Below are 142788 nucleotides of genomic sequence, written 5' to 3'. Positions count from 1 at the left end.
TCATGATTCACGGAATGGCTGAGGTGCCCCTGAGGAGAGGTTTGGGAACTGATTTTCTCTAATTGTTCCTCTAATTTTTCCTTTAATCGTTCTGGGTACTGCTGTTCATTTTCAAATACATCCATCCATCCATTTTCCAAACCGCTTATCCTACTGGGTCGCAGGGGGTCCGGAGCCTATCCCGGAAGCAATGGGCACCCGGCAAGGAACAACCCAGGGTGGGGGGGCCAGCCCATCGCAGGGCACACTCACACACCATTCACTCACACATGCACACCTACGGGCAGTTTAGCAAGTCCAATTAGCCTCAGCATGTTTTTGGACTGTGGGGGGAAACCAGAGTACCCGGAGGAAACCCCACGACGACATGGGGAGAACATGCAAACTCCACACACATGTGACCCAGGCGGAGACTCGAACCCGGGTCCCAGAGGTGTGAGGCAGCAGTGCTAACCTATACTTTAATGTTAAATAGCATTTTTTTGTACAGATACTGTATATGCTTACTGTGCATATAAATAGCTTTGCATGTTTTATTTGCTTAAGACCTTTGCACGGTACTGTGTATCAAACTGTGTACAGAAGCATTCTGACCATGCGTAGTTCTTGCTTAGTGTGGCTGAGTTTGTGGCCCTCCATTATCTTCATTACTCCTTGCTCTCTGATCATGTGCAATTAGCATAATCTATCCTGTAACACTAACGTATAACTTCATAAAATTGTTTCCTTCACAGGATCCTCCTGTAAGATCATCGAACGCCAATATAAAGTTTCTACATGTTTACATTCGGATGAATATGCGGAATGACAGTCATATCAGAAACACCTGATGGCTATTTGGGGGTTTGCAGATGTGCCTGTGAGGCCTCTTCCTTGTACGTGGCCCCTCCCCCAGGGCGCTATGTCTCCTGGTGATTACAGCTCATGAGGGCCCAATCATCCCCGGCGGGGAGGCCGGCGACAGCACTGTCCTGCTTATAATTAGGACACTGATTAAACGGGGGGCCTCCTCTGCAGGGAGCTCTGACTACATTACTCCGATGTAGGCCCCTGCTCTCTCCTCTGGCCCGGGAACGATAAGGTGTGGTAAAGCATCCCTGCCAGCTTATCGGCCCGTCAGCGAGACCCCGGAACATGGTCAGGCCAACGTGCCCGTCTCCCTCCTCGCATGTTAGGCCACGTGTGGGCCCCACCGCCAGCAGGAGAGCCACGCTTGGTCCTCCGCTGAATTCCCCTTGCCAGCCCACACCGCTCTGGCTTCAAAGCCCCAGTGGACAAAGACCTCCTCATTATGTGCAGTTGTGCTGCACTGAGTAACATGAGCCCTTTTGGGTTTTTTTTTCCCAGCATGCTCCTTGGAACATGACATGAACATGACATTAGAACAAAACATTTGCTTACAGTGAGATGCGTAGATCAACACGGGCATGCAAATCTGACATCCAGAAGTTGATTCTTACAGACGTGGGCAACCGCTGTTCAAGGTCTTCCTCCGACTTTCCATGAAACAAGGACTTTGAGAGGGGATGCATGCACACCATTGCTTTCACTGTTTTTTTTTTATATCATCGGAGACTCACGGACTGTCGACCCGTCTGCTAATCTGAAAGCCTTATCGTTGGATTTCACTGAAGCCCTCTCCCTGCGCTTGCTTGGCGACCCCCCGCTGAAGGTCGTTATCATCGCGGGGAGGGCCGGCCAGGCTCTGTGCTGCTTCAAAGCCCCACACATGTGGGGGCGATCCCAGGGCGCCCCCCCCCCCCCAATCGCAGGTGACTTTACAAGTCATCAGAAAGTAACTCCATGCGCACGCACAGGCACTGAGCAGAGCTTCTTAATCCGTCAATGCAACGGGGAGCAGCCAGTCATGGTAATCTGTGCTTGGGACCTAGAGACAGGAAGTAGGAGCAGCCTGGATGTCGAGTGTGATATTCAGCTGGCAGCTAAATGGCCGACAACAATGGCCGACCGAAACCAGCATTGCAAGTTAGCCAGAGAGCGTTAGTTGTCGTCATTATTTATGCAACTCTTGTTAGTGACTTCTAAAAATGAAATATGTTTGCATTATGATCCAATAAGAAATGACGTATTCCATTATTGGGAAAATCACCAGCCATAATTCATAGCCTTAAAAATGAAGTAAAAACTAAAACTAAACCTTATTGGTCCTGTACGTAAACAGCAGGTGAGCAATAATTAACCTACATTTTTAAACACAACATTTATAAACGCAGACTTCTGTTAGCGATGTAATTATGCATTGACCTGTTTTATGCAATAGAATCCCACTGCTCATTCCAGAACATTCATTACATGTCTCTATTAAGACACTCTGACTAGGTCCCCACATAAAGCGATATTCGGGGCATGGAATGTGGATGACACATTTCCCCAGGACGGATTTCCCTCAGCATTTCATTTCCACAGTTCCTTTCAAGGTTGTCACAGTTGATGGATATAATTTATCTGCAAAATGGACCTTCAAGAACAATGGTCAGAACATGAAATGAATTTAAAATAAGAGACCTTCGGAGCAATTGCAGGGGCTAAAGTCAAAACCATACTTAAATATGTTGCGGGACGTTTAAAATGTACGTGAGTCTGAGCTTTGCTGTTTGGCTGCTGTCACCGATTAAGACAAAGACGAACTTCCCTGATGGGCCGATTCGACTGTCGAGGTCAGTTTAACATTTGTGATGTTGTTTAAATGGCAACAGTGATTTTCGGAAAAAGGCACACACTGCCGGTGACTGCGATGTCAAAAAAAAAGGCACAGGATATAAGAAAGAGAACAGAAAAAATAAAAAGTGCACTGTGAACTTTACCAAATCCTTGAACCGCACAGAGAGAGAGGGTATGAGAGAAGGAATGTTAAGTAGTTTTTGTAGTCTTGGTATTTCTTTTCAAATAAGAATGCATTGATTATTGAATGGTTGAGCGCCCCCAGTGAATATTGATCTGCTGGGGACCTTACAGACATTGAGGGCCGCGTGAGACTTGATAGATTGGATTAGCCGCTCATTAAATCTCCATGTCCTACAGTAACAGTCACATAAAAAAAATACATACAAAAACATACCATTCATACATCAGAGGCGAGGATCTGGCCGGTGTCACTGGGGAAAATGTCTGCTTTGGGTTTGTTTTTTTTATAAATGGATGTAGTTTTGCAAAGCCTGTAAAGACGAAGGGCTGAAGATTCAAATGTTAAGCTGCTGTTACTGTTACCTTTATAGCATTTTACCTGTTAGGCTATAGCTTTTAAATGTGTGTGTGTGTGTGTGTGTGTGGTCCAGGTATACCTTACCTTCCTGGTCCACATATGGGAAAACTCTATTTTACGAAAATCTGTGACTGCAATGAAAAAACTAAAAATGCAAAAAACTCTTGTATTTTGCTTGGTCACTTATGGTTATGGTTAGGGCTGGGTGTGGGTTAAGGTTGTCATAGTTAGCATGAAAATCTGTGAATGCAATTAAAAAGGTAAAAATGTATTGTATTTCAGTTGGTTACTTATGGTTCAGGTTAGGGATGGGTAGGGGTTAAGGGTGTCGCGATTGGGATTAGGGTTTAACCCATAGAAATGAATGGATAATCCCCATTTAGATAGGAAGACCAACTTGTGTGTGTGTGTGTGTGTGTGTGGAGTCTGCATGTTGGCTGGCCACTAGTTTGCTAAAATGTAGTCTCTATTACACAATGTTGTAATTTCTTATAACAATCCAATGATATCTTGGTTCATTTCCTAGGCACTGAATTTCACAAAATCAAAGAGAAGGAAAAAAAATCAGAAATGATCTTTTAAATGGTGTTTTGTTTGCATTTTTGCATTATTTCTTCATTTAACGCGCAATTTAAAATCACCTTGTGAACCCATGTGACTCAGTTGGTGGATAAAACGACCAAATTATCTCATTGGATGAAACTTCTATACACCGGATACAAAAAAAATGGTCAGTTTCTGATGTATGAAAAGAACATCAGTAAATGACCCCCCCCCCCAGTAATCCTTTTAATTATTTCAGCTTTTTTCACTGCTTTGTGACTTCTGAGCTGCCCTTTCGCTCAAAGAGCAGTACAGCCTTGGCAGTGGATTCACGTCTGGAGAACTTATGCCTGCACTTGAAAATATTTTAAAAGACGTGCTTTGCTTTTCTTTCCCAGGCCACTCGCATTTAAAATTTCACGGTGGAGCTTTCGCTGCGCGCCCACCATCCTCGCCAAAACAGACGCGGCGCCGCCTCCCCGCTCCATCTCCCCCCTCCGCCTCCCCACTCCGCCTCCCAGTCTCCTGAGTGGATGGGGCCAGTTCTGGCGAACGTGCCGTTACATAAGGCTCTGCTGCCCGGGACAGGTGGACCGGCTGTGCATGACGGCCCAAATGGGAGAGCGTCCACTTCGGTAATCACCGCAAACGGGCCGCGTCGGGCATAACGGACCCAACACAAAGCCTCCAGATCAGCTGTTCTCCAGGTCCGGGAGGCTGTGCTTCCCTCTGCCACGAAACCAAGGCTAATCTGCCGGTCCTTCCCATCTCCCATCTTCTCCTCCATCCAGGGCTCCTCTTCTTCTCGCCCTTCCTGTCTCTCTCTCAAACTGTCTCCTGATTTCTCCTACGGGGCGCACTCTAATAAAAAAAAAGCCCCCATCTCAGAAAGGCCGGAGACGGCGTCGATGCCGGCAGGCGGATCTGTTGCCACTTTCCCCTGCAGCCTCCAGCGTGCGACGTGAGCACGAGCTTGGCATTATTGTCAGCTGTCAGCCCGCGGCACATTGCCCGCCTCTGATCCCTTTGCAGACTGTAATCGCTGGCGTGTCATAGCCATGAAACCTTTGTCAGCTTCGGAGCCGCGTCTACAAAACTCACCCCCAATATGTCTTGCCGGCCCTCCTCTTCTCTTTCTCCCGGCTTCCTTCTCTCTCCTCCCATTCCTCCGCTTCCCTTTATTAAATGCAGATAGGCTTTGTTATCCTGCTCATATACTGTGTTACCGCACCACTTGAACGACAATGCATTTCAGTCTTTCTACGTCTCCGCCTCTTTCATTTTATTCTCCTCTCAATTTCGTTCTTTCCCACCTTCTCTTTAAGGAGCAAATAGTGATTTTTCGATGTGAGCCCTCTGGGCATCGGTGTTGTTTAAGACCAGCGTGCCATTAATTTCTTTCCGTCGCTTGTGCACGTACCTCCTATCAATCCGGCACAGTGGCTGTAATGAGCTGCTTTGGTTCCTGCTTTGGAGCCCAAGCATTACGCTACTGCAGCTCACCTCTTCGCCTGTTTGCAGCTGTCTTTGCTTTCATGGAACCCTAACCATGTCTGAGGAAGACATAAAGCAGACGCAAATCACTGGACGTGTCATTTTACGATGCGTTTCCATGCCTCATGGCACCATGAGTGCTAACAGGGGCTACGACATCTCGCTGTAGCTGCATCTCAGGCACATGGACAGCCCAGCCCTGACTGCGAAATCCATCAGGCGTCGCCGTGGAAATGCAAAGCATGGCCCGACTTTATTATTAATTTCTCCCTCCCTTCCCTCTGCTGATTAATTTCAGAGGTGTTGTGAATTTGCATGAATGAATGTTAAATTACCTCTCCGACCGATACGGCCTCCCGCCTCGCTTTGGCTGCACTCAATTCAACCTTGTTGACATTTATTGCAAATAAATAGGTAAATATTCTCATTCTGGTGTGGGGCAGCAGCTGCTGAGGGCCCCGCGCCGGGGGGCTAAGCTGCTCGTGGCAGTGGGTCGGCGGCGCCGTTCGGCAGACGCCTAATCCGACCGGTGCGCCCCTTTAATAGGTGGCCCGCAGTGAGGCATACCGAAGGTAAACGGCACATTTCGAGGTACCGCTGCCCAGAACCGGGCCACGGCAACACGCCCCGCGCTCCATTGGCTCATTCAAGCTGTTTGTTTCGCCACCTTAGGTCACCGCACGGAAAAACTATCACCATGGCAACAACGCCACTGACGGCGCCCGCGTCCGAACTGCGCCACGTGAGGCTCGCGTACGAGCAGGCCGAGAGCAACCTGCCCACAGTGCAGGCGCCTCCGGAGAAGAAAGAAACTAATTTGATCCCAGAAGGGGAATCAACAGCACAGCAGGATCTTCAACTGGCATATGAGTTCCATGTAAACAATAATGTCATTATCTGTTATTTTGCTGTATTATAAATTACAGTTGGCACGGGTGCCCAGCGGGTGGCGCCGAGGCCTCTCAGCTCCTGGACGCTGACTTCAGTGCCACCCAGGCTCCCCCTTTGCGCGCACAGGTTTCCTCCAAAGGTCCAAGCGCGTGCAGCTCAGACGGGCTGGCGGCTCTGAGATATGTCAGTGTGTGCTCTGCGATGAACCGGCATCCCGTGTCTTCTGCCCTATGCTTTCTGGGATAGGTTCCAGGCTCACTGTGACCTGGTACTGGATAAGTACTTAAGAAGGATGATGGATGGAATATTTGCTTCAAGAAATGGAGGATCCTTTTTGCCAGCACCCAACAGCATTTTCAGGACATGATCACTAGTGGTAGTCTGTGGGTAGTCTGTGGGTAGTCTGTGGGCACTGGTGCCATGCGGGTGGGAGTAAGCGTGGCGTTTTGCTGCGGAGGGAAGATGATGGTTTCCAGGCTCACGGTGCTGAACATAGGGAGGCCGCCTCAGTGTTTACCACTCCTCAGGAGCTCAGCTGCATGATCTGTCAATTCCAGAATTAGGGCAGATGGAAGAAAATAGACTGCACAGGTCCTGCCTGTTCTCATCAATATCCCAGTTTGGAAAACAAGGTGATCCAACGCCTCTCACACGACGTGGGCCGGAACTTTTTTGTGCCACAGGCCTTATGCCGAGGCGTCTAAACAATCCCCCCCCTCGTCCCTGACCACGTCCGGTCAACCCAACTGTTGAGTGGCACAAGGCCACCCCACCCACCAGGAAAGTGAGGCTGCCACCCCACAGATCAGAATGCAGCCATGGAGTGTAGCGATCACCCCATCGGACACATAAACTAAGCGTCTGCCAGGCTCCTCCCCCTTGTGCCTTTGTGCTGCAGCTAACACAAGGAATAGAAATAATCATTGAAATAACAGATCTTATACCTAAACTCCCTTTGTTCTACAAGCCAGATTGTTCAGTGATCCCCACCTCTCTGGAGGTTGTTATAATTTGCTTTCTCTAAAGGAGGCAGTATTAGCAATTAAATGTTTCACCGACAAGCTGCCTTCTTAGCCGCTTTGAAGACGGGCCCAACTGAAACTCAGTAAAAACAGTCAAGGAGGTTCTCGAGAGTTCCCCCCCCCCAATGTCCTCCCGCATGCCCGCGAACGCGGCGAACTGCTGACACGCGCCTTATGGCGACGAACAGCGTGTGAAGAAGGTCCACCATCCATCACGTGCACGAGTGCAAACCCAGAGCCGCTCTCTTCAGAATCCAGATTTCGCTCATGGCCCCAGTCGATCTGTGCTTCCTCAACCTAAACTCCGAATCAATATGTATGATACAGACCAGCAGTCCTGGCCTTTGGCCTGCATCACTAATGTCCACTGCGAAGACAAATGGAAACAACAATGAAATAATTTCACCAAGATCCATTACACTTTCTGTATTGCAGTTACAAAGATGTGGTCAACATCTTAACCGGAGGAACTCGCCAGGAACATATTACCGTCCACCCCTGTGCTACACTTAATTCCAAACAGGAACTGAAAGTCTGTCTCACTCTGAATACCCTTCGTTCTCTATGAAGGCTGCTTTACTTATTGCCGCCTCATCCTTCCTCTGGAAACCTAATGTATCTTCTGGTTTTGTATGTGACTAATTATACCATCCTCTGATATATCCTTGCATTGTTCGTAAGAGGCTTTCAAAACATATTAGTAATTTAAAAAGGTATTTGTAAAATTTATTCTGTTTATTCCTGTTCTTTGGAATTAATAACAGTGTTAAGCATAATTATGGCAAATTAATTAATTTTTGATTAATTAATGAGTTGTTGCACAACCTGAGTAATGCCTCCCTGAACAATTAGGTAACAGAATGATTTATTAACCTTAATTAAGTTGAATAATAATTTGTAGTCTTTTGTTCTTTGTGCACAAATGCAGTATATCCAGCTAAGAAAAGACTTGTGTGTGTGCGTGTGTGTTTTGTTAGGGGGCCAGCAGCCAGTAAGCAGTAACGGCTCTCACCGCGATCAGTATCCCGTAACTGCGTGATCAAAGCTGATAAAGATGGTTGGCTGGAGTCATGGTGATTCGGCGAGAAAGCGGCTAATTCTGGATGGTGTGTCAGTGCTGACCTTACATAAGGACGAGGCGTGGCACCCGTGCGGGATGCTCCCCGCCGATGTTTTCTAAATCAGCTCCACACGGCGTAGCGGCCTTGGCGGGCTGCCTGCCGCTGTCACACGCCTCCATTCCAACACCGGGGGGGCCCCCGCCTGCCTACCTGAGCTCTCCCGACGCATTTATTAACCTGTCACCTGCCTGTGGCCCCCCGCCTCACCTGAGTCATTTCTGCGCTGTTAACTCGGCGCACCTCGGCATGGCCCCTCCTGCACGTCAGCTGACAGGCGGCCTCCTCCAGGTTTGCTTACACTGGAAAAATCGACGGGTGGGGGAGGCTGGCCTTGGGGTCGCAGGTCTGAGCGCACCAGAGATTTCCGGCAGACAAGCGGTCAGAGAGCAGGTGCGGGATACCTCGATCTCTCCTGTCTAGGTGTGGCTGCTGTGAAACCTGAAATATACCTAGATAAAAGCGGAATCCAGAACTATTAATGCTTCGCAATTGATTAAAATACGCCCCTGAGGGGAGGGGGGACAGACCACTGCAATAGTCTCACACCAACAGGGTTAGGGGTTCAAATTCTCCAGCCGCTGGTGTGTGTGTCACTTTCATGTTCTTTCTATGTTTGCAGAGTTTTCCTCCAGCTACAGTTTTCTCCCATGGCCCAAATACATATGACAGGATGTATCTCCAAAAGGCCCCAGTATTCGTGTTTAAGAGTGTGCCCTGTGATGGATGGCCATCATTCCCGGTGGTGCCCCCTGCCCGGCGATCACCGGAACAGACTCTAGGCTCACTGCGATCCCCGGGACAGACTCTAGACTCACTGTGATCCCCGGTACAGACTCTAGACTCACTGCGATCCCCGGGACAGACTCTAGACTCACTGTGATCCCCGGGACAGACTCTAGACTCACTGCGATCCCCGGGACAGACTCTAGACTCACTGCGATCCCCGGGACAAACTCTAGACTCACTCCAATCCCGTTCCGGTTAAGCGTCTCTGGAAGACTGGCTGAATGGTCTGCACTGAGCAGTTTTTGAAAATGGCTAGACGGATGCCATGCGCATATGCCATGAGTTTATTCATCTATTCCACATTAAACTCCCTTTAATGCAGAGAACCTTCTTTTATAAGCATAAAGTTTAAAAAGGCATTTTTCCTCTAACCCACATTTTGACGTTGTAACAGGACTTTATGTCCCACATATACCCAGGCTCCACAGGAAGCAAAGGCAGGACAGACGGCACAAACCCAGCGTGTTTGTAAGGACCAAAGCCTGAGGGTGTTCCCTCAAAGCACGTTTTCTCTTTTATACAGACAGAGCGGCTCTCCCTCTGTCTCTGACACATGCACATATGTGGATGCACACCCACATGTGCGCGCAGTCACCAGTGAATAGCACGCGGGCTTCTCTGGGAACTTTCCGGAGCTCCTGGCACCGTCTCATCTACCCTCTCACCTCCATCCCTGACAGAGGGGGCAGTCTGCCCAGGACTAGTCTCTCTCATTTCCTGCTCCCCACGTTTGGGGGGGAGAACACTGAGGAATTCCGTCCGCCGGGATTTCGCTCCCTCTCCCCTGCACCGTTTCCCCTCCTAAACGGACATCATGTCAGATTACTGAGCGCTTCTGTTACATTCCCTTTTGTCCGTAGTTTTAAAGTGAAATTCTGTAACAACATTAATCAAACGCCAGGAAAAAAAGGAAAAACATATCCCCTCACTCTTTGATAGCGACAGACCGGCCACATAGGCAATGATTAAAGTGATTCTGCAGCTCACATTGTACTTTGAAATACATTTTAATAGCATTTTGAACACAGTAATGATCGGTAGGTTTTCCTACATGAGAACACACACCACGTCCGTCATATTTCCCCGCAAGTCTGTGCCTTTAAACTGCGGAGCCCAGAGTAATTATTCCGGTGGGCGAAATTGCCGGCGTCCCATGCGCGTAACCACCCACACTTTATTGCTCAGTTTATTTTTCACAATTAAATTTCACAATAGTCTGGGAAAGTATTGTTTTGCAGAGGCAGTTGATTTAATAACCTAATAATTCTTTCACCCCTTTATCACGTATCAAGTAAATTGATAGATTCATGGCCCGCATCTATTTTCTCACATACGCACTAGAAGATAGTAAGCTCGCACTCTTGAAGTGTAATGAACCGCACCAAGAACGCCCTTTATCTGTTTATTTATAAGGCATCGATGATACCTAAGTAATCATCCAACTAATATAATAGGCATGTTACTGGTACAGTAGGTCAATGATGGAATATTAATGGCTGAATTTTTAATTAAGTACGCTTTATAATTATCATGATAATTACCTGGTTGAGAAATGGAAAGCCTTTTGTTTGTCGCTTTGTACTTTTTTTTATCCAAGTACTGCTGGATCTGAACTGCCCCCTAGTGGTGGAGAATGCACACGCGCATTTTATTTTTTCTTTCATAACACGCACATGAACGTAACCTATGGTCCGTTTATGCACTGCTTTATCTGTGACTACGCTTTGAAAGATCCGTTTGTCGCATTACGAGGTAGGTGGCTACCGCCCATGGTGAAGTGAACGGCTTTTGGTTATTTTCTCATGCATTCTATGGGCTGTTGACTTGCTCTTGAGGTGACGGTCACACTCTGAATGTGCTCTTCCAGCTTGTACCAGTAGAGGAATCCCAGATAAGTACCTTTTGCACTTTGTTTCTGGTCTGCAGTTGAAACAAAAGCTCAGATGGTGTTTGAACCCAGATAGTCTGAGAAGACTCTGTGGATGGAAAAGACATGATCTCCTGCAATGTAATATTGTTCATGTTTCAACCACGAAAAAAGTACTGATGTTGTCATAATATTAAGCAAATATTTGCAATCGTCATATTTCTGCCATAAAGGAACGTGCCGCATGACAAAACATGAATGACAAAAAAACTTGGATGAGCCTGCATTTCTTTTCTGGAAGGAAGTCATGCGATTTCCCCCTCGGCCGTCATTTCCCAAATCAGGTCTTCTGCGACAGCAGGCCTGCTACCGAAACCGGGGATGCTGCCCGGCGAAGATCTACAGACCGCGCTCCCCTCCGCCCCAAACCACCCAGCTTCCCATTTTCCCCATGCTTACTGGGAGGCCTGTTGCACCACATCTGTGCCTGGGGCCGCTCCCTTGCAGACGCGCTGCCAAGGTTCATTCGTCCAGCAGGTCAGCTTCTTGGGCTTAAAGCCTGTCCCCCCCCGCCCCCCAGAATCCACCATGGTCCCCCAGCTCAAAACCTAATCCCACATCCCACTCCCATAGTACTGTGCTCAACAGTTCTGTACTAGAGCCCAGAACTCCACAACACATCTCCGTGTCACAGTCCTGAGTCCAGTTCCACTATTCCGCAGCTAAATCCCGTAGCCAGGATCACAGTCCAGAACTCAGGGGCCTAATTTACTCCCACGCCATATTCTAACAATACACAAAACAGTCCGACAGCCTCCAGCATTCCAGAGTCCAGAACCCCATATTCATTTCCAGGGTATTGATCTTACAGAGATCTGTGCTTTGAGCTGGTCAGGCCCCCAGTAGTGATCCAGGTGCAGGTAGGTAAACCACTTTAACATTCAGGGATGGGTAAAGATATTCATTACCCGCTAACCCAAACTGAGGACAGTGTTTATGTGAACTGGTGCTTTTCTGTAAAAATCCATCCATCCATTTACCAACTGCTCATCCAGTGGAAGCCCACGGCGGAGGGATCCAATCCTAGATAAGAGGGCACAATCTAGGGAACGACCCTGGATGGGATGACAGTCACACTATGGGCAATTTAGACACCAATTAGCCTAACTGCATGACTGCAGGAGGAAACCCGAGTACCAGGAACAGTCCTAAGTAACATGGAGAACACAGGCAACCTATCCAGACAGAGAGGTACACGATTTGAATGCGACAGTGCTATCCACTAAGTCACCCGCCTATAAAAACATCAGTAACACTTTACTTAAAGCAGCCATGCATAATGTACTATAGATACCTTCATAATTCCATATATATATATAATGTGGTATATATAATACCACATTATTCTGCATTCATAAGGCATTATAAACAAGAATATAAATATTTATAAAAAGGCATAACACATTATAGCCATGTTCATTACACATTATGAATGCTCTATGAAGCTGCCATCTATAATGCACTGTAGATACCTTCATAATGCATTATAATGGCTTATACTGACCACATACTACATTATGGTGATTCCTTTAAGTCATCTACTTTTATTTGATTTTAAAAATTCTTAATACTGTTTTTATTCTTATGGCTGTCCTTTTCAACACATATATATATATACATATATATACATATACTGCGATGGGCTGGCCCCCCATCCTGGGTTGTTCCCAGCCTCGTGCCCATTGCTTCCGGGATAGGCTCCGGACCCCCCGCGACCCAATAGGATAAGCGGTTTGGAAAATGGATGGATGGATATATACATATATATATATATTTACGGGGCAGCATGGTGGTGCAGTGGTTAGCACCGTTGCCACACACCTCTGGGACCCGGGTTCAAGCCTCCACCTGGGTCACATGTGTGTGGAGTTTGCATGTTCTCCCCATGTCGTCGTGGGGTTTCCTCCGGGTACTCCGGTTTCCCCCCACAGTCCAAAAACATGCTAATTGGACATGCTAAATTGCCCGTAGGAGTGCATGTGAGAGTGAATGGTGTGTGAGTGTGCCCTGCGATGGGCTGGCCCCCCATCCTGGGTTGTGCCCATTGCTTCCGGGATAGGCTCCAGACCCCCCGCGACCCAGTAGGATAAGCGGTTTGGAAAATGGATGGATATATATATATAATTTATATTAATCAAATAATTGAAAAACATGTTTACTTCCATGCATGAAAATCTCTTACACACAAAAAGAGATGGTGTGTATCTGAGTGGGCTGGAGATCTCTATCTGGAAGGTTGCGGGACCAAATCCCCTAGCTGGAAAAGTAACCATACCACTACTAGGCCCTTGCGCAAGGCCGTAAACGTAAACTTCTCCAGGGTTCCTAGATGCTGGCAGAGCCTGCACTTTGGCTACAAGCTTTCCTTGCTGGTATGTCGCTTTAGACAAAGACATCTGCTAAATTAAAAAGAAAAATCGATGTAATATTCTTACCAGGCCCTGGGACAGAGTGAATGTATTAAGTGCCACTAGAGGGCAGTGTTTAGTAGACCGTGGAGCCTTGGGGTATTTCTTCAGCGTTATTTTGAGCGTGCAGCGATCTGTTATTTTAGTTTGTTACAGAAAACCATGGCTGAATTCTCAGTTCTGTTACTAACCAAATAAAATAGGTAATTCATAAAGTAGTATTTCGTTTACCTATTTAAGTTGATTTATTTTTTATTTTGGGCTACTGGTCTGTGTCAATGCATTAGGTAGATAAAGCGCTATTATTTGCTTTCTTTGCTAACGTGATGAGTTTCCTTCGGTCCTGCTAGGTTTCTCTTGGAATCAGGGAAGCAAACCTAGGTTGTCCAAAGGGGACATTTGTTTGTCGAAGCTTAATTAAACCCTTCGGGTCCGAGCGCATTGGCGGCTGCGCGTTGATTATTCGCTGGCCTTTCGCCGCGCGCATTACCAGCATCTGGTACCATCGGGTCACTGGGTTTTTCCCAGTGAATCAAACGCCCGATCATTTAGCACGGCCTATTCTCCGGTCGCAGGAGTAACAGGCTTACATCGTATGTAGGATCATTTGTGGCAGAGGAAAGACATATAGCAGTTAACACTGCATCTCAACTAAAACTTAAATATAAACATATAGTGACTGGGGAAAGCGCAGCAGGTGTTTTGTTTTTAAGTCCTAAACAACTCTTCAGTGTGTACATACCCATTACTGACACACGTAATGATACCACGTCCTAGGGCCTTTGATCCATATATTTATTTTCTCCAACAGCCACTCATCCTGTTTTCTTCTTTCTCTTCTCTGTCATCTCACAGCTTCGTCCTCGCTGGCCTTTAATATTGCAGAATATTAACCGCTGTCATGTTTGTTCAGGATGCTGTTCTTAATTTGCTTTAAAAACCACTTGAAATGCCGTTGCCGAGTCGTTGTTAAGCGCTTCAGGGCAACTTTGTCGGGCGGGAGCGCTACATGAAAGGAAAGTAAATAAATTGAACTGAATTGAATTGTAAATTTTAAAACTGGAAAAATATTTTCGAATCGCTGAAGCAGAGATGATGTACTAAGATAAATATTTTAAATGCTGTCAGCTTACATTAATTTCAGTATGGAAAGCACAACTGCACTGTTGTGTAGAGAAGACTCTAAGTAGAATCTCAGTGAGTTTTGCTTTTTATTTTATTTTTAATAGCGGATTGATATGTATATGTGGCACCCTGCTTTTATCCGAATGTTAAAATAGCGGATAGGGTTTCCGTCTGAACGCTGCATGTGCATATTACTCCGCTGTAATTCTCCATGCGTTGGTAAATAAAGCCAGATACCTAATTAGATCGCTTTCATTAGAAGGGTATTTCAAAGTAAATGTTAAGCAAGTGGCATCTGTAACGGTCAAACGCAATCATCATCGTCTTTGGATACATCTTGTCCCAGTGGGTAACAGGGTTGCCTCCCATCTCCAGGATTCGAACCTCACCTCTGCTCTACGTGTATGTATTTTATAGCCTGCATGTGACCTTTGATGTCCGGTTATCCAGTCCGATCTTGTGTTGCCACCTGTCGGCGCACCGCACAGATAAGCAGTTGTTTTGTTTGGCGGGAAATTCATTTGTATAAGTATAGTAATTATTATTATTGGATGGTTTTATGCCCTCACCTAAAATTATGTTGCAAATTATGACATGATCTAGCTAATCTAGCCCTCTAGTGGTTCAGGCGTCAGAGAGAAACAGGAATGCTTAAATGTAGACCGCATTTGATGCCTTTTTAAAGGTTTGGTGTGACGCGTTTCTGGAGAGCCGTGACGGTGAGCAGAATCTCACAATTCTCTGTGTAGTAAATGCAGACTGTGTCTGAAGCAGGGCCTTTGGAATTAACAGATACGGCTTTACAACTTCTGTACTTAGCGTTTGAAAATCATGGTAACACTATATTCACCTAGGCAGAAACCTCGCATTGTTTTACAGGGATATGCAGTCTAATATCATAATGGACTTTGGTTAGAAAGATTATACCATCTTTCCTGGAGTCAGTTTGTGCCAGCTCTTCTGGGTTCCCTTTCCAGGAAGCGCCTTTCCTGGAGGAGGCTGAGGACCGTTCTTGGGAGTCGATCTTACTCTGTCGTGACGTTTGGCAATGCCAGTTTTTCTAAATCCACCTAAAGTGTCAGCCTCATTTCAAAATGCCTGTAGAAATAACAGCGAAAATGGGCCATGTTTGGAGAAGTGGTCCCATTTGTGGTGGCATCTCAGCAAGATCCTGACATCAAGGGCCTCCTTTTAAGCGGAGTCCCTTGAAAGCCTGTCACTGTAAGATGGGGGACTGGCTGCAGAATTTGCCATCTGACTGCCAGTTTGAAAATGTGTCCAAAGACTCTTCTAGGCAAAACGGTCTGTTATAAATAAGTATGCCGCATGACCCTTATAAGAAGGAATATAATAGTTCACAATTCTTGAGTAGATATGTACTTCAGGTAGAGAACGGGACATTTGAAAAAATATTGCAAAATGTTTTTAAGCCTCAATTCAGCTTTTAAATATACTAATTCACACACATACCAGTAATAGATAAAAAAGACTATGATTATTACTTTATATTATATAAATGCAAATTAACATAACAAATTATGGCAATAACCTTATATTAACATCATGTTAGCAGCTAATATATCATTTCAAGAGATGCAGGTCACATTATTACATAAGAACATAGGAAATTTACAAACGAGAGGAGACCATTTGGCCCATCAAGCTCGTTTGGGGAGAACATAACTAATAGCTCAGAGTTGTTAAAATCTTATCTAGCTCTGATTTAACAGAACATGCACTACACTAGCAGGAAGACTATTCCATACTCTAACTACACGCTGTGTAAAGATATGCTTCCTCAGATTCATTTTAAAATGTTCTCCCGCTAATTTCCACTTATGGCCACGAGTGCTATTATTTAAACTAATATTGAAATAACAATTTGGCTGAACATCATTCAGACCTGTTAGAATCTTATACACCTGGATCATGTCCCCCCTTAGTCTCCTTTGCTCAAGGCTAAACAGATTCAGCTCAGCTAACCTTATTGTCAGTGCCCCATGTCAGGAGCTTAGCTGCTCAGCGGACAGCACATCTCGTCCAGCTTATGACAGGTGACTCCTGTCTCTCCTTCTCCTTACCGGCAGGAGAGAGCCCTGTACAAAAAGTGTGGCTGAGGGAAAGCCTGAGCAGGGGCTTGTCAGCTGGGGGGGGGGGGCACACCATCTGGCAGCCTCTCCTTTTCCACAGTGCACTCACCTTATCCCCTTGCTCACCTTCACAAACTTGCTGACAGCATTAATTAATATCTTCCGTGTCAAATATCTCTGCCTTTAATTCCCTGGACATTGTCTTTAAATAGCACCGTGGCAGGCAGCGTGGCATGTCCTGCATCGAGGAGCACAGAGAGGTGCGCTGTGCGCTGTGCTCTGCTGTGATCCCGCACAGTCTGCCTTCTGAAGTGAAGCCTGCAGCTGTCAGTGGGTGTGGCTTGATGCAGAGTTTTCCATGCTTTAAGAATCCACTGTGTCAAGGTTCATTTGAGTCCGTAGGTATTTTCTCAAAAATTCCATCCAAAATCTTTGTTGAAAACCCCAATTGTTTTCATTAATAGCATTCAGTAAAATGAATTAGTCTGATTATTGGCAACATTCGCTAATCTGGTTCCTGGTAAATAGTACATGTATTGTACGTTTATTTTTCTGCTTCCAGGAAATGTGTTTTTTTTTTTTTTTCTCGAAAACATCAAGCCCATTCAGACATGCTATGTCACTTGTTCTTGAGATTTAGGGGGAGTCAGGGAGAGATAGTCAGAAAGATAAATAGAGTGATACCCGTAAGCGGATGGTGTTCGGTTGCGAGACGCTTGTTGCCAGGAAACGGGATGCTAGCTATTCCGATTGGCCCTGCCTCACTTCTCTCTAATCACAGGATGACTGGTAAATGCTGGCCACGGCTGATGCTGGGAAGACACGTGAGTGCAGGCAGTCAGAGCTGCTTTAGGAAGGACAGCTCATATCAGTGGCTTCCAGTATCACGCTCGTCACTTTTAGAGTGCTGTTTACGACCATTCCTAGCTGGACTGGCATTCCTGTGGTATTCCAGGAACGCAGAGGCACGAGATACAAAAAGGCGACAACTAAGGGAAAAAAAACGAAAATATAATCATAAAAAATTTAGATATTTACATAACGGTGAATGGAGATCTGATTATTCACCACTAGATGGCAATATATAGCTAGATTTATTCCATCTATTCCCGCAATAAATGATCATAACAGGTCCAACAAAGCGCAGTAGTTTAATTGGGAAAATTCAGATTATTCATTTGGGATAATTCAGAGTATTCACACACAACCATCAACTTGATGGAGGCAAGTTTGATGCCTGTGAGGTCTTTACTGCTTACTGTCAATATTGTTATTGCTTACTGGATGGTGTGACAAAGAGATTAATGTGCATTATTTCCTGTATGTATTTATAAATCCAGTGCAAGGAAAATAAAGTGGTTTCTTTGCATTAAGTAAATAAAGAGGAAGAAGAATGCACCCAATCGTTACAGGAGTGAAGATGCCAATTGGAAGCCGCAACATACAAACAGTTGATTTTTACCTAATAATAATGATAAAGTGATTTAGAGATGTATTTCTGTGGTGATGCTCGCGCAAGTTGAAAGATTATTAGTCAGTGTTAGGTAAATGCTTTTCTTTATTGACATATGTCTTCATTTTACAGTTCTCATTTAAATCCTCTGTCCTCAATAGAAGGTTATCGCAAATGTTCTGCTCAGCTCATTCCTCTGACAGGCCAGCAGGGGGCAGCACTTGCATGCGATGTGGGCCCAATGTAAGGTTTCCCCTCTGCACGCGCGTGGTCAGGGTGAGTAAGATGTTGTTGTGATCCCAAGTGTGCGTCACCAGCTGAGTCAGAGTCTCCCCCTCCCTCTCCCCCCCTCCTGCAGGACAGCAGCATTTGCCTGGCTCCTCTCCGCTGTGTCGCATACGCTGGGTCCCGCTGACTCCGTCACGCTCACTGACACGGTGCCCCCGCCCAAACCCCATTCTCCACGCTCCCCCAGCACACCCGGCTTCCAGCCTTCCTGGGGCACATGCTCTGCTCCTCGCTACCTGTCATCCGCCGCAGCCTCTTGCAGAGGACGGCTGCTGGAGCACATGCTAGCGGGCAGAGTGGCGCGCATCACGTGTACAGCCCAAGAGTCGGCCCTTGCCGGCGCTCCCTGCTTTTGTCAGCGGCATGGCAGCCACAGAGGAAGGCCAAGGCATGAATTTTACTAAGTGATCTTCCGTTTGTACTGGCAGTGCTAGCAGAGGCAAGTCAGATCTCTGCTACTGCTGCTGGATATTCATCGAGGTGACGGTGCCTCTCGGCTTGCTGGAAAGCTGACTGGCCACACACTATGTTCCAGCCCAAGGCAGACTCATAGTGTTTAAAAGAAGGCTAGCCGTACCTTTTAGCAAAAGTGGGAAATGCTGCCCGGGCCCTGCATCCCCACCCAAGCTGCATCTCACTTTAGAGTTGACTTTGTAGCATTCGCGAAGCAAAAATGCGCAATTTCATCCACTGCAGACGTGCAACGTTTGTACCTGTGAAAACCATCTGTTCACCGTTTCTTTAAAGTGAACCTTCGATTGGAAATTAACAGCCTGCTGCAGAACAATATGAGGTCTTTTATTCTGAGCACCATTTGCCGGTATCATTTGATGAGTTTTGCCGTTATGACCTTCGGTGTGGCTGGTTTCATTCCCAGCGATATGGTGCCGCTTGAAAAGGTGAGGAGACGATTGTGATTAATGCGGATGTGGACATTCCAGCTCCCTGTTTCTCGCCTCTAGGGCATCCGGCGATAGCAGACAGCACTGCCTCAGTATTTTAGCTGTCCTCGGTCTCCAGCTACGGTCCTCAATCATCTGACGGCGAGTGGATTGGCCACGTGCCAGTCCGGCTGAGCCAACCGCTTCCTCCGAAATGGCTCACGCCGACGTGTAGGCATATGAATAGGCGAATTGTGAGAGGCGTGAGCGTTGAGCCCGTCTTTGGGCTGAGCAAACAGCACAGCGTAACGGATCCCTGCCCTGCGTGCCCGCTGGCCTCGGAAGTTGTTTTGCGGGCAATCTGGAATTCTGGGAAAGGGGCTTCCCCTCACGGCCTTGGTTACTCACCACTTCCTTGCGGATGGTGCTCAAGTTCTCGGTTCAGGTTCTTAGAGTCAGTCGAGTCCCAGAGCGATTTTTATTTTTTTGTCTACCCAGCATGGAGAGGAATGGAGCTGATATTCTAGGTATCTTCCCTGGGGTCCCCCTAACCTCCACAGCCCCCCCAATGTACTTTCTGGGACTCTCTTACTGTTCAGACAAAGTGTCAGCAGACTGGAGTAATTAGCTGTGATTACACAGCTTTGAAGCGTATCCACCGGGGTTTCCTGGCTCTCTCATGTCTTTGCTGACAGGAAGTTGGGAGGCACAGGTACAGCACGGGACTTTCTGATGCTCCTCTAAAGTTTATAGGCTTACAAAAGCACCATAATCTTCGGGGCTATCTGCTATCGGGTTTTTTAAATGTGTTTTCTGAGACCTGCCACAAACTGACACTCATATTATTTCTTCAGATCAAACATTTGTATAAAACCCACAAATGCTGCGCTGCGCAGACCAGTCACTTCCTGTTGAATGATCTTATACGAGCTTATTGCCAGTGTCTAAGTCAGGGCCGTTCAAGTCACAGTCCTCAGGGTCCAAGCACTGCAGATTTTCCAGCCTTCCTTTACCTGTGAGCTGGGTGTGCTGACTCTGACCAATCAGAATCAGTAATTATTACTCTAACTGCCTGGGAGAATGGGAAACGAGGCCTGGATTTGGAATGGAGGGCCAGATTTTAAGAGCCCTGGTGTAAGTGGACAAAGGGCAGGGTGTCTCATATGAGAGAGTCCACTCAGCCTTTACTGATGATTAAAGGACAGCCGGGCCCCTCCTACCATCCATCAGATGGGCATCTCAGACGCCGGAGTGAGGCCCAGTCCTGTGACCAAACTAACTGCCGTGCCTCTGCAGGCACAAGGTAAGGAATAACCCAGGATGGGGCGCCAACCAGTCTGTCAAATCCAGTTCACCTTAGCATGTTTTTGGATTGTGCAAGGAAGTTGGAATACACAGGCAGAACAGCACAAGAACATGCAAGTTCCACGCATATAGATCTGGGACAGAGGTTCAGACACTTGTCCTGGAAGTATGAGGTAACAGCGCCACCCACTGCACTACTTCGCTGCCATATTGCTCATCTATTTACATAAATTACATAAAGCTCACTGAAGTCTGTGAGAGAAGTCCTACTCCCGCAGTTCCAAGATGAGCAATTTGGCTAAACACTGTCCCTAAATTTCCGGTAATATGTATGAGTAGGTGTGGATGTGTGTATGTGAATGTGTGTTCCCTGTGATGGACTGGCATCTCGTACCTCAGTGCTGGGCCCTGTGCTTACGGGGGTAGACCAAGATTAGTGGGTGGAAGATGGATTGCAGTAAACTGATTTATTATTATTATTGTTGTTTTGTTGTTGTTCTTATTGCCACGATCTTGCATCAGATGATACAAGAAACTAGAAGGATAGTAATTATTATACCTTAGCAATGTCATTTGTACCCAAGGGTTACAGGTTTGTAAGGAAGCTTTCAAAGTAAGAACAGTAATGTCTGAGTGTCAAGATCTCACCCGACCGAGCCGAAATGTAATATTCTTTGTGACTTTTTTTCCCCACAAGGTCACCAGCTTCAGTTCCCCTTTCAATCACGACATCTGCGTTTATTTCCGATCTTGGTTGTCGAAGGTTGGAGCGTCACGAAAGCTCTTCAACAGAGTCCCATTTTTAGCAGGTCCCGATCTTCTCCCATTGACACATCTTCATAAACATTAAGAGAAGGTTATGCAGTATGATTTCTAGCAAACTTTTCTTTTCTTCGGCAGATGATGAGTCACAGTGCTGTCATTTTGCTTCAATGGCTGTTTATTGCAGAAATGCTAACCAGCTCACTGCCCTTTTAAGGGTCACGCTGCTCAGTTGGTTGCTGATGTTAGCAGCATTATTTATTTATTAGAAATGGCCAGAAAACAGTTCTGTTCCTTTTGTAAAACAATATTTTCTGTAACATCCATGCATCTTTCGTAACTTCAAATCAGTGGTGAAGCCTGTCCCATCAAACACAGGGAATAGGGCAGGAGTACAGCTTTGACCGGATGCCAGTCCATTACTGGGCAGGGGCACACCCTCGATGGGATGCCAGTCCGTTACGGGACAGGGGCACACCCTGGATGGGATACCAGTCTGTTACTGGGCACGGGGCAGGGGCACACCCTGGACGGGACACCAGTCCCTTACGGGGCAGGGGCACACCCTGGACGGGATGCCAGTCTATTACTGGGCAGGGGTACACCCTGGACGGGATGCCAGTCTATTACTGGGCAGGGGGCAGGGGCACACCCTGGACGGGACACCAGTCCCTTACGGGGCAGGGGCACACCCTGGACGGGATGCCAGTCTATTACTGGGCAGGGGTACACCCTGGACGGGATGCCAGTCTATTACTGGGCAGGGGTACACCCTGGACTGGATGCCAGTCCATTACTGGGTACGGGGCAGGAGTACACCCTGGACGGGATGCCAGTCTATTACTGGGCAGGGGTACACCCTGGACTGGATGCCAGTCCATTACTGGGTACGGGGCAGGAGTACACCCTGGATGGGATGCCAGTCCGGCACGGGGCAGGGGTGCACCCTCAATAAGATGCCAATCCGTTCCTGGACACGGGCTGGGGCACAACTTGAATAAGATGCCAGTGCGTTACTGGGCATGGGGCAGGGGCACACCCTGAATATGATGCCAGTCCGTTACGGGGCAGGGACACACCCTGGACGGGATACCAGTCCGTTACGGGGCAGGGGCACACCCTGGACGGGATGCCAGTCCGTTACGGGGCAGGGGCTCACCCTGGATGGGATGCCAGTCCATTACTGGGCACGGGGCACACCTTGAATAAGATGTCAGTCTGTTACGGTGCAGGGGCTCACCCTGGACGGGATGCCAGTCCTTTACTGGGCAGGGACTGGGGCACACCTTGAATAAGATGGCAGTCAGTTACTGGGCACGGGGCAGAGGCACATGCTGAATAAGATGCCAGTCCGTTACTGGGCACGGGGCAGGGGCACACCCTGGACGGGATGCCAGTCCATTACAGGGCAGTGGCACACCCTGGATGGGATACCAGTTTGTTACTGGGCACAGGGCAGGGGCACACCCTCAATAAGATGCCAATCCGTTACTGGGCACGGGGCAGGGGCACACCCTGAATAAGATGCCAGTCTGTTACGGTGCAGATCTCACCCTGGACGGGATGCCAGTCCTTTACTGGGCAGGGACTGGGGCACACCTTTAATAAGATGGCAGTCAGTTACTGGGCATGGGGCAGGGGCACACCCTGAATGAGATGCCAGTCTGTTACGGGGCACGGGGCACACCCTGGATGGGATGCCAGGCCGTTACTGGGCAGGGACTGGGGCACACCTTTAATAAGATGGCAGTCAGTTACTGGGCACGGGGCAGGGGCACACCCTGAATAAGATGCCAGTCTGTTACGGGGCACACCCTGGATGGGATGCCAGTCCGTTACTGGGCACGGGGCACACCCTGAATAAGATGCCAGTCTGTTACGGGGCACACCCTGGATGGGATGCCAGTCCGTTACTGGGCACGGGGCACACCCTGAATAAGATGCCAGTCCGTTACTGGACACGGGGCACAACCTGGATGGGATGCCAGTCCGTTACTGGGCACGGGGCAGGGGCACACCCTGAATAAAATGCCAGTCTGTTACGGGGCAGGAGCACACCCTGGATAGGATGCCAGTCCGTTTAGCTGTCGTGAGGCCGTAGCTATCACCTCCCCTGCAGACCTCCCTCACAGCGGCAGTGCCTATCGGTAGCTGTTGTTGATGCTGTGCACCGAATGTTTGGGGGGGGCATTGATGAGCAGTTGACAGGTGAGCTAAGCACTAGGAAGAGTCATCTTCTAAACAGCTGGGTGGGGGGTTGGGGTGATGACATCATGTGCCCAGAGTGGACCTGCAGGGGACGCAGCAGAGAGTGCTGTATGCTTCGCACGCACTCAGCATTTCAACATCCATAATGCCTTTACACGCCTATGCAGTGAATCATCCAGTCACGTATATCTGAGGACCTGCCGGCAGACACATGATGCCCTTGCCCCACCTCGGAAAGTGACTTTAACCATGTTACTCCGTGGTCTCACACGCAGGCTGCTTTCTGTTATTCTTGTGGAATCACTGAAGGAGAGGTTCAGACTGATGGAGGCTGACCAAGATCCAGCCTGACTGATTTCAGAATGTTCTGTTCCCTTTCGGGTGAGTCTGTCCCAGTGTGACCTGGCCGCAGCATGTGTCCCTCTGGATCTCTGAACTGAAATGAAGTGGATTGAACTGAATCAAAACCTTATTTGCCATTTGCACAGTTGCAGAGGTACAAATACACTGGAATTATTGCACAGTTCCCTTGGTCAGGGTTTAACCTCAGTGCTGCATTCAACACTGTAGATCCCTGCATTCTTATAGAGCGCCTGGGTGGGCCTCTTGGGATCCATTTTTAGAATCGTGAACCTTTTCAAGCTCTTTTAATGGGGCCTCGTCCGAAAGCAGCCCCTCTCGTACAGTGCACCACAGGGATTGGTGCTTGGCTATATTACATTTTCTTTACGTCACCTCTAAATTGCATAATATCAAAGTCTCTTATCACTGCCATGCTAACGACATCAAAACCCGGCAACCCCGATGCACTGCAACATTTGTTCGACTGCCTAAAAGATATAAAGCAGTAGATGGTGGCAAATTTCTTAAGCCTGAACGAGAGCAAGATGGACATGTTAATATTTGGATCCCTGGTTGCTGTTAGTCATGTACCTTAGGACCAGCAGATTACGTTAGACCATAGACTAAGAATCTTGTTTTTTTTTTATTTGATTTGGATTTTTAATGATTTTGAGGCATTGATCCATGTTTTATTTCCTTGCACTTGTAATACACTTCATTTTGGGGTCAGCCAGACTTCACTGTATTGTCTGCAGCTGGTGCAAACCACTGCAGCACCCCGACTAAGCAAATCGAAAAAATCGTGCCACATCACTCCGAATTTAGCATCGTAACACTGCTTGCTGGTGAAACTTAGAGTAGAGTGTAAAATTTTACTGTTCATTTTTAAAGTGTTGAATGGGGGGGCACCGACCTTTACCAGGGACCTCATACTGTCCATCGACAACCCTGAGCTCATATCCTCAGCTGCTGCTCTCCTCACCAACCAGCCATTTGAGGAGGAAAGGCGACCGTGCTTTTCTCTGTGGCCAGGCCCAAGCTGTGGAACAGCCTCCCTCCTCATCTCCAATCTGCCCCCATCTGCCCCATTATCAAGTCCAGACTAAAAACTCATTTATTTGCTGAGGCATTTTAGATAAATGCTCTGTGTGTTTTATTACAATTTTTGTGTTTGTTTTATTATACCTTACATTTTACTTCGTTTTTGTTTTATGCAGTTTGCTTTTTCTGCTCTCATTTTACGCATATAGTTTTTATTGATTTGCACCACTTTGCTTAGCCACTGGTTGTTTTTAACAGTCTATAAATAAAGTAACTTAACTTGACTTAAAGGCAACAGACGAGAGACTGACCCACAGAAAGTTGCATATCGGTTTTTGCTATGAAATCAAATAATGAAACGGATAACAGCACTCGCAGTGCGTGGGTCCCAGAGAGAGCTGAGTGCTATTGATCCCTGCTCCTTGGAAGCATTACAACCACTTTAGCAACCACTATCTGTCTCTGATTGGCTGGGCAAGAAGGCCTCAGTATCTCTCTCTCTCTCTCTCTCTCTCTCTCTCTCTCTCTCTCTCTCTCTCCCTCCCTCTCTGGTCAGCGGCTGCTGTTACAGGAAAAACAGCAGCCCTTTTGAGCAAACACAAAGTGAGTGGTTTTTTTTTTTGTTACAGGAAGAGGCCGGGCCTGCTGGGTAAACGTCTCTGCAGGTTCGTCTTTCTCGTGAGCTTCCCTTCGACCTCTTCCTCCGAATCGATGCAGAGCAGTCCTATCTCTGGAAAGCCCGTCAAACCCCGGAATGCCCCCAGCCCCGAACAAGACATGCTTCTCAGGTACAAGGGGGTTATCCTACAAAGGAAACTGCGAAAAAGTGCTTTGAAAATGTGACCCAAGTTTGAATGACAGTTACTCATGCGACGCTGGGCTTCCTGCTCTGCTTTCCTGAAAATGGCTTCTCAAGGAAATCAATCGTTCGACGTTATGCAGAAATGCTTGGGCCAGGTTTCTTTTTCTAAGAAAAACGGCACCTTGTTCTTCAAGTAGCAAATGCACATTTTTCAGTCTAATAAAAAGAACAATGAAAAGGTCCCATTTCAGCCTGACTGTGGAGTTTGTGCCACGGGGCTGAAACAGCGGGCAGAGGAGACCCCAGAGGAGACAGGCGGCACATGACAGAGGCCCCTGAGTACTTAGCACCCTCCGCTTAAGTCATTATCTGCATTCTTGGCCCCCAAAAAGCTTTTAGTCACACCCTGTCGTGACATATAGCACAGGAATGATGAAGGTGTCAGTATCCAGGTGTCGAATAGGAGTCGGTGGGTTTTTCTGTCCAGGGTTTACTGTGAAATTCGGGTGTGAGAAATGACACCGTCATTAAATTGGATGGCAGGGGAACAGAGATGCACAGCAGGTGGAGACAGGCTCAGGTTTGGGGCTCGCAGTGTGTTCTGCGCCACTCGGGCTGCCTGGTTCCCTGACGCTGCGAGACCCCACCCCCCCAAAAGGCTCCCTAAGGCTCTTCTGACTGCTGTGTTGTGCTGGGCTGGAGCAGTGCCATGTGCAGGGCAGCCATGCCCCGCCACACCGCCCAGCACCGCTTCTCCAGTTTCACTGCCCGGCTTGTGTGAGTCAGAGGCGCAGCCCCCAGGGACGCAGCATGAGTCAGCGTGGGGGCGGAGCGTGACACACCGGAGCCTGGGGCCACCGGAGCGGGGGGTCAGGCTGAGACTGAGGTGTGGGGCGGGGCCACGCCTCCCATCTGCTCCCTAGACTGCTGAGAAGGGGGTGACATATACCAGAGGGCATTCTGCGGCTGCCGCTGCAGGTCCGAACCCCTTAAAGTGGCAGACCCCCCCATTTTATTGCAACCTGTCAATCAAACTCCTCAGTAAGGGACCATCTGCCATTTGGTGATAAATCTGTAATAGTGATGCCCCAAGGCGCTTTAGAAGAGTGTGCGGCAATCCATTATTACATAATTTACACAGAGTAGGGCATGAAACAGGGAAAGGAAAAGAGGGAAGGAAAGAGTGGCAGAAGAGGAGAGGAGAAGAACCAAAAACACCCAAATAGGGAGAAGAAATACCGTTTTTCATCAGGTTATGGATTTTTTAGACAGACAGAGCAGCACCTTAGTACGTTTGGGACTTGACCCCAGATCCTACAGGCAGAGGACATGTTACACCTGACCTCAGCGAACTACCATGTGGTTTGACCTATAAACTGCACGTACCGTGTTACCTTGCCCTCCTCGATAGTTTCTGCCGGGCAGTGATGTGGGGGGTCAGCTGTCTGCTTTGTTTGAGCGACTCGCCCCCTCCCTGGCCCGGTGGCTCTGAGGCCACACCGATCGCACTCCACACCCCCCCCCCCCCCCGCAGGCCTTACCAGGCTGCTCTTCTTGCATGACGCTGACCTACTTGGCTTCCGCGTGGCCCTCCCTTGATCGACCCACGTGGGTAACATTACGCGGCAGAAACCGTGAGAACGGGAAGCGTGACACCAACGAGGTTTCAGGCGTCACTGTAGTAAAAACCCCATTTGCAGTGGGGTTCACAGACCGCGCATGTTTTTATACCAGTGACTTGGTTTAAAGGTTTTGGTTTAATATCATAACCGCTGTATATTTGGTGACCGTATCTGTTCTGCTGTCTTAATATCCATGTCGTGAAGGATTATGTCTATATGTCTTAGTATTTGTGTTCTATTTTCATTTGCACTACGGCTAATGAGAGTAATATTTCACTTTGGTGTACGACTCCACACTTCTGTTCTGAGTCTGTAAGGTGACGCTGATGTTAATCCTGCAGTCGGCTGCGGTGAGATATGGGATCAGAGAGGCACCGGTGTAGGAGCAGACAGCTGCCGCACGTGGATGGATGAAGTCTGGTCAACCGTGCAGCTCGGTGAAGCTATTGACAGAGTGAGAGGCTCCGTCGTGTCGTGGGGTGCTTTCCAATCAGATGCTGAATATGTAACCGTGGTAACGGCACAACTGTCACCTAAGTGCAAAGAGAGAGCAGGTCTGGCAATTAGCTTGACCTTTTCATGAAGGTCAGTGACCAAGCCTCAAACTGGAAGTATGCGGGTGTCACTGGACTGCAAGCACAGGCTGACACAGAACCTCCGCTGAGTATAACTGCACAGTTATACTTGTATGTAATAATTGTCTCTCCGCTTAGTTATGTAATAATTGCCTTTTGTCTAACCAACTCGCCAAAACAAATTTCTCGGACGTATACTGTAAGTCCTCGTCAGAGAAAGTTGATTGTGCAGAAAAAGAGGAATAACTGCACATCATCACTGTGCAAACAGCCAGTGTTAATAGGTGTTATGGTTGCTTATTTGTTGAGTTTCGTTTCAACCAGGACACAGGTTTTCTGTGTTTTACAAATTAGGTACCTTTGAAATTAAAACTGCTTCCAATAACAATGTGCAGATACAGAGAGAAGATTAAGAAGATTATTGCTTTTATCTTCCATCCATCCATTGTTTGTGCCGGCTTGTCCTATCCAGGTCGTGGGGGTATGGAGCCTATCGTGGAAGCTATGGGCGCAAAGTAGGGAATAACCCTGGATGGGGCGCCAGCCCATTACAGACTTTTTACCTTTCTCTCAAGAACCAAGCTTTCATTATGAAAAATGGAGACATGCCTTTGTAACCTCAGAATGCAGGATGTGTACACTTCAGAGATATGACTCTCGGGAACTGTATAAAATTAGGCCATAGTCCATGATGAAGTCTGATTACACATCATTTGGCCCCTGACCTTGCCTGCGGAAACAGCTCGCCATCATCAGACTGCATTCGAGGTGGAGTGCTGTGTCACACAGCGGTCACCCACATGAGCACCACACTATGATCACTACACCAGCAAGCCACATTTGCAAAGAAACATGTCAACTTGCCATATAGAATAGTGATCTTTTATTTACTCCTGTCTTTACGCCTGTCCCATCTCACACTCCAAGAGACACACAGACAGGTGACAGCGAGCTGGGGGGTGATGGCCAGCATCCCTGGGGCATTTGGATTTATGGACCGGGCTCAGGGCAGGGGGGTTGCTAAAGATTTTGGGCCCCATGAATGCATATCATTTTGGGCCCACCAGTCCAGATCAATCCACTTATTTTCCATATTTTTAAGGACCCCTGTCACTCAGGGGCTTTTGGAAACACCCAAGCCCCCCCCCCCTTATGGCACCTCTGCTCAGGGCCACCACTGTGCTAGGTACAGGATTGGAACCAGCAACCTTCCGATTAGGGCTGAGCGATATGATATTGATATATTGCATGTGTGCAATAAGCACCAGGGCTTCAGATGACAGGCAAAACATTTAGCTGGTCACTGGCTTTTTGGCATTATACGGATGTTTATTTACACCCGTAATTTGGTCAGCAGATTAATAGTATGGCTGAAATAGGAATGAGATACGTTTTTTTGGCGCCCAAAAGTTAGTCATCTGCATATACTTGGCTTATCTTTATGTTTATTAAATTCGGCTTGGGGAGTACACCACATAATACTGTTCTGGTATACTATGGTTTGCTATACCTTCAGTGCGACGTGCACTGAAGTGCCGGTGAAGAAAGGAACAGCTCAGAAGCCATGACATCTTTTATATAATATTGATATGACGTCACCCTGCTGTACTTCCGATCACTATCATAGAGTCCTAACCCACAGAGTTAAGCACCACCCCCGAACGGACTGTTTGTCCAAACAGGGAGTTGAACTCTGGACCCTAAGATTAAAAGGCCGAGCTTCATGGATTCCTTTGGCAGGTGTCCTGTGCACCTGGGCACCTAAACCCGCAGGATGCCTGGGCGAGTCTCAGGCGGGCACTGGCTCAAGTGCCATTAAAGAAGGCACTGCACTCACAGCACTCAGATGAAAACGGAAGAGCACTAGGGGCGCCTAAAAGGAAATAAATTAGAAGACATTTTGAGATTAAATTCAAAATAAACTTTCAAGATTACAATTGGAAGTTCTGAGGTAAACATTCTATGGGTAATTTCTCCTAGCAGAGCGAGACGATCTGCAGAATGTGTGTGTAAGCATAACGTGAAAAATATCCCATTTTAACTGTAACCGTTCGATCACAATAAACCTGCTGAACCCTCCCCCCTCCCTTCCTCAGTTGACGAAATATTCGCTCCTGGACAAAATAAAATGGGGCGAATCTTAATGGGCAATTTGGGCTTGGTAGCTCACACTGCACTGTAATAAAGGCTGAAGATCATTATTATAAATCTAGTGGGGGTCACGAGTCTCTGTTACTGCTGAATTTGGGTCGGCTGAATAGTTGGCAGCCCATGTCCTAGCAGACGTGAGCCTTCGTTTCATGCGTAGTGAAGCAAGAAAGCAGCTGAATGTGAGGCTTCAGTACTGCTGCTACAGATATCTGACAGTCTTACAGTCACTGACAGGTTTCTACTGTTTTACTTTCCACTATTGATCTCAAAATGTTTAATAATTTTTTTACCTTCTAGGTGACCCTAGTACCCTTCTGTAGGTGAGCTGAAAGAACCAGCCATAACATAAGGGGAGAAGCACGTCCCATTCATGGTCAGCTCTGCAACCTGTGGTTTACAGTACATGGTGACAGTGTTGTGCAGATTTCCTTGGATTTGGCAACTTTCTCTTGGACTTGAAGCACATTTATTTGCTAATCACAAAACTAAAGAACCCTTAGTCTGAACCTTCCCTGGGATTTTGAAAATGATCTGTCTACGACTGAAATGCGGGCGTACAGATGGACAGAGGTGTTGAAAGGAGCTTGACATTCGGGGGACCTGAATATATATTGTGACATCACAATGAGCACACATGCAATAGTCACATTGTGGAAGGTTGCAATGTAAGAAAGATTTTGAAATAATTCTAGAGTAATACAGATTTCGTCATTCAAAATAATACTAATATATAAGGCCGTTTAGTGTGCAATGTGACAGTTAAGTATAACTAAAAGATAACTGATCCATGGTAAAATGTATCAGGACTACGGTATTTGTTAGGGTTATGTTTCATCCTCGTGTTCTGCATGCACAGTGAAATGGTCTCAGTGATGTGCAAATTCATAATGAAAGAAAAGGAATATACTCCTGTAAATTAGTTTAGTTATTAGGAAGGGGGGTGGTCTGCCATCGCCCTTATTTCCGACGCCCCTGCTGATGGAACATGCAGTAAACATATTTACCACTGGAGTGACCCTGATGTCGTAGCTGTTTTTCCTCCAGCAGACCACATGCCTGGGGTGAGGTCAGCAGGTGTGTGATGCGTTTCAGGTTGGAGCCACTCGTGCTGTCATGGTTCATCGTTGTCAACAGCCTGGTGAAGAGTGTGTGAACTGAGCCAGTGCAGACGACCATCAGTTTGCATGTCTGTAACCACAATGACTTCGCCACAAACACAGCCTCGGACCACAAGGTCACATGACCACATCACAAGTACGTTCTCATTCAGTATGACCTCATGTATCTGCCACGTGTTTCCTCCCCCTTCCCTCACCGACTGGTGCTGCTAGCGTTCTGACACAGATCCACGTCTTGCTCCCCAGGCCTCAAACGGACCCACTGGCTGGTAAAAGACTCTCCCACGTTTTGGCGAGCCCGACACAGTCCCTGTGATGCAGTCTCAGTCCTGTGGTGTCCCTGTAGGTCTTAGTCATGGGCTACGAAGGAAAGAGCAAGAAATGTCATCTGTGTTAGCGCCTCGCCATTGACCTGGTGACACATGGAAACTCCCACATGCCCCTCCCCAAATCTCACCCCTGCACAAGTCCCCACGGCTCACCCCCTCCCGTACCTCCCTAGCAGCTGGGGATGACTCAGCACAAAAACCTCAGCCCAGCAGAAACAAACATCTGCAAGCTTTGTGTGCTTGGGGGGCGACGGGGAGGGACTGCTTTGTTGATCATACAGTGTGTCCGTAAACACGCCGTGAGCTTCAGGTTCCTGGAAGTGCCATGAGGGGAAAGTCCTGTTCAAATGAGGTATGGGGGGGGGTAGCTTATCCCAGCACTTCGACAGGTGGCTGGTGAAAGGCGGCCTCAATCCGATTAGTGCCCCTCCTCTCTGTCCCTGTCCTTTGCCGCGGGCGGCTCGTTAGCCGTCACCTGCTTTCTGAGCAAGCCGCTGTTTATCTGGGCCGCTCCACTGGCCGCCCAGGGGCACCCCCACACAGCCAGGGGGCCCCACAGTGGCCACAAAGCTCCCTGGAAGATCAAGGCTGCCATTAATGCCCAAAGGGTGGTTAGGATAATCTCAGAACAATTTTACTGAAGCATTGTATTTTGTGCCTTATTATTTACCTCATAGCACTTTTGCTCAAATGCTCTTTAATATGTAATGCACCTTATAGTCCTGTATGTAGGTTATGTCAGCAGCCACAACACCTTTACTTCAGCCTAAATAGTCCATCTGAAGCGAAGCAGGTTTGGGCCTGGCCAGTACCTGGATGGCAGACCAACTACGAAAGCTGGGTTGCTGCTGGAAGGGGTGTTGGTGTGGCCAACAGGTTAGCCCATCCTGTGGTCTGTGTGGATCCCACTGCCTCAGTGCAGTAATGGAGACTGTGGCCAACTGGTTAGCCCATCCTGTGGTCTGTGTAGATCCCACTGCCCCAGTGCAGTAACGGGGACACTGTGGTCAACAGGTCAGCCCATCCTGTGGTCTGTGTGGATCCCACTGCCCCAGTGCAGTAACGGGGACACTGTGGTCAACAGGTCAGCCCATCCTGTGGTCTGTGTGGATCCCACTGCCTCAGTGCAGTAATGGAGACTGTGGCCAACTGGTTAGCCCATCCTGTGGTCTGTGTGGATCCCACTGCCCCAGTGCAGTAATGGAGACTGTGGCCAACAGGTTAGCCCATCCTGTGGTCTGTGTGGATCCAAATGCCCCAGTGCAGTAATGGGGGCACTGTGCTGTAAAAAAGGTGCTATCCTTCGGATGAAGTGTAAAACTGAGGTCCTGACTCTCTGAAGTCATAAAACATCCTGGCCTATCCATTGAAAGAGTAGGGGTGGTACCCCGATGTCCAGGCTAAAATTGCCCACTGTAGCCCTATCAGATCTGGACTCCTAATCATCCCCTTAATCTAACTGGTGAACTCTCTCCTGCCCCTTCACCGCCATAGTTACTGTATTGAAAGAGTACTGGCGCAGAATGGCTGCCATCGCATCATCCAGGTGGCGGGTACACAGTACATGGTGAAGTGGCTCCCCATTGGTTCTTTGGGTGTCTTGACAAGTGCTATATAAATGTAAATGTAGCATTCATTCATTAATCTACCGAACTGTGTTGGTAAACCTCATAGGAGAGCAAGATGGGATATTTGAAAATTAAAGTCCATGTGCTGGTGCTTGCATTTGTTGAAACCGTATCATACGTCACGACATAGTCATCATAATTATGAAAGTACAAACGAAACAAGAAAACAGATCCCAGGCTGCCCTCAGAAAGTGAGTTCGGCATGAAGAAAGTGGATTTGTCTGCAGAGGCGTGGGAACGAAACCGTGTTAGATAGACCAGCTTCCCTGTGGAGCTCTAAGATAACCATGTCGTGTAGCTGGGGTGGGTCTGCGCTAAAACCCGCTCAACCTGCCCCCCCTTTCAGAAATAACTGAGAGCCGCCGCGCTCCCCTCCACAACAGGTGGGTGAACATTATAAACATGTGTCTGTCCGCGTGCGCCCCCCCCATTCTTTCAGGCAGCACAGGGCAGATGTTTTTCCCAACGCAGTGCCGTCATCTTATCTGGCCTGGATAACATGCCCTCTTTGAAAACGGTCGCTACCTCTGATTCACCTGAGCATTTTCAGGAAAGATGATGTAATTTCTGAAAAAGATCAATTGCTTCACAAGATGCTGGCATGCTCGCCGACAGTTCAGACAAAACGTGCGTATGATTGAATCAGACAGCATGGGGAAAAAACAAGCTTTCACTGCCTGTACCCTTGCAGTCAGATCGACTTTCTGCTTGAAATGATGAACCCTTCAGTTTAGCAAAAACCGCTACGTGCTTACAGTTCACGTCTCTGTGCTTTGTTGTTTTATCCAGTCCTTTTGCATGGGTAAGAGCCATGGAATTTAGGTTAATTGCCCTTTATGTGTGTGTTTGTTGTGTGTGTGTGTGTGTGTGTGTGTCTGTGTGTGGTCCAGGCGTATCTTACCTTGTCGGGACCAAATGTCCCCACAATGTGATGAATACCCATTTTTTTACCTTATAGGGACCAGTTTCCTGAGCTGATTTTGAAGATCTCTCCTCCTCCAGTTTCCTGGTCCCCATATGGGAAAGCTCTATTTTATGAAAATCCGTGACTGCAATGATAAAACTAAAAATGACAAAAACTCTTGTATTTTGCTTGGATACTAATGGTTATGGGTAGGACTGAGTAGGGGTTAAGGTTGTCATAGTTAGCATTAGCATTTTTCCCGTAGAAATGAATGAGCGGTCCCCAACAACACGACTATGTGTGTGCGTGCGTGTGCATGCTCGCGTGTGTATGTGTGTGTGTGTGTGTGTGTATGCACTTTTACTGGACTTGTATCCCATCCATACTGCCCCCTGCTCAATGCCCCATGTTTCCTGTAATAAGGTCCAAGCTGTTCATAGCCCTGCATTGGATAAGCAGTTATAGGTAAAAGTTCAACAACAGTGGGAAAGTTAAGGAGTCAGCTGAGCTAATGACCAGACTTTGCGCAAAGGCTCCCAAGGCCTCCGTGGCTTTGACCGCGGTTGGGGTTCTGCTTCTGGCTGTGTCCCTGCAGAGGTATGCTGAAAGGGGCAGATCTCAAGGTAGCCTCATATGTTGATCACTAAATGGACAAATCAGCGTCAGAAATGTTTATTTATTAAGTACTTTTACATGCGAGGAATTTACTTCCCAGTGTCATGCCAATCAAGACAATCAAGTCAATTCATTACAGACACAAAAAAAAATATGTGTCAAGTGCAGACTATGTGCATTTTGCAATATAACAGCTGGTTGATTATATGTGCTGAGGGAGGGGTGTCCTTTTTGAATCTTACACTTCTTTTTTGAATCTTACTCCTTCTTTTTGGACAGAGGTGTCCTCCTTTTTGAATCTTACTCCTCCTTTTTGGACACAGGTGTCCTCCTTTTTGAATCTTACTCCTCATTTTTGGACACAGTTGTCCTCCTTTTTGAGTCTTACACCTTCTGTTTGGACACAGGTGTCCTCCTTTTTGAATCTTACTCCTTTTTGGACACAGGTGTCCTCCTTTTTGAATCTTACTCCTTTTTGGACACAGGTGTCCTCCTTTTTGAATCTTACTCCTCCTTTTTGGACACAGGTGTCCTCCTTTTTGAGCCTTACACCTTCTGTTTGGACAGAGGTGTCCTCCTTTTTGAATCTTACGCCTCCTTTTTGAACACAGTTGTCCTCATTTTTGAGCCTTACACCTTCTGTTTGGACACAGGTGTCCTTTTTGAATATTACTCATTTTAGGACACAGGTGTCCTCCTTTTTGAATCTTACACCTTCTGTTTGGACAGAGGTGTCCCCCTTTTTGAATCTTACTCCTTTTTGGACACAGGTGTCCTCCTTTTTAGAGTCACGCTGATGGTCACCCTACTCAAAACCCACATTATCTTCAGCATCTTTGCAGTGACAGCAGGGTTTACACCTACCCACAACTTCTCCTTCAGTTTTGGTAGGATCACACCTGAAAATGCTTATCCAGAATAAGCAGTGTACTTTAAAACTGCATGAAGATTTCAGGTGGGATCACAGGCACGTTCTTTTTAAAGCCTTAGGAAGAGCTGACTCATAAGACATGAAGTGCTAACGCCAAGTAGAGTTATTCTCAAACAAGGTATAACTGTTTCTGTTTAGCTCAGTGTGGGGACAGGGCAGCCATTATTGTGGCAGTTGTGCCATAAATGTTATTGGTTCAAGTCCCCAGAGCCACTGTGAACCCTTATCTACGGTCGGCCATCTTATGTTTCAACTAAAGTTAAAAAAATAATAGTAATGTGCGCCTGACTGTGTAGGTACCTGGCAGTTTCTACCCAGTGTAAATATATCACGGTTTTATGTGGGTGTTTTGTCTGCGCCGTCTGTCTCCGTAGTGGGTGTGTAAGTGAGTGTCTGGCTGTCTGCTGTGGTACTGTCTTCATTCACTGTGTGCACACGCTAATACGAATCCACTTCCGCATTTGTTTCTGCTAAGCGGTTAAGTGTATACACCCCTTCCTCGTGTGTTTTGTGTAGCTCTGTGTGTGTTCCTGCCTGTACACAGTGTGTCTGTATCAGTGTATAGGTGCCCATAGGCTTGTATACAGCTGCATGTCTGTGCTGTGTGGGTGTGTGCGTGCATGTTGTGTGTGCTGCAGGGGTGCCTGTGCTGTGTGGGTGTGTGTGTGTGCATGTTGTTCCAGCCGTATGCACCGTGCATGTTGTGTGTGCTGCAGGGGTGCCTGTGCTGTGTGGGTGTGTGTGTGTGCATGTTGTTCCAGCCGTGTGCACCGTGCATGTTGTGTGTGCTGCAGGGGTGCCTGTGCTGTGTGGGTGTGTGTGTGCATGTTGTGTGTGCTGCAGGGGTGCCTGTGCTGTGTGGGTGTGTGTGTGCATGTTGTGTGTGCTGCAGGGGTGCCTGTGCTGTGTGGGTGTGCTCTCTGCCTTTCCATGTTCCACACCACCTGTCATTTCTTCTCGTGGCCTGTGGGCTTTTGCTCAGTGATAATAGTGCAAGGACACCCCGGCCAAGGGTTGGTGGCAGGCTGCTGCACTGACTCATTTTTCTGTGTGGGCACCCGCAGGGTGGGGGGACTTCCCACGGCCACTGGCTCTGAAATGCCACCTCCCAGAAGCTTACCACCGGGGTGGCAGAGGTATCAAGCTAATCAAAGTCATGCTAACACACTATGTCTGTGAGAAGACTATACTGTGAGGATTGGTATGAATTTATCTGGCAGTTGTGACTCGCAGAGAAACACAAATGAAGATGCCCCACCTTACTTAGATGCTTTGTAACGCAGCAAACAATGTAGTCATTTTGGATGTGGACTGAGTAGTCCAGTAAATACTGTAGGCCTTCAAGACTGGGACTGAGTAGCCCAGTAAATACTGTAGGCCTTCAAGACAGAGACTGAGTAGCCCAGTAAATACTGCAGCCCTTCATGACTGGGACTGAGTAGCCTAGTAAATACTGTAGCCCTTAAAGACTGGGACTGAGTAGCCCAGTGAATACTATAGCCCGTCAAGACTGGGACTGAGTAGTCCAGTAAATACTGTACCACTTGAAGATGGGGACTGAGTAGCCCAGTAGAAACTGCAGCCCTTCAAGACAGGGAATGAGTAGTCCAGTAAATACTGTAGCCCTGCAAGATGGAGACTGAGCTGCCCAGAATAAATACTGCAGTCCTTCAAGGCGGAGACTGAGTAGCCCAGTAAATACTGCAGCCCTTCATGACTGGGACTGAGTAGCCCAGTAAATACTGCAGCCCTTCATGACTGGGACTGAGTAGCCTAGTAAATACTGTACCCCTTGAAGATGGGGACTGAGTAGCCCAGTAGAAACTGCAGCCCTTCAAGACAGGGAATGAGTAGTCCAGTAAATACTGTAGCCCTTCAAGTCGGGGACTGAGTAGCCCAGTAAGTACTGTAGCCCTGCAAGATGGAGACTGAGTTGCCCAGTATAAATACTGCAGTCCTTCAAGGCGGAGACCGAGTAGCCCAGCAAAACTCATGTCTCATACATGACCAGTTACTGAGCAGCTTTGAAATAACACACTGTGTCCTCATTAGAATTGCAGGCGTTTAAATCTTCCTCCACAGAGACACTTCAGGTTTGTGGTGTGGAAACACGTCAGACACACTTCACAAAGGGTTAATGTCAATGTTTTGAGATTACTGTGACCTTATGTGTGCTTGACTTTCTCCCTCCCCCAGCGTTAACCCTCTCAGCTGCACTATTAGGCTGCAGACATTTCGCTCCTCACCCACATCACCCACAGTGTTCCGTCCCTCCCCCAGGTGGTATCACACGTTTCTCACCCCACCCCCTCCCCTCCCCCACCTCTCCTGGACAAAGACGCACTGCAACTTCTATCAAATCAAAACCCACACGCCATCTGACATAAACCGACTGCTGACTCTGGGCATCAAGCCAAACTACAACCAGTGAGTGACAGGAAGATGGAGCAGGAATGAGCCTGGTATTCTGTGGCAAAAATGATTACATATGAAACACCTTGGCCAATACTTGTGCACAGGTCTGCTAATGACTTTTCAGTCTCTACTGTCAGCTGCGAATCAAAATTCCTAAAAGAGAACTGACACTTTCATCAGTAATTGACAATGGCCAGAAAAAAAGCAGTTAATGACACTGAAACCCTATATTAGGTTTCACGGTTAGCGTAAAATTACACCAATCCCTGAAATCACATGAGAAGTTTTTAAGTAAAGTTTTTTTTTTCCCTTGACTTCCCTTTGGACAGGGTTCCTGTTCAGGGATGTTACATTTAGAAGCGGGAGGTGAACCAAAAAAAGCCCAGACTTTGCTGAAAATTAGCCTGACGGCGACAAAAATAAACACATCTTGTTATAAAAAAAACCTAAGGGATGGGATGTAGCTGGATAAGGCATCCGATGGACACATGGCCTTATGGAAGCTGGAGAAATCCTATTTGGTTCTGGCTGACCCATTTCTGTGGTGGCTCCCAGAGACACCGCGTGCTACAGGGCAGAGAATCTGGATGGCTGGGTTCACAGGCAATTACTGAACCTCCTACACTGGCCCGTGGGCTATTCCCGGAGAGGCACAGGACAGGGCAGGACGATGACCAATTCCTCTGAACGAGCCGGCCCACGTCACCTGCAATAACACTAACAGTAATTATTCCTTCTCACTGAGGTAATTTATGCCTGTCAGCTACTGTGTGCTTCAGCGACACTTCCCAGGCCTCCGCCCATAGAGGGCGTCAATCCAGCCAGCTGTACCCAGCAAACCTCTCTATTGCGATGTCGCCATTTGTTAGCTGACAAGTTTCTGTTTAGTGTCTTTTTGCTCCACTGGTAGTAGCTGCTCAGCTGTACCCGCATGGGGAGAGAGCGAGGAGGGCAAGAGGCCTATTCGAGGTCGTGCCACCATCTGTGTGCAGAATGTGTGTTTGTGTGTCATGCTGCACTGAGGCCTGGAGCATGCGAGCAAGGCCTGTTATGAGCATCGCGACCGCAGAGAAAGCGACATCGCGCAGCCGTGCATCGCCGGGGACGCGCATCTCCGTGTTGTGGTTACTCATGTGAATGATTCTGCGCGACCACCTCTGTGCGTGTGTGGTTTTGCGTGCGGCAGGTCAAGCTGTGTTATTCAGTAAGTGTATGCATGTTTACTGACAAGCCTGGCGTGTGTTGTTATGTGGATTTGGGCGCACAGGTGTGTGCGCGTGTGACCAGCTGTGTGTTTGTGCACTGGAAACCCCGCGCGTCCCCTGAGCCCCCACAGACAGTCTGCAGACAGCTCGCGCCAGGCAGGCCTGCCGAGGCTCTCCAAGCAGCAGGGACACCTACAACGAGCTGCAGGAGCACCGCCTTCGGTCTGGCTCTCTGCAGGGTCGGCTGCTGTTAAGGAGGTTTGCAGAGGACTGGAGGCCAGCATCAGCCAGCCCGTGGGGGTAAGAGTGGCGCAGCGGGGCGACCATGCAGGCCTGCAAAGAACCTCAGCAGCCACACACGCCCAGGCTGAATCGGGGACAGAGAGAACAGCCTAGGCTGTACAGTTACTCCTCCTCACACTCCATCTGACCCAGTCTTATCCTGCAATTAATGCATGTGGGCTGCATACAGCCTAATAGCCTCCCTTTCACATGCTGCCTAATAAAATGCAGGTTAATGTAAACAGGAAGCCGGGGCAGCTTGCTCGCCCTGCATCCTCTCTGAGGATCTGGTATCAAAGACTGCAGCTCTGCCTATGAACCCGGCAGGAACCCCGCCAGTTTGACTTCAAACGCAGCAGCTGATGTGGGTTAAGGACACTTTGCTGGGAGTTTTACGCTGACTAAATATGCCCATGACAACATTCCTGCAAAAGAGAGGAAAAAAAAAACAAATAAATAAAATATGATTCAGCTCACGCCAAAAGAGTAAGTACCAGAGGAAAGTTTTCCTGCGCACAGGTGGCTGACTCTACGGCTGGGAAGGTGCTTTGAAGTGAGCGGCAAAAACAAAACACCGCCGCCTGTCCCGTGAGAGTGCTCTCTCTTTTTTGCCGACACAGAAGTGGTGGTGGTGGTGGTGGTGGGGGGGGGGGGTCATTAACATCTCGCAGGTGGGCAGAGAGGAGAACAGTCACCATGCCTTCTCCTCGCCTTCACGTGTCTTAGGCCTGGGAACATGCCGTTTACTGCCCCCTACCTACTGAGGCAGGAAATTGTGTCAGAATGAGCTGATGTTGACAGGAAAAGGTTGCTTCCCCTCTCTCTCAGTCTTTCTATGTCTATACAGCAGGGATTCATATAATAAAGAGTATGTAGTATTTTTGAGGAAGGGGAACAAATGTCTTCCAGAAGGTTACGCTCCTTCAGAAACCCCATTGCACTCCCGTCCATCTACAGGATTTTTTACCTTTTAAGCTGAAAGCATGAACAGAGCGAAAAACTGAAGGTCTGGCATCTAGCTGCCATGTGGCTCACATCTCTCTGACCAGTGAGGATTGTAGGAAAGACATTAAGAGACTTCAGGGTGTCATGGTCACATCTTGTTGTGTCTTTCACTGTAAACACTCACCATAATCCTTATGAAATATTGTCGCCGCGACAGACATGTACATAAATTTCTGGGTTAGGCTGTGGAGTGCAGAAGAGGAGCTCTGTGTAGTTCTTGAACAGCATGACTTGGTTGTCATGGCAAATTGTCGACATTGCTGGAATATTAGCGCAGACAGTGGTGGCCAGTGCAGGCCTCAGTGCTCTGCTTTGTGTCTTTAACTGCCAGCTTGCTGCTGTGTGTGACTCTGCCAGTTATACTGAGCGGAGCTGGGATCAGAAGAGAGTTTCTATCTGATGATATGTCACTGACCGATACCAGCAAGTATGGAAACAGGAGCGGCTCAGTCACCTCCCGGGAGAGCGAGAGAGAGAGATTTCCTATGTCCCTACAGACGTGGGCCGTGTGTAACACAGGAGCATCCAGAACACCTGAACTGCACAAAGACAACCTGCCTTGTTTGCCTCTGCCTAAATCCAGTCTCCTCCAAGTGACAACTGATCTTTTCCGCATCAGGAGTCTTAGCATCACTAAAACAGCATGAATGTCCATCTTTCCATGCAAGTTTTCAAGCATCTTTTCAAATTGTCATGAACAGGTACTGGGTATTGAGGATGACTTCACACACAGAGGTACCCTCAACAGCAAAGGGAGTCGGATACAAACAGCAAACTGTTTGTGCATGTATTCAGTTGCCACTATGAATGTGTTGCTTAATTTATCCATTTTTATAGTTAGTGCCGTTTCAAGGTAAAAGAAGAACTTGTGATTTATGCCTCAAACGGGGGGGGAGGGGGGATGCTTTTTTGAAAGCAGTTGTAGTCTCAGGTAATGCTTACTTTGGCTGATAACAGGCCCCTGAGGTGCATACCGAAAAGGGGGCTTGTTTAAAGCACGCGGGCAGTAGGCCAGGCCGCCATCGAGCTCCAGCTGTTCACAGTCCCTGTAATGAGCGCAGACACCCCTGACCCCTGTGGCCTGCAGGCTTCAGCATGAGGACCCATGATTAAAGAGGGAAGCTGCTTCCTTCTTGTAAGCCCTAAGATCATAAGACGACATGAAGCTCTACCCAGGACTGCAGCTGAGGAACATAGGAGAGCTTGCCTCTGCCTCTGTATTCTCCATGCCTTCAGTGGTGCACAGCTTGTTTCTGTTAGAGATACACTTTGTAAATGCCGACCTGTACGGCCCACACAGCACAAGCAAGGATGCTGTAGCATATAGAAAAGTAAGACCCTGGTGCCTTCTGGGTAACTGCCACGTTATACATCTGGGAGGTAGATCCTGTCAGGCGTCTTCCTGCATCCAGCTCTCCCCAGACTTGGTTGAATGCTGATCATATGTGATCACCAGCCTGATGGGTGACTACGACTCAAACCAACTTAGTGGGAGCCCAGCAAGGACCACCTGACATTCAGGCTCCAACGGCCTATAAAAATGCTTGAACTTTGACCTCCTGCAGGGAAAACCAAGGCCCCAGGTGATCAGCTGAACTCGATCTCTACATGCACTGCTGCTGGGATGGATTTATTGCGCACCACGATCCCTGGGATCAACCTATCAAAAGTTCCCCTATATAAATAAAAGCACAGGAAAATCATACAAATAGAAATATAAGGATACAGTTGAATACATTATAAACAGCATGAGAAATTTAAAAAAGTGTACAAGGTTTTAGTTTAGCAAAGAGAAAAATGTTTTAGAACATAAGTGCATTCCTTTCCTTGAGTAGACCCTCTTCAAGGTCTTTGACAGGCCATGCAATACAAAAATAAAAAAATAATAAAAATAATTTTTTCCTCTCTTGTTGTGTAACAAAAACATACAAATTTAGCACCAAGGCTAAAGGCCATTGGATCGCTTTTATTATTTTATTTATTGAAGAGTGATGCAGCAGGAGCCAGTCAGCAAAGAGTGAAAAACGACGGCTTCAGCAACATCACACATCCACAACTATCTGCACTAAAAAGCACGTAGACATGTCCAGCTATAAGCGACTGGACTCATCTGACTGAATCTAAAAAAAGACGCGCTGATCTAAGAAGGGCAGGCGGTGCTAATTCTGGCGCAACGCTCTTGCTAGCGCTGCAGATGCGGCGACAGGAGTTTCTGGGCTGAGATGAGTGCAGCCCGCGGTATTTTCCAGCTGCTGAATAGAGAGGTAGTTTCCTGAGTTGAAGCTTATTGTGCTTTGGAAATGAGTCTGATAAAAAAACCTTAGTCAGATCAGAATGTGATAAGGAGAGAAACATGTGTATCCATCCAAGTGCATCTTTGGCTTTCCCACAATTCTGTGCCGGGTCAGCAAAAAAGTTACATGCGCCCAACACACCACATTGGCCACTTTTTTCACCAGTGGATGCAGAAACAAACCCTGCCAAAAGTAATGCACATCAGGGCAGTGATGCAGACATGCATGCGTGTTCTTGAGAATATTTCAACGGTGTACAGTGAACAAAAGATGCATTTCAAAGGAGATTTAAGAAACACGAATGAAGCGCCCTGTCCGGCAGGACAGCCGCCCACACCACGACTTGTTTTCTCGGCTGTTGGTGGAGTTTTGTGTCCCCTGGGTCACCTCGGCATTTCCTGAGCGTGGAGACTTTCGGCTGACAGTGTCATCTCTCTGTCAGCGCGTACAGGAGCGTCCGCCGCCCGCCTGTCAGCACGTGGGCGTCCTCGCACAGAAACAGAAAGGAGTGTGGCTCAGGCCCCATCTCAGCACTTTCTGCAAGGCTTTGAAATAAGCAGAAAAGAGATCTGCTCCCTGGAAGCGTCTGCATTGCTGATCTGTGGCTGACACATCTGACTCGAGTCATTCCGAAAACGGTTTAAAAAAAGTAACATTTGGTTAACCATCCAAGCTGATCAGCTGTGTCGATATACATATATAGCAGGGATAATCCACGGCCTTAATGTGCTGAGTTGCCTGATTGTAGGTGATATAGAGACAAAGAGGGCAGCGGGGGGGAGCTGACTGCTGGCTGCCACTCAATGCTGTATCAGGGCTTAGCTAATTAACTTGAGCTTACGGCCAGTTCCAGGATAGCCCAATTGGGCTTAGTGTGGGGAGGCAGGCTGGCATCCCCTCCCAGGTGCCCCCTGCCTTGTGCCCAGACCCGGTACCAGATCAGTGGTACCAGATCGTGCACTTTTTTGCAAATAGCTCACAATTTTTCTGAGAACTCTTAAAATTTTTTGGTATTTGTTATTGGTCTACACACTTCTTTATTAATACTGTTAATATTGCAAACCGTTTGTGTAATTCAGAGCATACCATTTTCATCTTTTGGTCATAATGAATGAAATCATGTGGTTCCCATAAATAATTAGCGAGTGTGTGTGTGCGAGTGTGTATGTGGATTATGTTTATATTACATTGTGGGGACCAAATGTACCCCACAATGTAATAAAAACTTGTTATTTTCAAATTGTGAGGACCACTTTTCAGGTCTCCACAAAGATGTGCAAAAGCAATCAAAACACTAAAAATGCCAAAAGTCTCATATTTTGTTTGCTTACTTATGGTTAAGGTCAAGGCTGGGTAGGGGTTAAGGTCGTCATGTTGGGATTAGAGTTTTCCCCATAGAAATGAATGGAGTCCACTCAAAGATATGATTACAAACCTGTGTATACATATGTGTGTGTGTGTTTGTGTGTGTTCTTATCAAAACCCCTTGTGGCAAATGTGAAACTGTTATTATAAAACATGATCGATTGATACGTGCTTGGGTGTACGAGAAAGAGACCAGTTTGGAGCATGTGTGGGCGCACGCGTGTGTCTGTCAGAGGTGGTTTGCGAGCTGTAATGTGAGACATTACTCTGAAGGCGCCGCCTACCGCGCTGACGTGTTTGCATGTGACGAGAAATTTGACATTCTGACCCTCTGGGTCCTGCATATGAGGCTCGCAAACAGCAGGCTGCCAAAGTTTGTTCAAAAAACATATTCTGATCTTTTAAAAGTTCAGGAAGATGAGCCGTGTGGATCCGTAACCGAGTGAAATGATGAGAAGGCGTTCAGTCACGTGCACTGACTCAGAAGACCTGGGCCATAGGTACTTGGTGAGCGTAGACTGAGCCGGCCTCTTCCAGGACTGGCCTAAATCTGGTGAGGGGCGTAAAAATGTTCCACGGAATCTTTTGAAAAGGAAAAAAGATCAAAGACGGGTTGTACCCATGAAAGGTCGATGAACTGTCACTAGGCACAGTGACTGCTGTCTTCTCTGGGGAGGCTGGTGTTTGGAGGACAGGGGGTTTTCAGGTCAATGCCACGAGCCCGAGTAAACATGTGCTGGTGAAGATCCTATCAGCACCCCCTCCCCCCCCAGCCTGTACTGCTGAAACCCCTGTCCCCTTCAGCTCATGAGTGAGACCGCCGCTGTTAACACTCCCCCACACCCCCGCTGTTAACAAAACAGCACTGCCCTGTTTTTGGTGACTGCAGTCCATTCACCGGCCTCCTTAATCCGACGACGGTAATTAACGAGCCTCAAGCCTGCAGCCTCACAGGTGCTCCACTCCGAGACTCATCAGGATTATTTTTGTATACGCAGAAGGTCGCATCTCCATTGTCAAGGTATTAGCGCCCATTAGAGTGTTTGGAAACCCTCCCCCCCCCCCCCCCCCCGCCTGGGGCTTGACTGCCATTCTGCAGATCTCCGGTTTCGATGTCTCCAGCCACACGGGGGACCGTGACCCCCCCTGCACACACCACTCCTTGCTGCCAGGCTCGGAGGCTTCCACTGCACTCCTCGGTAGCGGAAAGCAGGCCGTGGAGCGGAACTGAGGGGGGGTAGTTTTAGGGAGATGCGGGGTGGGGTGGGGGGTCTCAGGTTGCCTCTGACAGCACGCTCTGCATGGGCATCGGAGGCACGGGGGCCAGATGGACAGCAGCTCCGTTTGGTTCCGCTCTTGTCCTGGAAGACCAGCTGTTGACCCTGCCGCGCACACGCCCTGCGTGTCAGGTTACCCCCTCCCCCATTTTGCGGGGCCTCTCTGCTGGGCCGGCGGCCTCCCAGTAGCCTGAGCCACATCAAAGGAGACCAGGTGACTGTCCTCCAGCCTCTCTCTGCTCCACTTTGATACCGGCACCTTTTCTCCTCCCTCTGTTTCCTTGTTCTATCTCTCTGTCTGTCTCTTTTAACAGCTCGACAGAGACGCCATATGCTGAAACCGAGCCTGGGGGCATATTCTGCCCTGCACTTACACTCTGAATGGGGCTCTGTGGATGGGGAAGGGAAAAAAAAGGAGTGTAGCAGTGGTCTGGAGCAGAAGCCCATTTAAAGGAAGGTCAAACTGGAGTAAGAGGCGATGGAGTCAGGCTGCACCCGCTCAACTGCCAGGTCACTCCCTCATTCATCTGTGAAAGAGCCATTTCAGTCAAAATACATCTTTTCATTAATAAAACCTAAGTCACGCTGGCATTAGTTTAACTCCTGAAGATGGAAAACCTGTTATAATTAAATATAAACATATTAAGTGTATTTTTAAGCACAAAATTCTCTCTGGGCTAAATTAATAAAGCTATTTATAAGAAAGCACTATGAAATACTCCGCAGTTATATTGCGCGGACGTGTGGGAGGGGCCTGTCTGTCCCCGCTTGGTGAGCCAGGCAGCTCTGCCTGATTTCCATGTATCTCACCTGCTCCTTATCTTAGTTTTCTTTACTTTCCGTTTCCCCAGTAACCCTCCAGACTTATTTGTGCCAGTACAGGAACCACATTACCCCCCCCCCCCCCAACAAAAGGCAACTGATTGGCTTCGCTTAGGGGGAGTGTTTTTTTGGGGGCGGGAGGAGGGTCTGTTTCTGTGCCAACCTTCTATCTCCCACCATAGTGACCCTCAAAACTGGCCCCCAAAATAAAACCTGCCTCCCCCCCATGTCGCTTGGTTCTGTCCTCTGGTCACACTGGCAGTGCATAACATTAGATTAATAATAAAAACAAGAAAAGTGCTTTCTGTATATTTTCTGCTAGTCAGATGTAATTAATGTGATAAATTTAGCCATGTGCCTGTATCCTCTAGGATCGGCTCCGAAGCCCCCGCAACCCCGCTGGATGGAGCAAGCGGTTCCAGAAAAAGGATGGATGGATGGATTTGCCAGCATTTTAATTGCAGAAATGTTAATGAAAGACTGTAATGAGCCAGACAGCTTTGCAAAAAGGGTCCCGTCCCCCCCTTCCCCCCCCGCGTGAGGGAGTCCCCGGAAACCTGTGCCTTCGTACACAGTTGGAAAGGGTGCAGAAAGATGTGGGGGGTCACGTTCTTGGTTGGGGGGGGGGGGGGGATGCCAGCAAAGGCAACCCCGCTTGCTGTAACGAATACAGCATGGGGGATACTACAGCCCCCCCCCCGCGTCAGTTAATGGACAGTTGATGGATCCATTTGCTGGTGAATGATGCTGCCCACTGAGCGTCGCAGTGCAAAGGTCAAACTGCCAGTGCTAAGGACCAGTGCTCAGAACTAAGGGCCAGGCTACAGGTCAGCATCCAGGAACAGGAGTCCAGTGTGTACACTAGGGGGGGGTTTGTAGAACTATAAACCAGCATCCATGCCAGAGACACAAGCCAGTAAAGCAGCAGCACTGAACAGAAGGACATAAGTATAATATCGATTTGGTTGAGCTTTTTTATTTCACGGCAGAGCGGTCCTCACATCTCCAGGATTGGGGCATAAAATCGTGTCGGCACTGTGTGTGTGAGGAGTTCACATGTTCACCCCATGCTGAGTGACTTCTTTGTCTTCTTCCCCCTCTGCAATCCAAAAACACACATTTAGTTGAACTGGTGTCTCTAAGTCACCCTCAGTGAATGAATATATGCCCTGTGCTGCCTGGCCCCAAGCTCACGGTGACTGTATACTGGGTTAGTGGTTGAAAGGTGCATGAATATGGAAGTTACAGGCGTAAGGCAGGGGACAACCCAGGATGGGGCGCCAACCCACTGCAGTGAATAATTCCAGCGCAGTGAAATAAATAGTAATATGTAAGAGAATAATCTCAACCACCGGGAAAATGCAGGTGTACACAGACTTTTTGTACCACAGCAGCCCCCATATCATGCAGTACTTCTCCCATTTACGTGTGGTGTTACTTCTTCTGTGGTCTATTGTGTTCTTCTAAAGTTTTGGGACCTGTGGTTAAATTAATCAATTACAGCCATAAAGTCAAAAAATGTGCATTTCACGTCAAAAGATGAAGAAGAGTCATCAGACGATGAGAGTACAGGGTGGATCCCCCTTCAGCCAGAGGTATTATTATGCGTGTGTATTTTAGCATTACTCAGCAGGGGAACTTTTTGTGTGTGGCCCTCCCACTTTACAGACAAGTGTAAGTATCGGCATGAATGGTCATACAGGTGCTTCTTGTCATCCAGGTGTTCTAACGCTGCATCAGGGCCGCAGACATAAAAGATTTGCAAAGGTCTAGACATGGGTGATGTGTTTCCATGCTTCTTTGAAGTCTTACACTCCATCCATCTTCTGACTGCTAGTCCCGAGCAGAGTCACTTGTCTGATACTCCAGTCAGTGAACTGAAAAGAAGGGAGTTTGTGTAGTATTTGAGAAAAAATAAATTAGCATCAAAGAAATGAGTGAGACTCTCTGCATCGCCGAAGTAACGATGAGGGAAAGGAGGTGCAAATATCAAGTATGACAATTTGCAGAACAACATCGGCCAAACTGCAAGGTGTCTGAGTCGCAGCGAGATGAGCCGGGAAAGCTTTCTGGAATATTTATTGACAAAAAAGGACAAAATAAAAATTCATCAATGTCTTGCACTGGCTGGAGTGTGAAAATGACAGCCAGTGACCATAAACACGACCACACTCTCCCGAATGGTCCTTAATAATAATGTCACTGCAGGCAAGAGCAGCAGTTGACTTTAGTGATGCATGACCAGTGTGGTCTGCAAGTGAAAAAATGCAACCATATGCCATGGTGGATCACTATGGAGCAAGACATGGACCAAAGATTCAGTGAGAATTTCATGAAGGAGGTCATCAGATACAGGTACAGACGCTCCTCTACTTACGAACTTTCAACTTACAAACTTTCAGACATACGAACGAAGAGGACTGTAAGTCCAATTTGTGTTCCTTGGGCTCCCGTTCCTGTCCACAACATCAAGTTTTTTTTTCTCCTCGCCAATTCCGTCCAGTACGACTTCTGGCCGCTACTCCCACCGCACAGCAGCACAGCACCTGTACTCCCAGCATCCTAGTTCTTAGTACTTACTTATACCCTTAAAATGATGTTGAATAATGACTTACGAACATTTCAAGTTACGAACAGCCGTTTGAGACGTAAGTAGAGGAGCATCTGTATAGCCAGCAAGGGATTTCAAAATAATTACCATTTCAGTGATTTATGCAAGCTAATAGGCACAGCATTTATGGTCAAATAAATAAATAATCAGTAACCTTTTCATCTCTAAAACAGAATTAAATTGAACTTGAGTTGTTTTTGCTTATACAGTATGACACAAAACATAGAGCAACAATAAATTTAAGAGGAGCAAAGTCCTGGCTAAAGTTAAGGTCTTCAGATGGGGCACCGTGGGGGAAGGAGCTCACTGATGGTTACATGTGTTTGTTTGTAATGGGATATTTACCAGATCCTTGTCCTTGCGTAAAACAGGATTTTTTTTATCTTGATCCAGAAATGTTTTCACAAGAATCAGACATTGTTTTAAAGCCAAACAGCATCCCGTTTGTGTACTGAACAACCCTCGGTGCTTAGCCTGACATTTAAATAAGAGGCTCTAATGACAGCAACAAGTCCTGCAGAAGAATGAAGATAAGTGAGCAGCAGCCGTGCCAAAACAGAGGTGCAGGTTTGTCAGCGGGCAGGGCCAAATCCCCCTGTCCTGAAACCAAGGATTGGCTGTCTGGGATTACAGAACCACCAGATTGCACCCAGAAAGGGATTTAAACACAGTCTGCACTGTCTACATTGTGTTCCAATCCCAAAATTACACAGTTAGTTTGTCACTGCAGGCCAACTTACACAGATGTGGGAATAAGGAGACAGATTTTCAATATTGTGTCAAAAAGCCACGTTTTTTTTTTTTTTAATCTGCTGTACAAATCTGTTGTATATGCCCACGTATATCTACGTAATGGCCTAAACAATGCGGTACAGTGAGTGACATGAACAAAGTCTTCACAAGCATCAAACTCTGAGACAGTTTCATCTACCCCAGGGATGTCAAACTCCAGTCCTTGGTGGCTGGGGCCCTGTGTAGCTTAGTTCTTTCCCTGTTTCCCCACAAATGATTCAGCTCAGGAGCTGTTTGGCCTTGGTCATATTGGATCCTGTTAGTAAATCTTCATCAGGGCCAGCACAAGGAGCTGAATCAGGCCTGATAAATGAGGGGAAACTCAAAAATGTGCAGGACTCCGGAGCCCCAGGACTGGAGTTTGACACCCCTGATCTACACTGTGGGAAATTTGAAACATTCAGTCTCATGGACCATAAATGATCATTTTGCATCATGCAATTTGCAAATGTTTAGCATAAACTCACGTGCTTCATGCTGTCCACGCGGTTCCCTTTGACATTTGACCGTGTGAGTGGCTGATGATTTGGAGTGTGTTGCACCCACACATCATGAAAGCCTGAGGCCTCCAGACAAGTGACCCGCCCTGTGTGGTGTAAATGGGGTGAGCTGAATCATCAGCTGAGAGGTCACCCCTGTGTTTGCTGCAGGCACGCACGCATCTCCTGCTCGTAAACATGCCGTTAGTCAACAGATTGAAACACCTCAGGGATTTGATCTGGCTCTCTGCTTACCTCTGAGGGAATCACAATGTGAGTGGAAAACCCTGTGTGGGCTTTTCATCTATTTAGGACGCAGGGCGAGGGAGGAGGGAGCCGGCAGCCGTAAGTTGGAAGCGTGACGGGATTCTCGTAAACAGGAACAGGAGTCTTCTGGGGTTTTGTTGCAAAATGTCATCCTGTTTATTGATTCCCCCACGAAACACGAGACCGAAAAGGCAGCAAGCTGCAAAAACAAGCTACCAAGTCGAACAATACTTTTGTTTTCAGCTTTTCAGTTGTTAGTCTACAGAAGATTATATTTAATGTGACATTTAGGCAGGTAGCTAAAAACCAAGTAACCTATTGACTGAGACTGACTGGACCTGACTGCTTGTCTTTTATTGCGTATTTTTTTTGTTTTCCCATAATTCATACAGGGTCATATTCAGGGGCATTGGAAATAGGGTGGGTGGCAGACCCCCCCTCCCCCCAAAACAAACACACAAACAAATAAGGGGGTGCTTTCCTTATCTTTTATTATAAATCCATTTCTTACCAAAGCCATGAGGAGCACAAGGACAAAACATATACCTAAGAAAGATTGTAGTTTTTTTATCGCCTGGATCAGTAATCTTTTTGATATTCTTTTTGTGAAACTGCAACCTAAACAGTGTTAGTCTTATTTTAAATGATGATATCTTTGTTATTCTAAAATCATTACAAAATCTTTCTTGCATTGCAGCTTTTTATGATGTGATTATTGCATGTGTGCCCTTTGCAATGTCAGGATAAATACCGCAACAAGACACCGCCCACTCCCACCCACCACCACTACAGCAAATTCGATACCCCCCAATGTTAAACTCCTACCAACATATATTTATACTATAGCTCTACAATTTAAGGATAATTAACTCTCTCCAGACTGTATCAGCAAACTGAATGACGTCTTATCTGGGCACCTATTAATCAGAGACGCTGAGCCACTGCCAGCAACTGCACTTTTGTTTTTGCAACAGTGCAGCATCTGATAAGTCCGATGATTTATAGTTATCTAGTGTATTTGCAATTTCAGCTACTGAACTGGCCTTGTTCACAGCCAGCCCACGGAACACAGGCATTTATAGGGGCCCCGAGGGCGACCCGGTTGATTGTGCACAAACATTGTGGGGCTATAAGATCTTCGGAGGAGGGCATATACATAATATATGGTAAGAGGGCGCAGAAAGCTGAAGCGGGGGGGCTGCTGATGTTAGAAAAAACTTCACTTCACTCCATATGATGTTGATGGTCTTGCCATCTGTTTTCTTTGCCTTATATAGTTATATATATATATATTTATGTTATATACTGAACTAGGTTTTCTATGCTTTATTTAATGCCCCATTTCTACCTCGATTTTCATGGGGCATGACTGAACTGGTGATACTCTCAAAAATCGTTGTATTTACAATGTCAGGACCTTATATTTTAAGGTTTCATAGGCATCCCACAAAGTTGGAGGGGGGAAGTCATTACCCCCACAGCATCCATCAGGTTTGAGTTTTTTTTTCCAGTGTTGAAATAGCTGCCATTGCATCCCACATTCTTAACAACCAGGTGTTGGATTTTCCGGAAGGAGCCCGGCGGTCCGTAAACACCGAGGCCCAGGTCCGCACGCAAATCCCGTTCCCTCCCACGGCCTGAGTCATCGGCATGGTGTCGGAGCATTCGTGAGGGGGCATGTGACACAGCGAGGTTTCCATTCCTCAGCTGCCCAGTGACAACTGGTGTGTGTGCGTGTTTGTGTGAGTGTGCGTGCACGCGCGAGCAAAGGATGTTTAATAAGCTGTATAAGATCGAGCCGTGCACTTTTGTCCAGCAAAGGCCCAGACTTGTAACTGCTTTGTCAGTATATTTGTTTGTGTTACACACCTACACTGTGGTCATCCGAGGTCACTGAGGTTGGCTGTAGTCCAGCTTGTTCTAGTTTCGTGAGATGCAATGCGGCCAGACTAAGTCCCACAGGGTTTCCTGCAGCCCTGTGCAATGCTGTAGCATGCCTGATCCAGACATCAACAACTGGAACCAGGGGAGATCCAACACACGACTCTAGTTTCTTAATAATGCTTCATAAATGCATATTTGCATAGAAACGCTTATTATTTGTGACTGAACCACTTAAAAAGGCAATGGATGACAGCTATATCCACATCATGTATATATGCATGTGCAGTCTTTTAAATTTATGTATGGAAATTTTCAAATGAAACTGGTTTTGAAGAAGCAGGTAGTCATCAGAAGCTGCTAGTTGCAGGGAGAGAATATGTGAGTGTTTGATAATTCAGATGGACAGCTGGGACTGATGACGAATTCAGGCATTCTGTTACTTTCCCAAATGCAGGGCAGGGCCTGCGGGAATGTTTACTTCACTGGGAAGATCAGACATGGATGACAGGGCATTCCGCACATTCCACAGGCTTTGGCACGCGGTGGCATTTCAGCCCCAGACTGCCCCGGAGATCCCGGATTGCAATGGACTCAGTCACTGATGCCCACGTGTAACAGTGGGGGGGGGTCATGAAGACAGCTGCCAGCGACACGCAGGGGTGTCCAATCACTCCTAGGTCCTAGTGTGAAGTATTAAAACTCTTTTGAGGTTATGCTTGTTTGCTCTCGTTTGTTTCCTTTGTTTTTATTTCTGTTGCTCTGATTGGCAGTGAGCCTCCCTATCCAGACACGAAATAGTACTAAAGATCTTCACATTACTGTGTCATTATGATATTGCGTTATACTGTAACTGTAATCTTGAAATAGCTACATAAGATGGCACAAATTATATGCTTTCCATAAAAGGAATAACCACAGTGCACTAGAATCTCCGTCTGTATCTAAGCCTTGTTCCCTATGCTGCCAGGCACTGGCTCAAATCCCCCCGACCAAGATCACTGCATTTTCCCCATCAGTATGAATAGATACACCCCCCCACACACACATTCAGATACTACTAGGAAGTTTGTCAGCTTTGGCTTATGAGTTAAAGGTACAGAATAAAATGTGAAAGATCCAATTTCATTCAAAATGTCAGTCATATCCTACAGTCTATAAGCCTATTCACTGACGGTGAAGGTGACTGAAAACTGTATCTTTTTATTTTGAATAAAATGCTAATGTTATGGATCACACCACTCCCACAATAAAACGGAACAAGAAATAATCATTCTGCCTCACGTACAAGCCATTCATCTTCCTGTCCATTCTCCATACAGATAGAGCACATGCAGTGTTTGTATTCATTACTGAACCGGTGATATTTCGTACCCTGCAGAGGGAACTGCTCCCAACAGCACCAGCCCGAAGGTGTAGAGAATGTTCTGGCAGCAATGTTCCATGCTCACAATGAAACAACTAGAACATAAAATCCAGTTTTGGTGCAAGCACAGCGTTCTATAGCAACATGATTACACATCTTGAACTGTCCTATGACAAAATGTTATAAATACACCCAAAAAATAATTGCAGGGCTGAAACATGTATGTATAAGGTGAGTGGGATGGTGCTGTGCTGTACACCTGCACATCTCACACTAAGCATTTGGCTTTTCTATCTGGGCATTACCTGAGATTATGAGGTTTAATGGGCTATTTGAACTGGCGGGCCTTGCTAGGTTATTTAGTCACAAATTACATAATAGCTACATTAAATGCAGCAATTTAGCTGATATCTCTCAATTAGCCACATTCACAGGCTACTGTGCAAGTTCAGAGACAAAAGAGCGCTTATAAGCCCCGGTAATTCATCTGAAAACATCTCATTTTCTAGCAAGTGGCTTCGAGTCTCCATTTGAATGCCAACTCTTATAATGCAGGAGCTCCGATATACACTGCTTCTCTGTTGGCACGCTGCAGAATGACGATTTGGGGCACAGCTCTGCAGACGAAAATGAAACTCAAGCTGCTTTTTGTCCCACGTGTTTGTGTAGGACTGGCACCGGGTCCTGTAAGGCAGGCCAGAGGAGCCCAAAGTTCCTCGCCGATTCTGAACAGAACGTTGCCTCAGCAAAAGTTACCAAGGTGAAAGACAAAGAGGTTTCTCAGATAAGTATCCCTGATGGAGATCCAGCTTGTGAACTAGGGACAAAACCTCTTTCATAGAGTCTTCAGGCATCATTTAAAGCAAGGCTTTGGTGAATGAGCGAAACAACTGTCTTTAAATGTCTGGTTGTTAGCTTACTTTAGAATTTAACATAGTGTCTTTGACACTGATTGAGGTCTGCTATTTGTTCCCAAAGTACTTGCACACGCTGGACGTGTGCCTTCATTAAAGCTCACGCCACAGCTAAAGCATGGTTTTCAACACTCTAAGACGCTACAATTTAGCACACACAGCCCTTTTTGAGGCCTTTTTAATGAGGGCAGGGATATCAGGAGTATATTTCAGTGTCAGACATGCTTATCTGTCTTTCATGACATCTTTTGGGAGGCTTTTATCAAGCCAATGGAAAGCCAATATATTTTCCACAGATAAAAGATACATGACTAACTTAGTTGCGAGACTCCAACCCAAAGAGCACCAAGACCTTTGAAGTAAGATTTGCCAGGTTCCTCATTTGTAATTAGTGTACAGGATACAGATCAGACAGAATGTCTTGCTCAGTTACTTGGTGTTTATGTAACATGCGCTGGAGCCTTTATCTGTGGGCTCACAACCAGCTCTGCTAAACATGAAAACCATGGGAAAAATTGCCAGGATGCATCAGGATGGATTCTTTGCATGAATATTTGCCCGGTGACAGAAGAAGCGTAAAACAGATGATATTGGTAGGCAAACGGTTGTCTATTACAATGTCTAGACATTGTTTACTGCAAGAAAGTTGTTGTAAATATGTTTAGGTACTGCTTGTTTGTTCATGCCCTGCACGGTATTGTGCTTAATGTTTTGACCTGCAACACTTGCTTTAATCCCTGAGACCAGATTAACGTGCATTGCTTTGTATGTATCCATGCCCTGCATTACTGTAATCGACCTGTTCTGAGATCAGTGAAACCAGCACAGAGTGAGAAATGGTTTAATTTAAGGCATCTTGTGATTTCCCAGTCTAAGTGGGCCACGTGGCTGTTGCTGGGAAGGTTATGGGGGGATTACAGCACATCTTCCTCAGCAACAACACGGCTCTGGTGTGAAGCAGCCCTGGCCACTCACAGGAACGCATCAGCACTGAAGCGCATTTGCAAGCAGGGCACGGAGACAGCGGCGCCGAGCCGTGGGAATGCACGTTTGCATGCATCTCTGCATGAATGCACACAGCATGCATGTTTATCAGTCTTATAGAGGTGGCCTTATTATTTTTACTGCCTTAGCAAGTCTTTTGCATTTCCTTTCGTGTTCACGTAGATGACTAAATGACAGCTGTGATTGGTTTACTCATCCTGAAGGGACGGAGAGTGTGAGAGGGGGTGGGCAGGCCTCCCTGCCTCCCCAGGAGATCTTCCTTCAGCAGAGGCACCTAACTACCGCTTAGCAAGCCCAAGCAGGACAACAGGACTGCAAGGGCTCCTACAAGACCCATTTCCCAGAATCACGCTACTTTTCACAGAACAAACTCCATCTTTTGAACATAAAGGCAAAAAACCTTGACAGTAAAAAAAAAATGTCTACTAGCAACTGATATTGACCCCTCTTGCGTCAATGAAGGACTGGAGTTGAGAGAGAAAATGTGACGTCCCATCTGCAGAATGGGGGGGTAACGAGAAACAAAGGCAATGAATGAAGCATTAGATGGTGAAACAAAGCAACATTGTTACAGACGCCCTCGGCTCCCCCAGACTCTGAGGAGCGAGCTCCTCTCAAACCCTCCTGCTTGTTAGCTTTCCTTTACTACATCTCTTTTTTTGTTTTTTTCCTTTTTTAATAAACCAGAAATGGAATCAAGAAGTTGCCCAACAAGAGACCAGGTAACATAGTGTGCTGGATTTACACTACCTCAGAAATCAAATTAGCTTACGAACTGTATCAGATAAATGGGATAAAACCAACCAGTTCTGACATTGCTCAGGGTTGATTTGCAGGATACACAGAAAACACAAAAAATGTGTGAGAATTATGTTATTTTTACCTGTTTATGATTAACTCTGTGTACTAATTCAAATGCACAACAAAAAAAAGGACTGTAATTCTGTGACGTTCACGCCAATGTGCTGTATTATCAGTGAATTTCCCAGTGGTCTGTGTGATTAAGCATTTTCCGGAAGAATTCTAATCTCATTAGCACCTATCGCTAAAGCCCTTCTCCTTGCCTACTCAACAAATTCAAATAAAACTTTACTTTAAGCATTTCCTGGAAAATGTCAATAGATACTACAGGATCCTTGAGGCCCAAGATACCTAAATTGAATTTACTCAGAGAATATGATGCACTTGATAAAGCTCATGTGCTACAATATGTGAGGACCCTTGATTTACAAAAGCAATTCATTTTTTCTTTTGTTTCATTATTTTAGTAAGACAGCTTTGGGAACATTGATGTTAAACAATAAGTCATGTTTTCCCATAAATAAATGTCCAAATAGCTATTGTAAATATATCGACCAATCATAGTGTGACACTTAGCTGTAGGCATGGTGACATCACAGCCCGCATGGTATCCTTGAAGGATCCCTATATTTGCCACATTGACCCCCGTTAAACATCTTAAAAATCTAACAGCTAGGGATCATCTCGTCATCACTAATGGCCTCAATGAGCATCCCGTTGATCAATACAAGTTTTCTGTATGTTAATGAAGAGAATCACGCAGATATGTGTCTGACGAATAGATTGGGAGACAGCAGGAGATATGGGGCTGATTTAAGCTGCCTGGCATACTCATGAGTAACCCTCCTGCTGCCTTCTATTGATTCTCCATCTGGTGGTCATTTTTATAGTGCCACTGAGGGCACATGAGTTTCTGAAGGTGCTGTAATCTAACGCTGATGCCCATTATAGTCCAGGGACCTGTATCACGAAGCTTAGCCTGATAACTTCTTGGATTTAAGATACCCCAGTTTAAATAGATCTTATGTAGATTCACTTAGGCTGCCTTACAAGAGTTAAGAGTCAAGTTATTCAGGACTTGTTCCACATCTAGGAAGCATCGTTTGCTGTTTTCCATGTTGATGGAGCTTAAAAAACAGAATAAGGGATTTTTAATCTGAGCCGGGGAAACATAAGCAGTGAATCATATCCCTGCTTTGTTGCTGTAAAAGACACCGTATCATAAAAAAGGCGGATCATTGGCACATATCCCAGCATGCCTCACCCAAGCAGTAGATTGTACATTTCCATCAGAAGTCATGTTATATGCCTTGTTTGCTACCGTACCTGGTCCCGAGTCCGATCGACGCACCATGGGCTTAGGTCATTTTTCCATTATTATTTATTTTTTTTGCTGAACATTTCAGTTTGTTAACATTAATCCATTATTCTATTTTCAAAGAAAAAAAAAGTATCAGATTCTTAGAGATATTTGATTACCAGAAGGTACCCCTGCATCCTCTGTCACAAAATCCAGCACTCCGTAGAATGAGAACATGACTATTACGCAACTGTAAACACAAGGGAAACTGTATTTTATGCAGGAAAACACGCAGTGTCAAAGAATGTGTCCATTGAGCTGCCACAGAAAGTGGAGAGAGGCAGTGGGGGCTCCACAGCCCAAATTCTGCCCTCTAGCCTCACTGTAGGACGGATTTTACATTTTTATGCGATCTGCTTTGTACCACATTCAAAATCTGAATTGCATTTTATCGTGCCCAAAGCACTGACAAGGGCCGAGGCTAAAATACTGAACTGGATTTGTGGAATATTTTCAGAGCTTCTGGCTTGAATGATGCATTCAGATGATGTTTTAATATTCAGAGCGTCGCATGGCTGCTGGGGGCATTTCTGAACTATGAATCTCGATGTTTGTTCAAGTCAACTTTACCCGACCAGAACAAATACATGCACAGAGGCTTCCTGGCAATGCGAAAGAGATGCGAATAAATGTGATGAGTCGAAGAGCCTACAGCAACATTTATGGATCCATATTCACTGTGAAATTACAAAAGCACCATCGCAGTCAGTCTTTTCCTCTGTTAATCCACCTGTCCACGTCACCAGGCTGACACAGCTCTCTGTGTTAATGTCGATTGTTTTACTTGGCGCCTTTTGCTTTGCTCGAGATCACTGTGACTGAGGTCAGGGCACCTCCCAATCATGCAGGTCGACCCACTCACACGTGGGTCAAACTGTGCTAAGAAAGTTCCTGCAATCGAGGATCAGTGTCCACATCATCTGAACGCCAGAGCAATAGAAGCCGATTCACAGTGCGTCTATGAACTTGCACGAAACCTTCCATACGACTTGCTCCAAAGGTCCATTTTGAAAAGATCCACAAGTAAATGCAGCGCATGACAAATGTCTTCATGGTCATTTCAAAATCCCTTGAGTAGAGATCGTCAGGTGAGGCAATGAAAAGCCAAAGAAAAAGCGATGGAACAAAGGTTCAACGTTCAATATTCCGGAATGGAGACATTAGCAAAGAGAGCCGGACACGCTTGCTGAGTGGTTAGGCTAGAGGGTGGGGGTGAGCCCCAGAAGATGAAAAGATTGAGAAGTGACAGCGTCGTTTAATGCTACGCCAGACAGGTTGAAAGGACAACCCGAGCTTTGAAGAACAGGCAAGACACTGGTGCTTCAAACACAGTTGCTCGCAAAGAAACGGGATTATCTTTGAATACAAACGTTGAAAGTACAAAGCTCTCGAGAGCGCTGTTTCATCTCGCAACCAAAGCTTTGCTTAGCCACTCTAAAGTAAAACCTTCGTATTTTAAAATATCCGTCCATCCATCCATTTTCTAAACCGCTCATCCTACTGGGTCGCGGGGGGTCCGGAGCCTATCCCGGAATCAATGGGCACGAGGCGGGGAACAACCCAGGATGGGGGGCCAGCCCCATCGCATATTTTAAAATATACACATTTAAAATATTTGGTTATTAGTTTAATTTTTGCTTCCAGTTGTGGTCTGGCTTTCTGATTTGGTCAGAATACACACTCGTATACAGTAGTCCTTCTAGTTTCACATTTCCGAACCGCCAAATTTAAAAGTGCTGAACTAGTGCACGACTCATTCTGAGAAAATAAAATTATGCAAGTTACCACAATGATTCAGGAAGCTTGCAGAATCACTTTGAAACAGTTAAATTAAAAACGCAAAAAGGCGTTGTTTTTTTTCGCTTTTGCTGTGCACTTTGGGGGTGTAATCGTCCCACGATGGTTCATCACCACTGTAACCCTGGCTCATACCATCTGAATACATCCCAGGGAGGTACATCCCATTGTGTGGTCCATGACAGAGTGCAGCCTGGCTGATACCCCATATAGAGAGGTACAGCGCATGCAGGCGCACCCCCGTGCTCTGATAACATGCTCCACGCTGGCTCAGCGTTTCACCGCATGACTTGGTAATCAGTGGCCGGGGAGGACATGATTAAACCATCAGTTAAATTACCAGTTTGCCTTGGCTGGAATTCCCAAATTGAGGGTCATGCATAAAAAAGCCTCCTATTGTGGCTAGATAAGAAGCTGGCTCCAGTGGATGTTCTGACAATCTAATATCATTTGTTCTGGTTAGTCAAATGATATTAGACTGCTGAAGAGCAAAAATCTGCTCTGCCTCATCCACTGGATATGCAAACAATTTTTCTATAAACCCAGAAGAAAAATCCCACTATCCTGTTCACCTGTAACTACTGCGGCAGCCTTGACATTTTTTTAATGCATTTTAATACCTTGCAAAAAAACTCCATTCATGTTTCTCTATGACAGTCATGTCATCCATTTAAGGTTGCTAACAATGGTCAGCTGGCCAGCATGAGATTTTCAATTCCAGACAAATTTGCACACATATTCACATGTATGGAAGTATTTCATTAATAGTATGTAGGGTTTGCAAACTAACCCTAACACTTTTGTCGTAGCAAATTTTAGGTTTATACCAAAATAATATGGATTTGCCGTATGACTGCTTGTATTATTGTGAGAGTCTGAAAGCGTGAGTGTCACGCCAGATGTGTGAGATGTGTATTTTTACAGTCAGGCACGTTCTGCAGTCTCAAAAGGGGAGGCATGGAGCTGGTAACTTGGATGTGAGGAACCAAACAGGCTGTTTTAACTCAAAATATGAATTATTGAAATAGACTTTCTCCTTACTGGAGCAGAACTGTAGCTCAGAATTCCCCCCATTTGTTGTCAGCGAGTTTCTATTCTACCAGTGTAGCGTTGACACAACACTGCACGGTCCTGCGGGCCCAACCAGCCAAACTGAAACTACTAAATTGTGTGTGCATTCGGTGGAGACAGGAAGATCTGTGGGTGGAGACATTATCTGGGGGTAAACACTGAGTCATCTTTAGTATTTTAATGGGTCACGATAATGTCAGTGATATTCATTCTCCGATCAAAAATATGTGCGACACAGTCGTGCACACACATGATCTACAGGAGTTTTCCTCGACCCGGTCCTTGGGAGCCCAAAGACAGCCCACGGTTTTGCTCGCTCCCAGCTCCCTGCCAAAAAGTCCACATTTTCCCACCCCTTATATGCACAGCAAAAATGAAAAACATGGACTATCTGGGGGTCCCCGAGGACGGGGTTGAGAAACACTGGTCTGCAGGAACATCTTCTAAAAATCAACACCTGAATAACTGAGTCTTGAATGCCCTTTGCTCCCCGGATTCCCCCTTGACCCCCTTTATTTTAAATAAATGACAAATAAATAAATGTATTGACTATTGAATGCTGGGGGTATACAGTACTGTGCAAAAGTCTTAGGCAGCCAAAAAAAAATTATGTTTAAATAACTGTCATGTTGGTGTATAACTATGCTGTTACGCCTGGCAAAGTGTGTCAGCTTAGCCATTTCCAAACCTTTGCTAAAATAACCCTGTTATTTCCAGCAACCATACAACACACCCGTGTGTTTTCTGACCTGACCACTAGCCCACCTCATATATCTCATATATTCATTTTTTTAACTAATTAAGTTAATAAATTAAGTGAGCTGATGGTGAAATTTAATAAATACATGGAATGGTTCGGGTGCCACTGAGGAGAGGTTTGGGAACTGAGGTGGTGTTCATCTAGCTATCTAAGTAGATATCAGTAACTTCTTGGAGAACAGAAGATATTTTTACTACTGTATTTTTATTGTGTTACTCGTAATTTTCATATATTCTTATGTTAAATCATATTTTTTGTTCTAAGAAAATGCACTTACTACCCAGATAAATAGCGCTAAACATTTCTTTTGGGTGCCTAAGACTTTTGCACAGTACTGTATATAATGTAGGTGTGTGTGTGTGTGTGTGTGGGGCGGGGGGTATATCGTCTGATTCCACTCATATGCCTGTTATTGACAGGCATTAAGTCTTACTGCATAGAAGGACACAGAATACTCAGGGTGAGACTATGTAGAGGGTTTCCCTGCTGCAAGAAACAGCATAGAGCTGCATGATTTCCTGCCATTGCTGGTTAATGCTGGTTTGGTGCTGGTGTAGCTGGTGAACCAGCATAGCTGTGCTGGTCAACCTGCACATGAAGCTGGTCCACCAGCAATATTTCATTAATGATGCTGGTCCACCAGCACCACAACACAACATATGCTGGTATAACCAGTATGCATTATTCTGGCCATGCTGGTAATCAGCCATGCTGCTCTATGCTGTGTGGCTTTTATTTTGACGCGTATCTTTACACGCACAGTTAGTAGCAGAATGAGCAGTGTAAATGATTGTGGTTTGGAAGAGCCTGATAAAATGCTGAAAGAGGCACTGTGATAGCTTCCTCAAACCAGCTACCTAACTGGGTTAGCTTCAATGAAATAAAATCATTAGTCTTTTTGAAACAAAAACAGAAGTGTAGTGCTGGAGGAAAACAGCAGGAGCCCTCGGGCTGGGAGACGAGCACCTAGTCTTACTCACGGTAAAACAACAGGTGCCAGCAAAGCAGTACGGAGCCACATCGCCGCGCACTGTGCCATGAATACAGTATTAGCCTGAGAAGGCACACATCAGCGCAAACAGGTGATCATGCAATGATTACAGCGCCGTCGCATGTTTTCTGTGATTGTGATGCTGCCTGTATACCATGCAACTTAACCCTGGGCCTGCTCAAGGCCGTGGTTAGGGACGAATGGATAGGGGGGCTAGGTCTTTACTGGGGGGGGGGGGGGGGGGGGGGCTATGGCAAGCGTATATCTAATATAAAAAGCTATTAATGACTTAACCCAATAAATGCACATTTATTTTGGGGAGCTACAGCCCCCTGAAATAGGCTTAACGACGCCCTGGGCCTGATCGTCAGAATAATGCACGCGCTCCTTCTTCATGCATTACAATCTTATCAGCATCATATTAGTATGATTTATCGCATTGTGCAGTTAGCCCCAACCCCGGAGGTGTGAGGTGACACTGAGCCAGCATGTCGCGCCTCCATAATTACAATTATTCCAAAACACACCCTTCACACAGTAGTACTTATCCCTGCTTATGTTTAAACAAGCACAGTAGATGGGCTGCATATTAAAAATGGTTATTTGGCACATACCTGCATGTGGAACATCCACGCGGAATAAGAGGGGAGCAGCGGGATAATATGAGGATGTTTTGTACACATCAGTTGTGAGCCATGGGATTACAGGAGAAAGATATCAGAAAGTTTACTGCTTTACCTTCTCCTGAGGGAAAATATGGGTGTATCTATTTGGCACCTAAATATAGGCTGTATCAGGGCTGTTGAAATCACAGTCCCCCAGGTCTGAGCCCCTGCTCACTTTCCAGCTTCCTTTAGCCGTAAGCCAGGTGTGAAGCCTGTAATGCCAATAAGAATCAGTCATTTTTAAACTACCTAACTGCAAGAACTGGAAACAAGGCTTGGATTTGGAGTCGCAGTCCAGATTTGAAGAGCCCTGGGCTATATTAACTGATCGGGAAGCACTCTGATCTCACAACACTCCCTCCCAGTGATACTTGAGCTTCCTCCAGGTTCTCACAGAGTCCAAAGACATGCAGTTTCCAGCCTTCTTTAAATCACCTGTGGCATTGGGTATTAGCTTTGGGCCCTGTGTGTTGCTTGTATTGTGCCCTTTGCCAACTGGGACAGGATCCAGACTCCCTGTGTGTCTGTAGTGGGTGGGCAGTTGAAGGACAGATGGATAAATGGCTGAAACGTGGTGATCTTGCAGTAAACACATGGCAATCTTACAATAACTAAAGCATCGCAGTGCACGACCTGCAGACAGGCACGGAATCATACGCTATCGATGCATGCGCACGCCTGCAGAAATATCAGATTTTCATGTCTCCTGAAAAGACGTCACTGAAGGCCCAACAGTGGTAGCAGACAGCCCTGCATTGTGCTCCTCTCAGAGTGCCCTTGTGGGGCTCCGGAGGCGCGGGTAGCTGTTAAAATCAGTCAGGCCAAGTAGGATTATTGTCCATTGTGTTCATATCAGATGTTGGTGCAAGCTCTCTGGGGCAAAATGCCTGATGGCTTCACAGTGCCCTGGGTGCTGTCTGCATCTCCACAGGCTGAGGCTGCTCTCCACATGGGACCGGAAGCAGGAAAACGTTCCAGACCCGATGAACAAGGTGCAGCCAGCAGAGTCAAATGCTTCTTTTGCCAATTACAGGCTTGAAGACACTTAAAAAGTTTTGTTCCATCTGAAGGACACCATTCTTTACCACTATTGTTAATAAAAGCAGGCTGCAAAAATCTTACAACAGGAAGCCCATGTATTATTTTGCATTATTATTTACTGATTTTTACTTGAATTAGCATGCTGTTGTCCACATTTACAGAGACACGTTGGGTAGGCAGACTATATGTTTCGAACTGGAAAAATGAAACAATGAGTGGAGATGCTCGCTGTCCTGCCTGTCGCATTGCTGTCGTTTTCAGGTCGTCTACTGGGGTCTTCATATGTGGTGTGTGCGCTGATTTTACCACTTCTGTGCTGAGGTGCATGCAGACACTGCTTCAAGAGTGATTGGAGAGGTGGTTGGGGGCGTCCATTTTCTGCCTTGTGTCCATCGCTGACAGCACGGAAACCACATGAAGCGGGAGCCGCAGCCCGCAGCTGTCGCATGCAGCTGGCAGCACGGGGAGAGCCGATGAGATGGAGGGCGGGGCCCGGAGCCCCCACATGTGGCGCTACCTGTCCATCTCGGCTAAAGGATTTCACGCACAGGACAGCTGCCAGCACTCGCTGACTGTTTCGCCTATTTCGGAGCCTTAGTAAAAGCCGTCGAAGGGGGGGCTTCCACTCAGTGGCGGTTGACATGTGGCTGGGGGGGCGTCCGGGGGGTGCTGAGTCAGAGCAGAGCTGTCCTCAGCGGCTCATAAACGGAGTTCAGCTACTTCTTTGCTGAAAAGCGAAGTTTGTTGGAGAGGGATTCTAACATAGCCTTTTCATAGCTCTTATGTTTGCTGCATTGTTTGCGGGCTGCGGTTTAATGCGTATGGCTTGGGGCACTGCCTGGCTCAATGGGTTATGATGCTGTTGTCTGATTGGAAGGTCCCAGGTTGGGAGCTGGGATAGGAGAGTGGTGTCACTGTTGGGCCTTTGACTAAGACCATTAAGTGCATCACTTTGGATAAAAACACATGTTAAAGAAATGTCTTATACTTGTTAGTGAGTCTTAATAGAAAGGTATTGCCAGGACAAAGTGTTTAAAGGGTTAGTTATGGAGCACTTCCTGAGTTACTGCAGGAACTTAGGAAGTTCCTGTAACTAACTGTAGTTAACTAAGTAACTAACTGGATGTTAGTTACTGCATATACTAATATCTTTGTGAGGTAAAGGAGGCCAAGGAGTGCTGGGCATCCAGTCAGACAACTGAAGGTTCACACAGTCCTGCTGAGCAATGTTTTGTGCAGATTGTTCCAGATAAAAGTCTGCTGTGTAAATAGATCAGGATTGGTCGCAGGCGTTTTCCCAGAGACCCATTTGCCGTGAGACAGTGGCGTCCGGCAAACATAAGGCGTAAAAGAAACTCTCAAATGATATCTTGTGTGTTGATCTCCCTTGCCTGCCAGCGGGGCGAGGCACTGGAGAGCACACCGTGCAGCCAGACTCCTGTGGAAAACAAGAGACGTGATTTCAGAGTAGGCAGGCGGTGGCTGCGTAGGAGAGAGCCTCTGCCGCTCCCCCCCCAGCACCAGAGGGAAGGTTCTGTGTACTCAGCTGGGCCCAGAGACGTGTGGCCCTGGGCTCACCTCACTGGGATGGGGCTCAAAGAAGCGGATCCCGGACGGAGCTCAGCAGAATCCCACGGTTTTGCAGGGAACCGCCCTCTCCGGCCGAAACCTCAGAACCGCGGCAGTTCTGCGGGAAGATGGCGTCCATGGCAACCCGACTTTAGAAGTTGTTATTTGACAAGGAGGCAAAGAAAAACAGTGGCGATTATGATACTTCTGCTTAGGCTCGTTCAAAGTTGGCTGGGCAGTAGTACTTAGGTCTTGTTTCAGTATATAAACTTTCACTTTGGGTTGTACTCAGGGTCTAGCTACATGTAACTGTAATGAAACTAAAAACTGAAGAAAAGTGATTAAGAAACTGAGGCTCTATCCATTGACGCTTCCTCCTTCTGGCGTTTCCTCTGCTCGCCGCTGTCCTACCTCACGTCAAAAATGGCTAATTCAGTCCCCATCCACCGCCTGACAGTCTTAGATCCTAATGAAATCAATATGTACAAAAGCAACAATCCTAAAAAAAACCTGTAAGACCCTTAGATCCGTTCAGCAAGAGTCTTCTTTGTGAGAAAGAAAATGTGATCAAAGACTTCGGCACAGGTCTTAAGTTATCATCTTCTCTCTCTTCAAAGGCAAACAATTGTGGATGACGGCACTTAAAAATCAGACAGTCACCCATCAACGCCAGTTGCAGCGGAACTTTCGTTTTAGAGTCTCCTCCCTTACAGGTCTGGCCGTGTTATGTTTCAGGTTTTTATTGTGTCTATTTGTCTGTGTATGGCTTAAGGATGCTTTAAGGAAGCCTTCTTATAGTGACAGACTTCTTCCCTTTGATCTTCCTCCCGTGCGTCGGAAACGACGTGCCTTTTTGGTCGCCTCTGTTCCTGGTGTCACTCTCCTCTTTCTCTTCTGTCTGTCATTCAGCAGGCGGACGTTGAGCAAAGCGGCCTTTTTTGGCGTCATTTTTATTTCTCCTTGTATCTGTCACCTTAACGTTTTAGTGACAAATTACTTTGTGTAGAAATTTCACGACTGCCACCTTATTTTCATACTATGGGGAAACATGTTGCTGATGTTGGAGGCTGATGTGTCAGAGGCATATTTCCAGCATACTGTTCCCAAAATATTGGTAGGGATGTGTCCCTAATGTCCATACCCAAGTCTATGCACTTGATCTTACTCATCAAATGTGGATGCAAGCTTTAGGATTTGGGTAGCTCCATGGCGCAGCAAAAGTTAAATAAAGTGTAAATAAATCATTGCAATCATCAGTTCAATGGGTTCCTTCAGACAGACATAAACAGTGGATGGCGTCAGATGGCATCACCAGTAGGTTATTCTAGAAGGAGCAAGCAGCAACATGTCTTCCCCTCCCTCACAGAAGCACTGTAGCCTTCTGAAGATGACATCATCAAAATGCATCACCGGTAAGTTATGTATGCAGTACCTAACCGGTACATTACAATGCTCACGTGCACTGAGCTGCACACTATGCTTGGCCTGTGTCAGTATGGGGAGTCTTGGAAATGCATTAGAACCCCAAAGTCGTTATGAGCCGTATTCCCAGGGCATTTTGGGTAAATTCCATGGCAGGGCAATGAGCAGATCGAGCTGCACAATCAGGCAGTCTCCGTGACCATACCGGATGGGACAGAGCTGTTCTGCTCATTCTGGTACCCAACACGGATGGGGAAATCTGGAAAGGTAAACGTGCTCCCCCCAGACAGTACTGAGGGGAAGTTTACAGCCCAGGATCTGAGTCTATTTGTATAGTGAGGAACAGTAACTGTCACATCACCCCATCACGAAGTCCTGCACCAGCCACTCATTGCTGCCAACCCCTGATGAAACAGAGCAGATTTTGAACCGGCAGCGAACTTTTCAAAAAGTCCACTGTTTACAAGGGGATTTCTGTTCCATTTGCGAGGGATTTTTTTAAGGTGTCAGTTCAGAAACAAATACGGCTGTGTGGATGGCCTGGCAGCTGCAGGTGTGAGTCGTGTGGCAAACAGGACCACCAATTTTCCACTTACTACCAATTTGCCAAACGGCCGCTTAGACACGGGGCTGGTTCGCCACAGCAGAGACCCGCAACCCCAGCTGTGATGTCATTGCAGACTCACCGCACGCTCTCAGTGAGCCCTGGGCTGCATGGATCAGGGAGCGGATGTTTTAATGGTAAGGGGAAGCTCAGGGGACGTGGTGCCTGAGGTGAGGGGATATCAAAGGGGCACACGTGCGTACGCAGAGCTGCACGTACGCGCACACAGGCAGTTAGAAGGCCGGCGGACAGGCAGGAAGATTCATATCAGTCCCGGCAAGCTTTGGGTTATGGAATAGAACAGATTACAAGGTGCTCAGTAAACAAACAGCCGCCCGCCTGTCCTCTCGCCCACCTTAAAACAGGTTTTCATTGTTTGAGCAGTGCCGCATCTATCGTTTCGTCCTCCTGGTGCATCTGTTACAGCAGGATCGTATCAGTCTTCAGCATGCGTCTCATAAAAACACATCTCACATAAGGTCCTGTGTCAACACAGAGCACGTCTGTTTCAATCAGGATTTCTTTGCTCTTAGGTCACCGGGATCCCAAGGTGAGATAAGAGCCACTGAGCCGCGATGCAGGAGGAAGCCTGCCTTTGATACACTGGCGGGTAAACAGTAACGATTATTTAGTCATAGGAACAGGCCGAAGAGGATTTTTCTATTTGTGTACTTTTTATATATAATTTGTGTATTAATAACTGGAAGCAATATCAAACAGAAATGTTGAAAATGATCCAGGGTTATCACTAGGGCTGTTTTAGGGGGATCTTAATCCCCATCAAATGTTTTTCACCCCCCTCCCCCAAATAAGTACACTAGCCCCATCATATTTGTGTAATTCTGAAGGTAACATTCTGAAGATCCCTGTGAATATGAAAATTTGCAAATAATACCTGGACATCCCTAACCTCAACCCATCAACCCATAAGAGTCTGCCCACCGGAGCCAGCATAAAAAGTCTATTACCAATTCCTGAACAAACAGTACTATACTGTAAACTTTGCATGCTAAATTGTGTGTTCTCATACATTTTCATTAAAATCAGACCCCCCCCCCTAGTAAAAGCTTAACCCCCCTTTTCATAAACCTCTAGTGATACTCTGGATCAGAACATCATTTCGATTAGATAAACATCTTGGGGAGATATTGCCAAGGCAGGCCATGTAGACCCAAAATCAGCTGAACATGGCTCAGCCATCCATCCATCCATCCATTTTCCAAACCGCTTATCCTACTTGGTCACGGGGGGTGCGGAGCCTGTCCCGGAAGCAATGGGCATGAGGCAGGGAACAACCCAGGATGGGGGGCCAGCCCATCGCAGGGCACACTCAAACACATGCACACCTATGGGCAGTTTACAGTTTAGCAACTCCAATTAGCTTTTTGGACTGTGGGGGGAAACCGGAGTACCCAGAGGAGAACCATGGGGAGAACATGCAAACTCCACACACATGTGACCCAAGCGGAGACTTGAACCCGGGTCCCAGAGGTGTGAGGCAGCAGTGCTAACCACTGCACCACCACGCCGCCCCCTGCCTCAGCCATGTTATGTTAAAGTCATGCATGAAGCCTGTAAGATGAACACCAGGCAGAGGAGGCCTTTCACACAGGCTGCTCTGATGATCTGTGCTTTCTGTGTGCGCCTTTATTTTGAGACAGGTTATATAAAAGAGAGTCTCCTAAAATACGGCCAGTGCTCCACCGGGACACATTCGGATTTAGCCCTGATCCGTAGCCAGGCCAGGCTCTCTGTGCGCTGTTATTACCATCCTTAAAAATAGAATTAAATCTAGCATAATGCACTTCTACAGGGCTACACCTATTAGAGGCATCCAAACAGCTCTATTCCCAGACAGCTGCACTCCCTTCATACGACCAGACAGCCATATTTATATATACATACTGCATACATGTATAACGTGAAACTTTCATTACATGTACCTGCTTACCACACCTGAAAGTTATTTGCGTACTTTGCACAGATCTAAAAAAATAGACACCCAGTTTTGCCCATTTTAGTTCAAATTCCAAACTCCCAAACGGCTGCTGCTGTAGTTTCCGGAAAAGCCTTAGTTATAGATTTAGCTTGACTTCGTTCACTTTAGGGGTCAGTCACTATTAATAAACCAACTACTCTTTTAGTGATTTGACTGGCCACTCTCACTGGATCCAGTGACCTGCAAAGCAACCTAAACCTACCTAAACTAGTGGAGATATATAAGGCCAAACCTGACAAAAAAAATATGTTATGGTGTGAGCAAGGTATTATGGGTATGGGTCTAATTTATGCCTACTACTAATAAGACTGATATGCATCAGAAGAGGATGGATATTTATATATTTGGGTACTAAAAATGTTATCCACGAGCCTATCCTAAGCAGCATAGGGCACACAGCTGAGGTACACCGTGGATGGAATGCCAGTCACACACACAACACACAGCACTGGAAGATGCTTACAGTGAACTCTAGGCAATCTTCAATCCCCCCATACAAGGAGCATGTGCCACCTGAGACAAAGTGGCATCTGCTGGCTGAGTCGTCGCTCCCTCAGAAGGCATCCTAGGGGGGGCTGTCACTGTAATGTAATGGGCTAACTGGCACTGCAGACACATGTTGTGAGAGACTGAGAGATGCTAACTGCCCATCTCTGCAGTGCAGGAGGACACTGGAGTATCCAAAGGAAGCCTGGGTGTGTGGACATGCGAACTCCACACGCAGACATAGGAGAGAGAGGATTTTGACCAGCGACACTGGAGATGTGACTGTACAGTGCTACTCTCTGAGCCTCAATACCACCCATAGGATGTCTTATATAAACAGTGTGGCATTGTCAGTCGCAGTGACAGCCTCAGCCAAGCACAGATAACACAGGAAAAGCTCATTACCTAAGCCTTCAAACATGTAATATCCCAGACACAATGATCTCCTTGCATGAGTCTGGACAGTATTATGAAAGTGAGCTGAGTACAACCTTTATTTTAAATCTATGGTTCCTTCCCTGGAAAGAACAGTGGTGATAAGATCAGATGCTCTTCTAAACTCTTGTTGTGTAGGAGGATCTTGCAAGAAGATCACTTGTTTACATATGTAAACTTCTGCCAAAACAAAGGGCTTTGGAAGGCGGTGTAAGGCTCAGCAGTTTAGCCTTGCTTCTGATCAGAAGGTCATGGGTTCCAGTCCCATGGTTAGCAAAGCAACCCATAATGCCATTTGCTCCCAGGGCTGTCCAGCCCTGCATTCTCAGTTGCAAGACATTTTGGATGAAAGGGTCTATTGAAGGGATAAAATGTAAATAGAGTGATCAAGTAATTTTCATTTCATTAGAAATCAAGAAGAAGTTTTACGAACTTAATTGAATTTCTTTGACAGGTAAATTAACTGCATAATTTGAATACTACGTTAGTAAGTGTTTACTCTTTGAGTGAGGATGTTAATATCAATTGATTACAGATGACTAGTTTTAGCAAACACAACTGTTGATTGAAGCTTGCCAGCTAAGATAAGTACCATTTATATTATAGGCAAAGGTGTTTAAATATTACACATCCTCCTGGCTTAGGTCGATCTAAACTGCGTTACACTGAAAGCAATTTCCCAGCTGCACTGAGGCATCGACAATGTTTTGCAGACTTGTTGCCTCATCTCAAGTAGTAGTCACATGACAAAGCGTTATGGGGGGGATGTAAAATGAACAGGGAGGCTCCTAATAGTGCTGATAAGGAGCCTGTTTGTTATTCAGAAGGAGACGCTGTGACAAAGGAGCATGAATCCTATCTGAGATCGCAGCCTATCATGGGTATAGAAATAGTACAGCTAGACCAGCACCAAACCCAGCAGTATGAGGACAAGTGACTCTTTTCTTTCAGAGCTGCCGGTACAAATCGGTGGATGCATAATCTGGCTTTATGCAAATCAGGTGGGAGAGACAGATGCAGTAACATTGTTTCCATTTGCATGGGCATGTCTCTCCAGTCTGTCTTTCTAGCCAAATGCAGGGCTGGAAGATCACTGACCCACAGCGAGTAACAATTAAACACGCTCGTTGCAGGTGGACATCTCCCAACCATTTACTCCAGTTATGGTGGTGGGGGAGTGGAATCTATCCCTGCCGACACAAGGCAGGGGTGCATCCCAGAGGTGGGGAGGTGGGGGGGGGGGGGGGTCCTGTCAATACTAGTCATTTATAGAATCACATAAGCAACTTCTACTGCAATTGCAGTTGTTCTGATGATGGGGTTCATGATGTACATAAAATCAGAGTAAACAACAGCGTGACATATCCCAGCATGCCCCAGGCCGGCCACGCAGCTGATTCCAGGTCAGGCTTTACAGTGTCTGTTAGCAGGCGGGTGAGTAGAATCAACTTCTGTCTAGTTACAAATTGGGCCAGGGTTGATAATGATGTTCCCGCATAATGTTTACCACCTGTCAGGAAATTAAATGACCTACACTAAAACCTTGGATTGTGAGTAACTTGGTCTGTGAATGTTTTGCAAGATGAGCAAAAAATTTTAATTAATTTCAACTTGATAAACGAGCGAGGTCTTGTAATACGAGTATCACGTATACGGTTTGTCTCCCTAATGTCACATGATCACAACTGAGCCGATGGTTCTTCTCTCTTTCTCTCTCTCTCTGTCTCTCTCGCTGTGGGATTGTGGGTAATCATTTCCCATGCTCGGTCTCAGTCGGTGTGCCTCACTCGTATAGTCAAAATTTTGTAGAAAAGCACCTTCCGAATAAGGGTGTAGCAGTGCGAGCGATGAATCTGTTTAACAAAAATGCAATGTCCACATTTCCACAAAATCAAAAAGGAGGCAAAAGCAGCTGTCATTGGATAGGTTCCTTGTTAAAGTCACACAAAAAGAAAAAGATTCCAGTGAGCCAACAGCAGATTCCATTAGTTATAATGAAAGTTGTCCTACAAAATAACCCTCCTCTTCTCCTCTCTCTCGTCTCCTTCACACCATCCACAATTCTTTTCAAAGGTAAAGTGCAGGTTAATTTATTTTATGTATTTTTACTTTATATTTTGTATTAATCATTTTTATATGAATATTTTTGGGTTGTCGAACAAATCAACTGATTTTCCATTATTTCTAATGGGAAAATTTGCTTTGATATACGAGTGCTTTGGATTACAAGCATGTTTCCGGAACGAATTATGCTCGCAAACCAAGGTACCACTGTATTTTTGTTTAGTGTTTTCATCGCCTCATAGAAACCCCAAGAAGATCATTGTGCAGAGTTGAGGCACCCCGTGGTCCATTTTGCATTCGAACACAACTTGACCAGCAGGATTCTCATAAAACTCCCAGTAACCAGCCCCCTGCTTCTGTCACCACATGTGATACATTAAGTGACAGTGTGAGTGATTATAAATCCCTTTGGTGGGGGATAATTAACACTGGCAGGAGATGGATGAAATGTTAGGACTTCCTCACTGTTTCAATGTGACGTGATGCTCGTGGCCGTTGACAAAGATCCCCCTCTGCAATTAATGAAAGAATCTCAAAAGTTTGGTTTGACAGGCCAAAAGAAGCACATCCAGGAATAAATTCTTCCAGTAATGTTCTCCACTTAGGCTTCTATGTTATTTATTTAAAATCATGAAACAGCACAGCTGAATGGACACCCCGAGGTGTATTTTCCTCTTTGAGGGTGGTGTGTTAAGCACTTGTTCTGTCACATCACTGGGCCTTGTGTGTCCAAACACAATACACTCTCTTCCTGCCCCCCCCGTTCTATACTAAGCCCAAAGGGCTTCATCGAGCATTAGAGAGTGAGAACCCCTGAATCACAGACGGATGGGGGGCAAACAGTAGAGAGGGAGAGAGTTATAATGACTTTATAAGTAAATGAAGGAGATGCAAAGGAGCATTTACTCTTGGGACATCTAGTCATCTTTCTGTGTTCTGTTACATTACTTCTTCATATTATAAATGTGTTTTTATCTTGTCCTGTCAAGGAAGCACCTGAGATCACAATCCTCACGTGTGTGTTTGACTCACCTTGTAACTGTGATTCCGTGTCACTCCCATTGTGTTCATCTCCCTGCTTACCAAGCACGTTGAACTATGACGTCAAGCTGTCTATTGTCGCTCAGCTGATAAAACTTCCTCAAATACCAAATGGGGCAACATAACCGTATGCATTGCAACCTTCTACGGTCCCCTAATCACGCTCAGCAGCACATGTGAATATATGTAGTCAAACGTGACTTTGGCTAAGCTGAGTTTAATTGTTTGGTGAATCCAGTGTTGTCATAAACCACAATGGAAGATAGATTGAGTGTTTCCACTTAATTCTGCCCAGTGTTTTTTCCCAACCCTTGGAGCCAAACAGTTTGCCCAGCAACAGGACATCCAAGTCACCCTTAAATTGTGTGTCACCGTCTGCCCTGCTGAAGTTTCCGGGGATGTCCCGGCAGAGGGTGTCCCAATAGCAAACCCTGTCTCCACTTCCAAATCCGGATTATTTCTGAATACCGTCCTCCTCCTCCTGTGTCAACTATAATTGCATTTTCTGGGAAACTCTGTCAGTTACTTTTCCTTTTCAATGCAGTCGCAGTGCTGAAACCTCTTCCAGGTTCTCAGTGATGCACATGCTCCAAACCTGTCTCTCAGTGCATCTCTGCCCTTAAGTAAGACGTGACTCTTCTACATACACAAGCTTGGTAGGTGGATTAAACACCGGCTGCTACCCCACTTGGTGTGGCCCTAGCCTGCCATGTTTGGTTTGCCTGCTCCGGTGTGGCATCAGTCAAAGATGAAACAACAGAAATTTTTTCAACAACAGAATGAAACATCTATTTTGACATGGCCTCTCTTTTGGGCGGTCTTTGTCCTCTGATAGATGCACCAAAAATAAATTGTCTGTGGTGCAGTTTGGGGGGGGGGCTTCCAAAAATCCAAGCTCCCTCCCTCTACCCTCGCTTTTTACATGCAAAGTGTGTCTTTTATTCTCCACACACACCCCAACTAACCACCCCCCCCCCACCCCCAACATTGAAACCCATCCATTCTTTATCAGGCTCTTGTGTTTGTGAAAGGAACCGGCTCAAATTTCCCCTTTTGGAGCAGCAGCTGCTTCAGAAGCATGGATGTCTTTTTAGAGCTTTGAGGAACCCCCCCACCCACCCCAACCCCCCCACCCCCCCATCATCCCATGATGCTCTGTCTGTCTGCTGGGGCTGCTCCTAGCTTCCTTTGTATTTCTGCGATAGCCTCCCACCTCCCCTTTGAGGGAGGTCTGTGCTGGAAGGGCAGGGGGGGGGGGGATTCTTTTTTATGCTATTATCCGAGCTGCGAGCAGGTCGCACGTGTCCACATCTCTGCAGCCTTTTCATCCCTGGCCAGAGCCTGAGGGCCCAGGACCCAGGCAGCTGTTAGGGATGTGGGCAGAACACAGCTGTCACTCGACCCTTAAGGGCCTCCGTTCAGCCCCCAAACCCCACCCCCCCCCGCCCGTTGCCATCCAAACCCGGGGTTAGACCACGCCGTTCAGGGGGGACAATGGAAACAGGAGGGCCACTAAGAACTGCAAAATCGTTTTAATGTGGAGTGGATTTCAGCAACAGTTGGCAGCACGTGTCGTTGGGATACGCTCAGAGTGGGGGGGGCATCTAGGGGCACACACCTTTGCAGATACAGGCACATACGGGAGACACGCACACCCCAGGGACACTCTGGAAGTGACCGTGGGGGTGACATGCTGGCAGTGTGACAAGATCTATGATATCCTTCCATTAATTGCAGATGGGAGTCTTTGTCAAGCGTAGCACCCACCCCGCACCATTCCCAGAATGCATCACTCTTCAAGGAACGCAATGCCAGTGGATGAATCTCGTATGAGTCTGACTGTCCCTTGGAGGGGGCTGCTTTCGACAGGGCAGAGTGTGTCGGAACTGGGCCAAATTCAGTGATTCAGTAAAGCAGCACAGCTGTTTCTCAGACAGCAGCTTGTCAGCACCCCCCGTGCAGGCCAGCCTGCGTCCCGCTTGGTGCCACTCACCTGGTGCATCAAGTGGGGCTGGAATGCAACCACACTGGGGGAGTGTGGGGGGGCATATGGCCAGTGACCGCACACCTGACTGGTGCTGCACACCTGCCGTGCCACACTGAAAACCTAATCATCCTGTCAGGCTCGCAACGGCCCACCCACCCATGCAGGAAGCATTTCACCCCCCCCATTTCACACAAAGGGCAGTCGTACGCTTGGCTGTGTGACACCCACACCTCCCCCTCCAACCCCCCAGATGGTTTGGCTGACACGGAGAAGTTTTGCTATTGGCAGACAATGGACCAATAAGATCGAAGCAGGAACATGGAGACAGAGGCGGAGTTTGCGCACAGAAATTATGCAGCATTAGGGTGACCTAGTAACTTCTGCGTGTAGGAAATTTGTTGAAGGCTGGATTAATTATTACATAATTGATTCATACATTCATTAACAATGAATGAATCGCATTCGCTCATTAGCATACACAACAGTCTAAGCATCACTCTCATCTGCCATAAAAACTGTCAATTAAATCCAGAGAGATTTGCATTCTGGTTGAACATGTTGGAATATAAAACTGTAGAAAGTCACACCCTTGATGGGAGCCTAGCCAAGTTGATCTACGGATGAAGGAAATGTAAATGGAAATTGTCTCCGATAATGCAACACATACTCCTATTGTAAATGCATCATTTAACCCCCCACCCACAATGAGATTTAAAACCCTGGCAGGGGTAGCTATGCAGGAGCCCTGAAATCTTCTAAGCAGAAGAATTATCTTTGAAACAAAACGTGTGCCTGGTTGTAGACTTCTGCAGATAAGGTGTTTGGGGGGACATGGGGATGTTGCTGGTCGCCCCAGGCAACCCAGCAGCCCCTGTCTAACCCCAGCCCATCTGCTATAGTTTCTGGGGCATCTTCAGCACTTGAATGCAGCTGGAGAGAGTGAGGTGGGAGGGGTCGCAGGGGGAATGAGTGTGGTGGAGGTAGGAGGGGGGGGCTGGGGGCTGCAGGGGGCATGAAAGGGTGTCTCCAGAGGGAGCCATGTGGCAGGCAGTCTCCTTAGGGAAGGATAAGGGAGGGGGGGTGTGGGGCCAGGAGTGTGCGTAGATAATGAAATATTGTGACACACCACACTCAAAGCCCAAGCTAATCAAAACAGCTGCAGGCTTTGGGGGGTAGTCTGGCTTTGGGGGGGGGGGTGGAGGGGGGAGGCTACATCCTCTTATATTAATCAGTACATTCCAGCCCACCGAGTGCTCCATCACCAGGACAGGGTAGCCCCCTTAATTTTATGCCAGGATTAGGGGCCCCTCCTAGCACTTTAAGGTTGCCAATTGTGACCACTGCCCCCCCACCCCACTCTCCCCCCGCACAGCCGCTGCAACAGGCAGACGTTCCCTGCTACCCATGAGTGCACGACAATGGGGATCCAAAAGCACAACCTCCAAAGCAAACAGAGGAATGAGGGCTGGCTTGTGCCAGGCCTGAGCCCCCCCGCACCCCCACCCCCAGCGACCCACCCACTATCCCTTTGTGTGGAGTGGCAGATGGAGAGATGTGGCCCCGTTGCTGGGTAGACTTGCCATCAAAGTTTTCAGACGATCTCTGTTTTTTTTTTCCTACAGACAGCGGCTGCCTGTCTGCTGAAGACAAAGAAGCTCTTACACTTGCATTGTTCGGGATTTCTGATTAGACTGCTTTTGTTCAAGTTTTCCCTATTGCCCCCCCCCCCCAAAAAAAAAAAAAAAAAGTGACCTGCCTGGGGGGGATGAAGGGGTCAACAGGAAGCCTGGAGATGGTGACCGCCGGTCTCCACACGCGTCCGCTATTGCGGCAGCACAAGCAGCTGATCGCTTTGGGGCATTTAACCGCTCGCATGTGCGGGCGCACCGAGTTTAACCACGCGTACACACCGCGCGGACATGCTGCATTTAACCGCTCGCATGTGCGTACACACCGCGCGGACATGCTGCATTTAACCACATGCACGCGCCCACACAAGGCACACGGACACAGTGACTTTATGTTTACTCACCGTTCCTTGAATATCACACACTGTGATTGCAGTGTCAAGCTGCTATGCCGTTGAAACAAACTTAATTAGGTGGCAGATATTAAATGACAACCGGCTATCTTAGAAAAGTAAACACAATTTGCTACCAAAATGGGGAACTATTATTATTTATAAAGCTTGTAGTCAGGGAAGGAAGCTTAGGAATAAAATGAGCTGATTTATTCAAGTCATGATGAAAACTTAATCAATGTCTAATGGGAACACTTCCTGGAGCAGTAAGGATGGCATGATGAACCCAAAGGGGCTGGTTCAGGCCGTCTCCTTCCTGGCGGATTAAACCATTGAGTCTCCAAACGTGCGTTTGTGTGTCCTGCTGTCCTCAGTGCCCATGTGCCCAGAGCAGGAATGCATACCATGTAACCTCTGTGTAAACAGGCCTCTCTGAATATCAGCAGGAATAAAAAATAATAATTTATAAGTATATTATCTGCCTCTGGGCAGTGGGGAAAAGGGCTAGATCCTGGCAGTAATAGTACAATGTTTCGAAGGCCTATTTTTTACATTCTCTTGTAACCATTGTGCTGTCTTGCATGAATCTGTTTGAATATGATAAAATGTGAAGCAGATGTAACTTTCAAATGCATAGACTGACATACAAAAGAAGAAAATGAAATGTCATTGATGACACTAATAGAGTTCCTATTCGAAACACAGAGCTAAAGCTTTTTTCCTACGCATGTGGGGTATATTCTTCCCACTTTTACACACACTGTACCCAGCTCTAATGTTGTTTGGCGCCAGTTTTCTTAATCAAATTTTTTGCGATCACATTTACTTGCACACCTGCATTGTTAATTGCATTTTTAAATAAGGCTTGGTATGGCGTGTCATTTGCGTTTGTTTATCAGTTCGGCAGTAGCCGCTGAGATTATGATGAATCGTTGCGTTTATGTATCCTTGCATCATTCTTTGGTGTCTTAGGACACATATGAATGGCAACCTGGATGCAGGCATAATGAAAGAATATGCAGGTGGCAGTAGAGATTCACATTAAGGCGCTTTATGGCCTTCAGTAACAAGGTCAGCATTCCCGTTGTTACTCGAGTGTGGGCCTTGAGCAGCACATGATGAAAAACAATGTAAAAATTGCATGTCTTGCGTGGAGGTCAGCCAGCTGTCACGGTCTTTACAGGAAAGGAGGTCTGATGCGGCAGTGCAGCTCCACGATTGTGCAAAAAACAACATTATCTTAAAGCACACCCTGCACTGCTCCCTGTCGTACTCACACAGAGGGCATTCAGTAGAAAACATACAGGATTGCACAACAGCTGCGTTAACCAATGAGAGGACTGTTGCCCCCAGAAACACCTCCTGTTTGGTCCTGTCCTAGAAGCAATCCTGACTTTGATTGGTCGAAGGCACCCAGCCCCCCATCCAACCTTCTACCAGCTTTCAGGTTTCAGACCTCTATGGATTAAGGGGCATCATCACTAATAAATAGGCGTTTTTTTTTTTGTTTTTCGTCAAAAGACGAAAACTGATAAGACAAACATACGCGATTTGTTTTCTGCGGAAACAAAGGAATGTGTGTAATGAGTGGAAAGGCCTTTTTATAACCGTACGATTACCTACTGTTGCCAGGGGCTTGCGTGTGCAGGAAGAGTAATGCCCCCCACCCCCCGTCAACATGGCTCCTTAAAAATGCAAGGGAGTGACTCTATCGCTGAGGCTATCAACTGGAGCGGCATGAAAAAGGGGAATTCATTTAAGGGGAATTCACTGCGTTTGTTACTGGAGCAGGTTTCATGTGGAACACATGTAAAACTGCAGGCATGCTGTTCATTCGAACACACAGGAACACATGGAGATGTTTTTGTGACCTATGCTGTTTACCTTATAAAAAGGCCAACTCTACCTCAAACGTGCCCCAACCACACACTAGGTCACTCTGGGAATGTGTGGGTGAAGCAGAAGTGGTAGAGTTTTCGTTTTCATTGCAAATGTTTATTAGGTTGTTGGTTTTTTTTAAAAAAAAAAAAACATTTCTTGGAACATTGGTGTAGGGATCCCCTTACAGTTGCATCATGTTTGTGAGGGCAGTAGCTGTGCACGATACATACAAAGTGTGATGCATTGCAAAAATAATATATGTGAGCTGTTTCTATCAGCATAATAAGTGCACAGTTGTCTACAACAGACTGGCTCCATTTTCCAAAGCAGAAGGGAATTCAGGTGTCATTTATTAACCAGCATGTGTAAAATACTATAAACAGTACGTCAGTGAGACGTGGCCTGAATGTTGTGGAAAAGACCCCCGCCCTCCGGGTCCACATTGTTCCCAAAGACATGGACCGCAAACAACAAGCCGGGCAAAGTTATTTGTACGCAGAGAGCAACCTTTATTCAAACTCCCCCCACATGAGACCACGAGCCAATGTGAGGTGTGCTGTGGAGCTTCGGGGGCGGGAAGGCAGTACAGGTTGCTTATGCAGAGACGTGCTGCGTTTCCCAGCCGTGCTGGAAAAAGGGATTTGTTGACAAAGATAGGATAACCTTTAAGCCAAAGGGGATGTTGATGACTGTCTGAATAAGACAACCAGTGCCCCATCATAGCGGTATATTACAATGAAGATCACAGACTAGCGCTGCTACATTTAATCTAATTATTGTATTCGTCCAAAAGTGTCCCCAGGACCACCCTGTAAACCAGGCTGAGGAGTTCTGTTGTTTTTTAGCACTAAAAGAGAACCTCTGTAATACCATCTGCATCACAACATGAAACCAAATCCGAAACAAACAAGGGGTAAACAAACATTGTGTTTTTCCCAAGATTCCATGCTGTGCCAAAACTGTTTTAACACCCCTGTTATCCGGTTACAGACTTAAACGCCTTTTACACAAAATAGATCACATTTTAAGAGTCGTGTACTTGGGTGGCGCGGCACAATAATTTGATGTAGATAATAAGAAACAGAATTGCACTCACTTTTTATGCAGTGCAAGCTGTGACGCAACAATAAATATGAATCTGAATCAGATTTTTGGCTTAAATGCTGTTGTGGTTTAGTGTTTTCTTTATGTCTGCCGCATGTGTTTGCCAGGTATAATTGCCTCCCTTTCTGCTACGTCTGTGTATTGTATGCTTGTGTTTACATTTGTGCTTGTCCTTTAATTGGGTACAGCAAGTCCATGCTGAAGATCACAGAGAAACCGGGCATGTTTTTGACAGCGAAGGCGCTGGTGCTCCAGCCTTTGCTGTCAGAACCCCCAGCAACCTGTCACCTGATCTGTTGTGGAACTGGACCCAGCAGTAGGCACGAGTCAGCATGTACAGCAGCATGGGGGGGACACTCCAGACCGAGAGGATGGTGGGAGAGAGGACAGTCCCAGTCCCCCCCCCCCCCTTTCTGGGGAGTTTAATTTACTCAGTGGCAAAGTAATGCTCCATTTGAAGGAAAACACAGAGGATGGGGAGACATACAGGTTCAAAGCAATTCATCGTGCAGATCTTACTGCTGGCTGTTTCCCGTGAAGCACAATTTGTGCACCAGTTCTCACTGTCTTTGCACGTAGATAGGCTCAGTGTTTTTGAAGGGGGTGAGGAATCAAAGTTCATGCCACCATTCCTCGGGGTAAATGTCACCGGATTTCCTTTGATGTTGACCACAAGTGGGCTGTTTTTGATGGTGGAGGGCTGGTGGGTGGAAGCGATCAATGTTCCGGACGCACGGAAGTGCAAATTGCGAGACAGAGCCCAGGGGAAGCGGCCAGAAGACAATCAACGGCGACGCAGACTTCACAGGTTCACAGATCAGTTCCCATTAGTGTTGTTATTACAAGGCACAAAAGCTACTTTAGACATTCTACTAGCTAATATGTGTCAGATCATGTGTTTCATTGGGTTGTAGTTGTAAATGTATAAAAGACAGCCTGCATTAGATTATGGTAATTACAAGAAGGAATATATTAACTTAAGCAGTGCAGGAATCTGGCTGGCTGCTGAAGAGGAAATACTCAACTTGAATTTCATGTCCCCATCTGGTCACATCTGACTTGCTAACGATTTTAACTAACGTGCCATAAGTGTATAGCAAAACAGGTCAAAAATACATGAAAGCTCTCATAACAATTGTCTTAACATTCCTAAATAATGAAACAATCACATAACTCATGGAAGAGTATTGTGAATCCCTTCTAAGCAGTTGATAGGTGGCAAAGGTGAAGTGACAACATTCGGGGTCTCTTACGACATTGACGTGTTTGTTATGAAGCAAAAATGAAGTAAAATTTTAACCCGTCAGGGTTTCCAGCAAACAGGAGCTGTGCTTGTGATGAAAGAGAAACATGACAAGCATTTAAATAAATATTAATTTAAAGGGTTAGACATGCACATCGCTCTGGAAAACAGCATCGCTAAGCAGCCAACAAATGAACAAAGTCAGAGGGCAGATTACTGCTATGCAAAAGGATAATAAATCACAACAGAAACCAGACCCAAAGAAAAAAGTTTTCAGACACATGGGCGTGTGAATCTGCTGCATGTGTCTGAACATGACTGGCAGAGATCACACCATCTTTCATTCATAACAGCTTATCCTCCTGCACAGCAGTGCAGTGAGACTGGAGCCTGTCCCAGTAAGAATGAGGCACTGGACATACTGGACAAGACGGCAGCACATTGCAGAGTGTGCACGTGCACACACACACAGTTACACGGACACAAACACATACACACCTACATGGAAGTTTAGGGGTATTAATTCACCTAACTGCATGTTTTTCGATTGTGGGGGTAGGGAGGCATGCAGACCGGGAGGGTTCAGGCAAACTCCACACACAATGTCCTCATAATTTAACACCAACATCAGTGTCATGCCCCAATCGTGCTGATCCTCTTGTGTGCCACGCCCCCTCATCTACCCTCGTGCGGAATCCTCGTGTTTCTAGTTGTGTCTCATTAGTCCAGTGTATTTAAGTACATGTCAGTGTATGTTTCCAGAGTCCAGTCATTGACGTTGTTCTGTGCTCCTTAGTGTGTCTATTCAGAATAAATCCCGTGTTCACCAATTTCCCCCGGCGCCTGTGTCTACTTCCCCGCTTCGTGCCAAGACAGCATGACCGAACTCAACAAACAGGCTCCTCGCCTCACCGAGGAGGAATACCTCAACCTGGCGGACGAGGTGATCTACTGACTCCGGCAGCCCGAAGTGAGGGAGGGCCCAGCTGCCAGAACGTTTGCGGTGCGGTCAAGGGAGATACAGGAGGCGATCTCCACGTACGGTGACCCGAAGCTCGCAGAGGAGGTGCGGCAGAACCTGGTCCAGCTGAGATACGGGGTAGCTTAGGCACTGTTAAGGCGGGTGCACCTTGGCAGTGGATTGCTAAGACAATCAGTGTGTACCATGTATGACTTCATATGAATCTCACAGTTACTGCAAGAGATTTTCTCATCCTCTGGCCTGGATTGTAAATTCGCGTAACTCAGGGAGGAGGTATGCGTGGACTGGCTTTCTCAAGGCTTTTCTTGAGGACCTAAAAACGGCAGGAAAGCTGTACCTATTCATATGCCGAGAAATGTGCCTGCCATTCACTCCTGGATGTGAGCCTGGCATGAGGCAGGGCCCCCCTTCTCCCAGCACCCCTGTCAGGTGTCCTGGCATGGGAGGAGAGCAGAATTCGCACCCACTTCTGTTTGTGTCAGCTGCTTCTGTCAGCCTGCTCCTGTGTTATCAATTATCTGTGCACCCCCAACAGTACTGGGCAGCTAATGCTAACGGCGGCACTAAATTTGCAGTGTGCCGATATAAATGTTGCCTCACATAAACACAAAGCCGCAGCACACAAGTTCAAGACATCAGAGGGAGGGGAAACTCCGTCAGTGACACAGAAACCTCAAGTGTTTTCTAGGCACTGCCAGGTGCCTCGGGTACTGCCCACACTGATGCTGACAGGGGTAGCAGGTCTGGACAAACAGAATCTGGATGCCAGCTGCATGTAGGGTTCCGGGATGTTGCCAACATCAGATGGGGATTTTTTTCGGTGGTCGGGGAGTGTGGGGGGGGTCCTGGTCCTCTCTGGCCTTCTCAGATTCCCATAAAATACTCCTGTCCAGTCAGAGGCTTGTTCTGTCTCTGTGGTGGAATTCACACCCGCTAAATCTCCCCCAGCTGAATCATAGCAGGCCTCACGCCAGCTGACCGGTACTTAGACTCGCTGCCCTTTTCTTCGTCTTTGACCGGAAACAAACTCCCATTCACCTTCCTGCAAATACTGACTGACATGCTACATAGTCTTGTTTATCCCCCTTACAGGTAAATCAGGCAGCCCTGGGGTAAACTTCTTCAAACCTTCTGAAAAGATTTATTATCAACCTATAATCCACTCAAAGATACTTTTTCTCTTGGCAGATTATTTGTAATCAGCGCTTAAGCAACATTTAAACCTGTAAATGATTCTGCTGATTAGCAGCAAAGGTGTTAAATACCCTGGCTGTTAACTTCAAGGCGATCTGAGCAGAGACTCAGGAAGTGACCTACCTCGGACCTACCTCCGACCATTTAACACATCTAAGCTAATCAAAAGGTAATCAGCTCAACATGAAACTTAGAATTACCTGGAATAAAGCTATCATGATTGTTTGGTGGTGAATAGCAGCCATCCAAAATGGCAGTTAGTACTGGACTTTTGGTCTTGCAATTGTTTCGAGCCGAGCCCCAGACCGAGACAGTGAGGCTGTCCCGCATTGCCCTGTGGCATGTCTTCCTTCCAGGGTTTAGTGAACTATGGCGACTATGTGTGAGGCCTCTCTGCAGGTCCCAGGGAGACGCTTAGCATTTCGCAGTCGGCGCAAGTGCGCAGTGCCTGGCGAACTGCAGAGCAGCTGGAGCATGTGGAGAGTGACTGGCACTGGGAAGCAAGTATCTGTGGGGCCCTTCATTTTTTTAAGGGGCAGTATGTTGCCCTGTTGGTTAGGACTTGATCCGTCATCAGAAGGTTGCTGGTTCAAATCCCTGGGTAGGCAGAATGAGTTCACCATGAGGCTCTGGATCCAGGCCCTTAACCCCAAATTGCTCCAGGAACCGGACGGCCCTGCTCATTCAACTGTACAACACTTTGGATAAAAGCACATGTTAGGAATTTTAATGAATTTCTTTTGCATAACACCGTACATCCTCTCGGAACATGTTGGTCAAATAGACAGCAGCCTGTGCAAGTCTGAACCCAGTAATGACTTTCTGTAGCTGTCTTCACCAAAGACAGCTGTACCGGGACTAAGCATTCCTGACAAAAAGTGCCTACAGTGACATTTTTGTCAAGGGGGATGTCTAGTTTGCAGCACATAACTAGAACATGTGTTTTGTACATCTGTGTGTTTATATAACGCCTGATGCGCTTCGTACTTTCCCCCTCCTTCTCTGTAGTTGATTTTCTGGGAAGGAATGACAAGCCTACAGTAAGTAGAAGCCCAATGTGAAAGAGTGACCTGCCCTCCACCCCAGTCCCCCACCCTCACACTGAGATCTGTGCCCTGGGCACTGGAATGACTGGGGGACTTTTCAGCTTGGCCTGTCCCTCCTATTTTGGAGATGCTATTTCATTCACACTTCTCTAATTTCATGTCACATGACAAAGTGAAGGACCGGCTGCACTCCCCTACCCCAACTTATTAAGCACAGGCTTGAGAAATCACAAACATCAAACCTTATAAGCAAACTTTATGTGCCATACTAGTGCTTGCAAGCCCCACTGTTTTGGTTTTTCATCTTGACACACACATCTACCTGTCTGCAAAGTCGTTTTAATTCACGGCTGGCCAATGCACAGATTTGGCTGGCAGAACCACGTAAACCATTTAACTTGAATACTGGTCAGACCAATCATTACCAAGATGTCCAGCATATCTGTTTGTTTCAAAAAAAAAAATGACAACCAGATCTCGAAAGGAGCCTACTTACTGGCGAGGGTTAGGGACTCAAACATTCCACCATTGATGATAAAAAGATGAATTCAGATGCTATCTCCAAACTTTGCTAAGGAAAAACATACTAATGTTTGCCAAGACCCCTGAGATCATCCTGTGTCACTGATCATTAGCGACAGGGGACCGATGTGTCCTTGGTTTGAAGCACTGCCTCATTAGGGCTGATTAAGGAATAGTGCTCCCTCACACAGGCCTAAGTTTTAATTAAAGATCTTGTGTCATGGGATCGCAGCCAGAAAAAGGGATGGGAATAACAGCCCTGGCCTCTGTGAGTTTTTCTGACGGTTTCACACAGATCCTTAAAAAACTGGACCATGAACACTACAGAGGGGGGGCGAAGGGGACAGACCAGCGTGAGACAGGACACTGCTGAGTCTCCACCCAAACAAGCACCAAGCAGGCAGGTCATTCCTGGGGAGTTCATTTACGCGACGATGGACACCCTATCACACATCATAAACATTTATGTGTGCGTGGCATGAAAGTGCACATTTTTGGGGGCAGCAGACCGATCCATGGGAGACAGGAATTCTGGAGGATGGAACAGCGACATTTATATTGTCACCCCTGGAGTAAAACTGATGTACTAACTGAGCAACATGCAAGGAAAACCAAATAAGTCAGATCCCTCCAAAAGCTAGACCATTCTTCCTGATCTCTCTCTAGAACATGCACAGAGCAAACCTGCTTAATACACTTACCAATTGATTACATGTCAAGAGGAGCTTGTCCCAAGACCTTGTCCCGCTGAAAAATCATTGCCCTCCCCGCAGATTACACAAGGGTATAAATTTCAGGAGATACGTGTCCTTTTGAAGTCAGAACGGGTTTAAATTGCATCATAAGCTGTTGTACTCTTTTCCAGAGAGCTACTCCTATGAGTAAAGCAAAGGTTGACTCAGCTTCCCAAAATAGAAGAATTTGATGCAGGGTTGTACAAACACTGGAGAAGAATTTGTTTACCTGTGATGTCATCTTCAGTAAAAGTCTATTTGTCAACTTTGGTCTGTACTGCAAGTCCAGTCCAAAGGAACCACTGCAATAATTACAGGGCAAGTAAGATACAGGGCAAGCCATATAACCAAAGTTTCAAAGACCGCAGACTACAAGATCCCTGACTGATGTTTCGGCACCTACATCTCAGTTAGCAATTTTTTGCTCTCGGAATGTTTACTGAGCATTACGATTAAGGTATGGAAATGTTCAAAGTGTACAGTTTTCTTGATGTTCCCAAAATGTGATCCCACTACTACAGCTACTTATACAACTATTTATTCTAAAACAATATTTTTCAACATAAACCATATAAAAAAATATTGCCATGCTAACATTTACAGAACCTTTGTTAAAATGTAAAATGTGGAAGTAATGTTCCATTAATGTTATCATAAGAACGTTCTCTGTCAACTTTGCAAAGACCTGCAACCAGTCTGCAAGCTTCTGATTCGTTACCATCAAGCCTGCCTTTTAATGTATTCTCGGGAGCAGCAGGACATACATCTGTGCCAGTTTCAGCTGGATTTGTTGTAATGTCAAAAAATCACCTTTTGAGTAGATGAATGTTCACATTTGCTTATTTTCATTTGAAGTTCAAAGTAGGAAGCCAAAGTTGGTCTGTTCTGGTCAATGCCATGCTTCCAGAAAAATTAAACATCGACTAAAGATTATCGGATCTGGAAACCAGGCTGGACATGATGGGAAGAAAAAGAGAGTAGGAGGAAACCTTATGGGCTATAATGCTACCCTTAAGATCCGGATGATCTCAGACTCATGTCAGCACGGAGGGTGTGACTCTGATTCCTGCAGTGTTCAAGAAGTCACAGCCTTGAGTCTTCATTCTCCATTACCTCCAATGTTTATATCTGCACAGATCTGATTAGAAGTATTGCATGTGAGGAGGAAAGGGTGCAGAAAACTCTGCTTTCACCTGATATCTCTCCTGAGCCTTTATCACATCAAGACTGGCAGCCAATAACATTGTGCAGTCAGAGACGCAAACTATATGGCATTTTAAGGAGAAATGAGGCACGTCCCGACTCGCTGTTTATGTTTGAGTTAAAGACGTTGGCCTGCAGTTGTCACCATTGCTTGCAGGAACAATGGTCCCATTTTCTATTGCAGGCTGAATGTGAGTGAGTAACAGCTAAGAGTACAGAGCTTAACAATAGCTAAGTAGCAGCTGCTGAGAGAGTCAGTATTGCGCGTACTATACGACTTCTTGGTGTGAGTAAGCACCATTCCCAGAGGGCCAGATGCCTCAAAAACCACATTTCAGCCAAGAATCCAAAATACAATGTAATTGTTAACAATACAAGTCAAGTTTAGTTTATCAAACCAACAAAGCATCAATGCCCATAGCTGCACTATCTACGGTTTTGCATCCAAAGGAGCGGCATGGAGCAAAAACCCCTCTCACACATCACAAAGGCAATGCGGTGGTGGAGATGCAAAATACCACAGAGGGCAACTGGTAATGTAGGGGAAAATGTCAAGGAGCTGCAGCTAGGTCTGGAAGACCTACTGCCTTCAGCCACGGCGAACGCGCATCAAGAAATCCTGCTAACCAGTAGCTGCCTAAGACCCTCAAGCACATGCAAACATTTGGTGGTTCACTAACATGCATGACTCCTTCACTTTCGCATGTAGGGCAAGTAACGAGGATGATTAGGGGCTTCTGTCTCCAAGACGTGAAATGCTTCAAAGACCATAATTTGAATGTTTGGCCAAGCTGCACGGAGGCAGAGCTGTGAAGAACAGGGCTGCCAAGTGAAAAGAACAGACGAAACCTTCAGATCCCACCACTGTGAGTCAACAAGCGTGGGACATGCACACACCTCAGACTTACAGTGCTGCTGCAGAAACACCGCATGTGCAAAAGTGTTCATCTGCAGACTGGATCTGAGTTTAGGTAGCATACTGCCTGTGTGATAAGCAGTGCTCACCATTTGCATCACTGTCCCATTAGATTGCATGTTAATGAAGCGTATGCCTTCTACATTTAGTTTGGTGGGTGTGGGCTGTGTAGTGAAGCAATGCTGCACTGAGCCCTGCTCATTGACCACACTGTCTGAAAGGGTAATCCCCTTTAGGTTACACTGCACATATCTCCAGTTGTCAGGAAGACATCACAGATATCAGATGGCTACTTTTCTACTAATGCATGAGGGGCAATTTTTTCTTTGTAAATCTTAACTAAAACCTTTTTTGCTAGTTTCATCTCTGTAATGAAAGTCACAGGACTGGAAGTTTCACCGAGCAGGAAGTCTACGGGGAGTTCACCTCAAATGCCGTGAAATTTAGTTATATGTAATAGCCTGCAAATAAATAGGTACAGGTGGATGCTGACAGGCGACTTTGATTATTTAGGAAGAAATCAGTTGGCAAAAGGGTGATGCCCACATGATGGGGGCAGAGGGGAGCAGGACAGCGGGTGCATGGCATGTCTAGTTAGTGCTGTGGGGGGCACAGTGATGGGGGCCCTCCTGCTTACCTGATAAAATCTTTCATGTAGGAGTTCACCTGACCCTTGCTCCCCCCCCCCTTTTTCTTTTCCCCGAAGCGCACAAGCAAACTGTCCCGCGGCGGTTTGCTTTACACAGCAGCGGTTGTAACCAGACGTCGTTCACCCCAGGACTGCTGACGTGACTCAGAGCCATTTACAGAGAAGCCCCCCCCTTCCTTATTTCCTCCCAAGAGCCAAGGCAGTGAAGCTTGTGGCACCGGGGCCCACGTGAAACAAAGAGCACGCTATGAGTAAACAAGTGAAATCTCTCAACTGCACACAGCTCAAATTCCCCCTCCCCTCTTCAGGACCTCCCTGCAGGTGCCACATCATCTGCAAAGAAGGGTGGGGGGGTTGGATACTCATTTTGACAGCACCACCCCCCTCACCTGAACGTATACGAGCTATTACGCTAAGCAGCTGGCACATGGAAATGGGTCATTGCGGGTCAGTCGGCACACATGTCGGGCCTGTTTTTGCGGCGCGGCCCCCCTCCCGCCTGCTGGTGGGCCGGGCCGGGCCTGTGGCACGGTGGTCTGTGCCAAGCCCACAGCTGCCATGCTCTGTCACTAACGGCATCGGCTTTCCTCTGCACGCCGCCCCTCTTTCCTGTCACAGTGGTGAAAAATTCGAAAGAAGACACACTGTTGGCAGTCAGTCTGCGATTACAGCACAACGAGGGGGGTGGGGTGGGGGGGTGAAGGCACAAAAGTTCATAGCACATACACACACAACTCAAGTACATTTTCACATGTTTATTGCAAAGAAAGCACACGGTGCTACACTTGCAGAGTGCCGGCTGTGCACGTGTCCTCTTTGCCTGCTCAGCAACATCATGCCAGATGGCTGCCCAGTCTACTGCAGGCTCCTGGGATAGTGTGCTACCAATGCAGTTTGCAAAACGTCGAAAGTCTGCGTTTAATAAATATATATTTGCCCCCACACAGCTCATGTCATCAGCAGCAAGCATAGTTTAGCCTTTTTTTCTGTCAGTTTGTTTGACATCCTTTAACCACCCATGCAAAATTCATGTCTCCAACCCTCAGTCTTAAGTCCTCCTTACAGAAACACTGTCCACAATCCAGTTTTCAAGTACTGTTCTCCATCGTTGATAAACCACTAGCTGGACCCACCCAGCTGCCCCAAACCACATCCGTGGTTTTACAGGTGGGGCGTGGGTTTGAACTGTCTTGTTCACTTCCTTGTGACCATCCAGTGTCGTCAAGAATCCAACAGCCCAGTCCATTCATCTCCTCTCTCCCACAGGATAATCCAAAGATTTCCTAGAAATCGCCAGGAGGGGTTGGGTGTAGATTCTGTCTTTCACCCGTTCCAAAAGGATGACGTTGCGCCCAGAGGTTAAGCATCCACTTGGGCTCAGCTGGAGGCGAGCAGGATGCCAGCTCAGCGCTCGGGCAAGGTGATGGCTGGTACCCACTCGTAACCGCTGCGGCTCTCTTCGCAGAACAGGGCCAGCTCTTCCAGAGCAGGGTCCTTCAGTGTGTCTACGCTGGGGCTCTGCGAGGCAGGGAAGATAAGAAGGCCATGAGCGACAGCAGAGGGCGAGCAGTTCTGCAGGAGGAGCAGTGTGACACACAGGCAGTAACGCAGAACGTTTTCTTAGGCGGCAGCAATTCTTACCGTAACCAAGATGCAGTGGGCGTCTCTGGGCTCCTCTGACTCATCACTGCCAACGATCTCAGCCAGGCGCTTCACGTCGCTCACCCGCACCACGTTGATGTCGTTGTCAAAGCAGAACGCCTGTATCAACGTGAAGTGGATCTGCAGGGCGATGTCATATTCGTACTCCTCGTCGGTGGCCAGGATGCAGAAAGCCACATTGTCTGGGTCACTGCAGGATGACAGCGGTTTTAGAACTAGCGCTCCAACGGCATACAACAGCAGCAAATGACAAATAGCTTTGCACGTGAGGTGCGCGAGCGAATCGTCGCTATACTTACACATTCATGACTTTGGCGGACTCGTACACCCCGACTGTCAGACAGTCCTGCTTCTTCGCGGAAACCAGGAGCTGCTCTAATGCTCTGCCCGCACACTGCATTCTGGAAAAATTCAGATTAAAAAAAAGTTTAGATACACAAGCCGGTCTTGCATATAGAAAAATTATACCTTCCATCCATCTATCTATAGCCCTTACGTCCGTTTCTAAACAAAAGAATAGTCCTGTGTAGTCTATATTAAGATAGCGAAAGATTGACATTTACCTGTCATTAGATACGACTTCGCTCTCCTGTCCTCGAACTTCCTCCAGTGTCATGGTTAATATCCAGTTACACGGCAGCAGACTGTAAGACTAAGCACTCGTTCTTCCAGCTACGATTGTGTGTGGGTTACACGGCTCTGCCGGCACTTTTATAGTCCTCGGCAAAGGTTTCTCGGCAGTAGGAGGATCTTCCGCGGCTGCTTTTACTGATTGGTTGAAAGGACAAAACAAATGTTAATATATTTTCGAGTCATAAGCCCGGCGCGTGTCGACACCCCACGTGGGCAGAAAATCACTACGCCTCAACTGTTCCTTTTGTTATCATGGTTTCGGGCAAACCTGGGCTTGCCTTTTAAAAAGATAAAAGAATCCAATACATTAGTGGGTCCTTATTGCACATTTATAAAAGGCAAGCGTGCAAGTTGCAGGTGGTGAATTCTATTGTATTCTCATGCAAACTTTGACTGCGGTGAATTATAGACGTTTACTAGCTCTGAATATAATCAGATTCACGATTAAAATTATATGTTGATTAACAAATAAACTTAATCGATTCTTTGTTCTTCCTGCAAATGCAATGCAAATAAAAATGTCTTATGAAGTTAATATTTAAAAAATATTTAATATATACATCGTGTTTAATGTAGACAAACAGAAAAGCTTATGTTTAAATTCAGTAGACTGAGCACGACACACGCCTCTGTTTTGCACATGTATAGCGTCTCCATAAAAGCCAGACCTTGGCGCGTGGCAATTAATGCCATGACGGCCTGGGTTTGTAACAATAGCCCCCGTGTTCCACCTGCTGCGCGCCCTGTGACATGGGGGAGGGTCAGCATGCGCTTAGCCTAACTCCCCGACCTTATCATTGTCTGAGACAGATGTATACACACAGATCCAAAGCGTTAACTCTCCCCCAGCTCGACTGATTTTTGACATATTCATAAATTCAGCTCCGCAACACTGACCAGGATAAGCGTTTTTACTGGATGGATGGATGGATGGATGGATGGATGGATGGATGGATATTCAACAATCGCTCGCTCTTACTGTGTCAAAATGTTGAGTGACAGCTAAATATTTTAGATATTTAAGTAAATTCATTAGCGAAACATTGCCTAATCTTTTGGGAACGGAGCAATAAACTAAATGGTATTATTGATCAGTAAAATCAGCATCAACTACTGATTATACAGCAGATCTGAAATGCTATATGTCATGTATCAAAATATTTAAATTTAAGAAAGCAATATAATTCTCATTTTATAGTACTTGCGATGATTTCATTTCGCAGTGGTGAAAATACAGTTGCGCTGAAGGCGCCACCTGCTGGTGAATTTGGATGAAATTTGTAATGCGCTCACTGAAGGTAATGAGTCATGCTGACACCACTCACGAACCCACCAGGTCATGTCGCGTGACTTAGGTAGGCTACATGTAGAAGCTGCTTCGTCCTATACTTAATGCATCCTTTTTCGCAAGGAGTGTTCAGTACTATTACTGCGTTTAAAAGTATTTTGTGATAAAGCTTCATATTGATATAATGCAAATGTGATTTGTGGTATGAATTCGTACTGATGCATCCATGATTCGTTTGATTATATACACTGGTATATATGCAGTTGTATAATACAGGTAAAGTAGTATTTACCATATTGTATGTTTATGAAATGAATATACAGACGTTAGCAGTCAATAACAATATAACAGTATGTGTAGATGGGCATTTCTCGAGAAGATAATTTCATTCCCCAGAGTGAAGCCACTGGTTCAATCAGAGCAAATTGGATATGTGACATATAAAGTTTAATGGGTATATGGCGTGTAAAGTTGGAAAATGGGAGAATTCTGAAACTTATACAAGGACAGAAGTGATTCTAAGTCACTCACACAAGTTTCACAACAATCACTAAAAGATGGATGCGAAATCTCTCTCAGCGTATTTCTAACTAAGCGTATTTTTAACTCTGGAACCGAAGATACCCTTAACTAGGTACTAAAAGACTTGGATGCTCGGGTGTTATGATGGATGTTATTTAAAATTTAAAGTTTGATTTTGCCACTCATATCAGCACGTAACAAAAATACTTCTGCCATCTAGTGGTAGTAGTTGAAATAGGCCCAGTCCTAATTTTCAAGGGGGAATAAAAGACCCCTCGTTTTAATTTCAGCTTTAAGTTTAAAGAAGTATTCCCACTCATATGTGAGAGTTGCAAATTAGGCAAAAAATTGACTCAGGTGTTTTTTAATGTTTATTATTCATTAAAGTTAAACATGGATGTCATTTCAATTAAAATACATAACGATATCAGTTATGCCAACCAAAACAGCAAACACGTCTTCTGTTTGTACAGGTTCCTTCATCGGTAACTCTCATGTCCACCCACGAATTCCATGTTGTTGGTCTCACGTTCTCGATGCCAGTCCAACATTGTGTAGTAAACATTTCCACGTAGCCTTTCGGTAGCTTACACAATGTCCAGTCATCCCATGTACACTACAGAACTCGAATGCAGAGTCCTTGGGGAAGTCGAAATCCGAATGGCTCGTCCTCGCACGAACCGACCACCGCTAGGAGTTCTACGGCATGATCTCGCCCTTCCTGGAACTGTACTCTTCGGAAACATCCAGGGATGCTCAGGATTGAGCTCACCCTCCTGTTTTCGGATGACAGCTTCATTTCTTCAGGTTTCCAGAATCCATATTTAGTCCCATTTCAGCGCTCCGGGAAAGTTACTTCGGGCACCCATTCATTCATTCTGCGACTCTCCTCGCAAAACAGGTGCAGCTTCTCCAGGGCTGGATCCTCCCACGAACCTTCAGCTGGGTTCTATTGCGATACAAGAGAAAATAAATATTAGCACCGCCGACTACGAAACCATGAGACCGAACTGCGTTAACGAAACGCTTAACAGTCAGATGCATGCGTATAACGAGATACATACCGTGATGAGAACGCAGTGTGCATCTTCCACATCTCCGGATTTGTCGCCGATAATATCAGCAAGTCGCTGCATGTCATTCACTCGGACAATGTTGATGTCGTTGTCGAAACAGAAAGCTTGGATCAGGGTGAAGTGGATCTGCAGGGCGATATCGCACTCGTATTCCTCGTCGGTTGCCAGTATGCAAAACGACACGCCGTCCGGGTCACTGCAAAGAGCGATAAAAGAACGTTACTATCAATTCATTCTTTCGCACCCAGGAAATTCACGCAGACACAATTTTAAGTATTTCCAGCCATTAAGTGTTTACTTACTCGTTCATGATTTTCGCAGATTCGTAGACGCCAACAGTCAGACGGCTCTCGGACTGAGCTGAGATGAGAGCTTGTCTCAAAGTCTTTCCTGCGCTCTGCATGCTGATTCCGAAGTATACGCAGACAGCAGGCGTACAGTGCAATAGAGCAAATGTCATCAGGAGTCAGCATTTATAAGCTTTCACTCGCTCACTCTGATTGGCTGAATAATACAAGGCGTATCTGACTTGAGGGCAGGCGCGTGCCCATAGACCAACCCATTAATAAATCATTGTAAAAAATAAAGCGAACTTTAAATGTAATGAAAAATCCACACCCTGAAGTGTCTAATTATTATCGTGCATTATATATATATATATATATGTATATATATGTATATATATATATATATATATATATATATATATATATATATATATATATAATGCAAAATACAAATTAAAACATATGTAATTAAATATGGTAACTATAAAAATTTACATTAAAGTTTTTTAGTTTAATCTCACATTGTCAATAGCAACTTCTATCAAAATGTGCCGTTTCTTTTGGGTTGTACGAAGCAATTGCATTATATTATTCGTCAGCAATTACACCATTGTTGCGTTTTTTATATGTATACGTGAATGTTACACTGTATGGTACAATGAAACATAATAAGCGAAACGACTAATGTATGGGCCAGATTGTGAGCGGCACGCGCTGCAGCTTTGTATTCAAGAAGTCTGGCCAGACAATAGCCCAACTTCGACTCGTGTCATGAGGAATTTCCTTATCCTTAATTATCTTCAAGGCAACAGCTCCATCTGCCAAAATTGGGGCAGGGCAGAGGTCAGCACAGGCCACTTTTTATGCCTTGAACCCGAGACAGATGTACCGGGGAGTTATATTAGCATTCGTGCTGTTTTCAAATGAGTACCGCCTGAACAAGGGAAAGCTTGCGCAGACTTATACAACTGGAATAAAAACTTGTTGCGATATAATAATAATTTGAGAGAAATAAGGTAAAGTAAAACTATAAGAAAACAAGGTAAACGACAAGCATTTCTAAGATTTTACGTCGTCATAATGTAATAATTACATGAGTCAGACTGATATGCATCTGTATAGATATGCTATGTTATGGGTGACTTCGGCATGCTTCCTTTCATTCGGATGGCTCTGCACCGTACCACCTGTCACCCATGAATTCATTGTTTAAACTGGGGAAGGGTATGTGTCCATTCAGTCTAAAGATGTCATCTAAATTATAATTGACGTACACGTGCCATTAAAGCAATGTTTATCGGCTGCAGTACATTTTGCAGCAGGCCTACATTGCTTTCCTTACACAATCGGTGCCATATAATTTCCTTTAAAGTGACAATAAATATAATATAATTTTAACATTATAAAATTTCTCCAAGTAGATGTTGATCAGTTCTAACTGAATGCCATTTGTCATGCAGTTTCTTTTAAGAAGACTACTGGAAATAGATTGTCTTTTACAGAGGAGATGTTTGCAACAAATACTAATGCAATAGCCTAGTAGAAACAAGTTGACTGACAATCAATTCCCGCGCATGAAAAAGAAAACAGTTCTTCAGTAACTTGATTGGGAGGACCAGATTAATAATTTCTTTGATGTGCTTGTTACGTATGCAAATATAGGCCTAGTCCATGCCTTCATAGTCGTCGGTGTTTTAACAGATACACTGCGTGTGCATCAGACTGCAAATCTTGCAGACTAAATTGTGGAGATGTCCTGATCAGGGTACATCGAAATGGATTAATAAGATACAAGTTGTTTTGGTGCCTCTTTACTATAATTAGAAATTTGTGAAATTTCGAGCGGCACGTGCTGTTTTACATATGTGAAGGCTCGCGGACAATGGGCCGGCACACGGCAGCATCTGGGGGTTTGAGTCGGGTGTTCTTCGGGGCCTCTTCATTGCGACACGTCTCCATCTGCTCCGGGGGGTGCAACCGCCAGGAGGGGGCTTATTGATTCTTATCTTTTACGGACATCTCTCCAATTGTGTAATTTCTTGAGGAACAATTGTTGTTGCATTCGTTACCAAATGATTGCTTGCAAAATAGAATTAGACGTTACCCGGTTGTTTTATGTACTTGCACTTCTCTGTACTTTTTTTTAATGAAATGCTTGTTCATATGCTGTTTAAATGTATAAAATGGCATTAGTTACCATATATTTTACAATCGTAAAGTAGCATGGTACTCTATAAAATTATAAATGCCACTTATATATGTAATCTCTTACGAAACCGCTTCTAAAACCAAAAGGTGACTAGGGTAGACTATGTTTGAAATTAATACACAACATCCACGAATTCGCTTTGTATGCCTACCATTAGAGAACGGCTGTTCATTCAAACACAAGCAGCAGATTGTGGCCGGCACACGCTGTTCATTTGCATCTGTATAGAAAGGCTAATAATAGCAGCGATTTCAGACTTGGGGCCACACAATAGGCCTTTCAGCCATGCCTTTTTGTAGAGGATCGTAGCTCCACCTGTCGATAGTTTTTTTTCCTTGGGGGTCGGGGGGTGGGTGTGTGTGTGTTGGGTAGGGCCTTTTTCCTTTATCGTCACTTTCAGTATAAGAAATTGTAGGGAGAAGTATACGGGTTAGAAGGGGTGTAGTAAATTGGGGTTGTTATGATCTTGACTAAAAAGTAAGATTTCTTTGAACGCAAGATTAAAATTATGGAGAACAAAAGTAAAGATATTACTGGTCCTGCCACGAGTACAAGTGAACAATTACATTAGCATAGCAAAGGTCCCCTCGGACAGCCAATGACATGTCGAGATGCCAACAATAGCGAGGAGCCCCACCGTATAAAAGGAGGGAGCGAACCGACTGCAACACACCGCCTGATGCACACGAACTCATCGCAATGACTTTCGAAGAAGTGCTGGTTCAGAACAACGCGGAAGCTGCTCAGTTTGTTGGGGAAACATTAGAAGATGCATTGACTGTAGCTAAGAATAACGACTGCCTTACCGTCGGAGTATACGAGTCAGCTAAAGTAATGAACATGTAAGTATGCATTAAACAACACTTGGGATGTAAGCGCGTTTGGAAACTGAGCGAAGTTCGCATTCGAAACTCTTTGTGAACTTGGTTAGTAATCCTTGTTTTGCTTTTCTTTGCAGTGACCCAGACAGCGTGTCGTTTTGCATACTGGCAACCGACGAGGAATACGAGTGCGATATCGCCCTGCAGATTCACTTCACCCTGATCCAGGCTTTCTGCTTCGACAACGACATCAACATTGTCCGAGTGAATGACATGCAGCGACTTGCTGATATTATCGGCGACAAGTCCGGAGATGTGGAAGATGCACACTGCGTTCTCATCACGGTATGTATCTCGTTATACGCACGCATCTGACTGTTAAGCATTTCGTTAACGCAGTTCGGTCTCATGGTTTCGTAGTCGGCGGTGCTAATATTTATTTTCTCTTGTATCACAACAGAACCCAGCTGAAGGTTCGTGGGAGGATCCAGCCCTGGAGAAGCTGCACCTGTTTTGCGAGGAGAGTCGCAGAATGAATGAATGGGTGCCCGAAGTAACTTTCCCGGAGCGCTGAAATGGGACTAAATATGGATTCTGGAAACCTGAAGGAATTACCATCCTACCAGAAAGGACGATGGGAATCCTAAACACACACTGGGTGTCCCCGAATGAGGATGCAGTCCCAGGAAGCCCCGGGATAGGTCGGAGATCCCAGCGATGGTCGGTACCTGCCCGAATAACCAAGATCCTTCTACTGGACGAGGTCTGGTGCGGCAGGAAGAGGAGACAAGAGTTTGCTTCAAGAAACTTGGGAAGCGAACTATACGGAGAAACGCATTTGAAGAAGTAACAGCATGAAGATGGAGAACATGCATTTCTTTGAACGTTTGTTTTGTAACCGAAATAATTGAACGCGAGCACAAATGAAAATGATCTTGCGTACTTTTGTAATCGAAATTAATAAAAAGGTCAAAGAATTTTTTTTGTGTTATTTAATGCATGGATCGTACTCTATTATAATTTACCGACCGATTGTAATAGAATAGATTGATTATAGAAGTGTGTGTCTGAATCTTGCAGTAAAATAGAGCAGAATATAAAGAAAGAGGGGCGGGGGGTGCACTGGCATTATAACAAAGCGCCCGTCGCACGCCTCGGCCATCTGCATGTGAATGACACGAGTACAATAGTAGCACCTTGCCCCTTAACATCTTGAGGCCCATTATCCAGCAGATGTCCGAGCTGCAACTGCTCCATCTGCCAGGGTGGACGGGTTGGGGGGGGGCTCACACAGTTTTCATCCAATGCCTCTATTGTGTACAAAGGGCCCCTTCAAGTCTGGCTGCTAGTTTGTAAACATTTACGAAAGTATCCAGAGGCAAAAGTGTTCAGAATTTCGAAGATACAGTGTTTTATGTTGATATCTTAAATACACCCTCATTGTTTTGCTAATCAGTGCTACATAATATGAGCATAGAATTATAAGCTATTCAGAAATATCAAATTTCACATTATGAAGTGGAATCAAAAAAGGGAAAAATGCAGGAATACCGTCACAGATAAAGCATTTAATGCATATTAACATTCAACGAAAAAATGTGCAAAAGTGCAAAAATGTAAAACAAAATCATTAACAGGACTAAGAACACATTTGATTTGACTTAAAAAAAAACAGGTACAGAAAAAAAATGGGGAAAATTATTTTTTTATACCATTTTATACATGAATACATTCTGATCAACAGCATGTTTCATCAGTAGGCTTTTTATGTAACTGCATGAATACGATTCAGAAATGCTTCACTGTCATAACAGATCATAACATCTTCACCTGAATGCATTATATAGTCAACAGTTGCTTACATTTGTACAGGAAGAAGAACTGCAAAGAAAGTGAGGATTTTGGGTAAGAGTCACAGACATTATTACAAACAATAGAGCAAAAGCTGAACAGGACAGATAGAGTTACGAATATTTCATCTGGAGGTTTTCCCTTCTGTTGCAGTTGTTCAACAGGTACCACAGACAAGCTAATTAATCTGCTTAAGTTTATCACCTGCGTGAGAGCAGTGCTGTCAGATGGGAGATCATGATTTTGTCACTATATTAGCATCGAGCCATTTCATCCTTCTTAACTGTAAGGAGACTTGGAAAAAAAAAGAAGGAAAAATCACAATCGCCGATTAAAAATGAAATACTTTATCTTAATAAATCAAAAGACAAGTACATTGAAGCTATTAAAATATGCGAAAGGATTTCATTATTAAAAAAGTGCATGAACAGCACAGCAGCTAGCTGCAAGCTGAAGCCTTCTCATCCTTTGCTACAAGGGTAAAGAGAAACAGGATTGTTTATACATGCCCAACATTTTACACATCTGAGATCGTCCACTGAAATCTTAATTTACTGTCAAAACTAAATGTTTAACTTCTTTCATATGATTTTGTTTGCAATGCCCTCTTTTTCTGGAGAAAGTACAATGCATAATAATAATAATAATAATGATAATAACAGTAACAAACTTGTGAAACAGGAAATGCAGTGCATATACAAAGGACAGTAGGTCCACCAGAACAACCCTGATCTCCACATTTTGAAGATACTTTTCTGTTCCATTTAAAAGTCAAGGTGAAACACAAAAACGAGGCTTTTAGAATAAATGTTAACATCTTCGTTTTTACATTTCATCCGAGTGGTGCTTCTGGATGGTAACTGTGATCGATTTCTGCTCCCTCCAGTTTCTGTCGGACCCTGGAACGTGGTACTCAATGGGCGGTACAGGAGTTTCCAGCAGCCTCTCACCCGTGGAGCTGGCCGGCTTCAGCTCGGACTTTGGTGGAGTCGGGAAATCAGAAGACGAGTTGCTGTTGACTCCAGACTCGGACTCAGGATGCTCCACCTGCTGGTAGTCTGGAGTGTGACTCTGACTGCTGGTGAACTTATTTTGTAGAACCAGGAGGTTATCCTCAGCCTCAAACTCCAGAGGAGGAAGCGAGGAGCCCTCCTCAACCGGAATGGAACGGATAGTTCTTGACAATACTGCAAGACAAAAATATACAATTAGCTACAGGGAGAATTATAAGATATGTATTTTAAATAAAGTGTCTGCTTAGGACAACCACCCATTTTTCCCTTACACCTCCGATCTATGATCACACAAAATCTCAATTTGTCTCAAAATTTGTCTGGTAGCCTTAGATATACGAAACATGCTTCTCAGTGAGGCAAGCTGAGATAAAGGCATCCTTTGACAGACCACTGCAGCCAGCCGTCCTGAAGGGTCAAAGGTAAACTGTACATCTCCCTCTGATGGACAGCGGTGAGAATTACCTCCTGAGGGTGCATATAGATCCTTCTGATTCCCACTGCTGCCAAAGGGGTTGACAGAAGGAAAGATGATCAGGCAGAAAGACAACAGGAACACCTGGACATAAAGAAAAGACAAACCATTAAACAAAGCCAGTGGCATTACCTAAGATGCAATCTTTACGTTTCTGTCCCATCAGTATTAATAGATGTTTCCATATGTAAATCACTAGGTCTAACAAAGGTAGCTGGATAGCACCCGAAATCGGATTATCGATTACCGGTTTATTAATGATTTACTGAACAGCCACAAAATCAGACCATGACACTGGCTGAAATGTGAAGCCCTGCCTCCACATTAAGGTTTACTGCTCATTACCGTGGTAAACCTGCTTGTGTGTTTTGGGGATGAGCAGACAGATGGGGGGGTTCAGCACAGTGGACTCACCATGAGGCAGGTGCTGGTTGTGCTCGTCTTCATGGTTGAGAGTTTTATCAGAGACTGCAGTTTCCTCACCTGTTCAATCAGAGACCTGTGACAAGAGATCTTATAAATAAGGCAGAAGAGACCTTGTACATTTAGAAGAAGAAAAATGGCCGACAAACACTGGGAACATTCACCAATAAAACCAAGATGCGAGAGTGCATGGAATAATGATGCCTCTGTAGCTCTACGGAATAAGAACGACTGCTATAGGACGTCCCCCGGGTACAGTTTGATCCTTCCTCAGAAGTACAATAGCTGACTGATCATAAGTCATAATGTCCCAAGTCTGCCTGCTGCACACAATAACAGCTGCTCTTTGTAACATGAACAGAGCGAAACAGAAAGAAAGCGCAGTCTTACATGTTTTGTTTCTGCAGGGTTTGAACCTTCTTTTGCAGCTCCTGATTCTGAGCAGTGCAGACAGCAACCCTGAGGAAAGGCCGTCCGTCAGACACACAACGTATGAATCTCAGCCCACGTCAATCTACACCAGCTCTGTAGGTCACAGGCAGCATTAATAAAATGGCACAACTTATCATCTAGTCTACATGATTTTCAATTGCATTGTTTGTATCTGTTCATAAGGATTTTCCACTGTAACACAGTGATTCCACATTTATTATTACTCACCTGTTCTCTAACCCATCCACATAAACCTTCTTCTTTTTTCGGCTTTCCTGCGCAGACTGCTTGTTCCGGATCTTTCTCCTAATCCTTTTCAGAGTCCTCTCCTCCGCCTAAAACAGTTCCAGAACGACTCAGGATTGTGAGATGTAATAATACAATAAACTTTTTACTGATGCCAGACAGAGAGAAATAATGAAATATGAATTTTTAAATATTCAAAAGTATTAAAACTGCCATTTGTCCTGGGGTGCGGCTCACAACCAGTAGGTGGCAGCAGGGAGAAAAAATTCTACTCTTTGCTTTTATAAAGGATCATAGCTAGAAAAATATTAATTAAAAAAAAAACATAAGTTGTCTCTTCAAGGTTGATACCAAAGGTTTCCAGTTTAAATCCAAAGTAAAACAGGACCACTGTACCTTTGAGTGAATATCTATGTGAATTGGTTTTATTTTACTTTTATCCATATGGAGGCCGATTTAATCCAAAGTGACTTTCAAGTGCATAAATACAAAAAAGTACATAAAATGTGCATGAACGTCCAGCTGGCATCATATGCTGTCAGTGGCTAAACTTTCTTCACAACTCTCACTAGGGACATGTAGTTTGCTTACTGTGGTTTCGTACACTTAGACCCTGATAAAGGAGGTAATGAAGGGCAGTAGCTGCTCGTCTTCTATGAGGCTGTGGTCTCTGTGTTCCCCATCAGGCCTGTTTAAGCCTTGGTCACACATTCCACATGGCCTGGGATAAGAGGATACCGAATCACAGGGACCGTACCTTTGTGAGGGGCATGTCAGTCGGTATGGAGGCACCCTCTTTTGTGAGAAGTCTCTTCTCTTCAGCTGTCAGAACGATTTCCTGGAACTGGAAAAAAAAAACCTCCTTCAGAATGTACTCATTCTACTCCTTCACTCAACTCCATATGTGCAGTAACATAGTAAAAACAGCAGGTGGCGCTCGAGAGTTTTATAAGGCGTCTCTCCTTTGCCCAGCTGCAACTGGCCCCTTTTCAAGCAATTTTCATCCTCACAATCTATTTGCACAACACATTGCACAATAATTTATCCCACCCCCCCCCACCCCAAAGTGACGCCCACATGGTTGTAGGTGGAGCCAAACCAACAAAGGTCAAGTCTGCAGTAGAAAGACTGAAAGGAAATGGAAAGTTGACAGCACATGCAAAGGGAGATGTGGGTGGCATTCTGCACTCCTCCCAAACTGCTGGGGGAACCAAGCTGCATAAGAAATTAGATCACTGGAAAAATTCCAAACAAAGAAAAATGAAAATCTTTCTAGAAGAAAATATCTTCCTAAAATTCAAAAAGTATATACCAATCACATATGCTGTATACACTTAAAATAAAAAAAAAACACTGACAAACTAGTGCAAAGTTCCGAGCAACAGCAGGAGATGCAATCAACAGGGTTCATAGACTTTTCGATCAATTTCAGTGACTTTCCATGACTTTTCCAGGACTTCAAGCTAGATTTCAAAGAAACATTTTCTGTTCAGCCCATTCAGGAAAAGCACCATAAACTGTTATATGATCATCATTGCATGACATCATTACAAACATGTACTTTGTGTAGAGGAACCAGCTCTTATGATCTTGCCTTCATCCTTTGGATATGGATATACCTTCCATTGCATGTCATTTTACAGACATGCATGTTGTTTTTCCCCCTTTTCAGACACACCCCATCAAAAAAGCTGCATGGTTTCATTCCAGCTGTTCTAGCCATCACCAGATAGTCAGTCATTCATTTATTCCTTACATTTGCAATAACAATTATTGAGCTGTAAAAGTTAGTGATAAGACAAACTATTTGTGCATGCCATTAGAAATTACTTTAATATGTCACAAAAGTAAGAATGAAATAATGTTCACTTGAAGTATACTCAATATGTTATAGCAGGGGTGCCCAAATGCAGTCCTGGGGGGCCGGAGCCCTGTATAGCTTAGTTCTTTCCCTGACCCACCACAAATGATTCAGCTCAAGAGCTATGTGGTAATTAGTATAAGGAGTTGAATCAGGTGTGTTAAATGAGAGGAAACCCAAAAATGTACAGTACTCTGGCCCCCCAGGACTGGAGTTGGGCACCCCTGTGTTATAGGATGTCTCTGCTAGCCTGTGCTCACAGCACAGCAGTCTTCACAGGTAGTACACTAAGTGTTTATCTGCGAAGTGCACTGTAGTGTCTCAAAAGGTCACACACAATTGCACACACGTTCATGTCCTTTTTGTACGGTCTGACATATGGACTTCATATGGTCTTTACACATTCTACTCTTCAAGTTAATATTTTTTATATATAAAAATATTTCTTTTAGCATTGACCAGCAGACCATACTAGATATTTGACGTTGCCAACACAAATTTCTGTCCCAATGGCCATCCATACTCACAACCTGTGCTGACGGGAAGGTATAATCAAGATTCCGCCCGAGAGAGATTTAAAATAAATAAATGAATAAATAAATAAATAAATAAATAAATAAATAAATAAATAAATAAATGCAGTTCTTAAAAATCCCAAGTCTTTTTTCAAAAGCTTTCTGATATTTCTTATTTTCCATAACTTCTCTGGGTCTAGAAAACATATTTTCTCAATTTCATGGATTTTTCCAGGATACTCACAAAACCTGATTGAAGCTGCACAGTGATCGTGCCTGAGGTAGACCAGGGGGAAGTTTTTAAAAAAAAAAACCAAAAAAAAACCCACAATATCACTGAATGGCAGTAAGATACAACAAACAGGGTAATCAGATGTTATAAGACAATTACCTCATTTGCTTTAATGCATGGTGTGGGGTCCTCTATGGCCAGTGTGCAGGGAAGTTCATCAGAGTCCATTTCGACCACACTATCAGTGTCCCAGTTGCCTGGTAGGACAATGCAGATGTACAACCAACTAAATGCTTTTTCAACAAACGTGTCAGATACCACTACAGCTACTACAGTATTATAACAGTCTTAGGATGGAGTAATATAAAATGAACGCAATAATACTACTTACTCCCAATTACTATCAATATCGCATTTTTGATCACCTGAGAGATAACAGGATGACATGTATAACATGTAGTGATTAAAGGGTAAAAATGCAAATCACAAGGAAACAGAGTGGGGAAAATATGATGACTGAAAACAAAAAACAAATAATTACGATTCACAAGATCCCCTACGGTAATTTCTGTAAAACCACAGCATCGACATATTGTCAGACAGAGAAAAGATGACTGGCGGTGAGAAATGTGTGAGTGGAGAAGCACGTCCTAACCCCAGTACCCACAATCCTCCACTCAAGCAGCTTGCTACCTGGGTCCACATCAATGAAAACGTCGGTGTCCGGCTGCTCCGTCCTCACGCTCAGCAGGGTGTCACCAGGCGGCTGATCCTGCTGGAGGAAGTAGCAGTGGTCCACATGAATCACTTCCATTGTCACGGGGCTGGCCTCCGACTCTACCTCCGGCAGGGAGGTGAACCCCATGAGCCCGGGGCTGTGGCAGGGGGCACTGTCCGAGTCACTGTTCCTGGGACTTTGGAACTGGGGGTTGCCCACATCGGAGATGCCACTGTCACTTCCTGGGGGAGAGAAAGACTGGACAAAAGCAGCGTCATCTTCTCCCAGAAGGCTGTTAAGGAAATCCTCTGTATCCTGACTGTTCAGAATCTGTAGCAAAAACATATATGAAAAACACAACAGTAAGTCACTCTTCTTAATCAACACTAACATGCAATACATCAATGAAATGAAACAGAAGAATTTTTTCAGAAGGAATTTATATTTGGCAAATTTTAGCCTGTGACTCAGACCAGGATGGTTCTGCTGTCAGTATCCCCTGTTAAAAGCAGATATTATGTGTGTGAAAAGAGGCAGTGTGTGGTATGTGTGTTCAGACTATGCCTGCGCTCAGAAGGTTGCCAGTTCAGATGTCGTGATTAATAGAGTCCAGCGTTGAGCCCTTGGGAAAAGGCCTAACCCTCAAACTGCATCAGGGATTCAGTGATCCTGCTCTCTCAAATGTATGTTGCTTTGGACAAAAGCATCTGCTAAATAAATATAGAAGAAATATAGATGACTAAAATGACCCACTGTTTGCAGGGATTTAAGCCCAATTCAGCAGTTGTGGACAATCGCACACACAAGTCTCGACAGGGTCAGAGAAATGGTTTTACCCCCCTGAAAGAGGTATATTAAACAGCATTATACTTACATCCTGCCCAAAGAGCCAGTCCTCAATGTACAAGTTCCCTTCACCGGAGAAGGGGTCATGTGGTCCATGGTCTTCATCTAAGAACAGACCGAAGAGGTCTGTGTCGTCCATCTCCGGTAAAGCATCAGGAACTGACATCTGCCACAAGAATCCGGGTGTGTTATCGTCACTGTGAGGGTAAAGAGGAGCAATCTCACCTGACTGGTCTTACACGTCTTTGGTAGTTGCTCAGTTCAAAGGGCTAATGGCCCACACTCCAGAAATGGCTCCAACTCCAGTCTAGCACAAGACTCTCCCCCACACTGCCCCTGCTCCGTGCATGTAAATTGCTGTATTATACCGACAAAATAAGGCACTTCACAGTGAAATCGTATCAGTCATCCTGGTGTCTAGTGTATAAATAGTGACAGAGGTATAGCAAGTTTTATCATAGTACACTTGGGGTTTTTTACAGCAATAATTCTTGCATACACAGGACAAAAAAAACAACAGAGAAGCGACATCAAGTTTGAATCATCGTTTTTATACTGCTTGGTATCTAGCATTAACAGCCAGCTGAATTTTCAGTTCCTGTAGCTCCCCTCTTATGCCACCTACTCCTGTGGCTTTGAGCTGTGAATCTCCTAAACATAAATTCACATTATAAGAGATCAGCTTCACCGGAAGAATGGCTCTACTGCTACACATTCTGGGTGTTGAGAGTTTCATGCTTCTGAGGGTCAGGCCTCCAGGCAAAAGGGCTTGACTGAGACATTAAAGTTCCATGAATATAGCGGCACTGGCAGAAAATCTCCTGATAAAGCATCGAGAATGTCTCTAGACATTTATAAGGAGAAAATGAGCTCTAACACTGAAGAAAAGGCTGAGAAGCCTGGCTTCCTAATATCCATTTTACCCTGGGATTATAAACAATATTATAAATTAGATGTTAGCAAATGACCAGTAAAATACCGTATAAAATCCTAAACTACAAGTGATTTCGGGAGAAATGCTATTTAAGGTTAAGTTATAATGTTACTTATAAGTGTTTTAATATATATATTAACAACAAAAAGTTTTTAAAAGTTTCTGCTGGTTGAGTTTGAGAAACTGATATCATAATAGTTAGGAAAGAACTAGCATCCCTTTAATTTTTCTTATCAGTTAATATTTTGTTACTGATATAATCAGTAAACTGAATTTTTAGATTCTTAAAATATCACGGCATCTTCACACTCAATGGAAAAAAGTGTTTTTTTTATTTCAGGAATCAGCCAGCTGATAGCTTTGCCCTTCAAAATAGAGGTGATGCAGTGCGTTTCCCCAGATTGCCATCTTTGTGTGTGTAACAGTGTGATAATGTGTTATGGCCCAATACTTCACTGGCACTGCAACGGCTCCTCAAGAGGGGCAGATTGTGGTTTGGAACTTGAGCACGCCTTGAAGCTACCGGGTGCCGGGCTGAAGCACTAGCTCACCGGGATTTTGTTCACTCTCACCTGTCCATCACCACCACCATCACACTGCCGTACCATATTTACCCCCTGCATTCTGAACCCATCGAGCTGGTAAGTGTGACAGTCTGGCATATGAACAGCGTGGCACATGTATCACTGTGACTGTATGTATGAAGGGTCAGCTGCAAGCCTTGTACTGCCTTGTCGTCATTTTTGGATACAGAAAAAGGACCAATGAGGTTAGATAGGACTTCCAAATAGCTTCTGCTCTGTAACATTCAGGGACACATCACATCATAACCAAAGGATTGTTGAAGACCAGTCCCATTCCTCTCATCATTTACATTTTATTTATCAGACATGGACCCAGCTACTACCTACCATGATCCTACAAAGCCCAAACAAATCCATATAGCCAGTCAATCCAGCAGCTAGAGGCTGTCTCTGAGCATGACCCTAATCTCCTCCAGCTCGATACCTTTATCAGAAAATGAATTTGCAGGAATGCACTGTGTGGTCCATGCCCTCTGCACAGTGATCCCCAGTGAACTCAGAGCACCCTCATGACTCTGGAGAATTATTTGAGGATTTTGAGAATAGGGGTAGATGTTACTAAGACATTAGATGGTAACCAGGTGTTCACAAAGATAACAAAAACGTAGTCCATGGTTGCAGAACTGCATCAGTTGCAAAACAGGCTCCAGCACCCCTCATATGATGGCCAGAACACCCTGAGGAGTGCTTGTACGTGACCTTCACTGGGAAGTTATAGGCGTTTTGCTTTAGCAAGGAGCTGCAGTGGTTTTCAATACTTAAGAGTCCCAACAAGCCCTATTTGCAGCGTTTATTCTCAAGGTTTCACCTTAGTCCTTAAGTCCTTTTTGCACGTGGCATACATTTGACTGGCTCAGTTGGTTTTGAGGAGGTCCTGCAAATCTGGACATCCTTCGGTTACAGAACCACGATACAATCCTCCACGAGCCCGTCACAATCATCATACTTTCTTTCTAGTTTGAGCCCCATGGAAAGAGTAGGATGTTTTGTCTGTTGGAATTACAACGCCGTTACATTAAAACGATAGTGGTTTGTGATAGCCGACCAAGTAAAAGCGGTGATAATTAAAAGTCGACATTCAAAATCGCTTAAAACCAGCTGCCAGTAAAATAGCGATTAGACCCGCACCGTACACAGCGGGAGGACACTCCCACGTCCACGTGACAGCCGAATAAGGGTGACGTACAGAATAAACAAGACACGTTCAGCCATTAACCTATTGTGCCAAACAATCTAATCTAGAAGCGCTTACTAACATTATTTAATGTACAAATCCCTAAATGATTCCCCATGCGTCACAAACCGTTGTTAAATGCACAAATGTCACAAACTGTCAAGTCGAATAGCGTCGCTAGTGAACGCTCTAGTCTGGCAATTAATTTTTATAATTAATAAAGCATTTTTGCAACCATGTAGCACTTGTGTTCTGATTACCCGAGCCAACCATTATAAATTCAAATTTACAGTTCACGGATAAATATGTTGGCATACGGCTAGAAGGCACTAAGTAAAATACACCGTTGTATACAACGTTGACTAGTCATTTTTAACAAAACCATCTTACAAAGCCGCCAAACCAAAATAAGACCAAAATAAGATACACTGATTTAATAAATAAAAAAAACTCCGGCATCTTATTACCTTTTAATGGATTTACGATGTCGCAGAAGATATGTATGTTATTAGTTCCTGGATCTCTTCTCTCTTGTATTGTAAGCGGAACCGCCTTCCTTCCTGATGAAATCACCTTCCAACAAGACAGAAATTACGTCATCCCGCAGGCACGAGCGACCCGACGTGCGTCTTCGTTTGGGACTTGTAGTCCATCGAAATGCTTGAGAAGTTGCCGTTCCCTAAATTACATGGTTAACAGCTTTACCCAGCTCTTATACATTGTCATTTACAAAATTGGATATTCTGTCAGAAAAGTTAAGATAAAACACATTTGTTCTTGTTTTACTTCCAGTTGTGTTTATTTAGAAGATAAACCTCACTTGACCTCCGTAGCAACGTAACAAGGGTGATACATGATGAACGTTTTTCTGTGCATTTCCCTTGGAAGCCGGTAAATATTTGAACATTTAAAATGTTTTAAAAGTGTAATGAATTACTTCCAGTACAGTTTCAGAGTTTCCCAAGTACATTGCACTACCTACTGCAGTAATTCATACAAAAACAAGGCATACTAAGCACCGTTTGAATCTCCAATTTTGGCAAAGTGCCGTATTCGCATGCTGAAACGTTTGGGACTTAAGTTTGTGGGATAACTGCAGTCGGCAGAAACCAAGGTACATTGCTACAGCCTAAAGAGTTGATTTCATGCTTCATAATAACTTGGGAACACAGTGGTCCCATTGAAAGGACCTAACAGAAAAGGTCAATGAGCTATTTCAGCATTGGCAACTATATCATTTTGACGTCATGTTAAAAAATCATCAATTTAATATAGTTGTTTATAATTGTAATGGTACTTGGAAAATTAGTTCTTCTTTGTCCAATATATTGTGTAGGAATAAGCTTCAACATGAAAGGGGAACATGTTAATTAATTTGCTTTTAACAGTAATAGTCATGATTCATTACCACAGCAACTAAAAGTCTTTTTCTAGAGTTTTGGGCGAGGAACATTTGTAGTTATGTCACATTATATTGTATCAAAATCCTTCATTATCAGATTTCTTTTCAAAACAAAATTCAAAAAAATATATTAATATATTAACTGTGACAATGACGTAATAAAATACGGACAGACAGTCTGCTGAATGTCTGCAGGCTGGTGCTGCAAATCTCTGTCTGTCTGTGATGCTGTTGGGAATCCGTCACAGGATCACGCAGAGCTTTGAAGTGTGCCGCAGGCTCCGGTAGGCGTGTAGACGCTCCTTCTTGGAGTCGGCGGGAACGCGCGTGACCACGGGCATGCTTTCCATGGCTCGCCGGCGGTGCGCACGGTGCAGCAGGATACGGTAGATGCCGGTGATTGAGCTGCGACAGTCCTTGCCCTGGTTATTGCGGATGTGCTCCGTCGTGATGCCCAGTGCCTCCAGGGTGGCCTTCACCTCCAGCTCGTCCTCCTCCAGCTCACTGGGTTCCAGCTCCGTCAGATGCAGGGGGTTCAGCCGGAAGGGTTCCATGGCCCTGGGGAAGTCCACTGGCAGAAGCCACTCGCAGCCCATCATCTGATCCACGCCCCAGCGGTCCGAGGGCTGCGGCTGCAAGATCCCGCGGATGAGCTGCTGGCACGGCTCGGGCACCCAGGGCGGGATGTTGTAGGCGCCCTCCAGGATGCAGCGCTTCAGCTTGGCTACCGTGTCGGCACGAAACGGCATGGTGCCCGTCACAATGAAGAAGAGCAGGACGCCCAGCGCCCATACATCCACATAAATGCCCACGTAGTGCTCGTCACGGAAGAGCTCCGGCGCGGCGTAAGGAGGCGAGCCGCAGAACGTGTTCAGGGTCTCGTCCCGTCGGCTGATGGTGCTGAAGCCAAAGTCGCCCACCTTAACGCATGTGCTGCAGGTGTAGAACACGTTCTCTGCCTTAAGGTCCCGATGAATGATGTTGTTGTCATGCTAGGAAAAGATAGATTTATTCACCATTAAAGGTATAAAAATTACACTTGTGCATGTCATATACACATAACTACGCAACTACATAATACATATGATTAATGACTTATTGTTTACATTATGAAAATTAAATCGTCTTGGACAAACATTTCTTTACTCATCTTACCAATAAAACAATACATTGTCAGCAAGAAGAAATGTTCAGGAATACTCAGAGGAAAGGCGTAATCCCTGGCAAAGGAATGATGAATCATGGAGAAGTCGGAATGCAAAGAACATGAAGTACATTCTGTTTGAGCAACGTTTGGGGGGAGACGGGCATGAAAATGGAAGCAGTATGTGCCCTGTGGTAGGAGCCATGCACAAGCTCAAAGCAGACAGCCTGCATTTCATTATTCATCTGCAATCCAGCATGTCGGAATATCACACATGGTTTCATGCAGAATTGTATAAAAGTCTAACAGGTCTAAAATGAATATTATATATTATATAAAGTACTGCTGTGCACTATCAGCAAGGACTGTGAGGCACCACCCACTCGGCCACGGCAAACACCCTGCGCCTCTGTGACTAATAATCTTGCTAGCATCACACGTGGAAGCTATAAATATACCAATCCGTGATCGGCTTTATTAATAGTCTGTTTTAATCAAGGAAATGGAGGAAGACCAGCTCATGCCAAGGAATAAGAGGCTTTCCATCTTGTATTGGACTTATTAGGGGAATTGCCTGTAGGACGGGAATCTACAATGAGACCACATATTAGGTCTCGATTTGGTAAATATTTGCTAAATATCACCAATACAAGTGATTCAGATCTGGATATAAAAGTATGTGTTTGAGTTTGTCACTGTTCCATTTAACCAGCCTGCGGTTCACGAACGGTGTTGCTTACGAACAGTTTGGTTCACGAACAAATTCCAAGACCATATTCCTTTTTTATATTAGTGTAGCTCCGGTGTTCTGTCGAGTTAGGCTATCGTAGTCCTAATCGATAACCCTAACCCCTAAAACCTAAGTCTGATCCCAAAACGGGGGAACTGCACATGCGAAGTTGCATTTCTCTATTGTCGCGCGTGTGTTTGCCCGTGTCTTGTGTGTACCCGGTCCGATCCTCGCGTGTATTTAGCATATGTAAATCTTCCACTGTGTGTGAATCCTGCAGGTCGGCGTCTGACTATCTTGTGTTTCCCGTCTGTGTATTTGGGTTGGGTGCCCGTTGTGGTCCTTCTATTTACAATTACACGCGGGGCATGCTGGGACAAAAAATATTATTTGGTAGGCTTGTAAACGAATTAATCGAATTTCAGTGCTTTCTTTATGGGAAAATTGCCTTGGTTCGCGTGCAAATTTGTTCACGACCATTTTCCTGGAACGGATTGTGATCGTGAACCGGAGGCACCGCTATATCAGGAAAATCTGTTTAAAAGGATTTTGAGTTTATCATTAAACTTTGCAGGCTCTCCGTTTTAGTACTGGTATTAAAATTACGTATACAGAATAACCTCACTTTAATATGGGGCAGCAGGTACTTGGAAGGTTGTAACTTCTGTTGTACATTCTGTTGTAACTCTGAGGATTCATCTTTTAATGAACACAATTTCACCTGTGGATTTCTAGATATATCTATAAATAAGATAAAAGCTAAACTTCCTCAAAACAAATGTGACTGCACACCAAACTGCTCTCAGGCTTGCTCCACACATCAGACTCAACAAAGTGTGAATTATGTCTAACATTTAAACACGCACACAAGCGAACTTCTGAAGCAAGGGTGCAAAATGTACGGAAGCTGAAGGACATTCTAACCATGTGCTTCACTGCAGACAGGATCTGGGAGAAGACTATCTTGCTGTCAGTGTCAGACAGCTTCCCGTCCAGGCTGATCTTGGTGTAGAGTTCCCCTCCTGCAGCGTACTCCATGACTAGGTGCAGGCGGGAGAGCGTCTCCACCACCTCGTACAGTCGGATGATGTTGGGGTGGTGCAGCCTCTCCATGCTGGAAATCTCCCGGGACAGCAGCCGTTGCGTCTTCTGGTCCAGTTTGGTCTTGTCCAGGATCTTTATCGCCACTTTGTCTGGAAGTGAGAGACAGAGTCCCAGATGGATTAGCTACATGGAAGGAAGTCCTTAGTCATCTTTTCCATCACAACTTTTATAACAAACAAGTCTATGTATTTCATGCTATTTATAAGCAGCCCATTTTACTAAAGCCATTCTTTTGCTCCAGTAGTTCAATGGTCCAAAGTTATTGGTATATCTCCTGTAACTTGGCTGTACCATAACCACCACACAACTGTGCATAACATGGATAATGACAGAACATTACAGTGCCTTGAAAAAGTATTCATACCCCTTGAACTTTTTCACTTTTTCTCACCTTACAACCACAAACTTAAGTTTTTTATTGAGATTTTATGTCACAGACCAACACAAAGAAGCACATAATTGTGAAGTGGAACTAAAAAGATACATGGTTTTCAAAAGTGCAAGAAAATAAAAATCTGAAGTGTGCAGTGCATCTGGATTCAGCCCCCTGTAGTCTGATACCCCTAAAACAATCCAGTGCAATCAATTGCCTTCAGAAGTCACCTAATTAGATGATAGTCAACCTGTGTGTAATTTAGTCTCATCATAAATACACCTGTTCTGTGGAGGCCTCAGTGGTTTGTTAGAGAACGGTAGTGAACCAACGATACCAAGAAACTCAGCAGACAGGTCTGAGATAAAGTTGTGGCGAAGTTTAAAGCATGGTTAGGTTATTAAAAACATCCCACGCTTTGAACATCTCAAGGAGCACTGTTCAGTCCACCATCCAAAAATGGAAAAAAGTATGGTTCAACTGCAAACCTACCAAGACATGGCCGTCCACCTAAACTGACAGACCGAGTAAGGAGAGCACTGGTCAGAGAAGCTACCAAGAGGCCCATGGTCACTCTGGAGGAGCTGCAGAGATCCACAGCTCAAGTGGGAGAATCTGTCCACAGGACAACAAGTCGTGTACTCCACAGATCTGGCCTACATGGAAGAGTGGCAAGAAGAAAGCCATTGTTGAAGGAAAAACATAAGTCCCGTTTGCAGTTTGCCACAAACCATGCAGGGGACAAAGCAAACATGTGGAAGAAGGTGCTCTGGTCAGATGAAACCAAAGTTGAACTTTCTGGCCTAAATGCAAAGCGACATGTGTGGCAGAAAAGTAACACTACATCACCGTGAGCACGCCGTCCCCACTGTGAAAGATGCCGGTGGCAGCATCATGCTGTGGGGATGCTTTTATTTTCTTATGTAGCTCTACAACGTATTGACACAGGGCGGCTGAATCCAAATGCACGGCACACTTTTCAGATTATTTTCTTACACTTTTGAAAACCATGCATCTTTTTCGTTCCACTTCCCAATCATGTGCTGTTTTGTGTTGGTCTGTCACATAAAATCTCAATAAAAACATTTAAGTTTGTGGTTGTAAGGTGACAAAATGTGAAAAAGTTCAAAGGGTATGAATACTTTTTCAAGGCACTGTATATGGTAAAATGGGTTTTCCTGTTGTGTATCACTCAGAATGATGGCCTTGTTCATAGATCTTTTCATCATTACACCCATGTAAACCATTAGCTATTTTTGGTGCCTCTGCCAGAAGGTGTCTGTCACACCAAGCAGGCAAATACATCTCTGCTTATTAGGTTCATGATGGATTCCAACATACCTGTTATTCTTTGTGCAGAAAATCCTAAGCAAACATTACTGCAAAACACCATAAGGCGTCAGGCATACTGGAATCTCACAGCAAGGACCAGCCATACCAGCTTATTAACGTTTTATACAAGCATTTACAATTTGCTGTACAGTTTTTTAAATATTGCATTGTCAAGTTAACATTCTAATTGAGGTTGTTCCTTAATGTGTTGATACACACTGAATAAACATGGCCATCCTGCCCTCCCCACCTCACAGAGAGACACACACACAGGTTTGTAATTACATTTCCATGGGGAAAATTCTAATCCCAACATGACGACTTTAACCCCTACCCAGCCCTAACGTTAACCATAAATACACAAACAAAATACAAGACATTTGGCATTTTTTTGTGTTTTGATTGCATTCACAGTTTTTTATAAAATTAAGGTTACAGCAAAATGTGTGTGAAGTCTAAGTTCTCCAAAAGCCAGGGGGGAAAAAAAAAAAAACATACCTTGGGGTAAAAAGGGTTGTGAGAAATCGTAGTAACAGGGTACATTCATGAATGTGGCAATGTTCTTTTCACTAAATGTATACTATATATCTGATTATTAAGATTTCTTTTATGGAGAAAAACCAGGAATCCAGAAAAAGTACAAAATCAAACCGGAAAATGCAGTGTTCTGCTGAATTAAAAATGTGTCACGTTAGGGTCAGTCCTCAGTTTGGCCCTATTGCACGTGAGCGGCAGAAACACGAGGCACTCTTCAGTCTGTATGAAGCAAATGATACAGCACTTATCTCTTTCAGCTTTACTGAAGCGTGCAGTAATTCCATCCCTCTCCAAAAGACATACAGCTCCCCTGTCCAAGCCGTCTCACTGCCCTGCTTAACTCTGCTCTCTCCCATTATAACTGGGTTACCTTACCGGGAAAGTTCATTGCAGGCAAGTGATTAGCAATTCAGACATATAAGGCTGTGAACAGGGAGCATTTGAAGGGTGCGGGGCTAATGTTCCTCTATTTGTTTTTGTCGTAAGCCAATGAAGCCTTAGTTAATAACACCCAGCTGGTTCTCACTGGACTGACTGCACTGGAGGGATGAAGAAGGTTATCTGTGTGCAGGTGGGGAGGCAGGAGCAGCCTGTGAGGGGGGTCAGCTGGCTGCCTGCCAGTAGGCATTACATGTTCCAGCTGGTTTATTAGCTTTTTTGTAGGTTTGTCTTTCGGCAGCTTTGCGTTTCAGTCATTTCTAAATTCACGACTCAATTTTGTGTTTGTTTCACTGAATTACTTTATGTTTTTTTGCTTTGACAAACTTGCTCACCGACCTTCGACCACCCTCCATCCATCCATAGAAGAGGGCTGAAACCATTAGGATGTCTAAATAGACATACATTTACAGTTCCATGATTTACATTAAAATGAACGCTTGCTTCAGAATACGGCTATCATAGCAGACTGTGAAGGTCACTTTCCTTATATTTTATGTGTTTTATTTCAGCAGCAGATCGCACCTTTGGTGAGGGCGTGGATGCCCATCTTGACATGAGAGAAGTTCCCGCAGCCGATCTCACCGCGGACCTTGTAGAAGCCGATGCGGCGGCCCACCGTCAGCTCGCGCACCACCTTGTCATCCTGGCACATGTCCAGGTTGAGTTTCTCCAGGGGTGTGAGTCGCCGCGGGGGGCCGCCCTCGTCATCCGTGCAGATGTCCGAACTGTCCTGGTGGCTCCAGCGGGCGTAACGCTGGGTGCCACCCCCGGCATTGGGAGCCATGCCCGGGCACACGGCTGTCATCTTGGAGCCTCGGGGACAGGCCACTCACGGCCGGTGAGCTGGGTGCCTCGGGCCACCTGAGGTCACGAGCACATACAGACATCACATCCTGCTCCAGCATTTATACACACACACAGGTTTGTGATTATATCTTTGTGGGGACTCCATTCATTTCCATGGGGAAAACTCTAATCCCAACATGACGACTTATCTGCAGGCTCAGAGGAACCAGCAATGGAAGCCATTGGCTTGGCTTAAACTCCATTTAAACTCTGCAGCTAAGCTAATGACAGAGCAATTGCAGTGATTTCCTTTCTTCTTTCCCTGCCTCTACATATGAATCTGTGCATGTGCGTAATGTGGGGACTATTCGGGTTCCCAAGACCTGTGAATGCAATGAAAAAACTAAAAATGCTAAAAGTCTTGTATTTGTTTGGTTACTTATGATGAATGTTAGAGCTAGGTAGGCGTTAAAATGCTGCTGCTAGAGGTCACTTTCTGCGATTTACCTCAAACTTGCTTTGGATTTGGTTTAACTGCGGTTTCAGGACAGATGGACATAGTTGAAACACGCTTCCAAATCAGATGTTATTGACAGGCTATTTCAAACTTTGAAGTCTGTGACACGGCAGGAAATTTTACTATGTGTGGAGCCTTGATGTAACCTTGAGCTGAAGGCAATAGTACTTACACAGGCTAGGCTTGCTTAAGTCACATTTAATCTTAAGGCATCTGGCTTAAATCTTGAAGCCAGGAAGGGTTATAAAAAATAGGATAAGTATAAATTAAGTATCGTAAAAATGATGATGGCCTATGATATAGTAAGAACAGCAGGTCAGCGCCCGTTTATCCTTCACAGACCATAACAATTCGGCACATCACCCCACATCCTCAGATACACAAGTAGATACCGCGAAGGCGGCCAGATCCCTCCCCTCCCAACCACCAAAGGCTTTCACTCCTGCCGCATATGTGCAATGGAGCCGAGACAAACAGACCCCGCAACAATTACTTCCTACAAGCAATGAAGCTACTCAACCGGTAATCAGGCAATTAGTGTGGACAATTTACACATTTGAATTTCATGTATTTTTTTTTGTATAAAATGTTAATATTTTACTGTTTTACTTATTTCTCTTATATGTTGCTTGCAATGTTAGAGGCGGCACCGTGGTTAAACACTGTTGCCTCACACCCCTGGGACCAGGGTTTGAGTCTCTACTGTGGCTCCATGTGTGTGGAGTTTGCATGTTCTCCCCATGTCGTCGTGGGGTTTCCTCTGGGTACTCTGGTTTCCCCCCCACAGTCCAAAAACACACTGAGGTTAATTGTTGGTACCAAATTAGCCACAGGTGTGAATGTGCCCTGTGATGGGTTTGTGCCCCATCCTGGTTTGTTCCCTGCCTTGTGTCCATAGTTCTGGACCCCCCTCCCCCCAACCCAACCAAAAATAGGACAAGCAGTTTAAGAAATGGAAGCTTGCTGCACATTTGATGAATAAACTTTGATTTCTTTTAAACTGACCTTTAATGCAGCCTGCATTACCACACAAGTCTACAAAAAGATACCTTTCAATTATAAAAGGCACATTTTTAAGATAAACTTCATTTCCAGTTAAATACTTGCACCCTGTCACAGATCCTGCTGTTACTGTGGTAGGCATGGTTTTAAGAACAAAATGCTCCATTTGGCTGCAGCACAAACAGTACTTTCCCAGAGGGCCTCACCATAATGTGGTCCTGCCACGCAGGGCGGCGTCACTCGCAATGTTCTCATTGACGTCGCAAATCTGTTCATCTCAGGGTTTCTGTGGAGCAGCTCCTACTAGTCCATGGTCACCTGGCAACCACGCAAGCTTGTCCGGACCCGAACACGGGATCGTCACCTGTGCTCTTCTTCTTAATATTCCACCAGAAACATCAGTTCTCCAGTCCAGCTCGGTGGTATCAGCAGCCTCAAACGCAGTCACCTTTTTTCTTTCCTTCTTGTTCAGCCATGTTCTTCAACATCTGCTTAGAAGCCACATGCATCTAAAGTGACTTGCATTGATTCTGCTGTCATTCATTTATGTACTTGAATAGTCGTAGAAGCACGTCAGGCTCTGAAAATTAGGCTACATGAATAGGGGTCCCCTTTGGTCCAAGACTGAAATGACACGTGGACTAAAGAAGCTCACAGAGTTTGTGATCGCCACTGTCCTGCCGTCAGTGTCCCAGAAGCTATATATACTTCCATGTTTCTTGGAGAAGTCTCCCCCTTACGACCTCCCCCCCACCAAAGTGGGCATTAGAGAACGTGGTGACGATCGATCCTAATTCCGCTTTCATTTAGCACTTTAGTAAATTCCCGCTCCACTTCCTCGGGAATCCACACTCACCTACGGAAGAGAAGAGAAACTGAAAGAGAGAACAATAAGTCACTGGTCTGGTGTTTTAGGCATCTGTTGTTGAAAGAGTCTCTAGAACCATCTACGCTGGACAAGGTCTTCAGCACATGCACCTACAGACCTTTAAAAGGACGTCCTTCACATGGGGAGCTTTGGAGGCGGTTACTGTTTGTTACTCATAGGGGAGGATCTAATGAACCACCCGGGGAGGTGAGGAAAGGAGACGGGGGAGAGGAGGAGGTGAAAGAGGTGGTGATAGAACTTTGCTAGCACACAACACCCCAACGGTGCTGCTTAGTGACTGAAATCCCTGAACACACATCCTGGATTTCCCTTAAGGAGTTTCCTCATTTAATGCCTACACCAGGGTTATTCGAGGTCATGGTGCTATACGCTACGTGATGTGGGAGGGCACAGTCATTTAATTACTTGAGTTTCTTTTCCTGAACACACACAATCACAGAATAACAAAAAGTAACTGGACGGGGATTTTCTTGAAAAGGGACTTTGGCTCTGTTAGAACATGCGCTCTTTTCAAATATCATACCATCTTAAACTATTACTGGGATAAATGTGCGAGCACTGCTCTGAAAACAGAAGAAATATTCCAATAAAAATGTTTTTATGCAAGTCTTTACATCTCATTCTGTTTTACATCTCTTCCTGGGTGTATCGCTGCCTTGTGCCCTATATTGCCTGGGGTTTGTTCCAGGCCCACCTGTGATAAGCAGCAGTTGGAAGAGGCTGGATGGATGGATGGATGGATACGCACTACTTTCACTAGTTTGTAATAGTGTCAAGAGATGCATTAACAGAGAGAGCGAATCCTCTTCATACAGGGATGATCTGTAAGCCAAAGTAAGAGGATCACTAAAGACTGGCGTCCCAAAGCCGTGTGCAGCCACATTAGCGGGGACAAAGGGGCAAGCGAGCACAGAGAAACGAGTCCCACAGGTTGTCACGGTGAACGTGTACCCACTCCTCCCCAGCCAGGTTTCTTAGGGGTGGGGCCGGATGCCGGCAAGGCTTTTTGCGAGCACTCCGGTGCCTTCAAAGGGTCCCACACACGTCCACGCCTGCGGCCCGGCTTGAATATGTCACCATTGATCTCTGCAGCTGAAAAGCGACGCTCGGGAGGAGAGAGGCCGTGGCTTTGCACCACAAAGAGAGCCGGCCCCATCAATTAGCCCCCCGCATATGAGCGGAGCTGCAGCACAGGTGTGCCCGCGCCATCTCTCCCTTCCTGTCCCTTTTGTTGTTCCTTTCAAAAAACGGCCGACAGATCAACTCGGCGGCAATTAACCCTCCGATGCATCTCTTTGTACGTCACTTCCAAGCACAAGCAGTGACTCTGATCATAGTGTGCGGTGGACAGTGTCCAAACCTGCCTGGTAACAGGCCACAATCAATCAAGAATAAAAAGGCACTTTTATCGGTCACCTTCTCAGGGACTGACGTGCGCCAACCGTTAAAAAAGGACAGTAATTCAATCACACACCCTATAAAGTATGTCTTTGACTTTCTGAAAAACGGATTAAACAACCACAAGTCGTAAACGCATCTCCACAAAACTACTGCAGTTTTATTTGGGAGAAGTTCTTGTTATAATTCTTAGAGATGCACCAACTGTATCAGCCAACGATCAGAATTGGTTGATACAGGAACAAAAATCGGCCATTGTTAAAAATTAGCTGATTTTTTTACTTCCAATAATTCCCTTTAAAACGGTGACACATATTGCTTTGCACACCGATATACTAAAGAGTTAGAAAAAATTCTGCTGGGGGGAATTAACATCGAGTACTTTGCAAACATTGCTTTGTTAAAATTTCTCAAGGAGGATCTACTAATAAACATTTTAACACAACAAATTTGACTGCTCACCTTTAGGCGAGACAGGGAAGAGTATGAAGAGTTTCTGAAAACCAAAGCCATTTCATAAAGGCAACGGCAGTACCAGCGAATAACGCTACCCGCCAATAACGCAAGCATTTAATAGCAAATCATAGTGCAAATCAAGAGATAAATTCTGTAATTTTCTGAGTAAAATCACACTTGCTGATCGGCCATTCTGTGTTACAAGTATTGTAAATATATAAGACGTATAACGTTTTCTGGTACTGTTGTACACCAGAGTTGGTGCTTATTTACCAAAACATTAATACATTTCCTTTGTAAAACAGAAACGTATTTAATTTATTTGCATGGAGTGTCCATTTAAACTTTCTGAACAATTGATATCGGTATTAGTTTTTGAAATAAATTGGCTAACTGTATCGGTCTAATAATTCTCGATACTATCTTGGCAATAAGTTTGGGTTATTCCTCTCCATTATGATTAAAGACTACTGTGAAATATTTGTTAAAGGAAACATTGTTAAATACATGTTTCACTTAGTGGAGCTGCATGATGGACCCTGTAGGTTCTTATGTTCCTATTGAAGCTTAGCTCGACTCTCTGAAGATTCTCTCGTCCTATTCCACTTCATATATATTCCAGGAAACAGCTTTGTAAAATCATAAAACCTTATCATAATAAAAGCATCCCAATAGTGTCCATCAGAACTACATTAAAAGTCCCATTTTTAAACATTACAAAGGTAGATCAAATAAATCAACATTTTTAAATAATGTTTGTCAAACTAATGAACCTGAGCCAATATTATTTTACTGTTAATTACTCAAACTCACATGAACTGCATTTAGGCTCCTTCCATCCATCCACTTTTCAAACCGCTTATCCTACTGGGTCGCGGGAGGTCCAGAGCCTATCCCGGAAGCAAGGCAGGGAACAACCCAGGACGGGGGGCCAGCCCATTGCAGGGCACACTCACACACCAGTCACTCACACATGCACACCTATGGGCAATTTAGCAACTCCAATTAGCCTCAGCATGTTTGTGGACTGTGGGGGGAAACTGGAGTACACGGAGGAAACCTCACGACGACATGGGGAGAACATGCAAACTCCGCACACATGTGACCCAGGCGGAGACTCGAACCCGGGTCCCAGAGGTGTGAGGCAACAGTGCCAACCACTGCACCACCATGCCACCCCCATTTAGGTTCCTACATACCCTATTTAATGAAACGTCAACAGCACAATGCTAATTCCAGAGCTGCTGGACATGGTGTGTAAAGTAAGATCAGGTATCTACAGGACTGGCTGCAGGCTGCACGGCACAATCAGGTCCAGTTGCCATGAGGAGGCCTGCTGCATTTCCTCTGGAAATAAGATGGAAAATATCTCCGAACAGGAGCACAAGAATCATTAAGAAAACTCGTAATCACACAACCTGAATTAAACTATCAATGACAATAATAAAACCGTTCAACATGACCTTGCCTTGCCTGTTTTAGCTAAACGGTGCCACAACAGGTCACACCAGCAGTAGGCTCAGCTTACAGATTCATTTTTTGGTTTATTTAGCAGTGAGTGTCGGATAAATGAGAGCACAACACCACAATTAATGCTGAAAGACAAGACGTGGCCATCATCTGATACATGGCCTCCGCTCACCCATACGCCGACTGCCAGCTGTGACTGCGCTGCGCAGGCGGGAACGCCAGTGCCACAGGGCGGCAGTGCCAACTCCGCCATGCTGCCGCTAAAAGCAGAGGCTCTGTCCGCCTCCTCGCTGGCTCTGCTGCCGCCTCCAGTGACCAAGAAAATTAAAAATGACAGGGACGGCCAGTGTGCCAAAGCGAGGACACTCTCGAGCTCTGCTTGTCTCCAGCCTCCACTACAATTTCCCCAGCATGTGACAGCCCCCCCCCCGACTTGCCCTCGCTGTGTGTGTGCATGCCTTATAAACACTTGCCTCAATATCTGTGTGTCTCAATCGAGACGCACGGCCTGGTAGAATACCAAGTCAAAAACCGAATGGAGTGGTGTGACACAGGGACACAGGCAGGGGTGCTGGGGGGCTGACGGCCCTCGGCACATCAATGGAGGCATCCGGAGCTGAAGTGGTCGTGATGAACCCCCCACCCACCCTTGAATTCAGAGCAGAGGTCTCTTCCATTCGTTTGGATGTGGTATCGCTTAGGGGATGGATGGCAGCTGAGAATGAAATCCAGGCACTGTAAGACGAGCTTGGAGAGAAAAGTGCACCTCCACGCACCATGTTAACTGGGGGGCGTTGGGGCTACAGGGACTGCTTTTGCTAAATGCATTTTTTAACATCAAGGAGGAACGCGTTTTAAACTGCAGCGTCATCAAAAAGTAGTTCAGGTGTACACATTTCTTTCTTCTTTAAACTGCTGATGACAGCATTAATACTGAAATCCGTCTGTTTCACCCACGTTAATATTGAAATACACATTTAAAGCTCATTTCTGTAGCCCAAGAACTGTAACATGGCTGTGACAACCAAGAGGAATGTGAGGATAGAAAAATAAAATCTCTTAATAAACTACTGATTTAATTAAACTTCTCTGGGTGTTATATGTTAACAACATTCCCGGCATTCACGGTACATGTATTTCTGAACGTCCAACACTTCTGCATGTACCTTGTGGATGCAGGTAGACACTGAACTCAAAAGCACATGCAAATTCACACGCAGAAAATTGTACTTACTATTGCACAATTCGGCAGAACAGAAAAGAATTGCAAAACGTAAAGTTAACATTAAAACCATATAAAATCAAGGAATTGGAAATAACAGATGTTCTTTTGTATTTTTTTCTTTAATAAAATGCCACAGCACGACAGCAAGTACGTGTTGATCTGTTGTCACCAGTCTACTAAGGTATTAGAATTAGACCTGAGGCTGGCAGACCTCGGATGATGTCTAAGCGAATCAGACGGGCATATGAAAGCACGCGTCGCTGTTTTCAGCAAAGCCGCGGGGTTCCCGCCAAGTCGTGTACTTGCTCAGAGGCGGCTCTCAGAGACAGCTGGTCAAGCCAACGGCAGAAATAAAACAGACTGACTGCAGAACAGCTCGTTACATGTGACTAACCCTACCCCTGCCATCCACTCAGATGGGATCGTCGGCAGAGCTGCTGAGAATTCATTTGCAGCCCTCGCCTCCTCAGAGCCCAATACACCAACTGTGGTGACATTAACACCATGATACAAGACATCACTGTGAAACCACTCCCTTTAAGAGTCAGCAAGTGTGGGCAGGAGAGATTAAGGGAGGGGGGGGGGGTCACTTAAGGCATTTGTGTTGGGGCCAAAACGTACAGATAGTCAATAGTGGGGTTGCCAATACAGTAACAACTTTAATTTCAAAAGCCTTGTGGAATCGCTCCCCAAGTTTGATGTTTGCACTCTTACATTGACTGAATGCAGTGACAGCTTTCCCAGTGCATTTAAATTCCAGATCCCTGCCTTAATTAAACGTAGCCCCATCACTGCCAAGCAAAGAAGCTTTACTATTTGTCATACAGCTTTGATTCTACAAAGAAAACAGCATCGAAGGCAGACAAACGAGCTTTTGACTCTGCAAGACACACCAAAACCTATATATTCTCTTCAGAAATATGCTGATCTAAATATTCTGTCAGGATTCCAAATTTGCAATGAGCAAAAAAATTACATGTGCTATAGTAAAAGGTGGATTATCCAAAAATGCTGCACTGTTTTTGCAACAAACTGGTAGCCGATTTCTTTTTTACCTATACAAATTTCATGGGAGACGATCTATGCAAACATACAATATACACAACTACAAAGAAAATCATATCTAACCCAAGTGAAACTAAAGTAGCCCATCTGTTACTTTTCCAACTACATAGCCACATCAAAACATTTGACCAACTGCAAAGCAAGTGTGGTCAGAGTAACACAAGGACCATCTCCGCTGCTATTCACTTCATGCTTGTTCTCATGCGACGTGTGGCTGTGTGGGTTAGGAATCTGTGTCCGTAATCAGACGTTCGCTGGCTCAAAACCCACTGGCTGACCCAGCTCTCTGCTCCTCACTTTCATGTCGTTTGGAGAAAAATGTCCACTACACAAGCAGACGTTTATGAAGATCTGAAAGGTTTAGCTGAAGAGTTTCGCATTAATTTGATGCATGACTTGTTTCATTTAGCATAGTCTTTGATTCCTTCATTCCCATGAAGGAATAGTATTTATAATACTATAAAAGCATTCATTTGATATCCTAAGTTGTCACAAATCCTGGTCATGATCTGACAGTGCAACAGTCATGACATAACCAGCCTTTAAGATCCCACCTATAGTGGGGAGATGATGTCATTAGCAAGCATCATGACAAGTCCAGCCCTGGTCCAAAAATAACAGCTTCCAGTGCAGCTTTCACTGGATGTAGCTACTAAGCTTGTATTACATGGTCACTGGCCAGTTCGTGGAGCTTACCGGTTCAAGGTTATTCCAGTGGCTGGAATCTGAGCTTTTACCTTTTTGTTCAAGTTTGGCCGAAACTGGTAACAGCCTCCAGCAGAAGATTTAAAAAAGACCAGCAATCACCAAGATACATTCCTATTACCTCACATCAGTTTCACAAGTTTCCATAGCAGATCATCCACTGGACTACAGTAATGGCTGAAGATTCGGATCCCAACCAATCCTTTCCAATAGTGAAATTTTGTGAACATGGATTAGTAACATTTATGTTTTAGTTAAATTACTTTATTATGATTCTGCTAAGGAAACACACAAACTATTACAACCAAAGATACAGCAACGTTGTCTGGCCCTGGGAGAAACAGATCTTCACAGAACTCCTGAGTCAGGCAGTCACACTGGGGACCGAGACCAGAAGCATCGGAGTCCTGGGAAGCTGGGAGGGACGCAACTGACGAGAAGGTTCTGGTCTGAAACCAAACACATGGCGGGAAGCCACACTTTCCAAATGGCCGAACCACAGTTTTACATTTTACTCATATACAGCAAACATTTCCATGTGTGCAAGACCTTGTGAAGCCAAAAACGCTGCTAAAAATAAACTATTATAAAAAAAAAAAAAAAATCGTTCACAGGTCAATTATCCTAAAATATAAAAATAATTAATTCCTAACATTTTCATATATATATGCATACCATAATTTTTAGAATGCTTTTTAAAATGTCATAATATCTGTAGAAACATCTGAAACTTGCATGCATTTTGACGTTTCACGTTTTGCAGATGCCACATGCTTAATGATTAGCACTGCCAGTTCACGTCTCCAGGGGTGAGGTCTGGTCCCAGCCACAGGCCCTGTTAATGGAGATTTTGAATGCCCCCCCCCCTGCCATGTTTGTGCGGGTTTCTTCCACGCACACCTGTTTCCACCCACAGACCAAAAACATGCAGCTAGAAGAAATGGTGGCTATTAATTTCCCTTAATACGCACCCTGTGATGTACTGGAACCCCAAACAGGGTGTTCCCAACCCGAAACCCTCTGTTCCTGGGATAGGCTCCAACTTCACCACAACCCTGTGCTGGATACGCAGCTAAAGATTCTATAAATACATGCACACATTAAACAATGAGAACTTCCAGTAACTGCCTGTCCAACCGAGACAGCATTGATTAAATGCAAATTCAAATACTTTACTAACATCAATCTGTATAATCAAACTGTATTTATACATTGATCTGTCACAGGTAAATAACCAGAGGCCGCAGCTCGATTTCTCTCTTAGGCAGATAACATATTTAAAGTAGTTTGGGCTAAATGTAAGCGAACAAAGATAATGTTCATTTAAACTAGGGTACCTGAAATCCAATAAGTTATGCGACTAAGCAAGAAATTCAGCTTCAGATACAGGCCCCAGTTCTCCACCGATTTTACATGTAGCCAGTAAACCACATGCCTAGACCCTTGCAGGCACGCACACAACAGACCGGAACAAATGTGCGGTTTTAGGATTTACTAATGTTTTTTTTTTTTTGGCCATCAAACTTTATTTACTTTGGCTGCTAAAAAAAAATGTTGGATTTACAGTTAGCTGAACTAAATATAGCGGACTGGTCCACTAATGGTTTTAGTTAGCATAAATGCTAATCTGCTTTAAAAAAAAAAAAAAGGTATCAGGTAGCGGACTAGCGGAACCCTGCTCTCCAGTGAAAGAGAGAAAAAGCAAACAGGGATTGGTCAGGAAGAAAAAAAAATCATTTTCTGTATGGAAATATTTTATGTTCCAAAGAGCAAAAAAGAATCGATCTGCTGGCACTGCTGCGTGTCTGCTTGTATAACTCACGGCACACAACCAACGTATCTGACCGATTATTCTCAACAGATAATAAAATAGATGACCAGATCATTTTTATTTAGCAATATCGTTCATTTTCAATTCATAAATATCGCAAAAACTTCAAATATTGCAATGCGAACTTTTCCCAATATGGTTCAGCCATAAATCATGCAATACAGTGACAAAAAATAAATAAATAAAAGTAGTAATGATTAATGTTTATTACATAGCTATATCGTCTTACAGAATATGTTAAGTGACAGGGTTAACCTTTGTTTTACGACCAATTATTTTGACAAACAGGAATAATAAAACATAAATTAAGCAAAATGGTTTAAGTCAAAGTCATGAGTAAGACAGGCTAGGCTTCTCAGAGGCTGTCACATATGTATGGCTAACCTCACACTATTCGCCAAGTCCAACAAACATGACATCTTCTTTTAAGATGTATTTGCATTGCAGTTGTTCTGTGTGGTGTTTACGTTCTGCTTTGCAATACTGACAGACGGCTTATTTCTCATTCACTCAATCAGCAGTGCTTCCACAGAACTAATGCCTTCGCTCTTTATTTGGACTCTCATCTTCTATGCGCTGTCGTCCTTCCGCCATATTGCAAAGTAATTCGAGAAGGAAAATTTTAAAGTAGATGCTTTAGTAATAATAGTTTAATTGGGTAAACATAACAGTTGTAATCTGTAGGTGAAAGTATTTGATGTGTATAAATTAAAACTCAAAATTAATTAAAAAAAAAGCAAAACATCAAATAAACAAATGAAACACCATGAATAGAATGGCAGTCCATCAGAGGGCATCCATCCACATTTGATTAACCACACAAAAGCTATTCCCCTCATCTGTTTTTGACACTTCAAAGCAGCTCAACGTGACGCGAGGGAAAGGAAAGATCGCGGACTCACTCTCCAGCTCTAATACTTTTCATAAATCCCTGTAACACCCTATGTGGGTTAATTAAGCACAAACAGTCCCTTCCTTCAAATCTATTCAGGGCAAATCAACAAACACTGCTTCAAGCATCTGAATACTTTCTGGCCCTGCAATCAATAAGTACTGCATATTGTTTGATTATTTTCCATGTATTACGCAGTTGACTCTAAGATGTTTGCAGATCGGGGGGGTTAGAGCATTATGACACAATGCTCTAACCCCCCCCCCAAAGGCCATGTCACCCCTAACCCCCATATGAAAGCCCCAATAGGGAACGGGCCTGGATGAACCGGGTGCAACTAGAAGACCCCTAACTCATGCTAAACATCAGCAGGGACAAACGCAGCAAGTTCCCTTACAGTCAGTGCCTGTCATGGTTACCGCCAAACACCCCCACCAAGCACACAGGCTTTTACCCCACTTTCGGACCCCCACTCTTCTGTACCGTGACCTCAGTTTAGACCTGTAATCACGTGATTTATGGTGCGCGCCCTTTGTCTAACCGCCCGTTGTTGGTAACGTTGTCCTTTTCAGTGGAACGTGTTCATTTTCATGCATAGGTAACGTTCATTCTCAAGCCAGGCTGAATAACAGCTGGTGGCCACTTGGAACTGCAGCATTCGTCATGGTTGCAGTTTTCGTTCCGGTAAAACAACACTGCAGTGCTGCCACCAGTGTGACTTATATAACAGCTTCAGGTATGTAAAGCACAGGAGCACTTGCATGAAAGGCAGCACCTATATAAATGGGCACAAGTTAAACTTGCATGAAAACACATATGTTGATATGTGGCTGCTTGAGGCCATAAAGACGTTGCCCATAAACGTTACATTTATGTTACACGATTGATCTGCATTGTTTTCAATAGGAAGTTATTGCAACTGTACGGCGACTTGACTGTAATTATTTGACTTTAACAGATAAATTAGTGTGCACCAAAACAGCCAGCGAACCTCTTATGTTTAGTAAACTGATAATTTTGAAGTGGGATTTAAACTTAATAAAAAAAAAATTTTAAATGTAAACTTTTCTTATCCAAAAGTAATATTTTTTGGTTTCTCCTCCAAAAACAATGGACGGCATATAACAGTGAAAAAAGTATGAAGAAAAGATGATGGGACAAAGACAATGAACGCAAAGAGAGCTGTGTTGGAGGTCGTAAGGTTCTGGTCACGGGCAGCGTGCACGCCCGTGCGCATGCACGCGGAAATACAGGCAGCGGCACTGCGCTTCTTCACTGTGCTCTTAAAAACTGATCCTTCAAACCTCACAAACGTAATGATATTGTTGCATCAAAATGTACGTCATATACATTATATATGGTCAACCGGTCAAGCAAAATATATAACATGAATGTCCCAATTAAACCGATTAAACTGAAATTTATCCATACCATTATAGCGTAAACCTACACTAGTAAATCAGCAGGTAGTACGCAGCCATATGCTATTATGTACAAAAAAATTGTGATAAAAGTTAACAAGTTGAACGTTTCCAATAACCGCAATGATGCTACTTAAAATAAAATTCATCGGCACTTAGTAGTGTTTTGGGTACGGCATCTAATCATTATGAATACGAAGATTACTTATTAAATCAGCTGCTCCACACTATTCTGAGAACATTATGACGGTGGGTGAAATATACAATCAATGCAATAATAAACCCCATACACGCGAGTGTTAACTATAACATGTGTGCTGTGAAATATACTATATAATAATAAGCGTATTATACAGCTTTATCGCCGCATCGCAAATTCTGACTCGACAGGTGTTCACCCAGAGATGTTTAGAGATTTACCTTATATTCGTTTTTAAGACCCAAACATTACATATGAGCGACCATTTTCCAGGAGAGTGATGACTGCCGTCTTGCTTACCTCGGTGGATGGGATCAGCATGCTGGAAGATTACCCACCCGACTGCTAGCAAGGAGCTGCAAGCGAAGTACATTTTAAATCGACAGTCTCTTACCTTGCTGAGATTTCTGAACGGACAGCATAGGTAAGAATCAGGGAATGGGAATTTAAACTGGTGCCAAGTCCTTTTCTGCATGAATGGATACATGCAGCAGCCGCACTTTCGGGACCCCTGGGTAAAAGCGTTTGCAGTGAAGATCGTTCATTGCCTTTAGATGTTTGTCGGAGGCTCGCAGATTAACAAGCGTCTCGGCGTATCACGGTCTGAAGGAGGCGGGATTTACTGGCCTATTCAGCCAATAGGAACACCTAATGAGGCGTAAACTCATGTTTAGGCCACTACTTAATTAAAAACAGATTTAGAACATGTATGAGAATGTTCATTTTTCTATTCACAGTCATATTTAAAAGAATTAGGTGTTGCTGTACAACATATAGCAAGAGAAAAATAAACTGAAAGCAAACAACAGTATGAAAAAGATGTTTGTCACTTATCTTGGGGACCAACAACCGATATGAACGATCATCACATTATTATCAACTTCTTCCCAAAGTGCCAACAGGTGGTATCTTGCTAAATGAAGCAACCAAGCTCTATAAGGCGGCCACATACTAAAACGCCTTAAGAAAATACACGAACAAACGAAATACAAATAAGACGGCGCAAAAACTTTAAAACATGTAATTCTCTGAAGAAATAATAATAGTATCAAAATAGGTTCTTGCTGTGATGTAAAATAGTTAATATTCCCACCGTCAGGGGTCAGTATCGTGGCACATCCTGACGGATATCGTGATCAAAAGGCATTTTTTTACCACGTATCTTACACAGTGTATTTTCCTTTATCGCCGACACAGACGCTCCTTGCACGTGTATGGACAGGGTGACGATCTCCTGTTACCTGTAATTACTAGACGCTTAATATTTCTTGAAGCCTATAATTGTCATACACCGTGGCTGCCAACTCTCATGTATCTGGCGTTACACGCTTTTTGACTCATGCAAAAAATTACGGCAAATTTATACCCCATTATAAACCCAAAATAAGCTGTATCCAAAGCCTTAGAGTAGTCTGCAAACCTTACAGACTGTTTACGGTAAATACTATTTACGGTACAGACTATTAAAGTAATTAAACAGCTACATACATGTAAATGCGTATGCAGTCTCAGATTTTAAACCTCACGTCAGCCAGCTGATCGAAGTTGGAAACCCCGCATACACTAAAACATATGGATTTAAAAAATAAATAAAAACATTAAAAGTGTAACTGCATTTTCCAGTTCCATCTACTCCAAAAGTGTTACGGAAATAAATGGTAGTTACGTGAATTTATTATACATTTCCATCCATTAAATTATGCTCACCGCATTTGGTGCATCAGCAGCTGGAATCGGCCCAAGCCAGGTTCCAGCTTAGGAATCGGTGCTGGGTCATATTTAAGTAAGTATTTGACATGCGCCTTTTCGTTTGGGTTTCTGATGTAAGGCAGCTATCCAAAGTCACACTTAATCACACTTTCAGCGATATAAATCAAGGGACCTTATACAGTCAAAGAAAACATTGTTTAATGTGCTTCAAGTACATTTTAATTCATAATAGAGTGATTGCAAAATGTGATTAGAATCCAGGTGACATGGCTCAACTCGTCATCAGCTTGAATAAAATAACACCCGACGAGACTGCGATAACTGTCCCAATTCTTAATATGGTAGATTGCGACGCGTCAGATTTTTAAATCCGCTAAAACGCAGAAGAAAAATAATGGCTTAATTACATCTATTAACTGCACGTTTTTGACGGTAGAGCATATATGCTGTTCTTGTTAGTTTTATTCCAATAATCATCCAGAAACTCTACATCAAAGAAATAAATCTTACAGTACTATAAACTTGGGCTGTCTCTCCCTGAGTGTCAACATGTATTATCTGCCTCATATCGATGTCTGACAAGTAGGTACCTGAGAAAGATTTTGCCTAAATATTAAAACAGACCATTCTCATTCTATGGGTGTATTAATATGCAAGCGCTTGGAAAAAAAATATTCTACATTATTGGTTATAAATGTATGAAAAACATCAAATGCCATTACACAAGCTAAATACTGTGTCAATAAGTGAAAATATTTCAAGCATTTTAGCTTTGAGAAACATCCAACAAATAATTCTGAAAATAGGGATTTCCCTCCCAGTATACCAAGCTAAATGATGGGTGAATTGAAGGATGGATATTACTTCTATGTTCTGAAAAAGAATTCAGTACATCATCACAAACTATGGCATTCTTTTTTATTTTTCTGTACAAAACAGAAGGATTCATGTAACAAATTAATAATGCAACTATCATCTGGGAACATAAAAACTGAAGGGGAAAAAAAACTGTATGTATGGTGCTGCTGGAGCCTTTTGAAATTCTTCATCCCTAGAGGATGTTCCACACAGCGTTATTTCATGGACTGCAGCCAGATAAAGGAAAACGCAAAGCAGGCCAGGTCTGTTTCTCTCTCTGTGGGACACGTAGCTCCTAGCACTCCAGGACTCTGCCAGTCTCCTCATCTCCTAATCTTACCTCAAGCTTCTGAGCCAGTCCAAAACAGGCAATCTTCATTTAGAGAGAAGGGCAGCTATTAACTGGAAAGACTTGGGTCCTGATTAGAGACCTGAATGCTCTGGGCACATGGTTATGCTGTCTCAGAGTCATGACTAAGCTAAGTGCTTCCTGAGGACACCAAAGCAGCTTTGAGTTCCAGCATGTCAGGTAGAAGGTAGGAAGATTTGCAAGACTCCAAAGGACGTGGTTGTCAGATGGGGGTAGCAAACCAACTGTCAGCATCCATGACACATATGATAACCATAAAATATTAAAATAGAAAAGGGTTTGAAATCATTTGGTCATCAAGCTATAAAAACCTTCAAATTTATTCCAAGGTGTGCAGGAGGCGGAGCAAGAGAGAAACACCTGTTTCAGATTAATTTTGTAAATGTACATTACAAATCCTTGTTTCTTTGGGCCAAGGGATGGAGACATATGATTATTGGGTATTTCTCATACTTCCACAGCTTGAGCCTCACAGTCATCCATGTGCGTCTCCACCTGTTCCTGTGCCACCTGGACCTCCAAGTCCGACACGGGCTGCTCCCCATTGCCCGTCACCTGCCCCACTTGGATCTCTACTTCTGTCCCGTCATCCTGCTGTACCTCAGTGACTTCTCCTTCCTCCACCTTGCACACCTGTAGCGCCTCCTCCTCATCCTGTGATAGGGGTTTCTCCTCTGGATCCTCATCCATCACCACGGCCTCTTCCACCTGCTCCACATCCACAGGCTCCACAGTCACATGCTCCACCCGCATGCCGTCCTCCTCCAGCAGGGCCCCGGCTTCCTCCTCAGAGGTCACCACAGCCACCATGGCAGGACTGGGCTGTGCAATCAGCACCTCCTCTACGGAGGTGGCCCCGTGAATGTCACGCAGGTGTGTGCGCAGGTCTCGGGGCTGGGTGAACCACAAGTCACACAGTGTGCAGTGGTTGGGCTTCTCCCCCGTGTGGATCACAAGATGGTCTTTAAAATGGTCCCAGCTATTGAATACGCTGCTGCACACCTGGGGAAAGCGGGGAAAAAAGGGGAAACAGGAGAGTAGGATCAAGAAATAGTTTTACTAAAGAAACCATTTATGCCATGCTATGGCAGCATAGAAGCTAAAGAACTGGAATTATTATAAAGATCCCTTTGAGTCTCCTTCTGTTTGACTCCACCTAGCTCACAAAAAAGGAACACTGCTCTCTTGGATGCCACACTGTACTGTTTCACATGCATTGTGAACATTTTTACAGTTTTATATTTATCGTATCGGGATTTATTCTTGTAACGCTGCTGGACAAGTATTACACCCCACAGGGAATTAATGTAATTCATACACATATTATAAGTGGGCCAGCCTACCTTTGAGCAAGACATTACAGGGAGATTTGCGTAGCATCACCTTACCTGACATTCATAAAGCTTTTTGCGGCCTTTCTTCGCTCCACAGCCGTTCTGACAGGCTGCCATGTGGCATTTGAGTGTGCTGTTCCGGGCAAATCGCTCATGGCAATCTGGACACTCAAACGGTTTCTCACCTGCAGACACGATCGAAGTAGGTGAGAATGTCAACCATCACTAACATCCCACTGCAAGGTCTTCGGGGATATAGCAAAGTCTTATCATACTACCCCAACCACAATTCATAACGATGAATTTCATTTACCAAGGAACACAGAACAGGGCAGCATGGTGGTGCAGTGGTTAGCACTGTTGCCTCACACCTCTGGGTCCCAGGTTCGAGTCTCCGCCTGGGTCACATGTGTGTGGAGTTTGCATGTTCTCCCCATTTCGTCGTGGGGTTTCCTCTGGGTACTCCGGTTTTCCCCCACAGTCCAAAAACATGCTGAGGCTAATCGAACTTGCTAAATTGTGAGTGCATGTGTGAGTGAATGGTGTGTGAGTGTGCCCATCGACTGGCCCGCCCATCCTAGGTTGTTCCCTGCCCCGTGCCCATTGCTTCCGGGAAATGCTCCGGACCCCCCTGCGACCCAGTAGGATAAGCGGATTGGAAAATGGATGGATGGAAGGAGCACAGAACCACAGATATCTTGGCTTCCCCCCCTCACCTGTGTGTTTGCGCAGGTGTTCCTTGAAGTGCCCAAAGTGGTCAAACTGTTTGTCACAGTACTCGCAGACGTGCACCTTCTTCTGTGGCCGGTGGCGCCTCGATTGCTCCTCTGCCTCGAAGTGGCAGCTGTTGAGGTGCTGCTTGAGGGCACCCTCACGTGCGTAAGCCTTGGCGCAGTGTCGGCAGGTGTACGGCTTATCTGTGCCGGCCACGTGCGACCTCATGTGCTGCTTCAGGTGGTAGAAGAGCTTAAAGGAACGCTCGCATTTGTCACACCGGAACATGTTGTCCAGCTGTGAGATCTGCACCTCCACCACCTCGATGCTCTCCAGGGCCTTAGGGGCCACAACACTCTCATCCTGCAGCACTACTTCCTCGCCTCCCTTTGTCACTACTCGGAGAGCCGGCTCCCCCTGCTGGTACTTGCTGGTGATGTCGGCTAGTAGTGCCAATGCCGAGTCGTCTGAGGAACCCTCAGCACTTTGGGCATTTTTGGCTGCGTCCATCACCATCTCTTCCAGCCCAGCCTCCTCCACCTCGATAGAGCCCTCAGAGATCTCCACCTCGATCTCCACGGGCTCCGTCTCCACAGAAGGCAGTGACTCAGTGATGACATTCGAGGTCTCTGCAATCCTTCTTTTTTTCGCCTTGCTTTTCCCTGTCAGGGTTGGGCTTGTACCAAACGAAGCTCTGCTGTTAACCCTACCAAAGAAAACCCCCAGGGACAGCAGATCAGACAACAGGCTGGCCAGCCGGGAATAAGGGAACTTGATGGCACACAATGACGGCAACCAAGATTCATGTTAAAAGTTAACACGTACCTATTGTTGAGGGCTTTGATGGCCTCCTGCATCTGTAGATATTCGGCCGCTTTCCACACATCATTAACCTCCTCAAGGCCGCTGACCACCAGCTTGGCGGTGTAGGTGAATTCCATCAAGTGCCGGAAAGCGGAGTTGCTGACCCCTGTTACAGCAGAGGGCAATACTCATGAGCACCCAACATTAAAAAACAATACTATGCATCTGCTATTACTATTTATTATATCTTACAAGTATCTGAGATATATATATATATAATTGTATACGGACCAGAAAACTAAATGAATAACAGTCATACAGAAATTAGCAAATTTAATTTGGATACTTGCCCTCAATCTCCACTAGCGGCTCCAGAGTAAAGTCTTGGAAAAACTTGTGGAAAAACTGACTGCAGGCAGCCAAGACAGCTTTATGAGCCCTGAACTGGTGTCCTGAAAAGGCAAAAATGTGATGGAGTATAACTGTAATTAAAGTAAAGACAACTTCACATCTATAGCAAGCAGCATAAAGAAATTGAGTTATATCACTATGAAATGACTGCGTTAATGAGTTAGCTGGACTGAGTGTACTGAACACTGCGTATCTTCGAGGTTATTCACGGGGATTTCAGGCAATATGCGTGACTGTATGAGTATGCAAAAAAGCTTATTCAACTTCGCTGGTGCCATCTAGTGCCAATTTCTGGATACTGCAAACATGTCTCAAACTGCAATGATTTCTACCCCCATGGCATGCTGCAAAGCACACCATTAATACACATAATTCACTTTGTCCTGTAATGAGTATGCAAAGTCAATCAATTACAGTACATTGTTCAGATGGTATAGTTGCAGGTACACACTCTAAACAATAATTCAGTGGCATTTAAAAATTAAAAAGGGTGTTACATAATAAGGTCATGTACCATCCACAATTAGGGTGATGTCGGTAAACTGGTCCAGTTGGCGCTGCTCATTGAGCTTGTCCAGCATGACCTTGTAGTGTGCGGGGAACTCATTCCCAAAGTCCACCTCACCATCATCTGACATGATTCAGCCAATTGTCTGGAAATAATCCACAGAAAGAGTAAAGGAATCACCACGTGAAATGAACAAACGCTTCCGCGGAAGCCGTTCAACATATCTGTGATTGTGGCCTGCAGATATATGACAGGCAGTCATGCACTGAGGTCCAGATAGTGACTAGGACTGGAGAAGTTACTACTAGAAATATGAGGAGATGATAGGGGGGGAAAACACTCATGCCAAAGAAATTTTTAAAAATAAGTACAATTTTTAAAATAAGTGCAACATGTGCCTAAGCTAAAAAAAATATGCTCTGATAAAAATGAAATGCACACAGCGAAGAAGCAAAAAAGAAAAAATGTACTGACAGGACCCACCATAGTTTAGATAGATAGATAGACGGATAGATAGACAGATAGACAGACAGATGATAAATGTAAACAAACGTATTTAAAAAAAAAACATATTACCTTTATATTCTTATTCATATGAACTGCAATGGGGCCAAAGCATAGTAGATAACAGGCTGGCAGTCACTGTTTGACATCATGCCTAAACTGTGTGAGTTTTATCCATCTATTTTCACCACCACTATCCAATGCAGGGTCGTGGTAAGCCTGAAGCCCAATAAGGTGAAAATGATTAATTGTCCTTGTTGATACACCGCAGAACAACAAAATGCGCTCTCTGCATTTAACCCATATGTCACATAGCAGTAGTGCAGCTATTACTTTCCAGTCGGCAGTGTATGGGGATAGTACCTTAATGGCACCGCGCTGGTCGGGATTCGAACCAGCAACAGTTCAATCACGAGCACGCTTCCTTTACCGTTAGGCCACCACTACTCAGCATTAAACCATGGCATAACACAGGGGACAACCTCGATTGGACTTCAATCACGCACACGCTGGAAAGACAAATACAACTAAACCTTATGGCTTTTGAACAGATGCGGGAAACCCAACATGGAAGAATTAATCCCACATCCTTGGAAGTATGAGATACGTACTGAGTTACCGTAATATTTAAATAAATCTGCAGCCGAAAATTATTTTAAACCGTCTCTACGGTGTTAAACGCACCATTTCTTATTGCTTGTATACCGAAACTATATTGTCATTTTCACATATGACACGAACGGCCAACTAGTCCACTACTAACACGAATCAGCAAAGTGGGATGCACCGAACATTTGACAGTGGTCCATATACTAAGGCTCATACTATTTTGAATGAACATTTGAAAACATCCAATCAAAAGAAAAACAAACCCACGTCGGTCAAAAACGCCAGCCAATTAAATATTTCGGAGCAGGGGCGATTCTGGGTAGGAAACGATACAGTCTCCAATCACATCGTAGATGACGGTGTCAAATATATCAAAAAGACCAATTACTGATTAGTAGGCGGTCAACGTGTAGCCGCTAGCACACTACCGATGGTTTACTGCGGAAGGCCTTATAAGAATCTCCTCAACCTTCGAATAAAGGCATCAGCAAAATAATATGCGGCATAGAACTGGATAAAATATATTTATATGGCAATTTATACTAAGTATATACAGCTGGAACCAGCTGAACGACAACTAACGCTTAAGAACTCTAAACGGGCCTGCAGGCGCTCTTTCCATTTGTTGTTTGACCATCGCCATTACGTCATCAAATCGCGCATTAAAATCCACATTTTTATAGGACGTATCGATAAATTAACTAGCCTCGCTTAAAAACAATTTATTTATCACGCCGTTAAACCTACCCCAAGAAGGTTCCACTGCTTTATCCAGTTATTTTCTGAGTCTATATCTCGCTCAGTTCCCCCTGTGCTGTTCTTCTGTCGTTCCCCAGAAAAGGGCGGTCGCTTTCTGAACGGGCCTCTGATTCCCAGCAGCCCATGCGAAGTCTGAAAGAGACGACGCTGATTGGTAGTGTTGCTGGGCAACTGCAGTGGATTAAACCAAAATGGCGCTATTGCCAAAGCACGCATTGCAGTGCTACTTATTTTCGCTGCCTGCCCAAAAAAGGTCACCACTTGGATTTAACTAGGCAAATAGGTAAGAGCCTTCCATTTGATAAGTACTGCAGTGATTAATATGTTTAATCTGGCAACAAGTTATTTAACCCTAACTAGTGCAGTGAGTAGCTTCTGATTTAAATAACCATGTCGGAAGACATATCCTGTGGTCATGGAAAAGATGTTACGTTGTACCAGAAGAGTAAAATTATTGGCCTGCATCAAGCAAAGAAAACAACTAAGGAGATTGCTAAAATTGGGTTAAGAACTGCCAAACGCATTATTAAAACCTGGAAGGATAGTGGAGAACCACCATATTCGAGGAAGAAATGTAGTCGGAAAAAAATCTTGAATGATCGTGATCGGGGATCACTTGAACGTTTTGTGAAATCATATCGTAAAAAAATCAGTATAACTCACGGCTTTGTTTAACAGTGAAAGTCAGAGCATTTCCACACGCACGATGCGAAAAGAACTTAAGGCATTAAAACTAAACAGATGTGTAGCCTTAAGAAACTACTTATCTGCGAGGCTTCAAAAAAAGGCTTCAATTTGCCAGGAAGCGTTAAGATTGGACACTGGAGCAATGGAAAAGTCATGTGGTCTGATGAGTCCAGATTTACCCTGTTCCAGAGTGATGGGTGCATCAGGGTAAGAAGAGAGACATGAAGGGATGCACCCATCCTGCCTAGTGCCTACTGTACAAGCCTGTGGGGGCAGTGTTATGATCTGGGGTTGCTTAAGTTGGTCCATGGCCTGTAATACAAAGCGGGTTACTGACTTATCGGGGTAACTTGTCGGATTTAAGGTACTACAGTTTAAATGGACTTAATATTTGTTCACTTACATTTCACCCAGACTACCTTAAATCCGACAAGTTACCCCGATAAGCCAGTAACCCTGTTTCTTAGTACAGACCACAGGTCTAGGTTCAGCAAAGTTACGTTCCTGAAGAATGAGGTCGGCTGACTACCTGAATGTATTAAATGACCAGGTTCTTCCACCAATGGATTTTTTTCTTCCCAGATGGCACAGGCATATTCCAGGATGACAATGCCAGGATTCATCGGCCTCAAATAGTCAGAGATTGGTTCAGGAAACGTACGACATCATTTTCACACATGGATTGGCCACCACAGAGTCCAGACCTTAACCCCATCCAGGATCTTTGGGATGTGCTGGAGAAGACTTTATGCAGTGGTTCCACTATCGCTACAAGATCTTGGTATTAATGCAACTCGGAATGGAAATAAATGTTGTGACATTGCACAAGCTTAGCAAAACGATGCCTTGGCGAATGCATGCTGTAATCAGAGCTAAAGGCTGTCCTACGAATTATTAGTGCATAACTTTTTTTTTGGCCAGGCAGTGTATTATAAATAGCCATTTAAGCTTCGCAAAGTTGTCCATAGGCATCAGGTTTAAAGGAGATGTATTTTCAGTTGCTATAATGTTATTTGGTGTTTAGTGTCAGTTTTTGTAATGTAGTTTATAGTGGCAATTAAAAGTATCAAATGATTTTTTTAAATAATAGAATATACATTCTTTTTTCCCCAATAGAAATGTTCATAGTTGCTTGGAAGAAAATAGTATTACACGGTAAATGCGTTTAAGCATGATTGTACAGTGGAACGCAGATCTTTCACGTTAAAAAAAAAAACTCATAATCTGAGTTTAAGAAAATGAACGGATGTTATTGACAATTTCAATTAGAAATTTTAATGGAAAGTGAAAAGTGCCAGGAGATCTTCTCAAACATGGATGTTTCAATTATAGATTCAATCAATGTTTTACCTCACAGGTCTGGAGTGGTGAGGTAACAGATATACCCAGTGTTTTCAAATGTGTGCCTTGGCTTTGCAAGGGGGGTCTCCTAGTGTCCTCAGTAATGTCTAGAAACATGCACATAAATCTATTGTGTGTGAGAAGGGTAACATCAAAACATGGTGAAATTTATGGTGAGACAGCAGAGGCTTTTGAGGTGAAGACGGCCAAGCTGGTTGCAAACTTAATTGGAATAATTATAACAATACAGTACATGATAAACAAGCATACATATGGTAAATACTATAAAGTTTGTAAACAAAGGTAAACTGAAGGCTGTTTTCTATGAGGAGAGACTTTCCATTGGAAAAAATTTCCACTGACTCCTTTTACTTGAGTGTTTGCAAGATGACAAAGCTTTTCTTTCATATACGAGTTTAAGACTTAATATTTAAATAATAAAATTAATTCTGGGTAAACGGACATGCAGTTCTCATCTTGAAGTCTATTGAAATCAGAATAAATGTGTATTCGTTTCATTGCATATATCCATGACTTCATTATGAATATAATGAAATGCCTTGTTCTGGCAATGTAAGGCGTGCAGGCTGCATGAATACTGGGAACGAGATGCAGGAGTCTTGTGTCCCCTAGGAGGTACAATGAGGAGCAGTTCTGGAAAGACATCACTTGTCAAAACAGACAGACAAAGAGATGGAATATGCCAGTTTACATTATTTTGCGATACAGTCTTTTGTATGCTGTGGTGGGGATCTTATCAGTGTCCATCGAAGCACAGTTTGCTAATCAGCCCACAAGGTGCCCAGGACCGTTGCTATTCTCCATTTCAGACGTGTCATCATGCCAACTGGGGATCAAAAGAGGTTTCTTTGCTGCAGGGCTGCCGAATCCTGCTACTGGAGAGCTACCACCCTGCAGAGCTTAGGTACAGCCCTAATTTAACACACCTGATACTGATAATCAGACACTTCAGTTATGTCTCAGTATGAGAACCAGCTTAGCTTCAACATAGCCGACTCTAATACTGAGGTGATACTGAAGTGCCTGATTATCAGTATCAGGTGTGTTAAATGAGGGCTGTACCTAAGCTCTGTAGGCTGGTAGCTCTCCAGGCGCCCGACTGGGCAGCCCTGCTCTGCTGCATTTTATAGTAAAACCAGCATATCTGGGGTGATTGGCATTTTGTGAACTACACCCATGTCTCAACTGTGTTTCATAGCACTGTGTAGGACTCTGCATTTGTCAGGTAGCATTGGTATTTTAATGGATTACAGTAGGCTAATTGTAAAGTTGCATGCCTTTTATTGTCTGTTTCTTCCCATAATATGTGAGCATGAAGCAGTTTTGCATATTGAATGATTTGTAATTCCTGTGTCACAGGTACTCCTCTCTGAATGGCCAGGTGACGTGAGACATGGGTACGCAAGGTCAAAACACTGTTGAAAGGTGGCCGGGAAGGTTTGACAGCACATGAACACTTGGCAGAAGACAAATAAAGGTGTGGAAAGGTCTGTAAGCGATAACACTATAGAAAGAAATTATCATCATCCACTGAGGATCGTCAACTAACCAATGATCTGAATACCGTCTGCTTCTGATTTGAAAGGACTGTTCATGCCCATTTCCTGTCCACCATTCACTCCCCCACCCCCCATACAGCCATTGTCCCCTTCATTGACCCCCTTCACCATCTATCTGTGAAAAAGGTGAACAGCCCTGAGCCTGTTGGTGCATCTTCAGTCTCCTTGAAATACCGTGCTGATCAGTTAGTACTGCTTCTCATAGACATCTTCAGTCAATCCCTACCCTTCATCATTGTCCCAGCCTGCTCCAAAAGTTCAGCAATCATACCAGTCCCCAAAAAACCAAGATTTCAAGGCACGAACGATAACAGACCGGTTGCCCTGACATCCGTAGTCATGAAGAGTCTTGAGAGACTTATGATTGTCTATGTAAAATACAACACAGTCCCTCTACAGTTGAAGTAAAGGACAATCAAGTATGCAGGCCATGCAGTCGACTTCATCTGAATAAAGTTACGTTAAAACCAAGCACACCATTGTTTTTCTTGTGAAATTCCCAATAAGTTTGATGTGTCACATGACCCTCTTCCTATTGAAAAAACAAAAGTTGGATCCAAAATGGCCGACTTCAAAATGGCCACCATGGTCACCACCCATCTTGAAAAGTTTCCCCCCTCACATATACTAATGTGCCACAAACAGGAAGTTAATATCACCAACCATTCCCATTTTATTAAGGTGTATCCATATAAATGGCCCACCCTGTATATGAAATCACATATA

The 142788-nt window shown here is 45.2% G+C and overlaps 6 protein-coding genes and 2 long non-coding RNA genes across 13 annotated transcripts; 2 read left to right on the top strand and 6 right to left on the bottom strand.

The window, feature by feature from the left end:
• Positions 1-47227: 47227 nt before the first annotated feature.
• Positions 47228-86412, bottom strand: LOC125722701 (uncharacterized). 2 transcript variants are annotated; one of them, XR_007386517.1, is made up of 4 exons: positions 86352-86412; positions 47951-48127; positions 47677-47728; positions 47228-47349 (listed from the first exon to the last, which is right to left on the bottom strand). It is a non-coding gene; the product is annotated as an uncharacterized LOC125722701 (long non-coding RNA). The 2 variants fall into 2 exon arrangements; XR_007386518.1 differs by lacking the exon at positions 86352-86412 and adding an exon at positions 77691-77729.
• Positions 86413-89892: 3480 nt separating this feature from the next.
• Positions 89893-91507, bottom strand: gadd45ga (growth arrest and DNA-damage-inducible, gamma a). Its single transcript, XM_049003557.1, has 4 exons — positions 91378-91507; positions 91114-91215; positions 90794-91004; positions 89893-90670 (listed from the first exon to the last, which is right to left on the bottom strand). The coding sequence occupies exons 1-4, from the start codon at positions 91428-91430 to the stop codon at positions 90557-90559; spliced, it is 480 nt and encodes a 159-aa protein (XP_048859514.1). The 5' UTR covers positions 91431-91507; the 3' UTR covers positions 89893-90556.
• Positions 91508-93615: 2108 nt separating this feature from the next.
• Positions 93616-94773, bottom strand: LOC125719902 (growth arrest and DNA damage-inducible protein GADD45 gamma-like). Its single transcript, XM_048994751.1, has 3 exons — positions 94636-94773; positions 94322-94529; positions 93616-94206 (listed from the first exon to the last, which is right to left on the bottom strand). The coding sequence occupies exons 1-3, from the start codon at positions 94734-94736 to the stop codon at positions 94093-94095; spliced, it is 423 nt and encodes a 140-aa protein (XP_048850708.1). The 5' UTR covers positions 94737-94773; the 3' UTR covers positions 93616-94092.
• A 2731-nt stretch (positions 94774-97504) lies between these two features.
• LOC125720014 (growth arrest and DNA damage-inducible protein GADD45 gamma-like) lies at positions 97505-98562 on the top strand. The gene is made up of 3 exons (XM_048994951.1): positions 97505-97671; positions 97788-97995; positions 98111-98562. The coding sequence occupies exons 1-3, from the start codon at positions 97529-97531 to the stop codon at positions 98222-98224; spliced, it is 465 nt and encodes a 154-aa protein (XP_048850908.1). The 5' UTR covers positions 97505-97528; the 3' UTR covers positions 98225-98562.
• A 636-nt stretch (positions 98563-99198) lies between these two features.
• On the bottom strand, positions 99199-109527 carry creb3l3l (cAMP responsive element binding protein 3-like 3 like). Of its 2 annotated transcripts, none has more exons than XM_048992122.1 (10): positions 109422-109527; positions 106291-106459; positions 105392-105746; positions 104858-104955; positions 102848-102934; positions 102073-102179; positions 101803-101871; positions 101404-101488; positions 100980-101073; positions 99199-100688 (listed from the first exon to the last, which is right to left on the bottom strand). In XM_048992122.1, exons 2-10 carry the CDS (start codon positions 106426-106428, stop codon positions 100327-100329), a joined length of 1395 nt encoding a protein of 464 aa, XP_048848079.1. In that variant the 5' UTR covers positions 106429-106459; positions 109422-109527; the 3' UTR covers positions 99199-100326. The 2 variants fall into 2 exon arrangements, with proteins under 2 accessions (XP_048848079.1, XP_048848085.1); XM_048992128.1 differs by having other exon boundaries at positions 106291-106428.
• Positions 109528-109584: 57 nt separating this feature from the next.
• Positions 109585-130459, bottom strand: nim1ka (NIM1 serine/threonine protein kinase a). 2 transcript variants are annotated; one of them, XM_048992140.1, is made up of 5 exons: positions 130268-130459; positions 118529-119197; positions 116540-116878; positions 113155-113423; positions 109585-111348 (listed from the first exon to the last, which is right to left on the bottom strand). In XM_048992140.1, exons 3-5 carry the CDS (start codon positions 116820-116822, stop codon positions 110599-110601), a joined length of 1302 nt encoding a protein of 433 aa, XP_048848097.1. In that variant the 5' UTR covers positions 116823-116878; positions 118529-119197; positions 130268-130459; the 3' UTR covers positions 109585-110598. The 2 variants fall into 2 exon arrangements, with proteins under 2 accessions (XP_048848097.1, XP_048848107.1); XM_048992150.1 differs by having other exon boundaries at positions 118529-119178.
• A 2028-nt stretch (positions 130460-132487) lies between these two features.
• znf131 (zinc finger protein 131) lies at positions 132488-139179 on the bottom strand. Of its 3 annotated transcripts, XM_048979849.1 has the most exons (9): positions 139118-139179; positions 138443-138586; positions 137159-137305; positions 136589-136727; positions 136014-136115; positions 135685-135829; positions 134862-135565; positions 134200-134330; positions 132488-133813 (listed from the first exon to the last, which is right to left on the bottom strand). In XM_048979849.1, exons 4-9 carry the CDS (start codon positions 136710-136712, stop codon positions 133259-133261), a joined length of 1761 nt encoding a protein of 586 aa, XP_048835806.1. In that variant the 5' UTR covers positions 136713-136727; positions 137159-137305; positions 138443-138586; positions 139118-139179; the 3' UTR covers positions 132488-133258. The 3 variants fall into 3 exon arrangements, with proteins under 3 accessions (XP_048835806.1, XP_048835812.1, XP_048835821.1); XM_048979855.1 differs by lacking the exon at positions 139118-139179 and having other exon boundaries at positions 137450-138476; XM_048979864.1 differs by lacking the exons at positions 137159-137305; positions 139118-139179 and having other exon boundaries at positions 138443-138566.
• On the top strand, positions 138596-142533 carry LOC125710301 (uncharacterized). The gene is made up of 3 exons (XR_007382955.1): positions 138596-138737; positions 139724-139922; positions 141863-142533. It is a non-coding gene; the product is annotated as an uncharacterized LOC125710301 (long non-coding RNA).
• The last annotated feature ends 255 nt before the right edge of the window (positions 142534-142788 follow it).

This window comes from Brienomyrus brachyistius, chromosome 2 (assembly GCF_023856365.1).
Source record: "Brienomyrus brachyistius isolate T26 chromosome 2, BBRACH_0.4, whole genome shotgun sequence".
Taxonomy (NCBI): Eukaryota; Metazoa; Chordata; class Actinopteri; order Osteoglossiformes; family Mormyridae; genus Brienomyrus; species Brienomyrus brachyistius.
This window is presented reverse-complemented; position numbering and strand designations above follow the sequence as displayed.

What these genes read in the sequence shown, in the direction of transcription:
- nim1ka (XM_048992140.1), bottom strand. Translation starts at nt 116,822, where the DNA reads ATGACAGCCGTGTGCCCGGGCATGGCTCCCAATGCCGGGGGTGGCACC. An exon ending in CATCCACGCCCTCACCAAAG is followed by an intron (nt 113,424 to 116,539) that starts GTGCGATCTGCT and finishes TCTCACTTCCAG; the next exon opens with ACAAAGTGGCGATAAAGATC. An exon ending in TGTCTGCAGTGAAGCACATG is followed by an intron (nt 111,349 to 113,154) that starts GTTAGAATGTCC and finishes ATCTTTTCCTAG; the next exon opens with CATGACAACAACATCATTCA.
- LOC125720014 (XM_048994951.1), top strand. Translation starts at nt 97,529, where the DNA reads ATGACTTTCGAAGAAGTGCTGGTTCAGAACAACGCGGAAGCTGCTCAG. An exon ending in TCAGCTAAAGTAATGAACAT is followed by an intron (nt 97,672 to 97,787) that starts GTAAGTATGCAT and finishes TTTTCTTTGCAG; the next exon opens with TGACCCAGACAGCGTGTCGT. An exon ending in CACACTGCGTTCTCATCACG is followed by an intron (nt 97,996 to 98,110) that starts GTATGTATCTCG and finishes GTATCACAACAG; the next exon opens with AACCCAGCTGAAGGTTCGTG.
- gadd45ga (XM_049003557.1), bottom strand. Translation starts at nt 91,430, where the DNA reads ATGACACTGGAGGAAGTTCGAGGACAGGAGAGCGAAGTCGTATCTAAT. An exon ending in GAAGTCGTATCTAATGACAG is followed by an intron (nt 91,216 to 91,377) that starts GTAAATGTCAAT and finishes GAATTTTTCCAG; the next exon opens with AATGCAGTGTGCGGGCAGAG. An exon ending in TCCGCCAAAGTCATGAATGT is followed by an intron (nt 91,005 to 91,113) that starts GTAAGTATAGCG and finishes GTCATCCTGCAG; the next exon opens with TGACCCAGACAATGTGGCTT.
- creb3l3l (XM_048992122.1), bottom strand. Translation starts at nt 106,428, where the DNA reads ATGTCAGTTCCTGATGCTTTACCGGAGATGGACGACACAGACCTCTTC. An exon ending in ACTGGCTCTTTGGGCAGGAT is followed by an intron (nt 105,747 to 106,290) that starts GTAAGTATAATG and finishes TTTTTGCTACAG; the next exon opens with ATTCTGAACAGTCAGGATAC. An exon ending in TCTATATGCACCCTCAGGAG is followed by an intron (nt 100,689 to 100,979) that starts GTAATTCTCACC and finishes TTTGTCTTGCAG; the next exon opens with TATTGTCAAGAACTATCCGT.
- znf131 (XM_048979849.1), bottom strand. Translation starts at nt 136,712, where the DNA reads ATGTCAGATGATGGTGAGGTGGACTTTGGGAATGAGTTCCCCGCACAC. An exon ending in GCCGCTAGTGGAGATTGAGG is followed by an intron (nt 135,830 to 136,013) that starts GCAAGTATCCAA and finishes CTGCTGTAACAG; the next exon opens with GGGTCAGCAACTCCGCTTTC. An exon ending in ACACCTGCGCAAACACACAG is followed by an intron (nt 134,331 to 134,861) that starts GTGAGGGGGGGA and finishes TCGTGTCTGCAG; the next exon opens with GTGAGAAACCGTTTGAGTGT.
- LOC125719902 (XM_048994751.1), bottom strand. Translation starts at nt 94,736, where the DNA reads ATGCAGAGCGCAGGAAAGACTTTGAGACAAGCTCTCATCTCAGCTCAG. An exon ending in TCTGCGAAAATCATGAACGA is followed by an intron (nt 94,530 to 94,635) that starts GTAAGTAAACAC and finishes CGCTCTTTGCAG; the next exon opens with TGACCCGGACGGCGTGTCGT. An exon ending in CACACTGCGTTCTCATCACG is followed by an intron (nt 94,207 to 94,321) that starts GTATGTATCTCG and finishes GTATCGCAATAG; the next exon opens with AACCCAGCTGAAGGTTCGTG.